At 46.6% G+C, this 122,475-nt stretch overlaps 4 protein-coding genes across 6 annotated transcripts; 1 reads left to right on the forward strand and 3 right to left on the reverse strand.

Moving 5' to 3' along the window:
* Positions 1-7,462: 7,462 nt before the first annotated feature.
* On the reverse strand, positions 7,463-13,446 carry LOC123771765 (alpha-(1,3)-fucosyltransferase C-like). The gene is made up of 5 exons (XM_069313601.1): positions 13,335-13,446; positions 12,986-13,171; positions 10,265-10,423; positions 8,632-8,771; positions 7,463-7,614 (listed from the first exon to the last, which is right to left on the reverse strand). The coding sequence occupies exons 1-5, from the start codon at positions 13,382-13,384 to the stop codon at positions 7,463-7,465; spliced, it is 687 nt and encodes a 228-aa protein (XP_069169702.1). The 5' UTR covers positions 13,385-13,446.
* An 807-nt stretch (positions 13,447-14,253) lies between these two features.
* LOC138357058 (uncharacterized) lies at positions 14,254-33,593 on the reverse strand. The gene is made up of 5 exons (XM_069313602.1): positions 33,555-33,593; positions 31,564-31,778; positions 26,946-27,195; positions 23,876-24,048; positions 14,254-14,386 (listed from the first exon to the last, which is right to left on the reverse strand). Exons 1-5 carry the CDS (start codon positions 33,591-33,593, stop codon positions 14,254-14,256), a joined length of 810 nt encoding a protein of 269 aa, XP_069169703.1.
* Positions 33,594-47,066: 13,473 nt separating this feature from the next.
* Positions 47,067-74,993, reverse strand: LOC123771627 (E3 ubiquitin-protein ligase rnf168). Of its 2 annotated transcripts, XM_045764230.2 has the most exons (11): positions 74,721-74,993; positions 71,615-71,748; positions 66,409-66,554; positions 65,325-65,411; positions 65,128-65,214; positions 61,754-61,865; positions 60,450-60,533; positions 58,158-58,355; positions 53,893-54,392; positions 51,404-51,523; positions 47,067-47,773 (listed from the first exon to the last, which is right to left on the reverse strand). In XM_045764230.2, the coding sequence occupies exons 1-11, from the start codon at positions 74,984-74,986 to the stop codon at positions 47,615-47,617; spliced, it is 1,893 nt and encodes a 630-aa protein (XP_045620186.2). In that variant the 5' UTR covers positions 74,987-74,993; the 3' UTR covers positions 47,067-47,614. The 2 variants fall into 2 exon arrangements, with proteins under 2 accessions (XP_045620186.2, XP_045620187.2); XM_045764231.2 differs by lacking the exon at positions 65,128-65,214.
* Positions 74,994-83,032: 8,039 nt separating this feature from the next.
* On the forward strand, positions 83,033-118,766 carry LOC123771628 (dynein regulatory complex subunit 2). Of its 2 annotated transcripts, none has more exons than XM_069313413.1 (12): positions 83,033-83,194; positions 87,349-87,462; positions 89,140-89,278; positions 92,332-92,555; positions 96,651-96,848; positions 97,925-98,104; positions 99,333-99,539; positions 106,282-106,374; positions 107,842-108,025; positions 110,088-110,239; positions 112,493-112,737; positions 117,320-118,766. In XM_069313413.1, the coding sequence occupies exons 1-12, from the start codon at positions 83,048-83,050 to the stop codon at positions 117,507-117,509; spliced, it is 2,073 nt and encodes a 690-aa protein (XP_069169514.1). In that variant the 5' UTR covers positions 83,033-83,047; the 3' UTR covers positions 117,510-118,766. The 2 variants fall into 2 exon arrangements, with proteins under 2 accessions (XP_069169514.1, XP_069169515.1); XM_069313414.1 differs by having other exon boundaries at positions 106,285-106,374.
* Positions 118,767-122,475: the final 3,709 nt, after the last annotated feature.

The raw sequence follows: 122,475 nt of genomic DNA on the forward strand, positions 1-122,475 counted from the left end.
GATAAAATACCATGCCCAAGATTACCAACAGAGTGCAGGCGGGAGGATGGGAAATTTGCCTCGGCTACCATCCTCTTTTGTCCGGTCGTGTTGGTCGAGTAGTTAAGGGATCCTGTACATCAGTTGCATTGCTTCTGGCAGCATGGGTTCGAGTCACTCCTGGGGTGTGAGTTTTCAGTTATATATATATATATATATATATATATATATATATATATATATATATATATATATATATATATATATATATACATATATATACATGTATATATATATATATATACATATATATATATATATATATATATATATATATATATATATATATACATATATATACATGTATATATATATATATATACATATATATATATATATATATATATATATATATATATATATATATATACATATATATATATATATATACATACACATATATATATATATATATATATATATATATATATATATATATATACATATATATATATAAATATATATATATATATATATATATATATATATATATACATATATATATATATATACATACATATATATATATATATATATATATATATACATATATATATATATATATATATATACATATATATATATATATATATATATATATATATATATATATATATATGTATATATATATATATATATATATATATATGTATGTATATATATATATGTATATATATATATATATATATATATATATATATATATATATATATATATATATGTATATATATATGTATATATGTATATATATATGTATATATATATATATATATATATATATATATATATATATATATATATATATATATATATACATATATATATATATATATATATATATATGTATATATATATATATATATATATATATATATATATATATATATATATATATATATATATATATATGTATGTATATATATATATATATGTATATATATATATATATATATATATATATATATATATATATATATATATATATATATATATGTATATATATATGTATATATGTATATATATGTATATATATATATATATATATATATATATATATATATATATATATATATACATGTATATATATGTATATATATATATATATATATATATATATATATATATATATATATGTATATATATATGTATATATGTATATATATATGTATATATATATATATATATATATATATGTATATATATATATATATATATATATATAACTGAAAACTCACACCCCAGAAGTGACTCGAACCCATACTCCCACAACTGGTATGTACAGGGACGCCTTAATCCGCTTGACCATCACGACCGGACATAAGGAAGTGATAGCCGAGGCTATATGAACCACTTCCCCTGTAGTTCCCCTGTCCCTGTACATACCAGTTGTGGGAGTATGGGTTCGAGTCACTTCTGGGGTGTGAGTTTTCAGTTGTATATAGTCCTGGGGACCATTCAGGCTTGTTTGCATATATATATATATATATATATATATATATATATATATATATATATATATATATATATATATATATATATATATATGGCTTATAGCATGGACACGAGTTCTCTCACATTAACAGTGGCTTGATGAAAAACGTATAGTAACCTCTCACTTGTCTAGTGCCCTCGGGAAGTGGAGATATTTGAGGTGTATATATATCTCGAAGTCTCTACTTCTTTTGTAGGGTCTGATGGTGTAGTGGGTTAAGGCGTACTAGTTATGGCACGTCCGCTCCGTCGGACGTGCACCCCCTCGTTGGCTTCCCGCCAGTGCCGCCTCAACATTAATTCGCTCCCGGGCCTGAAGATATGTAACTACTGCCTCCGCTGCTTGAGCTGACGTTAAGCATGTACAGTACCGTTGTTTACTCATCTTACTCAGTGGTTACTCACTGATTGGCCGATAAGTAATTATCAAAAGAGGCACCATGCTGGGAAGGCTATGTAGCACCATCAACTGTGTGGGGTAATCAGAGTGCGCTAAATATCACCAAGGATGCTAATACGCGAACAAAAAAGCATAAGGGGAACGATATCAAGGGTATCCGATTTACCAATAATTCTATCGAGGGACAAGTGACAGCGAGGGACGGGCGGGACATTCAACAAGGATATGCACAACTGTAAGAGGGACGATGCAGCTAGGACAATAAGGAGCAGGGTGGCGCTCCAGGAGTTAAGCGTGTATGACCAATATGCAACCTTGCCAGAGCCGTTTCCCACCGCCGGTTACGGTGGTAGAAGGAAGGCCACAGGGACACACTTATCTTAAGAGTACGCATCTTGTTACCAGTAACAGAAGACCAACAACCCTGCTAACGGGCAAGGATGGAGGAATGAATATCTGGGTAAAAGTCGGAATAAGGAATACCTTTACAGGAGATGGGACAAGAGCAGATAGCTTCCTTAGCGGCAGCGTCCGCACGCTCATTTAAAGACACAGAGGTGGCAGTAAACCAGGTGGTCTTGGAAGGGTTCGAAATTTCCAGAGATGAGGTCAAGAGGCACCTGCTGGATCTGGATGTGAGAAAAGCTGTTGCTCCGGACGGAATCTCACCATGGGTATTGAAAGAGTGTGCAGGAGCACTTTGCTTACCACTCTCCATAGTGTATAGTAGGTCACTGGCGACGGGAGGCTTACTAGAAATATGGAATTCTAATTTCTTCTTTATTATGCACCCCATACCCATCCCGTGGGCGGTGGTGTAAAGGATTACAAAGGCACATAATCGGTTCAGGAACTGAACCCTCTAGTTCATTTAGCTAAGCAAATAACAATCTTTTGATGCTAGTTACAAAATTATTAATGCTATATATATATGTATACATACTCATACATACATTTACATATATTTACCTATACATATATACATACACATACATATTTAATCACCCACATAAATACACACATCAATAATCTTTTGTGTCACAAGTGATTCAACAAGAGGCTCACAACAGTCACTATACAAGGCACTTTACATCTATGGTGAGTCACACAGTTACTAGTCTTGCTCCACACCCACCCAACTGGGCGGCAGCTTTACAGTCTTGTGCTCCACACCCACCCAACTGGGCGGCAGCTTTACAGTCATGTGCTCCACATCTACCCAACTGGGCGGCAGCTTTACAGTCATGTGCTCCACATCTACCCAACTGGGCGGCAGCTTTACAGTCATGTGCTCCACACCCACCCAACTGGGCGGCAGCTTTACAGTCATGTGCTCCACACCCACCCAACTGGGCGGCAGCTTTACAGTCATGTGCTCCACACCCACCCAACTGGGCGGCAGCTTTACAGTCATGTGCTCCACACCCACCCAACTGGACGGCAGCTTTACAGTCATGTGCTCCACACCCACCCAACTTGGCGGCAGCTTTACAGTCATGTGCTCCACACCCACCCAACTGGGCGGCAGCTTTACAGTCTTGTGCTCCACACCCACCCAACTGGGCGGCAGCTTTACAGTCATGTGCTCCACACCCACCCAACTGGGCGGCAGCTTTACAGTCATGTGCTCCACACCCACCCAACTGGGCGGCAGCTTTACAGTCATGTGCTCCACACCCACCCAACTGGTCGGCAGCTTTACAGTCATGTGCTCCACACCCACCCAACTGGTCGGCAGCTTTACAGTCATGTGCTACACACCCACCCAACTGGGCGGCAGCTTTACAGTCATGTGCTCCACACCCACCCAACTGGGCGGCAGCTTTACAGTCATGTGCTCCACACCCACCCAACTGGACGGCAGCTTTACAGTCATGTGCTCCACACCCACCCAACTGGGCGGCAGCTTTACAGTCATGTGCTCCACACCCACCCAACTGGGCGGCAGCTTTACAGTCTTGTGCTCCACACCCACCCAACTGGGCGGCAGCTTTACAATCATGTGCTCCACACCCACCCAACTGGGCGGCAGCTTTACAGTCATGTGCTCCACACCCACCCAACTGGTCGGCAGCTTTACAGTCATGTGCTCCACACCCACCCAACTGGGCGGCAGCTTTACAGTCATGTGCTCCACACCCACCCAACTGGGCGGCAGCTTTACAGTCATGTGCTCCACACCCACCCAACTGGGCGGCAGCTTTACAGTCATGTGCTCCACACCCACCCAACTGGGCGGCAGCTTTACAGTCATGTGCTCCACACCCACCCAACTGGGCGGCAGCTTCACAGTCATGTGCATGCATTACCTACAGTATGCAAATTTTGGATACTTCGCTAAGATTTCGGGCAGCACATCATTATGAATGAAGTACTTATACATTTCTTGGACACTATTGATGGTGTTATCTCTAAATTCCGCGATTTTTTCACATTCCATTATATGATGACGCAAAGTATGCGAATAGTTCTGCTGACAGAGTTTACATTTAGTCAAATCTACATCAGCAGATGTTGCAAATTTCCAGAGGTACTTGTAGCCGAGCCTAAGCCTAGCAGTGGTAACATCTAGAAGTCTGCTAACGTTATTGGATGACCCATAAACGTGCGGTGCTTCCTGCATAATAGAATGATGATAGATGGAGCAACTGGTGTGAATTTCACTTTGCCTCAAGTTTCCGAAATTTAGTTGATGTTCCCGGAATATTACTGCCCTCAGGCTGCTCAAAGGCAGTCCAAGTTGGTAATCAATTTCCTCTTTATGAGCATGGAAGACGGCGAATGTGGTCCCAATATACAAAAAGGGTGACAGACAAGAGGCACTGAACTACAGGCCAGTGTCCTTAACTTGTACACCATGCAAGGTGATGGAGAAGATCGTGAGAAAAAACCTGGTAACACATCTGGAGAGAAGGGACTTCGTGACAACCCATCAACATGGGTTCAGGGAGGGTAAATCTTGCATCACTGGCTTAATAGAATTCTACGATCAGGTGACAAAGATTAAGCAAGAAAGAAGGATGGGCGGATCGCATTTTCTTGGACTGTCGGAAAGCCTTTGACACAGTACCCCATAAAAGGCCGATGCATAAGCTGGAGAAACAGGCAGGAGTAACTGGTAGGGCGCTCCAGTGGATAAGGGAGTACCTAAACAATAGGAAGCAGAGAGTTACAGTGAGGGGTGAGACCTCGGAATGGCGTGAAGTCACCAGTGGAGTCCCACAGGGCTCTGTACTCGGACCTATCTTGTTTCTGATATACGTAAATGATCTCCCAGAGCGTATAGACTCATTCCTCTCAATGTTTGCTGACGATGCTAAAATTATGAGAAGGATTAAGACAGAGGAGGACTGCTTGAGGCTTCAAGAAGACCTGGACAAGCTGCAGGAATGGTCGAACAAATAGTTGTTAGAGTTTAACCCAAGTAACTGTAATGTAATGAAGATAGGGGTAGGAACCAGGAGACCAGATACAAGGTATCATTTGGAAGATGAAATACTTAAAGAGTCAGAGAGAGAGAGAGAAAGACCTGGGGGTTGATATCACGCCAGATCTGTCCCCTGAAGCTCATATCAAGAGGATAGCATTAGCAGCATATGCCAGGTTGGCCAACATAAGAATGGCCTTTAGAAACTTGTGTAAGGAATCATTCAGAACTATGTATACCACCTATATCAGACCAATCCTGGAGTATGCAGCTCCAGCATGGAGTTCATATCTAGTCACGCATAAGACTAAACTGGAAAAGGTTCAAAGGTTTGTCACCAGACTAGTACTTGAACTGAGGGGTATGAGTACGAGGAGAGACTACGGGAATTAAACCTCATGTCGATGGAAGACAAAAGAGTTAGGGGGGGGAGACATGATCACCACATACAAGATTCTCAAAGGAATTGATAGGGTAGATAAAGACAGACTATTTAACTCAAGGAACACACGCACTAGGAGACAGGTGGAAATTGAGTGCCCAAATGAGTCATAGAGACATTAGATTTTTTTTTTTAGTGTCAGAGTGGTTGACAAATGGAATGCATTAGGCAGTGATGTGGTGGAGGCTGACTCTATACACAGTTTTAAGTGTAGATATGATAGAGCCCAATAGGCTCAGGAATCTGTACACCTGTTGATTGACAGTTGAGAGGCGGGACCAAAGAGGCAGAGCTCAACCCCCGCAAGTACAACTAGGCGAGTACACACACCAACATGGCTGGGAACCCAGCAAAACTTAACTGTCTTAAATTTACTGGAGATAAGAAACAGTCAATGTTGACTCTCGACGACCACTGGATGGACTGGATTAAAGGACTCCAGAGCCATGAGGGCACTACGAGTCAACGACAACCACAAAGGAGGATTGACAGCAAGAAAGTAGGAGACGAAGAGCATAGAGAAGAGCATAAAGTTCAGCCGTGAAGATGCTAGTCTCTGGAGGCAGGTGACACACAGGTGTGTCAGGAAACACAACAGAGTAGCCAACACCGTCAGCAGACTTAGACCCATCGGTGACGACGGAGATGGAGCGGGAGTGTGAAGAAAAGTGAGCAAGGAAAAGAGATTGGCCGATAAATAACCATAGTTTACTCACGTTAGTCACTGATTGGCTAATAAGTAACCACAACTGTGCCTGACCTCCCTCACAGGCGAGAAGTTAATAAGTCACTATTACCCGGCGTCCTGTTGAAGGCTTCGCGCCTCTTCACCGCGGCCTCCTGCTGTAGAGCAACTTGTAGGTGTCCGACCTCACCGACTCCGAGCAGGTCGGGACGCTTCCGGAACTCAGCGGTTATTCTCACTAGCGCTGATCCGTGGGTGTCTCAGTTAACCAAAGATGGTTCTCTTGTAGTTCAGTATTCACTGTGTCATTCAGAACAAGAGGGCGAGGAATGGAGAAAATGAAGGTTGTGTCATTAACAAATAGCTTGAGATGGTCGCGAGTCTTGATATGTTGAGAGGCATTTGTTAGGTCATTAATGTAGATGAGAAAGAGGAGAGGGCCAAGTATGCTGCCCTGAGGAACACCAATGTTGATGGGTAGGGTGGGAGAAATGGAATTATTCACAGAAACATACTGGAGTCTGTCAGTAAGGTAAGATTTGAGGTATTGCAGGGAGTGTCCTCTGACTGCACAGTGTTGCAGTTTAAGCAGGCTATTGTGGCTAACAGTGTCAAAAATCGTACGAAGGTCAACAAATACACCCACAAGGTACTCATATTTGCCAAGAATGTATAACAGTGTATACACGCAGGTGTATAACTTTATACACCTGCGTGTATAAAGTTAATCATACTAATTGCATCATTGGTGCTTTTATGGGGTCTGAAGCCATAGTGGCAAAAGCTAAGTATATTGTACTTTGCAAGTAGAGCTGTTTGTAGTGTAACTTTTGTAAATATTTTAGACACGGTCGGCAAGAATGATATTGGTCTGAAATTGTTGACTTCAGTGAGACCACCACTTTCATGGACTGAGTTTACTCTGGCTTTTGTAATATATCAGGCAAGGTAAATAAATGTAAACAAAGCCCCCTATGATTAAGGAAAGATGTACAGGTTTCGTAAGGGGTTGTGTACAGGCTTGACGAGTACTGGTTGTTCATGGGGCGAGCTGTTGTCCTTGTGTCTCCGGCTGCTGGAGTGTGCCTCACCGACACCACCTCGCGCGCTGGAGGTCACGCGGCTACTGCCTGAAAAACAACAAGAAATTGACTGATGTTAAAAGCGAGCAAATGCTAAATAACAATCTAAATAACAATCAATCAATTTACAGTCTCCGTGGTGTAGTGGTAAGACACTCGCCTGGCGTTCCGCGAGCGTTATGTCTTGGGTTCGTATCCTGGCCGGGAAGGATTTACTGGGCGCAATTCCTTAACTGTAGCCTCTGTTTAACGCAACAGTAAAATGTGTACTTGGATGAAAAAACGATTCTTCGCGGCAGGGGATCGTATTCCAGGGACCATAGGATTAAGGACTTGCCCGAAACGCTACGCGTACTAGTGGCTGTACAAGAATGTAACAACTCTTGTATATATCTCTCCTACTGTCTCCTATAACTGTTGTTATGTTCTTATGTTGTTACGTTAGCTCGTTTTCTATGTTTCCCTCACCTCACACCTCACACCTCACCACCTCATAGTATAGAGAACCACACTGAGGGAAAAACATGGAGAGCTAAACTATTAGACGCGGCAACAAGAAAATTCTCTGCCAACATGTCAAGGGGCCCCACAAGTTGAGAGGAAATGATGAACCAGCCAGACTTGATCAGGTATTATCCCTGAACGAGTCAGACATAAGTGAAGTCAAAGCAGAACTCCCCCCCCCCCCTTCGCTCCAGATGTTCCACTAGCTTTCTTCGCACAAACTTCTCCCTCAGCTTGCATGGTATGCAGGTTAGGGACACTGGCCTGTAGTTCAGTGCCTCCTGTATAGTTGAAACAACGTGTGTGTATGCGTGTGTGAAAAAAATAGTAGTTAGTAACAGTTAATTGATTGATAGTTGAGAGGCGGACCGAAAGAGCAGAGCTCAACCCCGCAAGCACAACTAGGTGAATACACACACACACACATGCACGCATACACACGCCCGCGCGTGCCCATCACGTGAGAAGGTTGCGTGCAATTGCAACATAATATGGATGCAATGGAAGAGATGTCGTACCCATTGATAAAGGCTGCTATGTGGTGGTTGAACCGGGTCCGACAGCTAGAGCCCTCCACGAACCACTGGTGTATGTCATGGTAGACCTTGACGGTGTGGTCGGCGTGCAGCCGCTCACACAGTTCACAGTAGGGCTTGGACCAGTTCTCCCAGCTGTTGGGGACACGGTGATATCTCTTCCACCTGCGAACACACACTTCTATTACACGTAGGTAGGAACATCACCTCCTAGTCACCCCCAGAGAACACTGTCAACATCAGGGGTCTCTGGTTATACAGTAGTCACCCCCCAGAGAACACTGTCAACATCAGGGGTCCCTGGTTATACAGTAGTCACCCCCAGAGAACACTGTCAACATCAGGGGTCCCTGGTTATACAATAGTCACCCCCAGAGAACACTGTCAACATCAGGGGTCCCTAGTTATACAATAGTCACCCCCCAGAGAACACTGTCAACATCAGGGGTCCCTGGTTATACAGTAGTCACCCCCAGAGAACACTGTCAACATCAGGGGTCCCTGGTTATACAATAGTCACCCCCAGAGAACACTGTCAACATCAGGGGTCCCTAGTTATACAATAGTCACCCCCCAGAGAACACTGTCAACATCAGGGGTCCCTGGTTATACAATAGTCACCCCCAGAGAACACTGTCAACATCAGGGGTCCCTGGTTATACAATAGTCACCCCCAGGGAACACTGTCAACATCAGGGGTCCCTGGTTATACAATAGTCACCCCCAGAGAACACTGTCAACATCAGGGGTCCCTGGTTATACAATAGTCACCCCCAGAGAACACTGTCAACATCAGGGGTCCCTGGTTATACAATAGTCACCCCCAGAGAACACTGTCAACATCAGGGGTCCCTGGTTATATAATAGTCACCCCCCAGAGAACACTGTCAACATCAGGGGTCCCTGGTTATACAATAGTCACCCCCAGGGAACACTGTCAACATCAGGGGTCCCTGGTTATACAATAGTCACCCCCAGAGAACACTGTCAACATCAGGGGTCCCTGGTTATACAATAGTCACCCCCAGAGAACACTGTCAACATCAGGGGTCCCTGGTTATACAATAGTCACCCCCAGAGAACACTGTCAACATCAGGGGTCCCTGGTTATACAATAGTCACCCCCAGAGAACACTGTCAACATCAGGGGTCCCTGGTTATACAATAGTCACCCCCAGAGAACACTGTCAACATCAGGGGTCCCTGGTTATATAATAGTCACCCCCCAGAGAACACTGTCAACATCAGGGGTCCCTGGTTATACAATAGTCACCCCCAGGGAACACTGTCAACATCAGGGGTCCCTTGATTTACAATAATAATGGGAGCTTCCAAGCTCGAAATCTCTTAGTAAATGTAAAGTTGCCGAGAGTGAGGAAAGATGAATATGTTTCGCCAGTGTTTAAGGCTTGTAGACTACTGTCCGCTTACACCAGAGACGGCGTGAGGACTCACCTGAAGTGCAGACGAGGAGTCACAATAACGTGGCTGAAATATCTTAACCAAACCACACACTAGAACGTGAAGGGACGACGACGTTTCGGTCCGTCCTGGACCATTCTCAAGTCGATTGTGACTGTGACCTGAGAATGGTCCAGGACGGACCGGAACGTCGTCGTCGTCCCTTCACCTTCTAGTGTGTGGTCTGGTCGGCTCACCTGAAGTACTCGTTGTAAGCAGTGTCGTTCTTATCGAGGTAGATGAGGTGGTCGGCCAGCGCCTTCACCGAGGGGAAGGTCAGGGCGTCTATGTAGGCGTGTGGTGGCGCGTGTAGGCCGTAGTTGGCCTGCCCGAACACTACTGGAACGATGTCCAGCCTGTAGGACCACCTGGCCTGTAGTTACTGGACTACCTTGTCCCCCTCCCCCAGCCTGCACCACCACCTGGCCTGTAGTTACTGGACTACCTTGTCCCCCTCCCCCAGCCTGCACCACCACCTGGCCTGTAGTTACTGGACTACCTCCTCCCCCCCAGCCTGCACCACCACCTGGCCTGTAGTTACTGGACTACCTCGCCCCCCAGCCTGTAGGACCACCTGGCCTGTAGGACCACCTGACCTGTAGGACCACCTGGCCTGTAGGACCACCTGGCCTGTAGTTACTGGACTACCTCGCCCCCCCAGCCTGCACCACCACCTGGCCTGTAGTTACTGGACTACCTCCCCTCCCCCAGCCTGCACCACCACCTGGCCTGTAGTTACTGGACTACCTCCCCCCCCCAGCCTGCACCACCACCTGGCCTGTAGTTACTGGACTACCTCCCCTCCCCCAGCCTGCACCACCACCTGGCCTGTAGTTACTGGACTACCTCCCCCCCCCCAGCCTGCACCACCACCTGGCCTGTAGTTACTGGACTACCTCCCCTCCCCCAGCCTGCACCACCACCTGGCCTGTAGTTACTGGACTACCTCCCCCCCCCAGCCTGCACCACCACCTGGCCTGTAGTTACTGGACTACCTCCCCTCCCCCAGCCTGCACCACCACCTGGCCTGTAGTTACTGGACTACCTCCCCCCCCCAGCCTGCACCACCACCTGGCCTGTAGTTACTGGACTACCTCCCCTCCCCCAGCCTGCACCACCACCTGGCCTGTAGTTACTGGACTACCTCCCCCCCCCAGCCTGCACCACCACCTGGCCTGTAGTTACTGGACTACCTCCCCTCCCCCAGCCTGCACCACCACCTGGCCTGTAGTTACTGGACTACCTCCCCCCCAGCCTGCACCACCACCTGGCCTGTAGTTACTGGACTACCTCCCCTCCCCCAGCCTGCACCACCACCTGGCCTGTAGTTACTGGACTACCTCGCCCCCCCCCAGTCTGCACCACCACCTGGCCTGTAGTTACTGGACTACCTCGCCCCCCCCAGCCTGCACCACCACCTGGCCTGTAGTTACTGGACTACCTCGCCCCCCCCAGCCTGCACCACCACCTGGCCTGTAGTTACTGGACTACCTCGCCCCCCCCCAGCCTGCACCACCACCTGGCCTGTAGTTACTGGACTACCTCCCCTCCCCCAGCCTGCACCACCACCTGGCCTGTAGTTACTGGACTACCTCCCCTCCCCCAGCCTGCACCACCACCTGGCCTGTAGTTACTGGACTACCTCGCCCCCCCCAGCCTGCACCACCACCTGGCCTGTAGTTACTGGACTACCTCGCCCCCCCCAGCCTGCACCACCACCTGGCCTGTAGTTACTGGACTACCTCCCCCCCCCAGCCTGCACCACCACCTGGCCTGTAGTTACTGGACTACCTCGCCCCCCCCCCCAGCCTGCACCACCACCTGGCCTGTAGTTACTGGACTACCTCGCCCCCCCCAGCCTGCACCACCACCTGGCCTGTAGTTACTGGACTACCTCGCCCCCCCCCAGCCTGCACCACCACCTGGCCTGTAGTTACTGGACTACCTCCCCTCCCCCAGCCTGCACCACCACCTGGCCTGTAGTTACTGGACTACCTCCCCTCCCCCAGCCTGCACCACCACCTGGCCTGTAGTTACTGGACTACCTCGCCCCCCCCAGCCTGCACCACCACCTGGCCTGTAGTTACTGGACTACCTCGACCCCCCCCAGCCTGCACCACCACCTGGCCTGTAGTTACTGGACTACCTCCCTCCCCCCCCCAGCCTGCACCACCACCTGGCCTGTAGTTACTGGACTACCTCCCCCCCCCCAGCCTGCACCACCACCTGGCCTGTAGTTACTGGACTACCTCCCCCCCCCAGCCTGCACCACCACCTGGCCTGTAGTTACTGGACTACCTCGCCCCTCCCCCCAGCCTGCACCACCACCTGGCCTGTAGTTACTGGACTACCTCCCCCCCAGCCTGCACCACCACCTGGCCTGTAGTTACTGGACTACCTCCCCCCCCCAGCCTGCACCACCACCCTTACACTAGCTATACACAGTTAACTATCAACACTCCCTCATTGGCCGAGGAAAATATATAATATCTCCCGTTTTCTCTAATAAATCCATCTGAAATTCTTATTACAATCGAAATAAATAAATTGCCAAATAGTATGAAAAGTAATTATAGGATCACTTTGATACTTATGGGTAAACCATTCCAATGAAGTGCTTTGTGAAGTTTGTAAACGATACAGTTGGGCCAGATTCACGAAAGCACTTACGCAAGCACTTACGAACGTGTACATCTTTCCTCAATCTCTGACGGCTTTGGTTACATTTATTAAACAGTTTACAAGCATGAAAACTTCCCAATCAACTGTTGTTATTGTTATAAACAGCCTCCTGGTGCTTCGGAGCTCATTAACTGTTTAATAATTGTAAACAAAGCCGCTAAAGATTGACAAAAGATGTACAGGTTCGTAAGTGCTTTCGTGAATCTGGCCCCATAATTTAGGATGCTTCAACGTACCTTAAAATCCGGAAGAACTTTTCCGTGACGTAGTCCCGACAGAGAGAGTTCTCAAAGGAGAGGTAGAACTTGTAGTGTGTATTGAGGAGGAGGTCACACTTGTCTGACTGGTGGAGGCTACAGGAGAGGCCGCCACACCTGCCATATTGGTCCACCTCCACCCAGCGCCTCAGCGTCGCCACCAGCCTAGCACACACACGCACCAAACATTGTTATTGTCACAGTTTATAACACACATGTGTCATTCCATGAATATGTTTAATTACAAGTATGTATTCTCATGTATATATATCATGTGTATGGTGAAGGAGGAGGTGTGTGTGTGTGTGTATGAGAGAAGGGCTCGTACTGCTCCCTGCCGCTGATGGCGTCACAGTGGGACACGAACCACGCCGCCATCTTGGTCTTCCCGGCCGCGTAGTTCCTGCTGGTCTCCTTCAGCGGTACACGCCGACGGTACACCCTCCCGTACCTGCTGGCGGTACACTTACACTTACACAGGTACACCAGCTGTGGCTCCCAGGGTACACAGGTACACCAGCTTCAAGGGTACACAGGAGCACCAGCTGTAGCTCCCAGGGTACACAGGTACACCAGCTGTGGCTCCCAGGGTACACAGGTACACCAGCTGTGGCTCCCAGGCTACACAGGAGCACCAGCTGTGGCTCCCAGGGTACACAGGTACACCAGCTGTGGCTCCCAGGGTACACAGGTACACCAGCTGTGGCTCCCAGGCTACACAGGAGCACCAGCTGTGGCTCCCAGGCTACACAGGAGCACCAGCTGTGGCTCCCAGGGTACACAGGTACACCAGCTGTGGCTCCCAGGCTACACAGGAGCACCAGCTGTGGCTCCCAGGGTACACAGGTACACCAGCTGTGGCTCCCAGGCTACACAGGAGCACCAGCTGTGGCTCCCAGGGTACACAGGTACACCAGCTGTGGCTCCCAGGCTACACAGGAGCACCAGCTGTGGCTCCCAGGGTACACAGGTACACCAGCTGTGGCTCCCAGGGTACACAGGTACACCAGCTGTGGCTCCCAGGCTACACAGGAGCACCAGCTGTGGCTCCCAGGGTACACAGGTACACCAGCTGTGGCTCCCAGGGTACACAGGTACACCAGCTGTGGCTCCCAGGCTACACAGGAGCACCAGGTGTATCCTCCAGGGTACACAAGAATTAGCACCATATAAAGTCACATGTGTACAAGATATAAGTCAGTGTTACATGTGTTACTGTGCCCGGACCTCAGGACTGAGGGAGGGACTTACGGCATGGGGAAGTCTGAGTCCAGCCTGTAGGTGAAGGTCCAGTTGAAGACCCCGGCGAAGGTCTTGATGGTCCTGTGCATGTTGGCCGGCGACTCTAGCATCCAGAACACGTAGCGGGTGTGGCGCCACCTGTCGCACACACACGCGTGTCACACTAACCTGTCGCACACACACACACGTGTCACACTAACCTGTCGCACACACGCGTGTCACACTAACCTGTCGCACACACACGCGTGTCACACTAACCTGTCGCACACACACGCGTGTCACACTAACCTGTCCACACACACACGTGTCACACTAACCTGTCCACACACACACACACGTGTCACACTAACCTGTCGCACACACACACACACACGTGTCACACTAACCTGTCGCACACACACGCGTGTCACACTAACCTGTCGCACACACACGCGTGTCACACTAACCTGTCCACACACACACGTGTGTCACACTAACCTGTCGCACACACACGCGTTTCACACTAACCTGTCGCACACACACACGTGTCACACTAACCTGTCCACACACACGCGTGTCACACTAACCTGTCGCACACACACACACGTGTCACACTAACCTGTCGCACACACACACACGTGTCACACTAACCTGTCCACACACACACACACACACACACACACACACACACACACACACACACACACACACACGTCACACTAACATTTGGGACAAAATCAATTTTCGAAAAATGTAACATTTCGGGGAAACAAATAAATTAAAAACATCAATAATGTAAGAAAATTAGGATTGAAAACAATTGAAATATGGGACCAAACACCCTCATACACAGTGGACCAAACACTCTCATACACAGTGGACCAAACACTCTCATACACAGTGGACCAAACACTCTCATACACAGTGGACCAAACACTCTCATACACAGTGGACCAAACAGCCTCATACACAGTGACCAAACACCCTCATACACAGTGGACCAAACAGCCTCACACACAGTGACCAAACACCCTCATACACAGTGGACCAAACACCCTCATACACAGTGACCAAACACCCTCATACACAGTGGACCAAACACTCTCATACACAGTGGACCAAACACTCTCATACACAGTGGACCAAACAGCCTCATACACAGTGACCAAACACTCTCATACACAGTGGACCAAACACTCTCATACACAGTGACCAAACAGCCTCATACACAGTGACCAAACACCCTCATACACAGTGGACCAAACACTCTCATACACAGTGGACCAAACACTCTCATACACAGTGGACCAAACAGCCTCATACACAGTGGACCAAACACTCTCATACACAGTGGACCAAACACCCTCATACACAGTGACCAAACACTCTCATACACAGTGGACCAAACACCCTCATACACAGTGACCAAACACTCTCATACACAGTGGACCAAACACCCTCATACACAGTGGACCAAACACTCTCATACACAGTGGACCAAACACTCTCATACACAGTGGACCAAACACCCTCATACACAGTGACCAAACACCCTCATACACAGTGACCAAACAGCCTCATACACAGTGGACCAAACACTCTCATACACAGTGGACCAAACACCCTCATACACAGTGGACCAAACACCCTCATACACAGTGGACCAAACAGCCTCATACACAGTGACCAAACACCCTCATACACAGTGGACCAAACACTCTCATACACAGTGACCAAACAGCCTCATACACAGTGACCAAACACTCTCATACACAGTGGACCAAACAGCCTCATACACAGTGGACCAAACACCCTCATACACAGTGACCAAACAGCCTCATACACAGTGAACCAAACACCCTCATACACAGTGACCAAACACCCTCATACACAGTGACCAAACAGCCTCATACACAGTGGACCAAACACTCTCATACACAGTGACCAAACAGCCTCATACACAGTGACCAAACACTCTCATACACAGTGGACCAAACACCCTCATACACAGTGACCAAACACTCTCATACACAGTGGACCAACACTCTCATACACAGTGACCAAACACCCTCATACACAGTGACCAAACAGCCTCATACACAGTGACCAAACACCCTCATACACAGTGACCAAACACCCTCATACACAGTGACCAAACACCCTCATACACAGTGACCAAACACTCTCATACACAGTGACCAAACACTCTCATACACAGTGACCAAACACCCTCATACACAGTGGACCAAACACTCTCATACACAGTGACCAAACACCCTCATACACAGTGACCAAACACCTTCATACACAGTGACCAAACAGCCTCATACACAGTGGACCAAACACCCTCATACACAGTGGACCAAACACCCTCATACACAGTGACCAAACACTCTCATACACAGTGGACCAAACACTCATACACAGTGGACCAAACACTCTCATACACAGTGGACCAAACACTCTCATACACAGTGACCAAACACCCTCATACACAGTGGACCAAACACTCTCATACACAGTGGACCAAACACTCTCATACACAGTGGACCAAACACTCTCATACACAGTGGACCAAACACTCTCATACACAGTGACCAAACACTCTCATACACAGTGGACCAAACACTCTCATACACAGTGACCAAACACTCTCATACACAGTGACCAAACACCCTCATACACAGTGGACCAAACACTCTCATACACAGTGACCAAACACCCTCATACACAGTGGACCAAACACTCTCATACACAGTGACCAAACACCCTTATACACAGTGACCAAACATCCTCATACACAGTGGACCAAACACCCTCATACACAGTGGCCAAACACCCTTATACACAGTGACCAAACAGCCTCATACACAGTGGACCAAACTCTCTCATACACAGTGACCAAACAGCCTCATACACAGTGGACCAAACACCCTCATACACAGTGACCAAACAGCCTCATACACAGTGACCAAACACCCTCATACACAGTGGACCAAACACCCTCATACACAGTGGACCAAACACTCTCATACACAGTGACCAAACACTCTCATACACAGTGACCAAACACTCTCATACACAGTGACCAAACACCCTCATACACAGTGGTCCAAACACTCTCATACACAGTGACCAAACACTCTCATACACAGTGACCAAACACTCTCATACACAGTGACCAAACACTCTCATACACAGTGACCAAACACCCTCATACACAGTGGCCAAACAGCCTCATACACAGTGGACCAAACACTCTCATACACAGTGGACCAAACACCCTCATACACAGTGACCAAACACTCTCATACACAGTGACCAAACACCCTCATACACAGTGGACCAAACACTCTCATACACAGTGGACCAAACACCCTCATACACAGTGGACCAAACACTCTCATACACAGTGGACCAAACAGCCTCATACACAGTGACCAAACACCCTCATACACAGTGACCAAACACCCTCATACACAGTGGTCCAAACACTCTCATACACAGTGACCAAACACCCTCATACACAGTGGACCAAACACTCTCATACACAGTGGACCAAACACTCTCATACACAGTGACCAAACAGCCTCATACACAGTGACCAAACACCCTCATACACAGTGGACCAAACAGCCTCATACACAGTGACCAAACAGCCTCATACACAGTGGACCAAACAGCCTCATACACAGTGGACCAAACAGCCTCATACACAGTGGACCAAACAGCCTCATACACAGTGGACCAAACAGCCTCATACACAGTGGACCAAACAGCCTCATACACAGTGGACCAAACAGCCTCATACACAGTGGACCAAACAGCCTCATACACAGTGGACCAAACAAGGCAACTCATACACAGTGACCAAACAGCTCTCATACACAGTGACCAAACAGCCTCATACACAGTGACCAAACACCCTCATACACAGTGGACCAAACAGCCTCATACACAGTGACCAAACAGCCTCATACACAGTGGACCAAACAGCCTCATACACAGTGGACCAAACAGCCTCATACACAGTGGACCAAACAGCCTCATACACAGTGACCAAACACCCTCATACACAGTGGACCAAACAGCCTCATACACAGTGGACCAAACAGCCTCATACACAGTGGACCAAACAGCCTCATACACAGTGGACCAAACAGCCTCATACACAGTGGACCAAACACTCTCATACACAGTGACCAAACAGCCTCATACACAGTGACCAAACACCCTCATACACAGTGGTACCAAACACTCTCATACACAGTGACCAAACACCCTCATACACAGTGGACCAAACACTCTCATACACAGTGGACCAAACACTCTCATACACAGTGACCAAAACAGCCTCATACACAGTGACCAAACACCCTCATACACAGTGGACCAAACACCCTCATACACAGTGCCAACCCAAACAGTGACCAACATCCTCATACACAGTGGACCAAACAGCCTCATACACAGTGGACCAAACAGCCTCATACACAGTGGACCAAACAGCCTCATACACAGTGACCAAACACCCTCATACACAGTGGACCAAACAGCCTCATACACAGTGACCAAACAGCCTCATACACAGTGACCAAACACTCTCATACACAGTGACCAAACAGCCTCATACACAGTGACCAAACACTCTCATACACAGTGGACCAAACACTCTCATACACAGTGGACCAAACACCCTCATACACAGTGACCAAACACCCTCATACACAGTGACCAAACACCCTCATACACAGTGACCAAACACCCTCATACACAGTGACCAAACACCCTCATACACAGTGACCAAACACCCTCATACACAGTGACCAAACAGCCTCATACACAGTGACCAAACACCCTCATACACAGTGACCAAACACCCTCATACACAGTGACCAAACACCTCATACACAGTGGACCAAACACTCTCATACACAGTGACCAAACACCCTCATACACAGTGGACCAAACAGCCTCATACACAGTGGACCAAACACTCTCATACACAGTGGACCAAACAGCCTCATACACAGTGGACCAAACACTCTCATACACAGTGGACCAAACAGCCTCATACACAGTGACCAAACACTCTCATACACAAGTGACCAAACACTCTCATACACAGTGACCAAACACCCTCATACACAGTGGACCAAACAGCCCTCATACACAGTGACCAAACACCCTCATACACAGTGACCAAACACCCTCATACACAGTGACCAAACACCCTCATACACAGTGACCAAACAGCCTCATACACAGTGGACCAAAACACCCTCATACACAGTGGACCAAACAGCCTCATACACAGTGACCAAACACCCTCATACACAGTGACCAAACACTCTCATACACAGTGACCAAACACCCTCATACACAGTGACCAAACACTCTCATACACAGTGACCAAACACCCTCATACACAGTGACCAAACAGCCTCATACACAGTGACCAAACACCCTCATACTCAGTGACCAAACACTCTCATACACAGTGGACCAAACACTCTCATACACAGTGACCAAACAGCCTCATACACAGTGACCAAACACTCTCATACACAGTGACCAAACAGCCTCATACACAGTGACCAAACAGCCTCATACACAGTGACCAAACAGCCTCATACACAGTGACCAAACAGCCTCATACACAGTGACCAAACACTCTCATACACAGTGACCAAACACCCTCATACACAGTGACCAAACACCCTCATACACAGTGACCAAACACCCTCATACAGAGTGACCAAACACTCTCATACACAGTGACCAAACACCCTCATACACAGTGACCAAACACCCTCATACACAGTGACCAAACACCCTCATACACAGTGGACCAAACACTCTCATACACAGTGGACCAAACAGCCTCATACACAGTGGACCAAACACCCTCATACACAGTGGACCAAACACCCTCATACACAGTGACCAAACACCCTCATACACAGTGACCAAACACCCTCATACACAGTGACCAAACACCCTCATACACAGTGACCAAACACCCTCATACACAGTGGACCAAACACTCTCATACACAGTGGACCAAACACTCTCATACACAGTGGACCAAACAGCCTCATACACAGTGGACCAAACACCCTCATACACAGTGGACCAAACACCCTCATACACAGTGACCAAACACCCTCATACACAGTGACCAAACACCCTCATACACAGTGACCAAACACCCTCATACACAGTGGACCAAACAGCCTCATACACAGTGACCAAACACCCTCATACACAGTGGACCAAACACCCTCATACACAGTGACCAAACACCCTCATACACAGTGGACCAAACACTCTCATACACAGTGACCAAACACCCTCACACACAGTAGACCAAACAGCCTCATACACAGTGGACCAAACACTCTCATACACAGTGGACCAAACAGCCTCATACACAGTGACCAAACACCCTCATACACAGTGGACCAAACAGCCACATACACAGTGACCAAACACCCTCATACACAGTGACCAAACACTCTCATACACAGTGACCAAACACCCTCATACACAGTGGACCAAACAGCCACATACACAGTGACCAAACACCCTCATACACAGTGACCAAACAGCCTCATACACAGTGACCAAACACTCTCATACACAGTGGACCAAACAGCCTCATACACAGTGGACCAAACACTCTCATACACAGTGGACCAAACACCCTCATACACAGTGGACCAAACACTCTCATACACAGTGGACCAAACAGCCTCATACACAGTGGACCAAACACTCTCATACACAGTGGACCAAACAGCCTCATACACAGTGACCAAACACCCTCATACACAGTGGACCAAACACCCTCATACACAGTGACCAAACACCCTCATACACAGTGGACCAAACAGCCTCATACACAGTGACCAAACACCCTCATACACAGTGGACCAAACACCCTCATACACAGTGACCAAACACTCTCATACACAGTGACCAAACACCCTCATACATAGTGGACCAAACACCCTCATACACAGTGACCAAACACCCTCATACACAGTGACCAAACAGCCTCATACACAGTGACCAAACACCCTCATACACAGTGACCAAACACCCTCATACACAGTGACCAAACACTCTCATACACAGTGGACCAAACACTCTCATATACAGTGGACCAAACACCCTCATACACAGTGACCAAACACCCTCATACACAGTGACCAAACACCCTCATACACAGTGGACCAAACACTCTCATACACAGTGACCAAACACTCTCATACAGTGGCCAAACAGCCTCATACACAGTGACCAAACAGCCTCATACACAGTGACCAAACACCCTCATACACAGTGACCAAACACCCTCATACACAGTGACCAAACACCCTCATACACAGTGGACCAAACACTCTCATACACAGTGACCAAACACCCTCATACACAGTGGACCAAACACTCTCATACACAGTGACCAAACACTCTCATACACAGTGACCAAACACTCTCATACAGTGGCCAAACAGCCTCATACACAGTGACCAAACAGCCTCATACACAGTGACCAAACACCCTCATACACAGTGACCAAACACCCTCATACACAGTGGACCAAACACTCTCATACACAGTGGACCAAACACTCTCATACACAGTGGACCAAACAGCCTCATACACAGTGGACCAAACACCCTCATACACAGTGGACCAAACACCCTCATACACAGTGACCAAACACCCTCATACACAGTGACCAAACACCCTCACACACAGTAGACCAAACAGCCTCATACACAGTGGACCAAACACTCTCATACACAGTGGACCAAACAGCCTCATACACAGTGACCAAACACCCTCATACACAGTGGACCAAACAGCCTCATACACAGTGACCAAACACCCTCATACACAGTGACCAAACACTCTCATACACAGTGACCAAACACCCTCATACACAGTAGACCAAACAGCCTCATACACAGTGGACCAAACACTCTCATACACAGTGGACCAAACAGCCTCATACACAGTGGACCAAACACTCTCATACACAGTGGACCAAACAGCCTCATACACAGTGGACCAAACACTCTCATACACAATGACCAAACACTCTCATACACAGTAGACCAAACAGCCTCATACACAGTGGACCAAACACTCTCATACACAGTGGACCAAACAGCCTCATACACAGTGACCAAACACCCTCATACACAGTGGACCAAACACCCTCATACACAGTGACCAAACACCCTCATACACAGTGGACCAAACAGCCTCATACACAGTGACCAAACACCCTCATACACAGTGGACCAAACACCCTCATACACAGTGACCAAACACTCTCATACACAGTGACCAAACACCCTCATACATAGTGGACCAAACACCCTCATACACAGTGACCAAACACCCTCATACACAGTGACCAAACAGCCTCATACACAGTGACCAAACACCCTCATACACAGTGACCAAACACCCTCATACACAGTGACCAAACACTCTCATACACAGTGGACCAAACACTCTCATATACAGTGGACCAAACACCCTCATACACAGTGACCAAACACCCTCATACACAGTGACCAAACACCCTCATACACAGTGGACCAAACACTCTCATACACAGTGGCCAAACACTCTCATACAGTGGCCAAACAGCCTCATACACAGTGACCAAACAGCCTCATACACAGTGACCAAACACCCTCATACACAGTGACCAAACACCCTCATACACAGTGACCAAACACCCTCATACACAGTGGACCAAACACTCTCATACACAGTGACCAAACACCCTCATACACAGTGGACCAAACACTCTCATACACAGTGACCAAACACTCTCATACACAGTGACCAAACACTCTCATACAGTGGCCAAACAGCCTCATACACAGTGACCAAACAGCCTCATACACAGTGACCAAACACCCTCATACACAGTGACCAAACACCCTCATACACAGTGACCAAACACCCTCATACACAGTGGACCAAACACTCTCATACACAGTGACCAAACACCCTCATACACAGTGGACCAAACACTCTCATACACAGTGACCAAACACCCTCATACACAGTGGACCAAACACTCTCATACACAGTGACCAAACACCCTCATACACAGTGACCAAACACTCTCATACAGTGGCCAAACAGCCTCATACACAGTGACCAAACAGCCTCATACACAGTGACCAAACACCCTCATACACAGTGACCAAACACCCTCATACACAGTGACCAAACACCCTCATACACAGTGGACCAAACACTCTCATACACAGTGACCAAACACCCTCATACACAGTGGACCAAACACTCTCATACACAGTGACCAAACACTCTCATACACAGTGACCAAACACCCTCATACACAGTGGACCAAACACTCTCATACACAGTGACCAAACACTCTCATACACAGTGGACCAAACACTCTCATACACAGTGACCAAACACTCTCATACACAGTGACCAAACACCCTCATACAGTGGCCAAACAGCCTCATACATAGTGGACCAAACACCCTCATACACAGTGGCCAAACAGCCTCATACATAGTGGACCAAACACCCTCATACACAGTGGACCAAACACTCTCATACACAGTGACCAAACAGCATCACCTCTCCCCAGGGAAGGTCATGTCCCTGGAGGGAATGTGCCAGAGTATGGCGTCTACATCACGGAGAGGGAAGGCGGTCCGGTCGGCCGTGGTGGTGCAGGTCGACACCCGACACCCGGCTCTCACGAACGGCTCCCGGCCAAACCCGAAGTAAAAGTTCCTCTTCCCCCACACCTGTAGGACAGGAACACGTGTCTACAACAACCTGTTTCTCTATTATAATAACTATTAACATTATTAATTGAGTTTGCCTCTACAACCTGCGCCTTTAGTTTATTCCGTTTTCTCTCGCCTCTCCCGCTAAAAGAAAACTTTGTAACGTGTGGGTGACTCGTCTGAGTCTCCAGCGTCCACCCGTGTTCTCTTGTTCTCTTGGTGTTCAGTGTGAACATTTCCAGTGTGTCTACTGATGTGCCCCAGTGTGTGTACAGAATATTATTGATGCACACTGTGTCTCAACTTTGTAAATTAAGTCTATAATTACTGTCATTGAGCTGTTTAACTCAGTAGCAAACCGCTTAAGGGAGAAGTGCCAGTGTTATTAACGTTAATGTAACTGTTAATATATATATATATATATATATATATATATATATATATATATATATATATATATATATATATATATATATATATATATATATGTGTGTATACTTATATGTTGAGACTGTCACCATGTAAACTGGGGGATCTTTTACCTTAGACTTTATATATCTCTAGGCCATCTGTTTCCACCAGCGCCGGTATCGAACCCGGACCCTGGGATTACGAGTCCTAAGTGCTGTCCACTCAGCCACAGGCTCACCCCACCACAGACAGGTTGTGTGTGTGTGTGTGTGTGTGTGTGTGTGTGTGTGTGTGTGTGTGTGTGTGTGTGTGTGTGTGTGTGTGTGTGTGTGTGTGTGTGTGTGTGTGTGTGTGTGTGTGTGTGTGTGTGTACTCACCTAGTTGTACTCACCTAGTTGTGTTTGCGGGGGTTGAGCTCTGGCTCTTTGGTCCCGCCTCTCAACCGTCAATCAACAGGTGTACAGATTCCTGAGCCTATCGGGCTCTGTCATATCTACACTTGAAACTGTGTATGGAGTCAGCCTCCACCACATCACCCCCTAATGCATTCCATTTGTCAACCACTCTGACACTAAAAAAGTTCTTTCTAATATCTCTGTGGCTCATTTGGGCACTCAGTTTCCACCTGTGTCCCCTTGTGCGTGTTCCCCTTGTGTTAAATAGACTGTCTTTATCTACCCTATCAATCCCCTTCAGAATCTTGAATGTGGTGATCATGTCCCCCCTAACTCTTCTGTCTTCCAGCGAAGTGAGGTTTAATTCCCGTAGTCTCTCCTCGTAGCTCATACCTCTCAGCTCGGGTACTAGTCTGGTGGCAAACCTTTGAACCTTTTCCAGTTTAGTCTTATCCTTGACTAGATATGGACTCCATGCTGGGGCTGCATACTCCAGGATTGGCCTGACATATGTGGTATACAAAGTTCTGAATGATTCTTTACACAAGTTTCTGAATGCCGTTCGTATGTTGGCCAGCCTGGCATATGCCGCTGATGTTATCCGCTTGATATGTGCTGCAGGAGACAGGTCTGGCGTGATATCAACCCCCAAGTCTTTTTCCTTCTCTGACTCCTGAAGAATTTCCTCTCCCAGATGATACCTTGTATCTGGCCTCCTGCTCCCTACACCTATCTTCATTACATTACATTTGGTTGGGTTAAACTCTAACAACCATTTGTTCGACCATTCCTTCAGCTTGTCTAGGTCTTCTTGAAGCCTCAAACAGTCCTCTTCTGTTTTAATCCTTCTCATAATTTTAGCATCGTCCGCAAACATTGAGAGAAATGAATCGATACCCTCCGGGAGATCATTTACATATATCAGAAACAAGATAGGACCGAGTACAGAGCCCTGTGGGACTCCACTGGTGACTTCACGCCAATCGGAGGTCTCACCCCTCACCGTAACTCTCTGCTTCCTATTGCTTAGATACTCCCTTATCCACTGGAGCACCTTACCAGCTACACCTGCCTGTCTCTCCAGCTTATGTACCAGCCTCTTATGCGGTACTGTGTCAAAGGCTTTCCGACAATCCAAGAAAATGCAGTCCGCCCAGCCCTCTCTTTCTTGCTTAATCTGTGTCACCTGATCGTAGAATTCTATCAAGCCTGTAAGGCAAGATTTACCCTCCCTGAATCCATGTTGGCGATTTGTCACGAAGTCCCTTCTCTCCAGATGTGTTACCAGGTTTTTTCTCACGATCTTCTCCATCACCTTGCATGGTATACAAGTCAAGGACACTGGCCTGTAGTTCAGTGCCTCTTGTCTGTCGCCCTTTTTGTATATTGGGACCACATTCGCCGTCTTCCATATTTCTGGTAGGTCTCCCGTCTCTAGTGATTTACTATACACTATGGAGAGTGGCAAGCAAAGTGCCTCTGCACACTCTTTCAGTACCCATGGTGAGATCCCATCTGGACCAACCGCCTTTCTAACATCCAGATCCAGCAGGTGTCTCTTGACCTCCTCTCTCGTAATTTCGAACTCCTCCAAGGCCGCCTGGTTTACCTCCCTTTCTCCTAGCACAGTGACCTCACCCTGTTCTATTGTGAAGACCTCCTGGAACCTCTTGTTGAGTTCCTCACACACCTCTCTGTCATTCTCTGTATACCTGTCCTCGCCTGTTCTAAGTTTCAATACCTGTTCTTTCACTGTTGTTTTCCTTCTGATGTGACTGTGGAGTAGCTTTGGTTCGGTCTTGGCTTTGTTTGCTATATCATTTTCAACAATTTTCTCTGCTTCTCTTCTCACCCTGACGTACTCATTCCTGGTTCTCTGGTATCTCTCCCTGCGTGTGTGTGTGTGTGTGTGTGTATGTGTCTGTGTGTGTGTGTGTGTGTGTGTGTGTGTGTGCGTGTGTGTGTGTGTGTGTAGGTGTGTGTGTGTGTGTGTGTGTGTGTGTGTGTGTGTGCGTGTGCGTGTGTAGGTGTAACAGGAGGAGGTGATAATAACAAATATCTACACTTATAATACTCAGAAATATCACGACAAAATATTAATATTCTTACTTCGTTCCAGAACAAAATTTTCTTCAATGGAGGATTGTCGGTATTTCCCAGCTTTGGTGTGGCGGGGTGCCCAGGTGGTGAGGGCTGGGGCCGGGAGCTGGAGTCCTCGTAGGGGAGGCTGGAGTCCCCGGGGCGCAGACGGAGGGTGGTGTTGTCTGCTGGGGGCGCCGTCTGCCTGACCTGGCTGACCTCTGTAGTGACCTTCCACCCTCTATTAGAGGGTGGAAGGTTAGAGGGGCTGGTCCCAAACCTGCACACAGAAATAACATCACATGAGACCAGAAGACATGGCAGGATGTGCAGAATACCCCCGTTGAAAAGCGGAGGTGCAACAGGTACTCTGAGAGAGAACTCTATCAACATCAGAGGCCCGAGACTGTTCAACACGCTTCCACTACACATAAGGGGCATAACTGGCCGACCCCTCACAGTGTTCAAGAGAGAACTGGATAAGCACCTCCAAATGATACCTGATCAATCAGGCTGTGACTCATACGTCAGGCTGCGAGCAGCCGCGTCCAACAACCTGGTTGATCAGTCCGGCAACCAGGAGGCCTGGTTGACGACCGGGCCGCGGGGACGCTAAGCCCCGGAAGCACCTCAAGGTAACCTCTGTTGAACACAATGTTATTGAATTACCTGTATTTACCTGAGGGCCACCATCTCGCATGTACGGGGAGAGTAAGCCAGCGGCTTGTCAGAGGTCCCAGCCCTTGTTTTGATGAAGGTGTGAGACCTGGACATATTGGACATGGACCTGCATATTGGAAGACGTCTTAACAAAAAATATTTAACTTCATTGTGTCATGACCCCATGTAGCCTGGGGGGGGGGAACGAGTCTACTCCAGTCAGAGTTGTTCTGTCTTCAGGACCTGATTGAGAGGTCAGAGGAAAGATGTATATAGTAAATAATTGAGTAAACGTCAGTGAGTGATCTCAGGACACTGGCAGAGGATGAGTGTTGGTAATAAGTGAGATGAAATGAGATGTCGATACTTTGGCGGCATGAAATGATGGTAGGAGGAGGTCATGACCTCACTTGAGGTACAGCAGTCGTCAGAGGTGGTTGTACTGTGTTGATCGCCTGGAAGGAGGAAGAATATAGTTCCCTGTGTTAGTGCTGGAGTGAAGGCTGCTTGTCTGCAAGTGTGAGGAAGCTGTTGGGGACATAGTACACCAATTTTTTTGTGATTTGGATAAATTAGAGGCGACGTGAGAGTGTTTGTTCACGCCTTTGCGGAGCTCTAATTGTGTTGCTTCTTCAAGAAGAAGGAAGCAAGCAGGTGCTTTTGTTGTGGAGCTGCTGGGCGACTCTGTGTACTCAAGTCAGGACTAGAAGAAGCCTTGTGAAGCAGTCCTATAGTGATTTTGTAAGCTGTCTGAGCGCCAGGGCCTGAGCGCCCCTACGCCATAGATCCCTGTGGTAAGCCTGTTTAATAGTTTGTTAGACTAGCTACCAGTGTTTGCTCGTGTGTTCAGTGATCATAGTGAACATATGTATATATAAGGTAGAGATTTTATTGAGCCATTGTGCTGAAATAGGATATTTAAGTTGAGTGGACATACTGGAGGCGATAGTGGCGCACCCTCACTGCCCAGTGTCTGGTGAGCAACTGAGGGGCGGCGACAACTGAGGGAGGCCCCAGGTGGACCCGTCCAGGGTGGGGGAGGCCCCAGGTGGACCCGTCCAGGGTTGGGGAGGCCCCAGGTGGACCCGTCCAGGGTGGGGGAGGACCCACCTCGCAGCGACGCCGTAGTGTTTGAAAGGATGTCGGGTGGAGGAGTTTATTTGCTGTAAATACATTTATTTATGATTGTTCAGGACAACACTTTATATTGGCATGGTTTGTGGGAGAAGTTAGTGAAGGGACGTCGTACCAGAGGAGGAGTGTATACTGAACGCCAAGTGTGAGCTGAAACTCATCGTGGGAGCTAAACTGCAAGGTGGAATAGCACTTCCAGTTCCGCTCCAGTGAGGAGCGGAACTCCATAGACAGTGAATCTTCAAGTAGTGTAGAGAGCTACACGTCCTTTGTGTGAAGCCGTGTGAGAGAGCGTCACTGACATTCGAGGAGGACTTCGGATGCAGCAGACCGGAGGAACTGCCTGGAGTACCTAACCTGATTTTGAGGACCCAGACAGATGTATTTGATAGTGGACCTCGAGGAATACAACAGAGGACCGTTCGGACACATTGAGGGTTAAGGGAGCGCTTGATTGTGTTTTTTGGCGTGAAAGGCGCAGTGCAAGGTGAGAGGTCGAGGTCTGTTTACAGTACGAGGTATAGGAATATTTTTGTACCCTGTATTTCAGCCCACAACAGTGAAGGGAGCGGTAGGTTGTGAGCCGAGGAGTGAGCAACAACTCAGTACGGTTATAGGATGAAGACTTAAGGGAATATTGGAGTATTATCAGTTGGTAGCAGCCTAAGGACTTGTATAGTAATATCACTATTCTTGTATATATATATTTTGTATGTGTTTATGTATTAAATGTCTCGTATGATGGATGGTTTTTGCTCTAGTCCTGGTGAGGCTCCCTGGCTAGTAAGAGAGACACAAGGCAATAACTCGGGTGATAGTTGACTATAACTAAGGGAGACTGAGAGATCATCCCACAGTAAGGAGAGTGCGGGGAGTCACGGCGGCTCAAGAGGGGCTGTGTACACGTGACAACTAGGCAGTGTGAGCCGCACCCCTGAACACAGGTGAAGCTGAACCTCTCTAACCTAACCAGATGCTAACTTAATAACCTCTGGAGGGTTATTAAGACCTATCAACCTCTGGAGGGTTATTATGACCTATCAACCTTTGGAGGGTTATTATGACCTATCAACCTCTGGAGGGTTATTAAGGCCTATCAACCTCTGGAGGGTTATTAAGACCTATCAACCTCTGGAGGGTTATTAAGACCTATCAACCTCTGGAGGGTTATTAAGACCTATCAACCTCTGGAGGGTTATTAAGACCTATCAACCTCTGGAGGGTTATTAAGGCCTATCAACCTCTGGAGGGTTATTAAGGCCTATCAACCTCTGGAGGGTTATTAAGACCTATCAACCTCTGGAGGGTTATTAAGACCTATCAACCTCTGGAGGGTTATTAAGGCCTATCAACCTCTGGAGGGTTATTAAGGCCTATCAACCTCTGGAGGGTTATTAAGGCCTATCAACCTCTGGAGGTTATTAAGGCCTATCAACCTCTGGAGGGTTATTAATAAACACTTTCCTGCCCCTTACACTTGGATGTACGGGCGGTTTATTTAAGCGCTTGTGGGGTCGCGTCGTACATTTACGGTCCGTGTTATAGTGGGTATATACTACTCGATCGACTTGGGGTTTGTATGAATATGTTTGCCATTAAATTTCGTTTTTTGTAATAGGCACGGTGCCTATTTGAGAAAACGGCATTGTATTGTAACTTAAAGGAGAGACTATTGAGTTGGTGACACAACGAGGGTAATCGCCCACTTCACACACTCTTGTGTTGGCCGCAATCATGATTCTACATTTATATGCATATGTCTGTGTAGATAATTTTATTGCGAGTTCAGTGATATAAAATTTAACGCTGTAGGACTAATGTGGAGCTGACAACAAACAAAAGAGTATGAACATTTTGTAGCTGTTTGGGCGTACGGCGAGACAGCCAGTGATCTACGTTTTTATTTATTTCGTGGTGGAATAGCTAATGCTTTGGTTACATTTTATACATATGATCTTGTAGAGAATTTTATTGCCAACACATTGATACCAAAAGGAAATACGTAGCTCGAGAATTAGTGTCAGTAGAGTGAAAAGATTACACACTGTTTGGTGTTTACGCTCATGAGAAAAAAACGCCGCGCGCACAATGCACAGAGTTTTTTCGCGGGTACCGGGTGCATCAAAGTGTTTTTAAGGCCTATCAATCTCTGGAGGGTTATTAAGGCCTATCAACCTCTGGAGGGTTATTAAGACCTATCAACCTCTGGAGGGTTATTAAGACCTATCAACCTCTGGAGGGTTATTAAGACCTATCAACCTCTGGAGGGTTATTAAGGCCTATCAACCTCTGGAGGGTTATTAAGACCTATGAACCTCTGGAGGGTTATTAAGGCCTATCAACCTCTGGAGGGTTATTAAGGCCTATCAACCTCTGGAGGGTTATTAAGACCTATTAACCTCTGGAGGGTTATTAAGGCCTATCAACCTCTGGAGGGTTATTAAGACCTATCAACCTCTGGAGGGTTATTAAGGCCTATCAACCTCTGGAGGGTTATTAAGACCTATCAACCTCTGGAGGGTTATTAAGACCTATCAACCTCTGGAGGGTTATTAAGGCCTATCAACCTCTGGAGGGTTATTAAGGCCTATCAACCTCTGGAGGGTTATTAAGGCCTATCAACCTCTGGAGGGTTATTAAGACCTATCAACCTCTGGAGGGTTATTAAGACCTATTAACCTCTGGAGGGTTATTAAGACCTATCAACCTCTGGAGGGTTATTAAGGCCTATCAACCTCTGGAGGGTTATTAAGACCTATTAACCTCTGAAGGGTTATTAAGACCAACAAGTAGCTTACTGAACAGCCAGAAACACATATTATAGTCATATTCAGACAAAGAAAGTGTTACTTACGGAGAATTTGTGACAGTGTTCCGTAGAGTGGTGTTACTTGAAGGGTCCTCGTTCACTCGTGTCCACAAGTGATCGACTCTAGGCAGGGAATCATCGTAGTTCAGATATAATACTCCAGTAACAGCCAGGAGTAAGGCCAGTCTGCTGTAACATGTAACACCAGATGTAACACTCCAGTAACAGTCGCTGTGACATGTAACAATAAGAAAGCAACACTAGATGGAGTTGTACTGTAACGAGTGAGAATACAGGTCCGGGTCACTGTAACCACTCCACCAAACAGCCTGGAAAAGATCAGGAAACCTGAGACGATGTTTGTGACACACACAGACGTTTGTGTCACTGAAGGAGACGTCAGTATACGTCTTGGTAAATTATATATATTTCATAAATGAGATATTGATATAGATATACACATTATATATATATATAAGCCATAAGTGACATAAGTCCCAAGCCATAAGTGACTAAGAATTCTATGACCCAGCCAGGATTCGAACCCACAGAGCCGGGGGTGACCGCCAGGTGCCCACAGACCTCACAGATATATATACTAACACACAGCTTTAAATACTTCCTTACAATGTACCTGTAAACATTTCTGTAATTTTGCAACAAATTACCTTCTTAAAATTATATGTTAGCTTAAGGAGCTGCCGGAAACGCTGCGCGTGTTAATAACTTTACGAAAATGTTAAACTTGAAGTCTCTGTACCCTCATGAATCCAATATATCTTCTTGTGTGTAAATAATAACATAAATAAATAAATAAAAACATGGCCGCAGCAGGAGAGGGGAAGAAGTAGCCTAAGCTACTCTGTCTGTCATTCTGATAGTTTCGATTTCGAAAGAAATTCGACGACTCTTTCTTGTCTCAATAAACTTGAACTTGAATGGCCGGAGCAGAGGCCTGACTCAGGGAACACAGCGCTCCTTGACCGCTGTGTTCCAGCACGACACAACTGTGGCAGGTTACTTGTCACCTCGCTGCTCCTGGCCCTCCAGTGTTACTTACTAGTTGACCAGACCACACACACTAGAAGGTGAAGGGACGACGACGTTCCGGTCCGTCCTGGACCATTCTCAAGTCGATTGTCGATGAACCGTCGTCGTCCCTTCACCTTCTAGTGTGTGGTCTGGTCAACATACTTCAGCCACGTTATTGTGACTCCTCGCTTACTTACTTACTATTTAAAGCACTGTTTCATCTTCTCGCCTCCGCCGGAACAAGGAACACTTGGTTGTAACTTGTTACGGAGCACTTCGCACTGACCCTCACGGAACTCTGAGGAGTACAGACATTAATATTTTGGTTAAGGAACGTATTTAAAACTGTTAAGGAACTTCAAGCAGCGACACGTTGTTAAGGAGCGTAACAGTCCCTAGGAGAGAGTCACAGTCTGGGAGCGCCAGTAACACGTGACTGGGACAGGTGACGGAGGAGCCAAGACCGTCGTCATGCCGCCTGGTCCTCAACACGGCCGGGGAGTTGATCAATTCTCAGCGGGGGTCGTGCTCCACCCCCCCTTCCCCTGACTCCCCCATGGCTCCCCCCATGGCTCCCCCCCTGGCTCCCCCATGGCTCCCCCCCTGGCTCCCCCTCTGGCTCCCCCCGATACTCTCTTCCCCAAATGGTGTGATAGTGAGAGGCAGAGCCTCGCTTGACCCATGTGGTGTGTGTGTGTGTGTGTGTGTATTCACCTAGTTGTTCACCTCTGCTCTTTCGGCCCGCCTCTCAACTGTCAATCAACTGTATACTAACTATTTTTCCCTCCACACCACACACATACCAGGAAGCAGCCCGTGACAGCTGACTAACTCCCAGGTACCTATTTACTTCTAGGTAACAGGATGAAATAAATTCTGCCCATGTGTCTCTGTCTGGTCCGGGAATCGAACCTCAGCCACAGAATTATGAGTCCTGCGCGCTGTCCGCTCAGCTACAAGACCCCTATTGTGTATGTGTGAGCGTATTCACTATTTGTACTTACTATTCTGCCTAGAGGATCGTGGCGGTAGTGTAACACCATAACGGTGTTTTGTATATAATAAATAAAAATAAATAAAATAAAATAAAATAAAATGTTTATTTAGGTAAGGTACATACATACAAGAAATTTTTACAAGGATTGGTTGACTTATAGGTAGAGCTAGTACATACAATGCCTAAAGCCACTATTACGCAAAGCGTTTTGGGCATGATAAACTTAAATGACTAAAGCTTAATACTAATTGAGCAAAAGAGTAGAATGAAAACAAGAAATGAAAACATAGCTGAAAAAGCAGCACAAATACAATTCTGTCGACAAACAGCGGTCTTTAAAAAAAACAGACATTGGTTGACAATAGAGGGGTAAGGTAGGTTACAGGGAATTTATTAGGTATAGCTTCGTTTTTATCTTAAACTGGTTGAGAGAGGTACAGTCTTTAACATGGTTGGGAAGGTCATTCCACATTCTGGGCCCCTTGATTTGTAGAGCATTTCTAGTTTGATTAAGTCGTACTCTAGGAATATCAAAACTGTATTTATTTCTGGTGTGGTGCTCATGGGTTCTGTTACAACCTTCAGTGAAGCTTTTGAGATCAGGATTGGCATTATAGTTTAGCGTTTTATATATGTATAATACACATGAGAGAATGTGCAGTGACTTAATGTCTAACATATTCAGAGATTTGAGTAGGGATACCGAGTGATGTCTGGGGCCAGAGTTGGATATTGTCCTAATAGCAGCCTTGTGTTGAGTAATTAGAGGACGTAAATGATTTTGGGTAGTAGAGCCCCAAGCACAAATACCATAGTTGAGATATGGATAGATAAGGGAGTAATAGAGAGTCACCAGGGCAGGGCGTGGTACATAATATCTGATCTTAGAAAGAATGCCCACAGTTTTTGAAACTTTTTTTGATATATTTAGAATGTGTCCCTGGAAATTCAGCTTGTGGTCAATGAGAATGCCAAGGAATTTGCCATCTAATTTGTTACAAATTTGGGTATTGTTTATTTTGAGATTTATTTGATTAGAGGATTTATTGCCAAACAGAATATAGAAAGTTTTGTCAGTGTTAAGGGTGAGTTTGTTGGCAGTTAGCCACAGATGGACTTTATTTAGCTCAGTATTTACTGTGGCATTTAGAGCAAGGGGGTCAGGACTGGAGTAAATGAAGGTTGTGTCGTCAGCAAATAGAATTGGTTTGAGGTGTTGGGAGGCATTTGGAAGGTCATTAATGTAGATGAGAAAGAGAAGAGGGCCAAGTATGCTGCCCTGAGGAACACCAATGTTGATGGGTAGGGTGGGAGAAATTGCATTTTTCACAGAAACATATTGGAGCCTGTCAGTAAGGTAGGATTTGAGGTATTGCAGGGAGTGTCCTCTGACTCCATAATGATGTAATTTAAGAAGAAGGTTTTGGTGGTTGACAGTGTCAAAAGCTTTACGCAGGTCCACAAATATCCCAACAGGGAACTCATTTTTATCAAGAGCTGTATGAATCGAGTTAAGCATACTAATAAGTGCATCGTTAGTGCTTTTTTTGGGTCTGAAGCCATATTGGCAAGGGCTAAGTATATTGTGTTTGGCTAGATATGAGTAAAGCTGCTTATAGATTAGTTTTTCAAAATTTTTTGACAAGTTTGGCAGGATTGATATAGGTCTGTAGTTGTTAACATCTGTGAGGTCACCACATTTGTGGACAGGGGTTACTCTCGCTTTTTTTAGAATATCTGGAAAGGTTTGGAGTTCAAGTGACTTGTTGAAGAGCAATGCAATAGCAGGGGCTAAAGATCTGGAGGCTTTTTTGTAAATTAAAGTTGGTATCTCCTCAAGGGCACTAGACTTGGTTTTAAGGGAAAGGATTATCTCATTGACGTCAGTGGAATTAATAGGCTTTAGGTACAGAGACTGTGGATAATATGTACATACAACATGTATTAGCCGGACAGAATTATGAGAGGTGCCAGGGGAATTAAGTCACACCTAGAGGAGCTAATGATCACAAGTTGACCTGTGGTCAGGTCGTGTGATTTGACCTGGCATCTGCTTAGCTGATAATTGTAGCCTGGTAGCGGCGTGTCCTTCAAACAAGCCGCTGGTTAAGGCGTGGCCCGGTAGATGGCCCGGTAGATGGCCCGGGGCTATCTACTTGTGGGCGGAGTTTAGCTCCCACATTCACAATAAATACCCAGGGAACTGTACATTCGAGCAGAGGAGAGGACAGCAGAGCAGAACATCAGCAGACAGCAGCTGAGACAGGCTGTCGGCCGGACGAGGGGACTGCCTGTCAACTCTAGACCCCTCTCCCTCCCCCCCTCTCTGTTCAACTTAAGCAGACACTTGGTGAGCAGACACTTAAGGTGACACTTAAGGTGACTTATTTCATGTTTCCCAAACTAAAAATGTTGTGTGATTATCAGGGGCAGACAACTGTAGTGTCCTCAATGTCTTGTGTGGCGACTCATCGTGTTTATTAGGCTGGACAGAGTGAACCTTTAGCTCGATATCTTCAATTATAATACTTATCATGTTAAATATAATTGATGAATTTATTGTTTAAATTGTCTTTAATTTTATTTCCTAGAGCTTTGTGAGTTGAGGCGAAAGAGCGTCTGAGTTTACTGGGTTTAAGATTATACTATAACAGTTGATACATGCTAAAGTGACTTTTGATAACAGCTTAAAGTACAGACAAGTTCCATTCCTTGTCTTGTATGTACTGACTAAGGATGGATGGAGGCAGCACGTCTCTTTCTACTCTTCTACTTTCTACTCATCTACCTTTTATACTTTTACTTTCCTACTCCCTCCGCCTCTATTTAAACTTTCCTTTTCGCCTGACCATTCCTCGCTATTCCCAGACTCTATTCCTTACTCCTCCCACCTCTCTACCTCCCTCACCCATTACTTCATTCACCCGTGTTACACCAGGACCCGCCTGGTGGGGTCCAGGACTCGCCTGGTGGGGTCCAGGACCCGCCTGGTGGGGTCCAGGACCCGCCTGGTGTGGTCCAGGACCCGCCTGGTGGGGTCCAGGGCCCGCCTGGTGGGGTCCAGGACCCGCCTGGTGTGGTCCAGGACCCGCCTGGTGGGGTCCAGGGCCCGCCTGGTGGGGTCCAGGGCCCGCCTGGTGTGGTCCAGGACCCGCCTGGTGGGGTCCAGGACCCGCCTGGTGGGGTCCAGGGCCCGCCTGGTATCGACAAGCACCACAGCGCCACAGTTCACCGTCACACGGCTCAATAACCATAGTTTGTTTGGTAAATAATTGAACGTTTTGTGCGCTTGTGTGTACTCACCTAGTTGTGCTCCTGAGGTGTGAGCTGCGGCTCTTGGGTCTCGCCTCTCAACCATTACTCGAGCGGTGTATGGCTCCTGAACCTGTTGGGCTCTGTCATATCTATATTTAGACGTGTAGATATTTACATTTCTGCCCCTCATAATGCTCTATCCCTCTCTCATCTATCCATATCTCAACTATGGTATCTGTGCTTGGGGTTCTACTACCCAAAATCATTTACGTCTTCTAATTACTCAACACACAGCTGCTATTAGTACAATGTTAAACTCTGGCCCCAGACATCACTCGGTACATTAACTTAAATCTTTGCCTGCTTATTCATGTTCCATCCATGTACATCTTCCTTATCTGTTCTATTTATTTACCTGAGTATTTTGTATGTTACCTTACCTTACCTTGAGGTTACCTTGAGGTGCTTCCGGGGCTTAGCGTCCCCGCGGCCCGGTCGTCGACCAGGCCTCCTGGTTGCCGGACTGATCAACCAGGCTGTTGGACGCGGCTGCTCGCAGCCTGACGTATGAGTCACAGCCTGGTTGATTAGGTATCCTTTGGAGGCGCTTATCCAGTTCTCTCTTGAACACTGTGAGGGGTCGGCCAGTTATGCCCCTTATGTGTATGTGGTCATCACTTCTCCCCCTTTTCTTCCCTGTTCCACTGTTGTGATCTTTAATTGTTTTAGTGTTTCCTCGTAGCTTGTATCTCTCAGCTCCGGGACTAGTCTGGTGGAACACATCTGAACTTGTTCTAGCCTCGGTGTAATCACCTAAGTGTAGTTACAGGATGAGAGCTACGCTCGTGGTGTCCCGTCTTCCCAGCACTCTTTGTCATATAACGCTTTGAACCTACTGACGGTCTTGGCCTCCACCACCTCGCTAAGGTCGGTCCAGCCGTCTACCACTCTATTTGCGAAATAAAACTTTCTAATATTTTTTCGGCACCTTTGTTTCCTGAGCTTGAATCTGTGTCCTCTTGTTCGTGAAGTTGATGGACGGCCGCTGCTTTAACCAGCCTAGTGTGAGGACGGCCGCTGCTTTAACCAGCCTAGTGTGAGGACGGCCGCTGCTTTAACCAGCCTAGTGTGAGGACGGATTGGGGTACTCCCAAGCACACGTCTTAGACCACTACACCAGGACATGGGCAAAAGAATTGCAACCTGGGAATCAACTGAATTACACTGTGTAGGATGTTGGGTAAACTTGGACGGTGATGTGAGGTAAACTGTCCAGGACGGTGATGTGAGGTAAACTCACCAGTGTTCAGGACGGTGGTGTGAGGTAAACTGTCCAGGACGGTGGTGTGAGGTAAACTGTCCAGGACGGTGGTGTGAGGTAAACTGTCCAGGACGGTGGTGTGAGGTAAACTGTCCAGTGTCCAGGACGGTGGTGTGAGGTAAACTGTCCAGTGTCCAGGACGGTGGTGTGAGGTAAACTGTCCAGTGTCCAGGACGGTGGAGTGAGGTAAACTCACCCGTAAGGAGCGGCTGTGTGTACCAATCAGTTGACGGCTGTATACTGGGTAACGATTGTATTTTGTTCAGAGGGTGAGTATATTGGGCAGCGCCACTCATCCTGTGAGTGGACACACCACCATAGTGACAGTATTGGGCAGCGTCACTCATCCTGTGAGTGGACACACCGCCATAGTGACAGTATTGGGCAGCGTCACTCATCCTGTGAGTGGACACACCACCATAGTGACAGTATTGGGCAGCGTCACTCATCCTGTGAGTGGACACACCGTCATAGTGACAGTATTGGGCAGCGCCACTCATCCTGTGAGTGGACACACCACCATAGTGACAGTATTGGGCAGCGCCACTCATCCTGTGAGTGGACACACCACCATAGTGACAGTATTGGGCAGCGTCACTCATCCTGTGCGTGGACACACCGCCATAGTGACAGTATTGGGCAGCGTCACTCATCCTGTGAGTGGACACACCGCCACAGTGACAGTATTGGGCAGTGTCACTCATCCTGTGAGTGGACACACCGCCATAGTGACAGTATTGGGCTGCGCCACTCATCCTGTGAGTGGACACACCGCCATAGTGATAGTATTGGGCAGCGTCACTCATCCTGTGAGTGGACACACCACCATAGTGACAGTATTGGGCAGCGTCACTCATCCTGTGAGTGGACACACCGCCATAGTGACAGTATTGGGCAGCGTCACTCATCCTGTGAGTGGACACACCGCCATAGTGACAGTATTGGGCAGCGCCACTCATCCTGTGAGTGGACACACCGCCATAGTGACAGTATTGGGCAGCGTCACTCATCCTGTGAGTGGACACACCGCCATAGTGACAGTATTGGGCAGCGTCACTCATCCTGTGAGTGGACACACCACCATAGTGACAGTATTGGGCAGCGTCACTCATCCTGTGAGTGGACACACCGCCATAGTGACAGTATTGGGCACTGTCACTCATCTTGTGAGTGGACACACCGCCATCTTATCTTGAGGTTATCTTGAGATGATTTCGGGGCTTTAGTGTCCCCGCGGCCCGGTCCTCGACCAGGCCTCCACACCCAGGAACCAGCCCATGACAGCTGACTAACACCCAGGTACCTATTTTACTGCTAGGTAACAGGGGCATAGGGTAAAAGAAACTCTGCTCATTGTTTCTCCCCGGCGCCTGGGATCGAACCCGGGACCACAGGATCACAAGTCCAGCGTGCTCTCCGCTCGGCTCCCTTGCCGATCCCTCCCTCGGCCGATCGCCATAGCAGCATGTGCTGCTATGGCGATTCATGGGACCTATCCACAACGTTGTATCAACACTACATTTATATACTGTACTGGTACAGTACTATATATACACTAGAGATCTTATTCATCATCTTTAATTAGCAGTCTCCTTTTCCATATGAAATTAAGAGGACTGAACAGAACACTTCCTTAATTGCAACTGTAACTTGCGACGAGTAGGAGTGTGCATTGTCCGAGTACTTTATTTACTGTCTTTGCCGTGTTGATTCATCAATAAAGGTGTACATCCTGTTTCCCTTGTACAAGTGTTGATTCATCAATAAAGGTGTACATCCTGTTTCCCTTGTACAAGTGTTGATTCATCAATAAAGGTGTACATCCTGTTTCCCTTGTACAATGTTTCCACCGCACATGGAAGTCTGTTGGTTATATCTGCTGCAACATCCACAACACCTTCCTTTTTGCTCCAACATTTAAAATGTTGTCTTACAGCTTAGTCAACACTTTCTCATCCAACATTTAGTGTTTATTTCTCATCCAACATTTAGTGTTTATTTCTCATCCAACATTTAGTGTTTATTTCTCATCCAACATTTAGTGTTTATTTCTCATCCAACATTTAGTGTTTATTTTATTACAGTAATTTCCTTCACCCTTCACTTTTTTCCAGTAATTTGTATTTTATTTATATACTGTACAAGAGTTGTTACGTTCTCATAAAGCCACTAACATTCGTAGTGTTTCGGGCAGGTCTTTAAGCTTAATTTTCCCCGGATTATGACCCGCTAAATCGTTTAACAACCAGGTGCCCGTGCAATGCTGGGGGAACAGAGGCATAGTTAAGGATTGGCGCCTAGTCAATCCTCCCCGGCCATGATACAAACCCTGGTCAAATGACAAATTGTATTTTTAAATCATGAAGTAAGTAATTATCAAAATAGGCACTAAGCCGGGAAGGTTATGTAGCACCAATTTATATCGCGAAAATTCTCTTTCATGAACAATCCTTTACTGGGCAATTCGGTGTCCATCCTCTGAGAAAAGTCTAATATGAAGTACAGTAACACGTTTCCCTGTCCTAATATTGTGGATAACAATCGTAGTAACAAATGGGTTTAAAATGGTACAGGCAATTTCTGGAGACCCATCCTTCAAATGTGATGCCCAGTAAGTATTTATGTAAGAGAACTAATTTTATGTGAAAAGTTTGTTTTCTTCATTTAGAAAATTGAGCTTAAGCAGATCCATTTGGTCGGGAGTGATCTTGATTGATCTCTAGTACAGTAGTTATATTTTTTGGTGCTGTTTTACACTAGTCATAAACACCCTTCACTTTTTTTTCCAGGATGAACTACCTTTAACACCTAAAACATGATAGAGAATACAGTAATGGTGCAGACAGTGCGGTGTTTTGGGTCAGTAATGACAAGATGTTCTGAGAAGCAATGGTGTGACGGCAGGGACGGTTGTTTCTCTGTATGTTCACTTATGAAATGAAACACATTCTTTCATTACAGTATTTCATAGCTAGTCATTAAGAGAAGAAGATTCCCTAAGTTACGCAACTGAATACGAAGGTTGTCTCAAATGGTTGTGACAATAAAACTATATCCCTGTACGATGCACTTTTACAATCTTAAGCTGAACAGGAATACAAATCTAAACATTGATTATGAAGAGGGTGTCATTGTTGGTAATCCACAATGAAATATTACTGACCATGAAAGGTGACACAAATCAAAGATATCAGCACTCTAAAAATGCTATGTGATAATTTATGCAATATTTCCTATTACAGTATCACAAAACATTTGCTTTCAAGAGTGTACAACAGTTATTCAGTGTTCTTCACTGGTAATTGTTGTTAAGCGCACTCTCTCTTAGCTGTATTGTAGCAGTTCCACATTCAGACAATAAAGCAAGATGATCACTTAGTGTGTAATAGAGTTTTGTGCATGCACAAACTCTACTACACACGTGAAGATATTCAAAGGAATGAGTAACACTATTTTTACACAATTAAAAATGATATCCATTTATTACCAGTTCACTTTATAAATAATTTAGAATGATATTCAATACTGTACAGTTAGCATACAATGATTGTACTATAATGCAAAAAATAAAGAATTAACAAGTATCATATATTTATACAAATGTTTCTTAGGAAAGTCCATCTCCCACATTAAGATGCAATTCCAGTATTCCGAGGGAACACAACCTGAATAATGATCCACACAAAATTCAGTTTTCATTTTCATATGAAATAAAAAAAACTGCTCTAGGAGCAAATACTGTATATTAAAATACAGTTCAGTTAGATTTACTTAACAGCGAATTTCCTATACAGTATGTGCAATTAAATAATTTACATAAAAACATCCATATTTTAAGTTATATAGGTACAGTATTCAATATTTACATTATAAGCACTTAAGGGGCCATGAGTTAGTTTCTTAAACTTTGTTCAATGTCAACAAATCTTTTTTGACTAGTTGTATAAGAAAAGGGCTGCAATTGTTCCAAGTTTCAGTACTGCAGCCTAAATAGAACAGGAGATTTAATTTTTTTTTTTTTCAACGAATATTACACATTTTCAGTAAGTTCCTACAACCACAAGTTTCAAATATAATCATTCTATGACACTTTTCTGACACATTACTATATAATAAAGGATCTTATACTATGGATTTTCCAAAATATGTTTAGTTTTACTAATACAAATAGTGAAAGTTCCCCCCAAAAATTATGCGAATATATCATATTTATTGCTATTATAAAATCAATAAATGAACTTAAGAAAAAAACACTGGCATGAGAGTTTAGAGACAAACTTTACATATAAGGTGTAAGCTTCATGTAAATTTAATAAAAATGAAAGAGTAGGGACTACGTTTATGCTACTTGAAACACAAATCATTAAAAATTAAAGTCTAAGGTGCTGCCATCTGTGGCTGAGGTTGACATCAACCAATTTCCTCCAAAATTGGCACCCTTACAGATAGGCTTATGTGCCGTCAGGTGTACAGGTTTCATGCAAATTGTCTGATAAACAAACAAAATTTAAAAAAAAAAAAATTTTTTTAACTTAATTTGTTTTTGAAAAAACTATTACAATTTTTTTTTAATATATGCTATTGTGATAGCCGAGTCATAAACATGATTTCAGTTGACACTTGTGTTTGATGTTAATTTTTGACCATTTTGGAAAATTTTTGACAATTCAATATTTTTTTCTCCCTTCTTATTTATGCTACGATGCCGAGACTTGGACCAGATGGAAACCCTTTTCATATACAACTCGTCAAAAAAGTTTGATTGAAATCGAACTAGTTTTCATTTATTGCATATTTTTGGCATACAGTATTTGGAACTCATGACCCCCTTAAAGACTGAAGTCAAAATTAACATTACACACTATAAATATTGTACACAAATGTGAATGTGTAGGACAGTTACGGCTATTTTTATTAAGTAATTGTGCTACTGTCTGTGATATAGTTGTACAGTGTAAATAGTGTGAATAATTGTTTGGAGTCTTGTGCTCGAGTGTCTATCAGTGCTATGCCAGTTTACGTCAAGCTGTTGGCAAGATTCTTACATCTAGCATCATTCATTGTATTTGTATTTCACCTCATTGTCACCTGAAGTAAAGTGTCATTATAGCTCGAGAATCTTTGTGTTGGTGACAAGTGTTACGTGCATATATGATGTAACTTTAAATTATCATAGCTTCTAATGCTTTAAAGTTTCTAGAATTATTCACATCAAAATATATTTTGCATAGGACATGCATGATAAATTTACACATACTTCTTAATAAAATACAAATCCATTCAATATTTTAATATTTAGGTACATTTGCTTCAAAGCTTTATCTTGTCAGTATACAATAGTGTTTCATTTCAGCCAACTATTCCAGATCCATTTTATACTAATAGTAAAACACACCTTTTCTTGCAGATGACGTCACAATAACGTGACTGAAAAAGATGACCAGACCACACACTAGAAAATGAAGAGACAACAACATTTCAGTCCGTCCTCGACCATTATCAAGTTGATTGTGATAATCGACTAGAGACAGTCGACTTGTTAGTGGTCCAGGATGGACCATAATCTCTTCATTTTCTAGTGTGTGTGGCTGGTCAACACCTTTTCTTCACTTATGTAAAATTACTTTAAAGATAAATCCTTTTTAGTACAGGTTAAATGCACAGGGTTGTTGCATGTTTTCTACTGTCGGAATTTTTTGTATTTATTTAAATGTTATATTTTTATATTGGTGCGTGTATGTGAGTATCGTGAATAAGAGTTCAAGCTGTCCCTGAAAGCTGGAGCTGGTTAAATAGTATTCCTGAGCATTGGTGTATAATGCTCATGAATTGTTCGGGATTATTTTGAAGCATTCAGGTTGATAGAGAAGATCGGATATATACCCCTGGAAGGGTATATAAATACCCCTATATTTATATATGTATATATATTATATATAAATATTGTATATTTCACATTTCATTGTTTCAATGGCAAAACACTTCATTCTTTACTTATGTAGTAAAAAACACACATGTCAGTAAATACAGGAGGCTTTAATTCACCTTTTAATGCTTTATACTGCATTTAATCTTAAATTTAATATCTTTCATAAAGCAATGTGAAGGAAGGAAGGAAGGAAGGAAGGAAGGAAGGAAGGAAGGAAGGAAGGAAGGAAGGAAGGAAGGAAGGAAGGAAGGAAGGAAGGAAGGAAGGAAGGAAGGAAGGAAGGAAGGAAGGAAGGAAGGAAGGAAGGAAGGAAGGAAGGAAGGAAGGAAGGAAGGAAGGAAGGAAGGAAGGAAGGAAGGAAGGAAGGAAGGAAGGAAGGAAGGAAGGAAGGAAGGAAGGAAGGAAGGAAGGAAGGAAGGAAGGAAGGAAGGAAGGAAGGAAGGAAGGAAGGAAGGAAGGAAGGAAGGAAGGAAGGAAGGAAGGAAGGAAGGAAGGAAGGAAGGAAGGAAGGAAGGAAGGAAGGAAGGAAGGAAGGGAAGGAAGGAAGGAAGGAAGGAAGGAAGGAAAGGAAGGAAGGAAGGAAGGAAGGAAGGAAGGAAGGAAGGAAGGAAGGAAGGAATGGCCCTTTGATAACACAACAGCAGCCAAGTATGAGCGGATGCCAGCTCACAAAGTGTTGCTTCATCACAAATGCAGAAGGCAGATCAAAGGCCAAGTCATCAGACCTTCACCATTAAAACAACTGTGGACATGTTTCAAAATGTCTTAAATAGTGCCAAAGGGTCAAGTATATGAAGTGGATGTGGTGCAGAAGTAGTTGCTCTGGTCAAGCTCTCAAGTGGCGCAGATGCCGTCCAAGAAATTGTTTTGTCACTCGTAAAAGAAAATGCAAATTTATCTAAACAGCACAACTGGAGCATACCTGTAGAGGGTGCCAAGAGTTCTACTCCCTGAGCGCAGCCTGAGGCCAGGCTCCACTTGTGATAACTTAGTCCAACAATCTTTTGCTTGGAGCAGCCCGAAGGCCCACATATCCACTACAGCCCGGTTGGTCTGGCACTTCTTGCAAGAACTTACCCAAGTGCCTCTTGAATACATCCCCCTTTGTTCCAGCCATATTTCTAATGGTTGCTGGGAGGGTGTTGAACAACTGTGGACCTCTGATGTTCAGACAGTGCTCTCTGATTGTGCTTATGACACCTTTACTCTTCACTGGTTCTATTCTGCATTTCCTTCTGTATTTCAACAACACACTTTTGAAAAAGCAAGTGGCACAAAGATGACTGGCTAAGTACAATTATGACCACCACCACCCCTAAAAATAAGTATAGTATTGTGATAGTAAAAACTTGATGACATAAACATTTATCTGTCACATAATTCCCCTGCATAGCAGAGGAAACTGCCTCTTCCTGCTTACTCCACTCTCTGCCTACCGTGTATTACGACTGGTATGGAGTTCAACCCAGACATGTTTGGAAACCCAACCTTTCCTCTTAAAATTATGTCGCTTTTTGCTCATATGAGTGCTAAGGCCAAAAATGGACATAACTTTAAATGAAATTGCCTCACGAAAGGGATGTACAGTACTGTCCTGTTTTCAGTTTTGAGTCCTCCGGCTTACTCGGTTAGGTTAGAAGAGGAAACTTTCAATTAACGGTTTACATGACACATTGAAACCTTAGGAGAACTTTTGCCCTCCTAACCTATCAAAGGACCCTTAACTTGCTGTTTTGAAAAAAAAAAAAATCCAAAATTTATTTTAAATTATTTTTCAATTTCAAATTACGTTTATTTTCGGCCATACGGGCAAACGGCCAAATTCAGACGTAATTTGTAAGAAGACGAGTTGGGAAACCACCACCAGTCACCCTCCACCCAGCCCCAGGCAGGTGCAAGAATTGCCAACGCTTGTTACCAGTAGGTAACCACCAATTACGCTGTCGGTTTGCAGTTCCAAGCCTCGGTGACAAAATATATGACGTCGCCATCACGGGTAAATATACCCTCGACCTCACTCACCACAGTAGTCTCTTCCGATGCTCAGGGGAACATTAGGGCTTCCACACAATGCTTGCTCCATCAGCGTCCTTGTGTGCAGGTTGTAATGTTTGTGTAAATATTATTTCAGTATGACCTTTATTTCTTGTGTTAAAGTAAGTTTATTCATGTGTTGTTATTATTATTCTTTTGTGTGCTTGCCAAAAGTGTTCTATCAGGGCTTTTGGGTATTTTTCATGTTAATTGTTCATTCTGATATTAAGAGTAAATTGTCTTAATTTTTTGTCTGAGTATTCCTTTACTCCTGTGCAATTTTCACACTGCAAAGGCCAATGCGACTTTTTGTTGTTGTTGTTAATGCGAAGTGTGTGCCACAGTACATCGGCCCAGTATGGCCGTACTACTGCGTCACGTCACACCTGCTCAATCTTAAAAATTTAAATATTAACCAATATGATACACACACAAGTTTTCTATTATGGCTTCTCATTATTAACATACTGTACTGTATATACGAGTTCAATTGTAGTTAATAAATTAAATTGTAGCAACCACAAAAGCCTTGAGGCATAGATCATCAAAAAGCAACCTTTGACTGACATGGCCATGAATGATTTGTCAGGCAGTAAAATTTTCTTTTGTCTATGTGTTAAGAAAACAAAATGACTAAAAAAACAGCTCAACATACGATCGTTCAGTTTTTGCGTTTGGCAAATGTAAGAAATTCCTTCCGAAATGGGAATAAAATCCAGTACATCACACAATACTATTTCTATTAGATCCTATGTAGTGTCTGCGTACAGCCCTTGTATTAATGAAATTCCTTGGAAAAAACTCATGGGTTTGTTCTAATGCTGAAATTTGTCATTGGAAAAAAGAATTGGAAGATATGACTACAAAGTACAAGAGTCTCAGTCAGTGCATTGATACAAGGTGCAAGTGGGGCCAAAATGATGGCATGTACATGCATGTTAGATAACAAAGAAAGGTATGATACAACCAAAACATTTACAGAACAACAACAATAGTTTTATTTTATTTTATGAGGTGGGATTGAACCCAAAACGTAAAACCTTGCAAATACAGTATGAGGAAAATACTTAAATGAAAATAATAATTGCACAATATATGGAAACACGTTCCATAATGATCAAATGAGGGTTCCTGAAAGTTTAAATCAAGGTTAAGAGGGAAATGTAAATACTCTACGACAAATCACAATAAGAGGCTGCAGGTGTGAGAGTTCTTCGAAGATATGCCTTGCGTTACAAGATGGTACTAGGGGGAACCAGGCATACAGCATACAACCACCATTGTCTGTGCTAAGCTAGCAGCATGACTTGCTTCATGCAGAATATCTAAAGTCGTCCTCCATACTCAAGATGAAATTTTCGAAATCTATTTCTCAAAATAAATGGTCTACTGCCTATTTAAATAATTTAACACTTATAATTATTTATAATATAGAATATATATACAGAAGTTTTAAATACATATATTTGTAATTTGTTTCTTAACTTTAACATCTTTAAAGCATATTTTCATATCCCTACAAAGCAAATCATACAGTTCGGTGACGCTTGGCTATACTTTCCATAAGTGTAGGTTGTCGTCCTTTCACTTGCGATGAATTTCCAGCCGAAATGGACGGTACTTTGTGGGAAGAATTTTTACGTCGTCTCAATTTGTATTCGTCTTCAGAACCTCTGCTTCTGTTCACCTGTAAAATGTCAAAACCATCAACAACCTTACAAAATTTTCAGCAGGATGAATTCTGGTTAAATAGAAGATATGACGAGGCTGATGTTAAAAGGACACATTGTGACAACTGCACCTCTTGAAAGCTAAGAACCCGGGATCCTGTGAGAAAAAATTACTGGTTAAAAAAAACAAAAAAAAAACAGGAAAACGAAGGATACAAGTACAAACAGGTAGGAGCAACTACACTGACATATGTATAAAGACGGGTGTGTGTGTGTGTGTGTGCATGTGCAGATACCTGTGTACACGTCTATTGTGCTTGCAGGAGGGGGGGGAGGGGGGTGAGCTTCAGCTCTTTAACACTTTCGCGCTTTAGAGATAACTCGTCGCCGTTTTCTCTTACGATTCCACATAACAGCCGAGTTTTCTCGTCCATCGAAAAAATATTTCTATAAATTCCATTTTTTAACCGAAATGGATGGGGATACTTTTGTAGGGAATTTATTTGCGAATGTTTTGGTACCAGAATGAATATTATATCACATAAACTTCTATGAGTAAAAAAAAATACACAAAGTATGTTTGGGGGTGTGGCGAGCGTGTGGCAGTGGGTTCCCTTTAGCCGTTGATATATCCAACACGTAGGGAAATATTTGTATGTGTTATGTATATGTCTGTGTAGGGAATTTTACTGCGATCACTGTCATACAAATTATAAAATGTTTCAACAAGTATAAACATGACAAACATCAAACGAACGAAAACAATGCGTTCGTTTCTGCCGCGAAGGCATACTGAGCAACGTGGTTCTATATTTGGCGCTTCTCTTACACATGCTTTGTACAAATGTTATACAGTTCATCTTATAGAAAATTTTATTGCGAACACATTGGTATAAAAAAGAAATACGTACATAGAAAAGTAGGGTCAGGAAACGTATAAACTTTCCAAGCATGATTTCCCCCGTGTTTTCGCCAGTGCGCTCGCGGCTAACTACTCTCCACTTCACACAGTCTTGCGGGTGGGCAATTACCTATATTAAACATTCATATGCATATGTCCGTGTAGAGAATTTTATTGCGATTCCAATGATACCAAAATTAGCGATGTAGGACAACTGTAGGCTTCGCAACCATTAAGAGAGTGGAAACATTTTGTTGCTGTTTGGCGCTCTCGGCGAGTGATCTGCATAGTTTTTTATTTGGTGTTGATACTCCTTATGCTTGGGCGGCATTTTATAGGTATGCTCTTATAGACAATTTCATTGCGAACACAGTGATACCAAATTTAAATACGTGCGCCTTCAATTATTGTCAGGACAGTCAAAAGAGTGTACACTTTTCGGTCTTACCGCGTAGGCGCGCGAAGTGCCGAAAGCATCTGGGGTATTGTTTTTTTTTGAGCGCCGAGAGCGCGAAAGTGTTAATACCGCTTCTCAACTGTCAATCAACTGGCATACATGTTCCCAAGCTAATTGGTTCTCTTAATATCTACTGAAACTGTATATGGAATCTCCCTCCCCACATCACTTCCAAGTGCATTCATTTGTTAACTTCTAATTTAAAACGGTTTCTAATGTGTTTAGCTCATTTGAGTACCTAGTTTCTACCTGTGCCCCCCTTGTACAAGTACCATCCATGTTAAATAGTCTGCAATTACACAAATGTAATTACGGGAAGAGCGCTATGCTCTCGTAGCTCTCTCATGTGGGAGGGTGGTGTCTCATCTTTCCAGCACTTGATCATATGATGCTTTGAAACTACACTATTTTTGGCTTCCACCACCTCTCTCAACTTGCTCCAACTGTCTACCACTCTCTTTGTAAAACAAGAACCTTTCTAATATTATTTTAGCACCCTTGTCTCTTTAGCTTGAATTTGTGACTTTTTGCTAAGAGACATACAATACATACATACATTATATATATATATATATATATATATATATATATATATATATATATATATATATATATATATATATATATATATATATATATATATATATATATATATAACTGAAAACTCACACCCCAGAAGTGACTCGAACCCATACTCCCAGAAGCAACGCAACTGGTATGTACAAGACGCCTTAATCCACTTGACCATCACGACCGGACATAATGAGGTGATAGCCGAGGCTATTTGAACCACCCCACCGCCGGCACTCGGATAGTAATCTTGGGCATAGCATTTTACCAAATCACCTCATTCTTTGGGGCACACGTGAGGAACACAAATGCGAACAAGCCTGAATGGTCCCCAGGACAATATGCAACTGAAAACTCACACCCCAGAAGTGACTCGAACCCATACTCCCAGAAGCAACGCAACTGGTATGTACAAGACGCCTTAATCCACTTGACCATCACGACCGGACATAATGAGTTGCATATTGTCCTGGGGACCATTCAGGCTTGTTCGCATTTGTGTTCCTCACGTGTGCCCCAAAGAATGAGGTGATTTGGTAAAATGCTATGCCCAAGATTACTATCCGAGTGCCGGCGGTGGGGTGGTTCAAATAGCCTCGGCTATCACCTCATTATGTCCGGTCGTGATGGTCAAGTGGATTAAGGCGTCTTGTACATACCAGTTGCGTTGCTTCTGGGAGTATGGGTTCGAGTCACTTCTGGGGTGTGAGTTTTCAGTTGCATATTGTCCTGGGGACCATTCAGGCTTGTTCGCATTTGTGTTCCTCACGTGTGCCCCAAAGAATGAGGTGATTTGGTAAAATGCTATGCCCAAGATTACTATCCGAGTGCCGGCGGTGGGGTGGTTCAAATAGCCTCGGCTATCACCTCATTATGTCCGGTCGTGATGGTCAAGTGGATTAAGGCGTCTTGTACATACCAGTTGCGTTGCTTCTGGGAGTATGGGTTCGAGTCACTTCTGGGGTGTGAGTTTTCAGTTGCATATTGTCCTGGGGACCATTCAGGCTTGTTCGCATTTGTGTTCCTCACGTGTGCCCCAAAGAATGAGATGATTTGGTAAAATGCTATGCCCAAGATTACTATCCGAGTGCCGGCGGTGGGGTGGTTCAAATAGCCTCGGCTATCACCTCATTATGTCCGGTCGTGATGGTCAAGTGGATTAAGGCGTCTTGTACATACCAGTTGCGTTGCTTCTGGGAGTATGGGTTCGAGTCACTTCTGGGGTGTGAGTTTTCAGTTGCATATTGTCCTGGGGACCATTCAGGCTTGTTTGCATTTGTGTTCCTCACGTGTGCCCCAAAGAATGAGGTGATTTGGTAAAATGCTATGCCCAAGATTACTATCCGAGTGCCGGCGGTGGGGTGGTTCAAATAGCCTCGGCTATCACCTCATTATGTCCGGTCGTGATGGTCAAGTGGATTAAGGCGTCTTGTACATACCAGTTGCGTTGCTTCTGGGAGTATGGGTTCGAGTCACTTCTGGGGTGCGAGTTTTCAGTTGCATATTGTCCTGGGGACCATTCAGGCTTGTTCGCATATATATATATATATATATATATATATATATATATATATATATATATATATATATATATATATATATATTTTTTTTTATATTAAAACTCCAACATGCAGCTAGACTACTTATTAAAAACTTTATGAAACTGATCACAATAAAGATATAAAAAAGTATAATTATAAGATAAACTGGAAAACTAACCACTCGTCGTTGCTGGTCAAACTCTCTTTGCAAGGATTCTGCCAACAGATGATCCTTCACTTCCTGTTCCAGTCTGGCTTCCAACTGACGTTGCTCGGCAATCAATGATTCCAGCGATTCCTATACAAAGAGCTAATTTGAGAATCTTACATGTGTACAGTATACAAATTATGAAAGTACTCAAACTGTATGACGGTTGGGTTATAGCCAATCACAGGCGAGTAGGCCTCATATTCCACAGATCCGGCACTGGCCGCTCTTGAGGCAGGCCTCATTATCTCACAGGACCAGGGTTAGGTAGGACCTCGGCAGGCTGCATCTATACCTCGTTGCCTTTACCCAATAAACTACTGAAGTGAACTACTGTGTATTCTCTACAACCAAACAAGCACCGTACGTCTAAGACGACGAATACATAAAACCATTTTTAATTCATACATCAATAAAAAACAATTGCATTACATATTTCATAAGCTATATTTCAAAACATCTTAGCTGAAAAATTAATAAACAGGATTACTGAAACAAATCTATAGTTTGCATCTTTTAAAGTATTTCCATGTTCCTGCTAGCATCTCCTTCCTTGAGGATTGACACACACACACACACAGTATTTCCAAGACATTTCAACATGGGTAAAATATTATTGGCCATTTATAGAAAACTAAAGTAGTCACTTGAATAATTACTACCAGCATACACTTACACATTAACATATTATTCAATGAATAAATATTTACATACTGTAATAGGGAATGAATAATTAATCTTGAATGAACTATAAATGTGCACAGCCTTCCGGAAGACATCACTAAGACACGAGAGTGGAATACCAAACACAGACGAAGCAAGAGGGTTGGTAATGGCTGACCAACACCTTAATGGGAGGCTCACAGAACAATAAGATAAGAAGTATGGACTGTACAACTCATCTCACTCTGGAGGTATTCATACATCAGCAGGTTAAATAAACCACAAAAGTACACGCCAGGGATGTTCCGACATAGACGGATTTCATATTCACCAGTCAAGAGAGAGACAGCTTTAACTTAGTTACCAACTCCCATTAGGAAAGAGCACTCATGGCTTACTGGAAATGAAATATACCATTCAATATGACAAGGATTGCAAAATAGGAGATATAAGAAACACTACTTTAAAAAGTGCACATTAAGGAAAATTAAGTATGTTCTTTAAAGTATTTGATGGGAAGCTTCGTAACTAGGTGATGTAAATTAAATGTATGCAAAATTCTGCAATTAGAACAATGGTACTTAAAATATTTATAAGCACAGATGTAGAACTGGAAAACATGACTGGTTCAGCAGAAATTGCAAGAAGGCCAGAGATCTATAAAGAAAAACATGAAACTAATAGAGGAACCTATCCCACTCCATATTACTAGTCCTTGTCAAAAAGGCAGAGGGGCAACAGCCATTGCCAGAAAGATAACAATGGCACAGCCTGATAAGGATACAGCATACCAGTGCCCTAGAGCAGCACCAGGAGCAACCCAAATAATCACCATGCATGGTATTTGGGACTGAAATGCTGGAACAAAACCAACTATTACATCTGAAGTGCTGCTCAAATCCAGAAAGATATAATCAGGAATTTGAAGGTGCATAGGGAACGTGTGGAGAATGTCCGAGGCACCGGTGCCACAGGGTAGGAGAGCAAGGAGGAACACGATCTCCAAGGTCAGTTACAAGAGGTCACCGTGGAGTGACCTTTACCTCCGCCATGTGCGAGGTAAACCCACAAGTCTACACCGGCCAGGCTTTTACTCTACATTAACACAGCTTATGTTAATTGTATTTTACCCTTCTTTATAAACTATGAAATTTAGAAATGTAGCCTCAGAGTTGAGGGCACGGTCATATTGAGTTTAATATTGTACCTAACATTGTTGAATTAATAATTAACATACTGTATTAATAATTTACTTTAAAATATACCAAGTTAATTTAACATTTATGAGCGATACCAAGCTATCGCGAAAAATAGAAGACCAAAGCAACCATCATACTCAAAATAAGTGGAGGGAGAACTACAGAGCAGATGCACTTTAGTGACAAGTGCCATGTATGAGTGCCAACCCCACAATATTCAACCTACAAACTGTTTGAAAAGATCCATCTATACCTAGATCAGGTGAAGGTACTTTGGTGCTGGATCCTGGATGGAAAAATAATTAGAAACAAAATCATGATATATACAAGGTTTAATTAGAACATGCAACAGTTTTATGGTGTCCCTATGGATACAAAAATTTACCAAAAAAGAAATGTCTCAACATGTGATGTCAAGAAAGCACACACTGTATGATCTTTCCCAAAAATTAAGATTTTGCACATCAATGCACAATTTCAGCAGTACTCTACTGTCCCACAATTAATTCTACCATTCCAATTCCACTTTTGACAATTTAAAATACAACATAACTTGCATTAATGACTACAACTAGGTACAGTTGTGTCACCACTTACCGATGTGCCTTCCCGGTCACTAAATATCGACGTCAGATCAGTTTGCGGGTCCAACTCGGAACTCTGATTACACTGTGGAATGTCGTGCGCTTCACTTGCCGTCACAATCTGTTCGTCATCACTACCACCAGTTTCAGAAGCACAGCTCTTTGAGTTGTGGTCCCCTTTCACCAGGCCTTTACATACTTTTACATTATTTCTCTCCTTTGTTTTGGTTGGAGTCTGTGCACAAATAAATTCTTCAATATCAACGTCTTCACCATTTTCAACTTTTCTGGAAATATGAATACCATTGTCTGTAACTCCAATGACTCCACTATAACTATCAATGTCTGGGCTGTACTGATCATTTTGGTTTCTTCTGTTAGCACTGAATGTCCCCTTTCCTTTTCCTAATTTACAAGGACTATTCTTTCTTCTTTCTTGCATATTTTCCTTGCCCGACGTGACTGGCCGACGCAGAATGTTCGTCTGTGAAGGCGAGACTAAATCTTCCGGTTCTGGAAAAGAATGCAAATAAGCAAAATCATTAAAATAATTAAAGTAATTTAGTGTTGCGTTATGCAGATATGCAGCAAGAAATAATATAGGTCACTTTGACTTGGAACACTCCACTGTCTGCTCAAGGTTTCTGTGCCTCTTCAACATTCAGAGAACATATTTAACATGCAAAGATAAATTAGGTTGCAGACCTCAGAATTTTTGTATTTCTTCTACTTTTCTTTCAATAAAATACCTATCACAATGAATTCCAAAGATCACTCAGGATTTGTCATGCGTCACGGTGGAAAAAACATATTGTCTGCTGTACACAACAGAACGGTGAAGGATTTGGGGCAGGGGCTGGAGGGGGGAGAGGGAAGGGGGAGGGGACTGGAGAGGGGGGGAGGGGGCTGGAGAGGGGGGGACAGGGCTGGAGGGGGGCTGGAGGGGGGCTGGTGGGGGGCTGGAGGGGGGAGGGGGAAGGGGGGGCTGGAGAGGGGGGAGGGGGCTGGATAGGGGGGAGGGGGCTGGATAGGGGGGAGGGGGCTGGATAGGGGGGGGAGGGGGCTGGATAGGGGGGAGGGGGCTGGATAGGGGGGGGAGGGTGCTGGATAGGGGGGAGGGGGCTGGATAGGGGGGGGGAGAGGGGCTGGATGGCAGAGGCGGTCTATAGAATTACCCAAATTTACCCAAATCCTGCTAGTATTATGTAAGTAATGAAGAAATATGGAATATTTACTCACTATAATGTTGGCGCTGAATGCAGAAAATGATCAAACCTATTTTTACTCTGAAATAATCTAATTTCATAACAAAATTATAAGTAAATACGTAGCAGGTGACGCCATAGGAAGTCGACGGTCCAAGCGACAATGTTGTGGAGCGACTTATCCAGATATATGGTCGCCTGGAGAGTATTTGCTGGCTTATCAGCCTTATCTTGAGGTTATCTCGAGATGATTTCGGGCTTAGCGTCCCCGCAGCCCAGTCCTCGACCAGGCCTTTTTTTTTTTTTTCCATCACTGTATACAGCCTCCTGTATACAGTGATCCAGTCGTCACACTTCTTGGCTCAAACTGTCGCAAATTTAGGTAAGGTTAGTTTGGCCTAGGCAAGGTTAGTTTGAGTTAGGTAAGGTTAGTTTGGGTTAGGTAATTTTAGAGGCAACTTTCAAATCCATTAACCCATATATATATAACCCATATATCTTGGATAAGTCGCTCCACAACATTGTCGCTTGGACCGTCAACTTCCTATGGCCTCACCTGCTACGTATTTACTGCTAATTTCGTCGTGAAATTAGATTATTTCAGAGTAAAAATAGGTTTGATCATGTTCTACATTTGGCACCAACATTATAGTGAGTAAATATACCATATTTCTTCATTACTTATGTAATGCCAGCAGGATTTGGGTAATTTTGGGTAGATTTCGGTAATTCTACAGACCCGGGGGAGGCGGCTGAAGGGGACTGTTGGGGAGGGAGAGGGGGCTGGAGTGGGGGGAGGGGGGGGGCTGAGAAGGGGGGGAAGGGGGGGGGCTGAGAAGGGGGGGAAGGGGCTGGAAGGAAGGAGGTAAAGGGCTGAAGGGGGGAGGGGCAGGAGAGGGCTGGTGGGAAGGGGGGTGGAGGGGAGTGGAGAAGGGAGGGGGGCTGAAGGGGGGGTAGGGGTGGAAGGGAGTGGAGAAGGGAGGGGGGCTGAAGGGGGGGTAGGGGTGGAAGGGGGGGTTAGGGGTGGAAGGGGGGGGTTAGGGGTGGAAAGGGGGGGTTAGGGGTGGAAGGGGGGGTTAGGGGTGGAAGGGGGGGTTAGGGGTGGAAGGGGGGGGTTAGGGGTGGAAGGGGGGGTTAGGGGTGGAAGGGGGGGTTAGGGGTGGAAGGGGGGGGTTAGGGGTGGAAGGGGGGGTTAGGGGGTGGAAGGGGGGTTAGGGGGTGGAAAGGGGGGTAGGGGTGGAAGGGGGGGTAGGGGGGGGGGGTAGGAAGTGGAAAGGGGGATAAAGGTGGAGGAGAGGGGGCTGGAGGGAAGGGGAGGGAAGGGGCTGGAGGGGGGGGCTGGATGGAAGGGGAGAGGGCTGAAAGGGGGGTGTAGGGGCTGGAGGGGGGCTGAGGTAAACATGAGAGCAACAAGATGCGTTGTGCATCAAAACAGCCCGGCGGGTACCACATCAACGTTTGTCTGGCTCAATTTGACTTCCACACGGCCTGACACAATGCTGCACTCTCAGGTGTTGCAGTAGGTATTAAAACAACTTTGGGTAGCTTCAAATTCAATCTCCAAATCTACAAAGAGAGAGGATCAACAGAGTTCAGGAAAGAATGAATGTTGTAATGATGGCTGGATGAGACCGTAGCATCTGTACCGCACTCACTTTTTGGAATGTCCATTAGGGGGGGAGGGGGATTGGGTGGCCACAGCCATTTCTCCAGGTGGCGATCACCTCTAAATCCTTCACTCTTCCAAACTCTGGCACCTCCCATTTCTTTCCTATCTTTTCATATCTCCAGTCTTCAATTCCAAGATAATCATTCTCTACCTCTACTACGTTTCCCTAATTTCACCCATCATGTCAAACAATTTAACTTACTAACATCTACATACTACTACAGTAAATTGCACTTGATTCACTACACATTTTAATCCCCCCCCCCCCCCCAACCCCTTTCCTTCACATACTTTTTTTTTTTTTTTTTTTTTTTTTTTTTTTGAGATATATACAAGAGTTGTTACATTCTTGTACAGCCACTAGTACGCGTAGCGTTTCGGGCAGGTCCCTGGAATACGATCCCCTGCCGCGAAGAATCGTTTTTTCATCCAAGTACACATTTTACTGTTGCGTTAAACAGAGGCTACAGTTAAGGAATTGTGCCCAGTAAATCCTCCCCGGCCAGGATACTGAACCCATGACATAGCGCTCGCGGAACGCCAGGCGAGTGTCTTACCACTACACCACGGAGACTGCAAAGACTTCCTCAAACTCATTTCCACTGCTTGTCATCTTGAGAACTATATCCTTTAAATCTAAACTTTCTCTCCTGTATGTCGAGTGATTTCTTTTTAAACTCTCAAACTAACCTTACTTCCTTCCATTGTACTATTCACCTCCCCCTACCTCTTTCTCCCAATCCTGTGATCAGACCCAACGTGTTACCTCGTGAGAGTTGTCAGACTCGTTGGACACGGAACCAAATCACAGATAAATACTGTAAATTAGCGGCTGCCAACCTTTCAGAGCTCACGGATTACCAAAGTCATAATTTTAAATCCCGTGGACCACTAATGTGAATGCCGCAGTCCACCAAACAAGAAATGATAGTTATTAAAGTCAAACTATTTGTTACCATTAAATATAACGGTTAAAGAAAATACACAGTTACATTCAATACACAAAATAAAACTGTCTCACGGACCACCGGTTGGCGACTGCTGTCGCAGATCATTATCCATCTGGACACCTAATGCTTAAATAAGTTGGATTTACATCAGTGAGCTCAACCTGGTCAACTAGAAGGTCAGCCTAACTAGACAGAACAAAATGTTGAAGTAGTACTGGTCCAGGAGACATAAGCCACGATGGTAAAACTTCCAGAAATTGAGCGTCACTGAAATATATACAGTACAGGGACAGCATAAAGAAAATTTTTTTGCGTGGCGTTGTATTAGTTGAAGTAAATAAAAGATGTAATGGAGCGTAGTGCATCTGGAATACACAATATTACCTAGTGCATAAATATTCATCTAAGGAGTATGATTTCACATACAAAAACCACATGAACATCTTAGACTTACCAGACTCTGAGCTCTGAGAAGAAGTTATTTCCCGCAACTCTCTTCCCATTCTGCAGTCCAAACTATCTGATGCACTATTTGGAACTATGCACATGGTGTCTGACTTAGATGAACTAGTGGAGGAATTCCCAGGCCTTGACATGGATGTGGAAGGAGTATTGAAATCTTGGCTTATCTTCACACTAGTTTTAATTTTGTCTGAAAGATTTAAAATGAGGATACAGTAGATGTCTAGGTATAGTCATGTGGTATATACAGGTATAGTCCAGGTATAGTCACATGGTATACACAGGTATAGTCACATGGTATACACAGGTATAGTCACATGGTATACATAGGTATAGTCACATGGTATACACAGGTATAGTCACATGGTATACACAGGTATAGTCACATGGTATACACAGGTATAGTCACATGGTATACACAGGTATAGTCACATGGTATACACAGGTATAGTCACATGGTATACACAGGTATAGTCACATGGTATACACAGGTATAGTCACATGGTATACACAGGTATAGTCACATGGTATACACAGGTCAATAAGAATCTAAAGTATGTATCACACATTAATACAACTTATCTACCATACTTTAGCATCACTCAACATGCCTTACAAGAAAGAGTCATCCTTATTGATATATGAATAATGATCTTCAGGGTAATGAGGTTATCACCTATGTGGATTTTATGCCCAGTTTTTATACAAATGTAATTATGGTTATTAATAATTATATGACCTGGCCCTCTCCTCCCCCCCAAACAAGGGATAGGGTGGGGCAAATGAGCAAGCACTAGCTTGTAACATTTTTTATCCTTTGTTTACACAGTTTGGGGACATTTTCCACGGCCATTTTCCAATGGCCTCCAAATGGTTTGGAGGCCATTTTCAAGCCTCCAGGTCTCGGAGGCAGCAGGCTGTGGTTTGTTTTGGCTCACTGACTGTCTGGGTGCCTTTCTTTTTTTTCTTTTTTTTTGAGATATATACAAGAGTTGTTACATTCTTGTACAGCCACTAGTACGCGTAGCGTTTCGGGCAAGTCCTTAATCCTATGGTCCCTGGAATACGATCCCCTGCCGCGAAGAATCGTTTTTTCATCCAAGTACACATTTTACTGTTGCGTTAAACAGAGGCTACAGTTAAGGAATTGCGCCCAGTAAATCCTCCCCGGCCAGGATACGAACCCATGACATAGCGCTCGCGGAACGCCAGGCGAGTGTCTTACCACTACACCACGGAGACTGCTAAAGTACCACCACTTTCTCGGTGGTGGTACTGTATAAATGAATAACTTAATATATCAATGCCACTTGTCCCTGCACCTCTGTGAGGGCACCAGGTTCTGGCTCTGGGTCTCCGATAGGCCAGAAAACTCTGCGACTGATGGCACCTACATCGGTGATGGTAGCTTCAGCTTCAAGGAGCCACAAGGGGCTCCCAGGAAAAGTTCTCTAATGCCAGGAGCAATAAATAGCAACAAATTTGTATCATACATAATAAGCGAGCAACTGTGTTGGTTGACACTTGCAAAATGCTACCTACTTGATAAAGTTTTCAACAATATTCTGGGATAAATAAGATCATCCATGCTCTCATCTTGAAGTGAAAGATTTGATAAACTGATGCTAATTAACATGAGAATATATATTTGAGACCTGGGAAAAATTACAAGTTAAGCAGTGTTAATGCACAGAGATGCCTCAAGCCCCCTCACAGCAGCCAAACCTAAGTCAAATTATATCAATTTTTTTTTAACAATCTGGATTTTCAGTTTCTAGACACCAAAGGCCAGATAACAGAGGTTGCACTGTATGGCATCTATTCATTTTGCCAGGCTTAATGCAAAATCAAGACCATGCAGTGTTCACAACAACAAAAGTGCATCAATTTGTTAACGTAGCATAAGGTCTAATTTGGGAGGATGCTAATCAGCCTTCTAGAGGAATAATTTTAAGTATCCCAACCACACTAAACAGGTGGACCGATGCTGTAATGATTATCATCACCCAATTTTATGATCATAATGTGCTGGTAAAAAACTTGCAGTGCTCACTTCAGTACTCACCTAGTTGTACTTGCGGGGGGTTGAGCTTTGGCTCTTTGGTCTCGCCTCTCAACCGTCAATCAACTGGTGTACAGATTCCCGAGGCTATTGGGCTCTATCATATCTACATTTGAAGCTGTATGTATAGTCAGCCTCAACCACATCACTGCCTAATGCATTCCATTTGAGATTTTACAAATAAGGCGTCAACACCAAAATGTTTTCAACATTAAAACATACCAGATGTGGTTAAACTGCCATCAGGTGTTGAGCAGGGCACTTCGGGAACAATTAATTTGCCATAGAATCGAGGCGTCTTCTGACCTGTAGAGTTTTCTACATGTTAATGCTCAATACACAAAATCTAATACTAAAAGTAAAAATGGCAAAAACCCCACAAACATTGTACTCCCAAACAATTTATATTGTTAAAGATTCTTTCACACGGCAATAGTACAACCTCTAAAATCCAAACCTCCAAATAGCAATCAAATTTTGCCAATAGCTCAGGTCTCCACAATCAAAACTGGACCTGGATTCACAGAGACAATTGCCAATAATCATGATTACTCTGTACAGTGCAATACAAGAATTTATAAATGATCAAAGTACAGCATTTCACTATTTTTATTAGAGTATTCTTTTAAATTTAGCCTGAAATGCTTAATTTGTTAATGTTTAACCGTGCTCGTGCTGTGCTTCGAATTGTATAGCCCAGCTTATACAGCAACCTTTCTTTTGGTGTACGGACACGTCTCTCCACCAGTGAAGGCATCACGACCAGGTGAGCTTCCCTTATCTGTTCACTTGTTCACAATTTTTTTTATACAGTATTTCAATATTTCAAAGTAGAAAAGATGTCTGCCAGTAGGAGATGTCCAGCTAAATGTGTCTTCTTGTCACTGGTTTCATGTGATGGTTGCGTTCTTTATTTTCAGTCACGTTATTATGACATTGTCTGCAAGAGGCATTTTAACGTGAACAGTACCACTATACTGATATAAATGATCATGGCTGGCAACCAAGAACGCTTGCACACAAGCACGTTGTTGGCACCTGGACTGTTTCTCTTTATGAAAAGAGCAAGAGGAGGAAGTTTTTTGGAGGTAAAGAATGAAATAATTTTGAGGCTCAAACTTCAAAATGTTGAAGTACTGCACAAAACTATACTGTATGTCATTAGTGGCTTTATAAACAAAAACACAAGTACTGTACCTGCCATGAAATTATTGCCTGCCCGAAACGCTGTGCGTACTAGTGGCTTTACAAGAGGGGTTGGGGGTATGAGGGGTTTCGAACGAGCAGCATAGTTATAACACAATTGCGACTAAGTATCAGTATCTGACAATGTATTTTTATAATCCCCCAAAATTGGCAATTATTAGCTTTAATAATCTACTTTGGCTATTATTAGCTTAAAATGTCCAATTATAATCCTTGAAATTTAGATTCCTATCTAATTCAGACCAGTTTTGGATTAATATAGCCCAGCTTTATTAGGTATCGCCATACATTTCAAATTTAAATAAAATAAAAATACTTGCCAATGTAAACATCCATAGGACCGCGAGGGGGTGTAGCAGGCTTCTTGGGATTAGTGGCCAGGCCTTTTCCAACTGGCTTTAATCGTCTCTGCCGCTCCTTTTGTTCCGCTTCCTGCCAATAAATGAATTATGTTTGTGATACGGTTACAGTATCTAAAAGGAAACACTATATATAATTTAGAAATGTACACTACAACCAAGTACTGTATGATTCAATCACATGAGAGCAAGAGTTGTAGTGTATAAGTGGCAGCATATCTCAAGACACAGAGTGGTTAAATGAGTGCTTAACTTGTTGTGGGAACACAAACATCAGACTCAAAAGTCTCGCCTCGGCCAATGTTTCAAGCGCATTTATGCCTTGGGGGAGCCGGTCGGCCGAGCGGACAGCACGCTGGACTTGTGATCCTGTGATCCTGGGTTAGATCCCAGGCACCGGCGAGAAACATTGGGCAGAGTTTCTTTCACCCTATGCCCCTGTTACCTAGCAGTAAAATAGGTACCTGGGTGTTAGTCAGCTGTCACGGGCTGCTTCCTGGGGGTGGAGGCCTGGTCGAGGACCGGGCCGCGGGGACACTAAAAAAATCCCCGAAATCATCTCAAGATAACTCAAGAAGCCTCCTAACATTCCACTACACTTTCATCATTTTTAGGTATTTATTTTTAATAGAGGTAATTTCCAACAATTCTGGGTGAAGTGCAGTCAACTTTTTTTTTACCACTATTATTGTACTGCATTTTCTTACATTTCCTCTTTCTCATATGATCTCTAACTTTCACTGTGCCCTCACCTGGAGAAAACTTTCATAGCTAATGGGTTAAGAATAAAAGCAAATACATAGATAGAGATTTGCACTGGACAAAAAGACACCAACTCCAACTCTCCTCACCTCCACCAGGTGACAGGTCAAGTCACCTCAGGACCCCAGCCAGCCATGCTCTTCACTAACAAACTGGCCGATCACCCACAAACCAACCCCTTCTCGCAAATTCGTAAAGTCAATATTGACTTATTAACTACGTGCATAGGTGATATACTAAACATAATAGATGCCCTTAAAAAGATTCATAGAAAACACCGACCTTACCTAACCTTGTTAGTATCTTAACCCTTAAACTGCGCATGGCGTATATATACGCCCTGAGTAACATGTCCCATGGTGCGCATGGCGTATATATACGCCATAGGGTGCCAGGCCTGATTCAAATGGCCCGCGGCTACACGGGGTTCACAGTAGCTTCCTCAGGGCTCTTGTAAACAGATGCCATTTTAAAAAAAAATCGTGGGCAATATTCTCAGGTGTGAGAGGCACAGTACTGTTGGAGCAACCAAGGCCGGCGCACGCAGCATGAGCGAACAGCATTGATGTTCAGCTTGTGCCCACAGCATCGCCGAAAAATGTCAAAATAAATATATAATTGTTATTATTTAGCGATGACAATATTACAGATGACCAATGACTGTGATATAAATAACCAGGGTTGTGATAATAGCAGGATTGTTGTAATAATTAGCGCTGTGTGAGGAGTGATGCTGAGAGACGGAGGGAGACAGCATCGTTTACTGACTGTGTGGCCACCTGTTATTGTTTGCGTTCACCATACTAGGTCAGTGGTTCTCTATGGTGAACACAAATGTAGATACTTATATATAATGTGTGTATTAGTGTAATAACAGCAAAAGGATTATGCTGGGAGGAGCCATATGGGTGACGGAGGTGACGTCGTCTGCACGATTTCTCTAGCTGTTTAGAGGGTGGCCACTATGCTCTTTGGGCGCTCTACAAGCTTAGGTGTACAGTTACGGTGCATAAAACATGTAGATATTTATATATAACGTCTGTATATAGTGTAATAACACCACAACTGGTATTGTTGGGGGAGAAAGTTCAGTGCGTGTGACCTTGAAAGAGTGAGGGAGCCGCCAGCCGCCATCTGTGTATAGCGACGACTCTTAGTGCCTGAACTAACTATATCAGCTTAGCTGTACAGTTGTGGTGAACAAAATATACTCATACTTATATATAACGTCTGTATATAGTGTAATAACACCACAACTGGTATTGTTGGGGGAGAAAGTTTAGTGCGTGTGTTGAGGGAGTGGCAGTGAGTGGCTGGCTGGTGTGTGGCGGTAACTCCTCGTTGCTTTTCGACTCTCAATACCAACTTAGTGGTTCGTTATGGTGACCAAAACATGCCAATACTTATATATAACCTGTGTATAGAGTGTAATAGCAGCAAAACTATTTGTTTATTGTTTTATAAACATAATAATTGAATCACTAATACGCACATCATACTTTTGAGTATAGCGATTATTAACCACTTTTATTATATAAATATATTACAATACACACTATTGAATAATATTACTGCAAAAAAACTAAGAAAAAATCAATCGGAGACATTGAAACAATTAGGTAATAATATCTTTGTGGCAACTCCCATCTGTCAACGCGGGTGACGCTGACCGGGTCTGACGACCGCTCTGTCAACGCCCACTTTTTGCCAGACTTCCTCGGTCAATTGCGCCCAAAATATGTCACCTACGATTTTTTTTTTATTTTTTCCGTGCTCAGGGGACACAAATTAACATGTTTAGAAGACGAAAAAAATTTTTTGAATTTTTTTTTTTCTTGCGCACAGGGGTGTAAATGTCCATATGACCCCTGAGCAGTGTAAGGGTTAAGATAAGCATCTTATTGCTTCGTAATTACAATTATTACTTAACCTATACCTATTATAGGTTAGGTAATAATTGTAATTACGAAGCAATAAGATGCTTATCTTAAGATACTAACAAGGTTAGGTAAGGTCGGTGTTTTCTATGAATCTTTTTAAGGGTATCTATTATGTTTAGTATGTCACCTATGCACATATTTAATAAGTCAATATCGACTTATTAAATTTGCGAGAACGGGTTGCACAAACACCACAGGGAAGATGGGAACAATGGGGCAGAAACGAAGAGCTACTTTGGGGGGGGGGGGGCCACAAGATATGTAGACCACCACATATGTAGAACTATTTTTGTACACTACATGGATCCTGCATGTCTGTCTACACTACAGGAAAAAAAAAAAAATTCCCCCTATGAGCACAAAGTCTGAACAAAATTAACATGAAGTTCGAGGATTATCATGCAATCGTCTAAGGAATCATACACGTCATTTTCAACTTAAAATTTCTTGCTGACCACTTCCTAACTGTACCCTCCCTCCCCAATTTCTCTTTCATTACCTTATAGACTATTTTAGTGAAATCATTATCAAACAAAACATCATTTCGTTCAAAAATATTTACTATACATAAATGGTGAAGCAATTTACTCCATATTAACTGGTCACCTCTCTCCTAACTCAACACTATTATACCTCAATGTGGCGAGCAAGCGCTTCATCATTGGCACACAATTGTTGGAACTGCTTCAGCCGTTCTTCTAAAAGCATCATTTCTGTTTCCTGATAAATAAAAAGCGCACATTATAGAATTTTTCAACAAAATCAATAGGAAGAAAATAACCACTACTATTCTCTCTGTACTGATTGTAAACATTATAATTGAGTGTTACCTTGATGTGCTGAGCCACAGCAATGTCGTTCTCTGCCAACAGTTCCTGCTCTTTCCGTCTTTCCCGAAGACGCATTTTTTCACTATTCTGTCAATGACGCACAAATTGTCACACACAACCTTGCACAAATGTTAACTTAATTACCAGGCTAATGTTACAACTATTAAAACTTTATTCCTAGTATAAGTATACTGAGCTGCCATAGAGAAGCAACACTTACATTGGTGAGAGATTAATGGCAATAACAGACTAACTGGGCAACAAGAATAAAACTGCTAAATTACCTTTGCAGAATGTATAAAGTACTTTAAGAAACTAGTTTAGTAGGAAGAAATTATGGCAACTGGGCACAAAGCCAAGCTCTAGAATTATGAATCAATCATTCCATACTTTCATACCCACACACATTCCATACCCACGGGACCAAAGAGACAAAGCTCGAGCCCCGCAAGCACAACTAGGTGAGTACTTAAACAGATCTAAATTTACAACTGGTTTAATACCTGGTTTAATATTTAATAATGAAAAAATTTCATATTTCAAATCTTATGACGATGACAAAATAACCTACTGTATAGGCAATTTATCTAATATTTACTAATTATAGCACAGTATTATACAATTTAAAAGCAAAAATATATATACACCAAACTAAGTGTTTCCAGAAGAAAACAACAGATTAAAGCATGTCTAGCATACAGAGCCCCAGTGTCTTGAACAAATCCACAAGGGCAATGATGAGGGTTCAAACTTGCACACGGGATGTTCCCAGACCCGCCTTAGTCAACTCTCAACTTAAGTCAATTTAGTCAACTTGTGGATTTGTTCATTCGATATATCATGCTATTTGTGATTTGTGTGTGTGTACCCAGTTTCTTCTTAATTCATTTGTCATATAGAAACATGCCACAGTTTTAAACACAGACCAGTTCATAGAGAATATAAATACAATACAGTAACCCAATTACCACACAACGAATTTACACTGTACGAGGACAAGTATCAAAAGTACACACAACAAACCATTAAACAATTGGGAATGAGAGTAGGCAATTATTTATGCAAATATAAAATGGCTTCCTACCTGCAGTTCTTGAATGAGTTTATTTGAAGCCCATTCTTCCTCGGTTCTTCTTTCAATTTCATCGCGATGTTCTTGAGCCAACAGGGTTTCATATTCTTGACGAATCTCCCCTGGAGCACTCAAATGATGCACCGGAACATTTATTTCTGGAAGAAAAAATTACTAAACTGAAAAACCTGGATAAAAGGCAGAATTACTGTATTGTATATTTATAATTTGACTCTTATAAATAATGTTAATTATTATATTAATATCACAGCATACATTTTCAACAAGTAGTCATACATTCTATTAAAGTACTGTACTGTAGTTTAAGCTCTTAATTGCCAATGTAATGCAAAATACCACTTATTTAATTAGAAAAAAAATCCTGTATCTATTATCACAGTCATGCTTGTAATTACCTAAGTGTAGTTAAGGATGAGACCTACACTCATGGTGTCCCGTCTTCCCAGTACTCTTTGTCGTATAACGCTTTGAAACTACTGACGGTTTTGGCCTCCACCACCTTCTCGCCTAACTTGTTCCAACCGTTTACCACTGTGTTTGCGAAAGTGAATTTTCTTATATTTCTTCAGCAGCTTTCTTTAGTTAGTTCAAATCTATGACCTCTTGTTCTTGATGTTCCAGGTCTCAAGAAGTCTTCCCTATCAATTTTAGCGATTCCTGTTACTATTTTGTATGTAGTGATCATATCACCTCTTTTTCTTCTATCTTCTAGTTATGGCATATTTAATGCCTCTAACCTCTCATCATAGCTCTTGTCTTACAACTACAGGAGCCATTTAGTTGCATGTCTGCACCTTTTCTAGTTTGTTGATGTGCTCCTTAAGATATGGGCACCATACAACCGCTGCATATTCCAGCTTTGGTCTAACAAAAGATGTGAACAATTTCTTTAGTATGTATTTACACCATCCATGTATTTAAAAAGCAAATTTGTTAGAAAATGTAACATTGGCTCATCGCACGATGTTCTTTATGCGGTCCTCGGGTGACAGTTTTCTATCTAGAACTTACTTTATTTCCTAGATTTATTTCCAGGCAAGTGTGGATAACACTATAGATGACGAGGGTGTGGATCACTAACTCCTCTAAGCTTCAGTAGTAGTCAGGGCAAAGTTGAAAACTCCAGTTTGGCAGCAGGATGTTGCTTCTGGTAACTTCCTTATTAAGATTACTCTCGGCTGAGTGGATGGTGTTTCTGCCTCACAGGCGTGGCGTCTGTGGTTCGAGTCTTCTACAGCCCATGTGAATGGAACTCTCTAGATCTCTTTCTTTATCAGAATTCTTTAAAGATTCCTCACATAATTTATAGGTTGTGTGGGGTCTATGTTCTATTCTACATTCCATAACATGGCATTTATTCACATTAAATTCCATTTGCCAAGTGGTACTCCATGCACTTATTGTGTCCAGGTCTTCTTGAAGGGCATGACAATCGTACGAGTTTCTTATCTTCCCTATTATCTTAGGATCATCAGCAAACATGTTCATATAATTCTGTATTCCATCTGGTAGATTGTTTTAGACAATGAACATTACCGGTGCAAGAACTGAACCCTGTGGTACTCCACTTGTGACATTTCTCCAGTCCGATACATTGCCTCTGATTACTGCCCTCATTTTTCTGTCGGAAAATTTTTCATCCTTGTTAGAAGCTTACCTGTCACTCTTCCAATATGTTCCAGTTTCCAGAACAACCTCTTATGTGGAACTCTGTCAAAAGCCTTTTAATTTGTTTTTGTATTTGTTATTAATTAATTCTTTGTAATTTGTTAGCTGTATTTTATGAAGGACTTGGACCCCCCTCACTTTAATGTTTTCCATGCTAACATGTTCAGCTCACTTCTCTTCCTAAAAACTTTTGTTAATGGGGCTTTATTGTGCAGTCTGAAGTTAATCTTCATAGTTACTAATAGTGGTTTGATAATGTTGGTTGGAGGAATGTAGAGTAGAAGTCTCAGTTATGTGGAGAGGATATATTTGTCCACATGTGTTCAAGGGTAGAGGTACACATTCAAGTAATTCTGGTAGCCTTTTGATAATGGGTATTATGGCATGCAAGATTTCATACACTTATGGAAGTTAGAAACTTGTCAGCCATCTAACTGGCACAAGTTAATATAGTACTGTATTTAAATGTCCTCCTATTATTGAGTGATTTGTTTCAAATGTGTTGCAAATTACAGTGACACCTCGGTTTACGAATGCCCCTCTTCACAAACTTTTCGGGTTACGAGCCCAATGTCTTCGTAAAATCCGAATCGGGTTACAAACTTTGTCTCGGGAAACGAAGATTGTTGATACGCGTATGGCTGACCTAGCTCGTGGTGGTATGGAGACCGCACCTCAGTTTACCAGTGCCTTCCACCTACCGACAATCATGCCCGAATTCTTTGTAAAGAATTTCAGTGTTTTTCTGATTTTGGGGTAATTGAACATAAAAGTTATTATTATATATCTCGCCATGGGTCCCAAGAAAGCCAGTGGTAAGGTTCAAACCAAGGAAACACATGTGAGAATGACCATAGAGGAAAAACAAGAGATCATTCGTAAACATGAAAATGGTACACGGGTTGTTGACAAGAGGTACCCGAGGAAATTTTTTCAGGAGAGGAGTCAGTACAGAATGTCCCTTCCTCAACAATTAGGAAGTGGTGTAAACTGCAGGAAGAAATGCAAACTTTTGTTGAAACGACTTGCTCAGAGCAAGCTGTAGCAGGCTGTTGCCTAAACTTTTTTAATGACAATGTGATGCCTCACTACAGACAAGTGTTACAACGTAGGGAAAACAATCCTCTATGGATAGATTTTTAATGACAAAATCAAGGAGTGAGCCACAAGCAGGTCCTAGTGGTATGCAGGCAAAACGTGCCAGAGTACCCCAGAGAAGCTTTCACCTAGTATTTACCTAGTTGTGCTTGCGGGGGTTGAGTTCTGCTGTTTCAGCCTGCCTCTCAACTGTCAATCAACTGTTACCAACTACTAATTTTTTTTTTTTTTTACACACACACACACACACACACATGCCCCCAGGAAGCAGCCTGTAGCAGCTGTCTTACTCCCAGGTACCTATTTACTGCTAAGTAACAGGGGCATCAGAGTGAAAGAAACTCTGCCCATTTGTTTCTCGCCGTCTGCCGGGATTAAACCCCGTTCCCTAGGTCCACGAGTATAGAGTGCTGTCCACTAAGCCAGCTAGCCCTTCATGTCATGCCAGAAGTCCTCACTGCCTGATGTTATAATGGAAGGGGACTCCCCTTCCAAACACTAACACCTCTCCTTTCCCCTCCTCCTCACTGTCCTCCATACACCAACAAGAGTCATCAATAAAGGTAAGCAATAACTTGTACATATTTTAGTACTAAAGATTTGGGTGAATTAGACAAAAAAATTATTTGAAGTTAATTTTTGGGGAGTGTGGAACAGATCAATTCAATTTACATTATTTCTTATGGGAAAATTCGCTTCAGTTTACGAATTTTTGGCTTACGCACTGTCTCTGGGAATGGATTAAATTTGCAAGCTGAGGTACCACTGTATTAAATTTCTGAGGATAAACAATTACAGTACATTTATGTTAGGGCTTCTGTATATGGCTCCAACTGTTGTGTGTCAAGCCTTTATTATAAACTTGAACAATATATATTCTCTACAGGTATGTCTAGTTGTGATACCTGATGGTCATAGGCTGCAGTACCGCCACCTCTGGCTTGGTCTACACTTAACGATTTGCTCCGTCATCGGGTATGTTTAACAGTTGGGACGATTCATCTTTAAGCAATGTTGCTAAAATTCCAAGAGAATTTTTGGTTGTGCTAGCAGTAAGGCACTAATGCCATTATAATGTTTATTTAGAGATCTTATATATAAGTAAATTATTTATACATTATGGTGATTAACTAATACATTGTTAGCAGTGTTTGCTATATATTATTTGCATTATTCATTATCAAGATGACTGTCAAATACTAAATTATAAGGTTTAATTCAGTCTGCTTAATTTCCTTCACTTTATGGTACTCATGTGATAGTGAACTTACTACTGATAATGTACAAGTGCTACCTTGGTACTAATACAGTACTGGAATTTAATAAGTTCCAGAAAGATGTTCGAGTGACAATCTGCTAGAGCACCCAATAGTTTTTCCTATAAGGAACACTGTAAAGTAGATTAATGTTGAATGAAAAAATAACTCGGAATATTTTTTTTTGTGCAGTGCAGGAATTTTAATGACAATAGGTTTAAGAAAACTAAGAAGGAAACAAAAGTGGTTTGCTAATGACCTACCTGGCCCGCCCAGGACAACGCGCTGCCTGGCCCGCCCAGGACAACGCGCTGCCTGGCCCGCCCAGGACAACGCGCTGCCTGGCCCGCCCAGGACAACGCGCTGCCTGGCCCGCCCAGGACAACGCGCTGCCTGGCCCGCCCAGGACAACGCGCTGCCTGGCCCGCCCAGGACAACGCGCTGCCTGGCCCGCCCAGGACAACGCGCTGCCTGGCCCGCCCAAGACAATGCGCTGCCTGGCACGCCCAGGACAACGCGCTGCCTGGCCCGCCCAGGACAACATGTGTGCATCGTGTGTCTGGCAAAACACACACAAGATATTATGAACTCCGTGGTTGGCGACGGTAGTGTATCAAAAGTGAAAATCAAATCAAGGCAGCACAACACTTCATAAATTTAAAAAATACAGTACAGTTAATATGAAAAATTATCAACACCTTCCAAATTTTATACAAAACGATCTATTGTATGAAAATTAAATTAATAGCATATTTATTTGTATCTCCAAATCCAATATAAAAATAAAATGTACTAATAAGAAACAAGTATTTAAGCAAATCTAACCAAATACAAGTTTCTCCATGTACACATGCACAGCTTTTGTAAGAATTTGACGCACTGTTTTGTTTGTGATTAGTAATATATTTGTTCTAACCTTTGGGTGCGTTTAATCTTTCAAGACAAGTCTAACACCCATTTCTTTAAGTGTAGCAGAGTTATACAATCTTAATATTTTCTTACAGCAAGAGGGAGAGAATAGGTTGTTCCTGAAAAAGCACGGTAATTATAATATTTCAAACTACAGTATCTATAAACTACAAACTATCATTCAAAGTACCCACTTCGTTCACTTTAAGACAACATTTAACAATATGGGCAGCCAGTAACTGAACAATATCCTCAAACATGTGTACCTTCAGTATCTGAATCTTCTAATCCATGAAGACGAGCTTCCACCTTGGCAGCAAAACTGTTTTGAATATTCTGCCACAGTCTTGTGTTGATTAATTTCTTAGCTTTAGCAGCACGACGCACCCACACACTGATTCTGAAAAATTGAGACAACTGGTTACAAATTCTGACAGTACAGACTTCTCATTTTCAATTACTGTACATTAAAATCTGGAGCATTATCCGTTTAATTATATTATCTAACAAAATGAAAATTATTGATTTCAGACATATTTCTTGAGGTTATCTTGAGATGATTTCGGGGCTTTAATGTCCCCACGGCCCGGTCCTCGACCAGGCCTCCACCCCCAGGAAGCAGCCCGTGACAGCTGACTAACACCCAGGTACCTAGTTTACTGCTAGGTAACAGGGGCATAGGGTGAAAGAAACTCTGTCCATTGTTTCTCGCCGGCGCCTGGGATCGAACCCGGGACCACAGGATCACAAGTCCAGCGTGCTGTCCGCTCGGCCGACCGGCTCCGGCTAGTCTGTAATTTTTTGCATACTGAGTAAGCAAAAGCAAGGATAAAAAATATCTATCTGTCTACAATAGCAAACATGGGAGTTAAAACAAGCCTTGTTTTTTCTATAAGGAAAGTGTCAGGTCTACCAGGTACATGTATTACAAATTGTCTGCAAATATACCATATGTCCATTATAATGCCTATCTGTGCATCAAGGTATGAACTTTCTGCACAGTGCCGTTCTCAACTGACCACTCGGCTGCACTATCTGGTTATCTATCTAACCAGATAGTGGTCTGGTCAACACATCTATCTGGTAACCGCTCCATCAGGTAATGCCTGGTTCTCGCCAGAACCAAACAATAACCAGGTAACGTTAACAATCACTTGTGACGTAGCAGAGATTCCCTCAAACATCACCATCAGCTCATTAATGGGAAAGGGACTTAGCTACAGGATCTCACTTTTCCAGCTGGGTTAATGATACCCAACAGTGTCAGTCCAAGCTGTCACACGACTCAAGATAGAGAGGAAGGCAGCCAAACAGCACTAGAGCTTTAAGCTTATCTATACATTTACAATTTCCCATTCTTAGGGAGTGGAAGCCTGCTAGACTTACTTTAGATTCCTCAAGGCTAACACCTAACCTTTCCCTGGCTGCTGCCAACTGTCAGGTACCAGCTGCTACCTGGCTGCTGCCAACTGTCAGGTACCAACTGCTACCTGGCTGCTGCCAACTCTCAGGTACCAACTGCTACCTGGCTGCTGCCAACTGCTACCTCGCTGCTGCCAACTCTCAGGTACCCACTGCTACCTGGCTGCTGCCAACTGCTACCTGGCTGCTGCCAACTCCCAGGTACCAGCTGCTAGAGAAAAGCATGCCCAAATGTCTATCCTGCTTGGAAACTGAACCATGGGTACCTTGAACAATTCAATTATGAGCTAACTAGCCAAACCACTACATTTAAGGTCGCCACAAATATAAAAAAGCATATATTATATTTTGACTGAAGTAAAAATAACAACACTAAACCGAGAACACAGGAAACCAATACCGTACAACCAATCCACATCAGTATAACATGCATGTTCCAGAAGAGTAAAAGGAGGGAGGGAGCAAATTATCAAGGAAAAGCACCAAGCCATTACAACTATACAGCACTTGGAAGGGGTTAGGATAGGGATTTGGGACGGGACGGGGGTAAAGGAATGGTGCCCAACCATTTGGACAGTCGGGGATTGAATGCCGACCTGCATGAAGCGAGACCGTCGCTCTACCGTCCAGTCACAAGGAATGATGTGGAAAATGCTCTATGTTCAATATGCAGAACAGACATATCCAGAGTAACACATAGGAGCAAGCTCTGCCAGAAATGTTTGATATGCGATGGTGTTATACCTGAGCTGCTGCTCAGAACAACCTGTTCAAGAACATCTGGAGAGGAACAAAAATAAATACTGGAGCGTCAAAAATAATTTGAAGCACCCATTAAGTCGTATGTAAATGATTTGCTATACTAAGCGATCCGTATCCATTAAACTTTCATGGAAAACTCTGTCCATTACCTGATCAGTATGTTCAATCCTAGTGAATACAGCATTACTGCATTTTGTATTATCAGAATGCATGAAAAAGGATCTTTGAGTCGTTTAAAACCTGAGGAAAGTTTGGCCAGTGCACATTATCACTACTCTAATTAAACAAAACCAACCCAACTGAACAAAAATGAGGGAAAATTTAGTTTTATATAAGGTGTTCAAGAGTGTGACGTGACTGATATAATTTTAACGCTAGCACAGGTTTTGAATCCAACTTTTTTATCAGCAAGTGAAATAAATATATCTGGGTCTATAACACACTTAATATAAATAATCCAAGGACTTTAAATGCAGCAGATATAGGTCATTAAACTTGACATAGCAGATAAAACTTAAAATATTAAACCGTTTTAAAATGATGGAGAGTCGGGCCTTCCCAATTATACGTAGCATAGCATTCATTACTGCAATCGCCACAAACTACCTCCGTAGTAAGTAATTATCAAAAGGGGGCCACGCAGGCTAGACTTGTCAGTATTTAATCCTGGGCAAAGCAAATGACAAAGCAAAGTGACACTGGGGAGCAACACCAAAAATTTGGCCCCCCAAGTAAAACGTAAAAAAAAGTCCTCCAGTGCCCCCTGGCAGAGTAGAAACCACCGCCCACCACGGCTGAGGGCCCACCTGGGTCCCACCAACTCCCGGCAAGCCAAGCTGGTGCTTGACACCATCACCCCGCCAGGAGAACCAGCCAGAAAACTTTCTGAATCTATCAACTATCCTGTGACCCAAGGCAATGTGCACGCCAGGCGTCATAACACTCCGGACCCTTCATGAGGGACGCCAAACATCAGTATCATAATCCAATATCACCAAACAGGAGGGGATCCAGCGGCTCCCAGGTGGAGGAGGCGGCGTCCAGACGTCCGCTCGTCATCAAGGGTGAACCAGGACGACGAGAGGGTTGCGTGGGTGTGGAGGCTGATTGATTGATTGATTGATGAAGATTGAGCCACCCAAGAGGTGGCACGGGCATGAATAGCCCCTAAGGTGTGAGAGTCCTTACCGTCTGCGACATATAGGGCAGGCGAGGGCGGAGTGGGCGACGTGCTGGTTGAAGCACGGCATACACACAGAGTGTCGACACGGCATCGTCACCGGCTCCATCAGGATGTCTAGACATATGGGACACCTGACATCTTCCAAGGAGAGCTTCCCCGGGGTGGAGGGCTTAGCATCAGCCTCAGCGGCGTGTGACGCCATGACAGCAGATACGGCGCGCCAAAACAGGAGCAGCTGAGCCACTTTGTTGTGACTGGCGACCCACACCATTCACTCCCCACTAAACCATCAATATTTAACAACTTTTTGTTAGAAAATAATAATTTTATGCCATATTATAAAATATCTGAGAATTTCAAGACTTGATCGATAATATGATTCAAAATAATTGATGTACTTTTTGTATATGTAATATTTGATGCTTCTTCGAATGTCTTTCTAAGTGATGCCAGTACGAGAGTTTCGGTTGCAACGCCGCTGCCAACGTATGATTAATTCTATAATAATAATATTAATTTTTATTAAAAAAATATACAGAAGAATATGATACAGTGGTTTAATAAGGGTTACAGAATATGTTATTTAATAAGGCCACTAATACGCAAAGTGTTTCGGGTATACCTATAAAATAACTAACTTGATTAACTAATATGATTAACTTGATTCACGCAGCTCTTGATAAAAAGGAGTTCCCTGTTGGGTTATTTATAGACCTGCGTAAGGCTTTTGACACTGTCAACCACCAAAACCTTCTTCTTAAACTACATCATTATGGAGTCAGAGGACACTCCCTGCAATACCTCAAATCCTACCTTACTGACAGGCTCCAGTATGTTTCTGTGAATAATTCAATTTCTCCCACCCTACCCATCAACATTGGTGTTCCTCAGGGCAGCATACTTGGCCCTCTCCTCTTTCTCATCTACATTAATGACCTTCCAAATGCCTCCCAACACCTCAAACCAATTCTATTTGCTGACGACACAACCTTCATTTATTCCAGTCCTGACCCCCTTGCTCTAAATGTCACAGTGAATACTGAGCTAAATAAAGCCCATCTTTGGCTAACTGCCAACAAACTCACTCTTAACATTGACAAAACTTTCTATATTCTGTTTGGCAATAAATCCTCTAATCAAATAAATCTCAAAATAAACAATACCCAAATTTGTAACAAATTAGATGGCAAATTCCTTGGCGTTCTCATCGACCACAAGCTGAATTTCCAGGGACACATTCTAAATATATCAAAAAAAGTTTCAAAAACTGTGGGCATTCTTTCTAAGATCAGATATTATGTACCCCGCCCTGCCCTGGTGACTCTCTATTACTCCCTCATCTATCCATATCTCAACTATGGTATTAGTGCTTGGGGTTCTACTACCCAAAATCATTTACGTCCTCTAATTACTCAACACAAAGCTGCTATTAGGACAATATCCAACTCTGGCCCCAGACATCACTCGGTACCCCTACTCAAATCTCTGAATATGTTAGATATTAAGTCACTGCACATTCTCTCATGTGTATTATACATATATAAAACGCTGAACTGTAATGCCAATCCTGACCTCAAAAGCTTCATAGAAGGTTGTAACAGAACCCATGAGCACCACACCAGAAATAAATACAGTTTTGATATTCCTAGAGTACGACTTAATCAAACCAGAAATGCTCTACAAATCAAGGGACCCAGAATGTGGAATGACCTTCCCAACCATGTTAAAGACTGTACCTCTCTCAACCAGTTTAAGATAAAAACGAAGCTATACCTAATAAATTCCCTGTAACCTACCTTACCCCTCTGTTGTCAACCAATGTCTGTTTTTTGTTTTCAAAACACCGCTGTTTGTATGTAATTGTCTGTAATAATTTGTAATTGTATTTGTGCTGCTTTTTCAGCCATGTTCCCCCCTCTTTTACTTCTATTTTTATTTGTTCTCAACACATTTTATTCTTTATACCCATTAGTATTAAGCTTTAGTCATTAATGTTTTTCCTGCCCGAAACGCTCTGCGTAATAGTGGCTTTACGCATTGTATGTACTAGCTCTATCTATTAATCCAACAAACTTTGTAAAATCTCTTGTATGTATGTACCTTACCTAAATAAACATTTATTATTATTATTTATTTTATAACTGAGTATGAGTTTTGGTTAGTTCATTTATTATGCACCCCATACCCATCTTGTGGGCGGTAGTGGAAAGGGTTACAGAGGCACATAATGGGCTCAGGGACTGAACCCCACTATTCATTTAGCTAAGCAAGTTACAATCTTGATGAGCTAGTTACAAAATTCAGTATAAGTCGTCACATCAACAATGGGTTCGAGATCGACCTCAAGTACAGGTTCTAAATTAAGCAACTGACATATGTGGAGAGCTAGTGTCACAATTGATATGTTTGTCCTGCACACCGCCCCCCATCCAGTGGGCAGCGGTGGATAGGTTACAGTCACTTAGTTACTACCTACAGTTAGCAAACTGGGGATATTTGGCTAAAATTTCTGGTAGCAGATCATTTTGAATGAAATATTGACACATCGCTGGAACATTGGTTATAGAATTGTCTCTAAATTCACGTATCTTTTCGCACACCATCACATAGGGATCAGTCCTTGGACCAGTACCCAAATGAGCCACAGAGACATTAGAAAGAACTTTTTCAGTGTCAGAGTAGTTAGTAAATGGAATGCATTAGGAAGTGATGTGGTGGAGGCTGACTCCATACACAGTCTCAAATGTAGATATGATAGAGCCCAATAGGCTCAGGAACCTGTACACCTGTTGACTGACAGTTGAGAGGCGGGACCAAAGAGCCAGAGCTCAACCCCCGCAAACACAACTAGGTGAGTACAACTAGGTGAGTACATAGTGACGGAGGGTGTGCGAATAATTTTGTTGACACAGTTTACATTTGGTCAGGTCTACATCAGCAGATAATGAGAATTCCCAGAGATACTTGTAACCGAGTCTAAGCCGAGCAGTAGTAACATCTAGAAGTCTGCTGATTTTATTGGATGATCCATAGATGTGTGGCTCCTCTTGCATGATAGTATGATGATAGATGGAATTACTGGTGTCAATTTCACTTTGCCTCAGATCTACAAGATCTTGTTGAAGTTCTCAGTGTACTGCTGCTCTCAGATTGCTCATTGACACTCCAAGGTTACACTCAACGGCTCCGTGTGAGGGCATATATAAAGGTGTGGGTGAGACAGACAATATTTACTACTGAACAAGATGGCAGCAAGTATATTATCCAAGAAATATAGCAAATAATATCCAGCTTTTAAGGAGCACGTAACATAAAGATTAAGATTATAGTCTCCGTGGTGTAGTGGTAAGACACTCGCCTGGCGTTCCGCGAGCGCTATGTCATGGGTTCGTATCCTGGCCGGGGAGGATTTACTGGGCGCAATTCCTTAACTGTAGCCTCTGTTTAACGCAACAGTAAAATGTGTACTTGGATGAAAAAACGATTCTTCGCGGCAGGGGATCGTATTCCAGGGACCATAGGATTAAGGACTTGCCCGAAACGCTACACGTACTAGTGGCTGTACAAGAATGTAACAACTCTTGTATATATCTCAAAAAAAAAAAAAAAAAAAAAAAAAAGAGAAAATTAATATGTGTAATTGGATAATAATGAAAATTGAATTTGAATTGTGGGAAAATTTTGAAAATAATAATAATTATATTTTTTTACATATATACAAGAATTTTTACATTGTTATAAAGCGACTATAGCATGCATGGCGTTTCGGGCAGGTCGTATAATCTCAAGCTTCCCTGGAACACGACCTGCCAAATCGTTTAACAACCAGGTTCCCCTTTCCCTACTGGGTGAACAGAGGCATACAGTTAAGGATTGGTGCCTAGTCAATCCTCCCCGGCCAGGATTCGAACCCTGGCCAAATCGCTTGGGAAGCGCCGGGCTTCGCAAGCCCTTCGTGAAGTATAATTGACAATTATACAAGATATATATAAACAGCCGTTGTTTTATCAGTACATAGTTACTAATATTAACATTGTAAATGAGAGTTAGAAAAATGACATAGATTTTTTATGATAGAAACAGCAGCAAAACAGCTTTGTTAACATGTAGGATGGTATAAGGTGAGGAAAATTGGTTCCTTAATGTTAATACAGTAAATAAATAAATAAATAAATAAATGTTTATTCAGGTAAGGTATATACATACAAGAGGTTTTACAAAAATTGATAAATGTATAGATAGAGCTAGTACATACAACAGTAGTAGTTCAGAACAACAACAACATACAACAGAACAGTAGTTGTTAGTTTCTCTTGCGAGGTGCCTATAGTATCTCATCGTTCTAGGAGAGATCTACTTTAGAAACTGTGTTGTTATGTTTTGTATATGACAATGGAAGTTCAGCTTGTCAATATGAACACAGAGGAAATGTGCCCAACCGTTTCTGTATGCCCACGTATTGAAGCCGGCTCTCTCTATTGCGAGCTGAGGACGTAGACTACTGTGCTAAAGGGCTCTAGCCAAGTGTGGTCAGTAAGCCTCAAATAATGACATACACCATAAAGGCTGTAAGGAAGCAGAATAGCAACCAAATTTCCCGCCAAATGGATCAGCTGACATTTGTTGTGTTCCCGTGACATCAGCCCTAGCAACGAGGCGGTTACTAGGGACGCCGAGGGGCTGACACAGTGGCCCCTGGTCTATGGACCGAGTGCTATAACCAGCGTTACTGGGCACTAGTGAGTAGCCAAGACTAATGAAAATGCAATTTAACAATGTGTTCGCCTATCTCTGTAGACACTGAACTATGTCATCAAAGATTACTAGGAAAAGCGAGCAATCATTATGTGAGGAGCGGGAGAAGTGTAAAGTTTAGTGTCACAGCCGTCACAGTCTTTTACCTGAATTTACCTGAGGGCCAGTAACGCTCTAGTGGCCTCGATGAGGACAGGAAGCCGCCGGCCTGTCAAAGGTCCCCTCGATTTGTCCTGAATATTTTTTTCAAGCTGGATTTTAAAGTTGAGCAGAGTTATGGGCAGTAGGGCTTGGGCGGGTAGGCGGTTCCACGGGTTAATAACCCAGAGGGTGAAGACACATCTGTCAGGCCAACATTGTGGCTTGTTAAGGTCGACACTGTTGTTGCTCCTTGTTGTGTTACAGCTGACCGTCTGAACACGTTGTCCCCATCAACACCCTCCAAATTGTTCAGTATTTGGAACATTTCGGTGAGATCGGCGCTGTCATGTCTGGTGCTGTTCCACAGTTGGTGGGGGGCTGGTCACTGCCAGAGTGCTGCTCCACAGTTGGTGGTGGGGGGCTGGTCACTGCCAGAGTGCTGCTCCACAGTTGGTGGGGGGCTGGTCACTGCCAGAGTGCTGCTCCACAGTTGGTGGGGGGCTGGTCACTGCCAGAGTGCTGCTCCACAGTTGGTGGGGGGCTGGTCACTGCCAGAGTGCTGCTCCACAGTTGGTGGGGGGCTGGTCACTGCCAGAGTGCTGCTCCACAGTTGGTGGGGGCTGGTCACTGCCAGAGTGCTGCTCCACAGTTGGTGGGGGCTGGTCACTGCCAGAGTGCTGCTCCACAGTTGGTGGGGGGGCTGGTCACTGCCAGAGTGCTGCTCCACAGTTGGTGGGGGGGCTGGTCACTGCCAGAGTGCTGCTCCACAGTTGGTGGGGGTGGGGGGGGGCTGGTCACTGCCAGAATGCTGCTCCACAGTTGGTGGGGGGCTGGTCACTGCCAGAGTGCTGCTCCACAGTTGGTGGGGGGCTGGTCACTGCCAGAGTGCTGCTCCACAGTTGGTGGGGGCTGGTCACTGCCAGAGTGCTGCTCCACAGTTGGTGGGGGGCTGGTCACTGCCAGAGTGCTGCTCCACAGTTGGTGGGGGGCTGGTCACTGCCAGAGTGCTGCTCCACAGTTGGTGGGGGGCTGGTCACTGCCAGAGTGCTGCTCCACAGTTGATGGGGGTGGGGGGGGGCTGGTCACTGCCAGAGTGCTGCTCCACAGTTGGTGGGGGTGGGGGGGGGGCTGGTCACTGCCAGAGTGCTGCTCCACAGTTGGTGGGGGGCTGGTCACTGCCAGAGTGCTGCTCCACAGTTGGTGGGGGGCTGGTCACTGCCAGAATGCTGCTCCACAGTTGGTGGGGGGCTGGTCACTGCCAGAGTGCTGCACCACAGTTGGTGGGGGTGGGGGGGCTGGTCACTGCCAGAGTGCTGCTCCACAGTTGGTGGGGGGGGGGCTGGTCACTGCCAGAGTGCTGCTCCACAGTTGGTGGGGGGCTGGTCACTGCCAGAGTGCTGCTCCACAGTTGGTGGGGGGCTGGTCACTGCCAGAGTGCTGCTCCACAGTTGGTGGGGGGCTGGTCACTGCCAGAGTGCTGCTCCACAGTTGGTGGGGGGCTGGTCACTGCCAGAGTGCTGCTCCACAGTTGATGGGGGGCTGGTCACTGCCAGAGTGCTGCTCCACAGTTGGTGGGGGGCTGGTCACTGCCAGAGTGCTGCTCCACAGTTGGTGGGGGGGCTGGTCACTGCCAGAGTGCTGCTCCACAGTTGGTGGGGGGCTGGTCACTGCCAGAGTGCTGCTCCACAGTTGGTGGGGGGCTGGTCACTGCCAGAGTGCTGCTCCACAGTTGGTGGGGGCTGGTCACTGTCAGAGTGCTGCTCCACAGTTGGTGGGGGGCTGGTCACTGCCAGAGTGCTGCTCCACAGTTGGTGGGGGGCTGGTCACTGCCAGAGTGCTGCTCCACAGTTGGTGGGGGGCTGGTCACTGCCAGAGTGCTGCACCACAGTTGGTGGGGGGCTGGTCACTGCCAGAGTGCTGCTCCACAGTTGGTGGGGGGCTGGTCACTGCCAGGGTGCTGCTCCACAGTTGGTGGGGGGCTGGTCACTGCCAGAGTGCTGCTCCACAGTTGGTGGGGGGCTGGTCACTGCCAGAGTGCTGCACCACAGTTGGTGGGGGGCTGGTCACTGCCAGAGTGCTGCTCCACAGTTGGTGGGGGGCTGGTCACTGCCAGAGTGCTGCTCCACAGTTGGTGGGGGGCTGGTCACTGCCAGAGTGCTGCTCCACAGTTGGTGGGGGGCTGGTCACTGCCAGAGTGCTGCTCCACAGTTGGTGGGGGGCTGGTCACTGCCAGAGTGCTGCTCCACAGTTGGTGGGGGGCTGGTCACTGCCAGAGTGCTGCTTCACAGTTGGTGGGGGGCTGGTCACTGCCAGAGTGCTGCTCCACAGTTGGTGGGGGGCTGGTCACTGCCAGAGTGCTGCACCACAGTTGGTGGGGGCTGGTCACTGCCAGAGTGCTGCACCACAGTTGGTGGGGGGCCTGGTCACTGCCAGAGTGCTGCACCACAGTTGGTGGGGGGCTGGTCACTGCCAGAGTGCTGCACCACAGTTGGTGGGGGGCTGGTCACTGCCAGAGTGCTGCTCCACAGTTGGTGGGGGGCTGGTCACTGCCAGAGTGCTGCTCCACAGTTGGTGGGGGGCTGGTCACTGCCAGAGTGCTGCTCCACAGTTGGTGGGGGGCTGGTCACTGCCAGAGTGCTGCACCACAGTTGGTGGGGGGCTGGTCACTGCCAGAGTGCTGCTCCACAGTTGGTGGGGGGCTGGTCACTGCCAGAGTGCTGCTCCACAGTTGGTGGGGGGCTGGTCACTGCCAGAGTGCTGCACCACAGTTGGTGGGGGGCTGGTCACTGCCAGAGTGCTGCTCCACAGTTGGTGGGGGGCTGGTCACTGCCAGAGTGCTGCTCCACAGTTGGTGGGGGGCTGGTCACTGCCAGAGTGCTGCTCCACAGTTGGTGGGGGGCTGGTCACTGCCAGAGTGCTGCTCCACAGTTGGTGGGGGCTGGTCACTGCCAGAGTGCTGCTCCACAGTTGGTGGGGGGCTGGTCACTGCCAGAGTGCTGCTCCACAGTTGGTGGGGGGCTGGTCACTGCCAGAGTGCTGCTCCACAGTTGGTGGGGGCTGGTCACTCTTATAATCCTTCCCATGATGTTATCTGACCACTGTTGATGCATGTATTAATCATACACTGTATACTGTGTATGGGACCATCTCTCACAGTTATGGTCACCGTAGGCTTCCGGTACTGTGTATACACTGTTACTGCCACCACAGTCTGTCTGTCCTCTCCTCCTCTTATCATCATAGTCACAAGAAACACTCTCTTATCCTCTCTTGTATCAATCCTTCCTTCCCTGTGACAACATTCTCCCAAGGAGGAGACTACAGGTGAGGCAGACATGACTGTAGCGAGCGGGAGAGAGCAGACGTGTGTCTGCCAGGCCCTTCACCTCTGCTTCGTCCCCGGCAGACAGGGCAGGTGTGAGAGGAGGCGGGGAAGATGGCGCCGAAGAAGAAGGGTAAGGGTAAGGGGGACAAGCTGGCCAGGATGACGGTGGAGCAGCGTCAGCAGTACCTGGACCGTCGGGCCGCCCAGGAGGCAGAGAACAACAGACGCAAGCAGGAGCTGATCGCTGGCTTCCTCAAGGTGGGTTACTGGGTCCTCTTGTTGGTGGTGGTGTGTGTGGGGTGGGTGTGTATTGTTGTGTGTGTGTGTGTGTGTGTGTGTGTGTGTGTGTGTGTGTGTGTGTGTGTGTGTGTGTGTGTGTGTGTGTGTGTGTGTGTGTGTGTGTGTGTGTGTGTGTGTACTCACCTAGTTGTACTCACCTAGTTGTGTTTGCGGGGGTTGAGCTCTGGCTCTTTGGTCCCGCCTCTCAACCGTCAATCAACAGGTGTACAGATTCCTGAGCCTATCGGGCTCTGTCATATCTACACTTGAAACTGTGTATGGAGTGAGCCTCCACCACATCACCCCCTAATGCATTCCATTTGTCAACCACTCTGACACTAAAAAAGTTCTTTCTAATATCTCTGTGGCTCATTTGGGCACTCAGTTTCCACCTGTGTCCCCTTGTGCGTGTTCCCCTTGTGTTAAATAGACTGTCTTTATCTACCCTATCAATCCCCTTCAGAATCTTGAATGTGGTGATCATGTCCCCCCTAACTCTTCTGTCTTCCAGCGAAGTGAGGTTTAATTCCCGTAGTCTCTCCTCGTAGCTCATACCTCTCAGCTCGGGTACTAGTCTGGTGGCAAACCTTTGAACCTTTTCCAGTTTAGTCTTATCCTTGACTAGATATGGACTCCATGCTGGGGCTGCATACTCCAGGATTGGCCTGACATATGTGGTATACAAAGTTCTGAATGATTCTTTACACAAGTTTCTGAATGCCGTTCGTATGTTGGCCAGCCTGGCATATGCCGCTGATGTTATCCGCTTGATATGTGCTGCAGGAGACAGGTCTGGCGTGATATCAACCCCCAAGTCTTTTTCCTTCTCTGACTCCTGAAGAATTTCCTCTCCCAGATGATACCTTGTATCTGGCCTCCTGCTCCTTACACCTATCTTCATTACATTACATTTGGTTGGGTTAAACTCTAACAACCATTTGTTCGACCATTCCTTCAGCTTGTCTAGGTCTTCTTGAAGCCTCAAACAGTCCTCTTCTGTTTTAATCCTTCTCATAATTTTAGCATCGTCCGCAAACATTGAGAGAAATGAATCGATACCCTCCGGGAGATCATGTACATATATCAGAAACAAGATAGGACCGAGTACAGAGCCCTGTGGGACTCCACTGGTGACTTCACGCCAATCGGAGGTCTCACCCCTCACCGTAACTCTCTGCTTCCTATTGCTTAGATACTCCCTTATCCACTGGAGCACCTTACCAGCTACACCTGCCTGTCTCTCCAGCTTATGTACCAGCCTCTTATGCGGTACTGTGTCAAAGGCTTTCCGACAATCCAAGAAAATGCAGTCCGCCCAGCCCTCTCTTTCTTGCTTAATCTGTGTCACCTGATCGTAGAATTCTATCAAGCCTGTAAGGCAAGATTTACCCTCCCTGAATCCATGTTGGCGATTTGTCACGAAGTCCCTTCTCTCCAGATGTGTTACCAGGTTTTTTCTCACGATCTTCTCCATCACCTTGCATGGTATACAAGTCAAGGACACTGGCCTGTAGTTCAGTGCCTCTTGTCTGTCGCCCTTTTTGTATATTGGGACCACATTCGCCGTCTTCCATATTTCTGGTAGGTCTCCCGTCTCTAGTGATTTACTATACACTATGGAGAGTGGCAAGCAAAGTGCCTCTGCACACTCTTTCAGTACCCATGGTGAGATCCCATCTGGACCAACCGCCTTTCTAACATCCAGATCCAGCAGGTGTCTCTTGACCTCCTCTCTCGTAATTTCGAACTCCTCCAAGGCCGCCTGGTTTACCTCCCTTTCTCCTAGCACAGTGACCTCACCCTGTTCTATTGTGAAGACCTCCTGGAACCTCTTGTTGAGTTCCTCACACACCTCTCTGTCATTCTCTGTATACCTGTCCTCGCCTGTTCTAAGTTTCAATACCTGTTCTTTCACTGTTGTTTTCCTTCTGATGTGACTGTGGAGTAGCTTTGGTTCGGTCTTGGCTTTGTTTGCTATATCATTTTCAAAATTTTTCTCTGCTTCTCTTCTCACCCTGACGTACTCATTCCTGGTTCTCTGGTATCTCTCCCTGCTTTCTGGTGTTCTGTTATTCCGGAAGTTCCTCCACGCCTTTTTGTTCAGTTTCTTCGCTTCCATACATGCCCTATTATACCATGGATTCTTCTGTTGCTTCTCGGATTTTTCCCTTTGGGCCGGGATGAACCTGTTTACTGCCTCCTGTGTGTGTGTGTGTGTGTGTGTGTGTGTGTGTGTGTGTGGGTGTGTGTGTGTGTGTGTGTGTGTGTGTGTATTGTTGTTGTGTGTGTGTGTGTACTCACCTAGTTGTGTTTGCGGGGGTTGAGCTTTGGCTCTTTGGTCCCGCCTCTCAACCGTCAATCAACAGGTGTACAGGTTCCTGAGCCTACTGGGCTCTATCATATCTACACTTGAAACTGTGTGTGGAGTCAGCCTCCACCACATCACTGCCTAATGCATTCCACCTGTTAACTACTCCGACACTGAAAAAGTTCTTTCTAATATCTCTGTGGCTCATTTGAGCACTCAGTTTCCACCTGTGTCCCCTTGTGCGTGTGCCCCTTGTGTAAAATAGCCTGTCTTTATCTACCCTATCAATTTCTTTGAGAATCTTGAATGTGGTGATCATGTCCCCCCTAACTCTTCTGTCTTCCAGCGATTTGAAGTTTAATTCCCGTAGTCTCTTCTCGTAGTTTGTACCCCTCAGTTAGGGTACTAGTCTGATAAAAAAAAACTTTGAACTTTTTCCAGTTTAATCTTATGAGTGACTAGATATGGACTCCATGCTGGAGCTGCATACTCCAGGATTGGTCTGACATAGGTGGTATAACAAAGTTCTGAATGATTCCTTACATGGGGTGAAGGGGGAGGAAGGGTTGAATGAGCATTTGAATGGGTACAGGACGTGTTCAGGGTAAGGAGGGGTTTCTATGGGGAGGAAGGTGAGGGTGTTATCTTATAGGGTTACTGGGGTGCTGGTTGGGAGTTCCCCACTCCCCTCCGGAACTGTTGTGTTGTGGGATGTGGTTCCCTGGGTCTCTCCTCTCCCCTGCGCTTCCTCCTTGCTTATGCTGCCATTACTCTCTTCCCTCGCCATGTCCCTCTCTGTGCTTGTGTAAGTGAGTGAGTGAGTGAGTGAGTGAGTGAGTGAGTGAGTGAGTGAGTGAGTGAGTGAGTGAGTGAGTGAGTGAGTGAGGGCGTTACCCTAACTTTGCATGCTAAGGTTCAGCTTCCGTTCAAACTTCAGTTGACTGGTGGACATTGGTAAAGCAAAATACATTTTAGCAAAACCATTAATACGAACTGAATTATTTTTTGTTCAAATATACTTAACTGTGACTCATTTAGTACTCAGTTCCCACCATTGCGCCTTTGTTTATGTAGGTCAGATACATAGTCAAATAGTCTGTCCCTGTCATTCCTGTCCACTCCCTTAATTATTTTGTATGTGGTGATCATATCCTGATTCCTATCTCACACTAACGTACATAAGATTTTCAATCTTTAGTCTTCCCTGGAGCTCATACCTCTCAGCTCCGAGACCAGAGTATTAGTATGCCTCTCGCCTCAGGCAAGTGTGCTGTGTGTTTAGTGAGATGGTTGTTAAGGAGAGGTTGGTGGGCAGCACAATAGGCTCCGTCAGTGGTGGGAGATATGTGAAGTATTTCTGAGGGGCCTCACCGCTTCTTACTGTGGTGTCTGATGTGTGTTTGTTGGTCAGTCAATCTTTGACATGTTGTTGATAATGTCTGTCTGTCTGTCTGTCTGTCTGTCTGTCTGTCTGTCTGTCTGTCTGTCTGTCTGTCTGTCTGTCTGTCTGTCTGTCTGTCTGTCTGTCTGTCTGTCCGTCCGTCCGTCCGTCCGTCCGTCCGTCCGTCCGTCCGTCCGTCCGTCCGTCCGTCCGTCCGTCCGTCCGTCCGTCCGTCCGTCCGTCCGTCTCTCTCTCTCTCTCTCTCTCTCTCTCTCTCTCTCTCTCTCTCTCTCTCTCTCTCTCTCTCTCTCTCTCTCTCTCTCTCTCTCTCTCTCTCTCTCTCTCTCTCTCTCTCTTTTATGTAGTGGTTACTGTAGAGGTGACTGTAGAGGTGACTGTAGAGGGTTACTATAGAGGTGACTGAGGCTCTGCACGTGTCCACAGCTCAAGTTGGCCGATGAGCAGGACAAGGGCGCCGTCAACGAGGCCAAGTTGACCACCAAGTGGAGGGAGGTCCTCCGCCAGGCCTCCACCTCCACCCTCTCCACCCAGTTCCAGGTACGCCTCCACCCTCTCCACCCAGTTCCAGGTACGCCAGGTGGTTCCAAGTACCACTTGGAACCACTAAGGGTTCCACCACCTTGGTAGGGGTAGGGGGACATGAAGGAGGTTAAGGGGAGAGGGGAAGGGAGGGGAGCGGGCGGCAGCTTGGACTGTTGTGGGGGGGGGGGGGGGGAGGGGGTCTCCAAGAAGTATCTTCATGTCGGAGTGGAGAGGTGTACACAGCTGGAGGTCACAGCCACAACTGTGGGTGGGAATGACCCGTAAACAGTGGGGTGGGGGCACTACCCTCCCTTACCTTGCTTCCAGAGTGGTAAGGAGCGGGGGCTCCTTACCACACTGGAGGTAAGGTAAGGGAGGGGGGGGGGGTGCCACCACCCCACTGTTTACGGGTCATTCCCACCCACATTTGTCACTGTGACCTCCAGCTGCCGTGTTCACCTCTCCACTCCGACATGAAGATATTGGAGACCCCCCCCCTCCCCCACCACAGGCAAAGAAGTGGTAAAGATATTTACACTTCACAAGATAAAACAGAGACCCGGGCTACCAGTCAAAACTCCCCTCTCTTCCCCTCTCCCCTTAACCTCCTTCATGTGCCCTACCCCTAACCTCCCATCTTTAAAGGCCCCCCCTACCCAGTCAGGGGTAGGGGGCCCCCCTCTAGACCTCCTCAACATATCCTACATATACTGTTATTTAACTATATATCTACACACACACGATTAATTCTATGTCACATACTCATACATATTCATCTACTACTATTGACCACTTGTTCAGTTCACTACTCCCGCTTTTACTACCCCCCCCCCCCCCCCCCCCCGGCAACCCTCAACGTCCCGGAAGACGTAGCCCGTCCCGGGGGACGTAGCCCGTCCTGGGGGACGTAGCCCGTCCCGGGGGACGTAGCCCGTCCCGGGGGACGTAGCCCGTCCCGGGGTACGTAGCCCGTCCCGGGGGACGTAGCCCGTCCCGGGGGACGTAGCCCGTCCCGGGGGACGTAGCCCGTCCCGGGGGACGTAGCCCGTCCCGGGGGACGTAGCCCGTCCCGGGGGACGTAGCCCGTCCCGGGGGACGTAGCCCGTCCCGGGGGACGTAGCCCGTCCCGGGGGACGTAGCCCGTCCCGGGGGACGTAGCCCGTCCCGGGGGACGTAGCCCGTCCTGGGGGACGTAGCCCGTCCCGGGGGACGTAGCCCGTCCCGGGGGACGTAGCCCGTCCCGGGGTACGTAGCCCGTCCCGGGGGACGTACGTAGCCCGTCCCGGGGGACGTAGCCCGTCCCGGGGGACGTAGCCCGTCCCGGGGGACGTAGCCCGTCCCGGGGGACGTAGCCCATCCCGCCTCATGTGCGAGCATCCCGTCCGCCCCCCCCTTTCTACCTTTGTGATGTACACCTGTCCCATACTTATCCCCCCTCACCCTCTTACCCATACACCCTCTTTTTACCCCCCGCGACCCACAACGTCCCCGCGACAGGACCCGCCCCACTCTACGGACTCCCCCACCCACTTTTGGCGTAAACCGAGCACTAGGGATTGGGACGGTCTATGTCTCAATTTATGCTACTACTCCAGTACACCACCACCACCCAATACACCACCACCCAGTACACCACCACCCAATACACCACCACCCAGTACACCACCACCACCCAGTACGTGTCTGCTGCAGGAGTTGAGGACGCGGGTGACGGACGCCACGACGCAGCAGGAACGTCTGATCCGTCTGCTGAGGTCCCAGGTGGAGCAGGCCCAGCTGCAGCGGACCCAAGCTGCCCACAACCACCTGTCTGCCGTCCACAGACTCACAGGTCAGTCACCCTCTGTCTGCCGTCCACAGACTCACAGGTCAGTCACCACCTGTCTGCCGTCCACAGACTCACAGGTCAGTCACCACCTGTCTGCCGTCCACAGACTCACAGGTCAGTCACCACCTGTCTGCCGTCCACAGACTTACAGGTCAGTCACCACCTGTCTGCCGTCCACAGACTCACAGGTCAGTCACCACCTGTCTGCCGTCCACAGACTCACAGGTCAGTCACCACCTGTCTGCCGTCTACAGACTCACAGGTCAGTCACCACCTGTCTGCCGTCCACAGTACCTGTTGCTGCTACGGTGACTGGGAGAAGAATGGCTCCCAGGGTAATGCCCCGCTATGGACGTTCCCAACAATGCCACCATCTTTGTGTACTGGTGTAAGACCACAGCAGCAGTGACACACTAGGGGCAGCCAGGTATAGCACCAGTGACACACTAGGGGCAGTCAGGTATAGCACCAGTGACACACTAGGGGGCAGCCAGGTATAGCACCAGTGACACACTAGGGGCAGCCAGGTATAGCAACAGTGACACACTAGGGGCAGCCAGGTATAGCACCAGTGACACACTAGGGGCAGCCAGGTATAGCACCAGTGACACACTAGGGGCAGCCAGGTATAGCAACAGTGACACACTAGGGGCAGCCAGGTATAGCAACAGGGACACACTAGGGGCAGCCAGGTATAGCAACAGTGACACACTAGGGGCAGCCAGGTATAGCACCAGTGACACACTAGGGGCAGCCAGGTATAGCACCAGTGACACACTAGGGGGCAGCCAGGTATAGCACCAGTGACACACTACGGGCAGCCAGGTATAGCACCAGTGACACACTAGGGGGCAGCCAGGTATAGCACCAGTGACACACTAGGGGCAGCCAGGTATAGCACCAGTGACACACTAGGGGGCAGCCAGGTATAGCACCATTGACACACTAGGGGCAGCCAGGTATAGCACCAGTGACACACTAGGGGCAGCCAGGTATAGCACCAGTGACACACTAGGGGCAGCCAGGTATAGCACCAGTGACACACTAGGGGCAGTCAGGTATAGCACCAGTGACACACTAGGGGCAGCCAGGTATAGCACCAGTGACACACTAGGGGCAGCCAGGTATAGCACCAGTGACACACTAGGGGGCAGCCAGGTATAGCACCAGTGACACACTAGGGGGCAGCCAGGTATAGCACCAGTGACACACTAGGGGCAGCCAGGTATAGCACCAGTGACACTCTAGGGGGCAGCCAGGTATAGCACCAGTGACACACTAGGGGCAGCCAGGTATAGCACCAGTGACACACTAGGGGCAGCCAGGTATAGCACCAGTGACACACTAGGGGCAGCCAGGTATAGCACCAGTGACACACTAGGGGCAGTCAGGTATAGCACCAGTGACACACTAGGGGCAGCCAGGTATAGCACCAGTGACACACTAGGGGCAGCCAGGTATAGCACCAGTGACACACTAGGGGGCAGCCAGGTATAGCACCAGTGACACACTAGGGGCAGCCAGGTATAGCACCAGTGACACACTAGGGGCAGTCAGGTATAGCACCAGTGACACACTAGGGGCAGCCAGGTATAGCACCAGTGACACACTAGGGGCAGCCAGGTATAGCACCAGTGACACACTAGGGGCAGTCAGGTATAGCACCAGTGACACACTAGGGGCAGCCAGGTATAGCACCAGTAACACACTAGGGGCAGTCAGGTATAGCAGCAGGGACACACTAGGGGCAGCCAGGTATAGCAGCAGTGACACACTAGGGGGCAGCCAGGTATAGCACCAGTGACACACTAGGGGCAGCCAGGTATAGCACCAGTGACACACTAGGGGGCAGCCAGGTATAGCACCAGTGACACACTAGGGGGCAGCCAGGTATAGCACCAGTGACACACTAGGGGCAGCCAGGTATAGCACCAGTGACACACTAGGGGGCAGCCAGGTATAGCACCAGTGACACACTAGGGGCAGCCAGGTATAGCACCAGTGACACACTAGGGGGCAGCCAGGTATTGCACCAGTGACACACTAGGGGCAGCCAGGTATAGCACCAGTGACACACTAGGGGCAGCCAGGTATAGCACCAGTAACACACTAGGGGCAGCCAGGTATAGCAGCAGTGACACACTAGGGGCAGCCAGGTATAGCAGCAGTGACACACTAGAGGGCAGCCAGGTATAGCACCAGTAACACACTAGGGGCAGTCAGGTATAGCACCAGTAACACACTAGGGGCAGTCAGGTATAGCAGCAGTGACACACTAGGGGCAGCCAGGTATAGCACCAGTGACACACTAGGGGGCAGCCAGGTATAGCACCAGTAACACACTAGGGGCAGTCAGGTATAGCAGCAGGGACACACTAGGGGCAGCCAGGTATAGCAGCAGTGACACACTAGGGGGCAGCCAGGTATAGCACCAGTGACACACTAGGGGCAGCCAGGTATAGCACCAGTGACACACTAGGGGCAGCCAGGTATAGCAGCAGTGACACACTAGGGGGCAGCCAGGTATAGCAGCAGTGACACACTAGGGGCAGCCAGGTATAGCAGCAGTGACACACTAGGGGGCAGCCAGGTATAGCAGCAGTGACACACTAGGGGGCAGTCAGGTATAGCACCAGTGACACACTAGGGGCAGCCAGGTATAGCAGCAGTGACACACTAGGGGCAGCCAGGTATAGCAACACCAGTGACACACTAGGGGGCAGCCAGGTATAGCACCAGTGACACACTAGGGGCAGTCAGGTATAGCAACAGGGACACACTAGGGGCAGTCAGGTATAGCAACAGTGACACACTAGGGGCAGCCAGGTATTGCACCAGTGACACACTAGGGGGCAGCCAGGTATAGCACCAGTGACACACTAGGGGCAGCCAGGTATAGCAACAGTGACACACTAGGGGGCAGCCAGGTATAAATAATGATAAACTTGTGTTACAGATCATATAAGACTCGCCCGGGACGCTGGGTGCTGGTGTAGAGTTGCTGTCTGTGTGCGTGACGGGCTGTGTCTGACGTGTGCGTGTGTACGTGTTGACAGAACTGCACGAGCAGCACGTGGGCGTGTTGAGCTGGCACGTGCGGGAGCGGGAGGTGGACGTAACACGTGCCCAGGCCACGGGCACGGAGGAGCTGGCGGCCAGGCACCTGCACCACCTGCGCCGCCTCTCTCTGGTGAGCCAGGCCGCCCTCAGGCACCACGCCCTCACCCAGAAGGAGGAGCTGGCCGCCTTCCACACCTCCATCACACACCTCACCACTCAGGTCAGTTGTCGCCTCACCACTCAGGTCAGTTGTCGCCTCACCACTCAGGTCAGTTGTCGCCTCACCACTCAGGTCAGTTGTCGCCTCACCACTCAGGTGAGATAGGGGGAACAGGTTAAGGGTTTGCTGTCCGGGAGCAAGAATAAGGGATATTGCTAACAACATGAATGATATTATGGCTGGAAATGGTGATTGATTGATTGATGAAGATTAAGCCACCCAAGAGGTGGCACGGGCATGAATAGCCCGTAAGTGGTGGCCCTTTTGAGCCATTACCAGTATCAAAAGATGATACTGGAGATCTGTGGAGGCGCAACTGCACCCTGCGTGACGGGAGATGTCTCCTGGACCAAATGGTGACCAAACGGGTGCTGGAAATGGGAACAAACCCATTATTTGTATCAGTGCTGGTGGAACTGGTGCTGGACGAGGTAGGAGTGAGGCGCTGATACAGAGGTTTAAGGCAGCCATAGACTTAGGAAGAAGAAAGGCAACCCGACCGTATGTGACAGTTTTCTAAGAAAGGCAGTTGGAAATGACTGGTTGTCGAGGCCACTTGGTGTGGGGAAAAATTGAAATGTAGTCTCAGAGACGGAATCAAAACTGAGCCACACACAGAAACTATTTGGCTAGAATTAAACGAAAAAAGTTAAAAATCTAATAATAGGAGTTATATACAGGCACCAAACTTAGAATGGAAGCAAAGCATCTATGGGATGAAATATCTAGAGCATCTAGGTCTAGCAGTATTTGTGTTATGGGTGACTTTAATTTTAGTGGGATAAACTGGTATAACAAAACAGGGAATAGTGAAGCAGAAGATTTTCTAGAATTAATTGACGATTGCTTTCTTACGCAACACATTAAGGAACCATCGCGGGAAAATAATATTTTAGATTTAGTGTTAACTAACAGGGAAACACAAATTAATGACATGGAAATAGGGAGTGAGCTAGGGAACAGTGATCACAAAGAAATCAGATTTAGCATAGAATGGAAGAGATTTGTAGGAGAAAATTCTGTTAAAGTGCCAGATTTTCGAAAAGCTGATTTTAATATCCTAAGAAATTATTTGGGTCAAATAGATTGGAAAGTCTTGGGCATGGGGTGTGGGCCGGTCTTGGAGCTAGACGTGAACCCAACGATAGGTGACGTAAAGGGGAATTCGATGTGGATTCAAAATATAACTTATTTAAAAATATTCTAAGCAAAGAACACAGTATACCATACAAATTGAATACATCGAATACTAATGATCCAAAATGGATAACAAAGGATCTGATGAAACTTATAGGTAGAAAGAGAGCGTGGTACAAAAGGATTAAGAATGGGGAAGGCAGTTTAGAACAAGAATTCGCACAACTGGTTAGAAATGCTTAAAAAAAGAGATAAGGAGAGCAAAAAGAAACTATGAAGTTCATATAGCAGGCCAAGCAAAGACAAAATCCTGAAGTTTTTTCAGTTATATCGAACGAAGATTAGGGAAAGGATATGGGCACTGCTTTCCCCGGAAAGCGGTGGAATTTCTGGTGGCGAGAAAGACATTTGCACAGCGCTTTCCGCGGGCGCTGCGCATGCAGTGTGGATGGCTTATTTAAGGGAATGGGGGGGTGTGGGAGGGTCTGGCCCTCACTTACTCTGCTGCCACCGCCTGCTTGACAACGAAACGCCCGTCCTCCTCCCTTTCCTGGCCCCAGTCCACTTACTCTGTATTACGCCTTCGTACTCGTTACTCTCTCATTGCTCCCCTAGTTGTGGGGTGCATCGCCGGATCCCCAAGTGTTCACTGTTCGTAGCTAGTTCACTTTGTCAACAACACCCTTGTAGTAATTCAAGTTAGTTTTTTCCACAGACTGTACCTGCAATCTAGGTACTTATAAGCTCCACCATTAAACCGGGAAATGTTATATATCTTTTCTCCTTGGCGGCTAGGCCTAATGGTCTGTGTTAATTTTCCTCCTATTATTTATCGGGCATTTCCCAGTCTCTATGTACCTTTCGCCCGTACTTGTTATTTACTGTATTAACTCATCTAGGTTATAGCACTATGTCTTATCTTGTTACTCACACTCTTTATTTACTGTATTAACTCATCTAGGTTATAGCACTATGTCTTATCTTGTTACTCACACTCTTTATTTACTGTATTAACTCACCTAGGTTATAACACTATGTCTTATCTTGTTACTCACACTCTTTATTTACTGTATTAACTCCCCTAGGTTATAGCACTATGTCTTATCTTGTTACTTGACTCTAAGCATACTTTTAGCGGTGCGCTGACCGAACTAGGTGTGGGTGTTGCAGTGGCCTCCAAGACACTAAGCTATGTCTGCAGAAGATTAGGGATAAGAATGTCTGGTGCTCAAGTTTCTGGAGTGAGGTTAAGTCAGGTCCCATGAGCTGCACGTTGTCCTACAGCACCAAGATAGGTGAAGGAAGTATAGGGGGGGGGGAGGTAAAGAGCGACTACAGTACGTTGGCGGGAACTACTGTGATCAAGTCGTTAATATTGTATGTGTACTACACCAGGGAACACCAGTATCGTCACAGGTACTATTGTCTAAAAGAACACTGCTTTTTCTCCCCTAAAAAAGTGGTGGATTTTCTGAGGGGAAGGAAAACGTCTGTCTGGGAGCCGAGTCTAACCGCCCAAGCTGCGCGCGCAACGAGCCGAGGTTATATAAGCTCTGCCCGCAGACTGGGGAGCCAGTGTTCTCGACAAGCAAGCAGCTGCTCACTTACAAAATTGTTGTTGTTGTTGTTATAGATTCAGCTACTCGAAACAAGTTAAAAGTAGCACGGGCTATGGTGAGCCCGTAGTGGACTTACCTGGCACTGGAGCGGGGCAAGTAGCACAGGCTATGGTGAACCCGTAGTTGACTTACCTGGCACAGGAGCGGGGCAAGTAGCACAGGCTATGGTGAACCCGTAGTTGACTTACCTGGCACAGGAGCGGGGCAAGTAGCACGGGCTATGGTGAGCCCGTAGTTTACCTGGCACAGGAGCGGGGCAAGTAGCACGGGCTATGGTGAGCCCGTAGTGGACTTACCTGGCACAGGAGCGGGGCAAGTAGCACAGGCTATGGTGAGCCCGTAGCTTACCTGGCACAGGAGCGGGGCAAGTAGCACGGGCTATGGTGAACCCGTAGTGGACTTACCTGGCACAGGAGCGGGGCAAGTAGCACGGGCTATGGTGAGCCCGTAGTGAACTTACCTGGCACAGGAGCGGGACAAGTAGCACGGGATATGGTGAGCCCGTAGTGGACTTACCTGGCACAGGAGCGGTGCTGTGTGTCTAAATTGTTTGTTGGTTCAATATTATACGGTTCTATGTCAAGACTTTCCATGTGTGTGTTGTCTCATTTCAGGAGCATACAGTGACGCCAGAGAGGTCGGAGGTGGTCGCTTGTGATATCCTGTATTAATTAATTATTGTAGTGATATCCTGTATTAATTAATCCTGTATTAAGTTAATTACTCTGTTTATTGATTAATTGTCCGTGTGATTGTTAATTACAAATGTGTTGTGATTTTTGGCCAGTGTTATAGAGTAGCATTGTTACACTGTGTTCTGCTTGTCTGCGCCACAAGGACTTGATGATATGAACTTTAATTGGTAATTAAGGATTCAGTGAGAAGTTACTTATGGGTAATTAACATCAACAAGTGAAGGGACATAGTTATGTTTGGCAAGTGAGTTACAGCGAGGATGTGTTAACGTAATTACTTATACATTAATTATCTGTTTGTTTTACAGTAATTAATGCAGTTACTCAGTGTTTAATTGACCAACCACTTGGGCTGGACGGTAGAGCGACGGTCTCGCTTCCTGCAGGGCTGCGTTCAATCCCCGACCGTCCAAGTGGTTGGGGCACCATTCCTTCCCCCCGTCCCATCCCCAATCCTTATCCTGACCCCTTCCCAGTGCTATATAGTTGTAATAGCTTGGCGCTTTCCCCTGATAATTTCCTCCCTCTGGCCACCTGCCATTGGCTACTTCCCTCTTCATCTTCGTCCCTTGGTAATGTTTGTTCTCACAGCTGAGACACAGTTCTCCCGCCTGTGTTGAGTAGCGGTGTTCTCCGTGTTCCAGTTGGAGGAGGAGGTGGCGGGGGCGCTGGTGGAGCGGGAGGCCACCCTGGAGGAGGCCTGGGCCAGGCTGGCCGTGTCCGTGAGGGACCACCGTCACCACACGGCCTCCCTCAGGGCCACCTGTCACCACCTCCAGCAGCGGGTCTCCACCAACCACGCCAACCTCACCCTCATCAACCACGCTATTAAAGACATCCAGGTGAGGCTCCGTGGTGCTGTCAGACCACACAGGTGAGGCTCCGTGGTGCTGTCAGACCACACAGGTGAGGCTCCGTGCTGCTGTCAGACCACACAGGTGAGGCTCCGTGGTGCTGTCAGACCACACAGGTGAGGCTCCGTGACGCTGCTAGACCACACAGGTGAGGCTCCGTGGTGCTGTCAGACCACACAGGTGAGGCTCCGTGGTGCTGTCAGACCACACAGGTGAGGCTCCGTGGTGCTGTCAGACCACACAGGTGAGGCTCTGTGGTGCTGTCAGACCACACAGGTGAGGCTCCGTGGTGCTGTCAGACCACACAGGTGAGGCTCCGTGGTGCTGCTAGACCACACAGGTGAGGCTCTGTGGTGCTGTCAGACCACACAGGTGAGGCTCCGTGACGCTGCTAGACCACACAGGTGAGGCTCTGTGGTGCTGTCAGACCACACAGGTGAGGCTCCGTGACGCTGCTAGACCACACAGGTGAGGCTCCGTGACGCTGCTAGACCACACAGGTGAGGCTCCGTGGTGCTGCTAGACCACACAGGTGAGGCTCCACAACACCAGTATTAGCGGCCTCTCAGATAAAGTCAGGTCTTGGATTCCAGCCAAACTCAACTTGTGTGCGACTAACACACTAACATACACCAGTGGGGGATTAATGGACTATTTCAAGGGTTTTAGGTTTTGAAATCTGTTTGATAGGGGCCTCGTAGCCTGGTGGATAGCGCGCAGGACTCGTAATTCTGTGGCGCGGGTTCGATTCCCGCACGAGGCAGAAACAAATGGGCAAAGTTTCTTTCACCCTGAATGCCCCTGTTACCTAGCAGTAAATAGGTACCTGGGTGTTAGTCAGCTGTCACGGGCTGCTTCCTGGGGGGTGGAGGCCTGGTCGAGGACCGGGCCGCGGGGACACTAAAGCCCCGAAATCATCTCAAGATAACCTCAAGAAGATATTAAACTTCATGAATATGTCTGTCTGTATTTAATCAACCGCTCTACATACATCTGTCTATATCTTAACATTCCTCTGATATTCTCTATATATTCACTGTACCTGTGTGTGCGTGGCTGAGCAGAGCGAAGTGGAGGAGGTGCGGAGGAGACTCCGGCAGGTGGAGAGGCCGTCAGACGCGGCACAAGAACTCAGGCAGCTGAAGAAGACGGTGATGGTGCTGCGAGCCACCCTCGCCTCCCACCGTGTCGCTCAACGGTCGCTCATCAAGGCCATCAACAGGAGGGGCTACGAGGCCAAGAAGGTAGGACACCCTCAGTCATCAACAGGAGGGGCTACGAGGCCAAGAAGGTAGGACACCCTCAGTCATCAACAGGAGGGGCTACGAGGCCAAGAAGGTAGGACACCCTCAGTCATCAACAGGAGGGGCTACGAGGCCAAGAAGGTAGGACACCCTCAGCCATCAACAGGAGGGGCTACGAGGCCAAGAAGGTAGGACACCCTCAATCATCAACAGGAGGGGCTACGAGGCCAAGAAGGTAGGACACCCTCAGCCATCAACAGGAGGGCTACGAGGCCAAGAAGGTAGGACACCCTCAGTCATCAACAGGAGGGCTACGAGGCCAAGAAGGTAGGACACCCTCAGTCATCAACAGGAGGGCTACGAGGCCAAGAAGGTAGGACACCCTCAGCCATCAACAGGAGGGCTACGAGGCCAAGAAGGTAGGACACCCTCAGTCATCAACAGGAGGGGCTACGAGGCCAAGAAGGTAGGACACCCTCAGCCATCAACAGGAGGGCTACGAGGCCAAGAATGTAGGACACCCTCAGTCATCAACAGGAGGGCTACGAGGCCAAGAAGGTAGGACACCCTCAGTCATCAACAGGAGGGGCTACGAGGCCAAGAAGGTAGGACACCCTCAGCCATCAACAGGAGGGCTACGAGGCCAAGAAGGTAGGACACCCTCAGCCATCAACAGGAGGGGCTACGAGGCCAAGAAGGTAGGACACCCTCAGTCATCAACAGGAGGGCTACGAGGCCAAGAAGGTAGGACACCCTCAGTCATCAACAGGAGGGCTACGAGGCCAAGAAGGTAGGACACCCTCAGCCATCAACAGGAGGGCTACGAGGCCAAGAAGGTAGGACACCCTCAGTCATCAACAGGAGGGCTACGAGGCCAAGAAGGTAGGACACCCTCAGCCATCAACAGGAGGGCTACGAGGCCAAGAAGGTAGGACACCCTCAGTCATCAACAGGAGGGCTACGAGGCTAAGAACTCGAGAATTCAAAGACTCAGGCAGAGTGTGAAAAGAGACAAAAAAAGTAGTTTTTGTATTTGTGTGTGTTTTGTTATTCTACATTTTCCTTAATATTCAAAATAACTTCATCATTATAATAATGTATGAAATGTAAAATGACAGTGTAGCACTGTCTTAAATCCCTCCACCAAGAGCGACCATCCCTCCACCAAGAGCGTCGTCGACCACCATTACTGGTGGTGGACGACGCTGACACTGACCTCTCGTGGCAGGAGCTGGAGCAGGTGGTGAAGGAGGGGCGGGCGGTCCTGGAGCTGGCCGCCACCTGCGGCCGCCTGGAGACCGCTAGGGACCGCAACCTTCCCTTCTTACCGCCACCGCCTGCCCCCTCTCTCGCCGCAGACGGCCGCCTGCGGACCCGCCTCACTCTTCCCGCCCAGCCGCTCCACCACACCCATCTCGGCCGCACCCTTCCGCAGGTAGGCTGCGGCCCACATTCACTTAAGTTCTAGATATTAATGTTTTTCTTGCCCGAAACGCATTGCGTAATAGTGGCTTTAGGCATTGTATGTACTAGCTCTATCTATATATCAATCCATTAATGTAACATCACTTGTATGTATATACCTTACCTGAATAAACATCTGAATCTGAATCTGACTTGCCATTGTGATCACGTTCAGGTCGCCCTATTCTCATCTTGGCTGTGAGAATAGGGCCACTTGTAAACTAACAAAGGTTAACTTAGCCAAACCTAATCTAACATTATCTAGAGTTCTAGATTACCGTAACAGTTAACTTGTCCAGATAATCGTGGTTAAATTTCAGGTGTAAGTCCTTTATAGATTAGCTGTATTGCAAATAATTTGTGCTGTACCTATTACAGAGGTTATCAAGCATATTGACGTGTCTCCATCTTGTGTGTGGAGCATATACTAAGATAAGATAAGATATGTGTTCAGGTAAAGGTACATACATTCAAAATGAGTCACATTGTGTGGGATTAATAGATAGAGCTGGTACAGTGCAGTACAGTACAGTGCAGTACAGTGCAGTACAGTACAGTACAGTACAGTACAGTACAGTACAGTACAGTGCAGTACTGTACAGTGCAGTACAGTACAGTGCAGTACAGTACAGTGCAGTACAGTACAGTGCAGTACAGTACAGTACAGTACAGTGCAGTACAGTACAGTACAGTGCAGTACAGTACAGTACAGTACAGTACAGTACAGTGCAGTACAGTACAGTACAGTGCAGTACAGTGCAGTACAGTACAGTACAGTACAGTACAGTACAGTGCAGTACAGTACAGTACAGTACAGTACAGTACAGTGCAGTACAGTACAGTACAGTACAGTGCAGTACTGTACAGTACAGTACAGTGCAGTACAGTACAGTACAGTACAGTGCAGTACAGTACAGTACAGTACAGTACAGTGCAGTGCAGTGCAGTGCAGTACAGTACAGTACAGTACAGTACAGTGCAGTGCAGTACAGTACAGTACAGTGCAGTACAGTACAGTACAGTACAGTACAGTACAGTACAGTACAGTGCAGTGCAGTACAGTGCAGTGCAGTACAGTACAGTACAGTACAGTACAGTGCAGTACAGTACAGTACAGTACAGTACAGTACAGTACAGTACAGTACAGTGCAGTACAGTACAGTACAGTACAGTGCAGTACAGTACAGTACAGTACAGTACAGTACAGTGCAGTACAGTACAGTGCAGTACAGTGCAGTACAGTACAGTGCAGTACAGTGCAGTGCAGTACAGTACAGTACAGTACAGTACAGTGCAGTACAGTACAGTACAGTGCAGTACAGTACAGTACAGTGCAGTGCAGTACAGTGCAGTGCAGTACAGTACAGTACAGTGCAGTACAGTACAGTGCAGTACAGTACAGTACAGTGCAGTACAGTGCAGTACAGTACAGTGCAGTACAGTGCAGTACAGTACAGTACAGTACAGTACAGTACAGTGCAGAACAGTACAGTACATTACAGTACAGTACATTACATTACAGTACAGTACAGTACAGTACAGTGCAGTGCAGTACAGTACAGTACAGTGCAGTGCAGTACAGTACAGTACATTACAGTGCAGTGCAGTACAGTACAGTACAGTACAGTACAGTACAGTGCAGTACAGTACAGTACAGTGCAGTGCAGTACAGTACAGTACAGTACAGTACAGTACAGTACAGTACAGTACAGTGCAGTACAGTACAGTGCAGTACAGTACAGTACAGTACAGTGCAGTACAGTACAGTGCAGTACAGTACAGTGCAGTACAGTACAGTACAGTGCAGTACAGTACAGTACAGTGCAGTACAGTACAGTTCATACAGTGCCTGAAGCCACTAATACACACAGAGTTTCGGGCAAGTTGTGGGAAGAAAAGCTTAGACTAAAACTTAATACTAATTGAGATCGAAAGTATAAATTGAAATTAAAAAAGGAAAACAGGAAAAAGAGATTAATAATAATTACATGATGGATAGAACAACAGAAAATGCAACAGAACAGCAGAAGGAATTTTAACTAAATAAATAGAAGATTAAAGGGAGGCCGGTCGGCCGAGCGGACAGCACGCGGGGCTTGTGATCCTGTGGTCCCGGGTTCAATCCCAGGTCCCGGCGAGAAACAATGGGCAGAGTTTCTTTCACCCTACGCCCCTGTTACCTAGCAGTAAAATAGGTACCTGGGTGTTAGTACACCCAGTCAGCTGTTAGTCAGCTGTCATGGGCTGCTTCCTAGGGGTGGAGGCCTGGTCGAGGACCGGGCCGCGGGGACACTAAAGCCCCGAAATCATCTCAAGATAACCGCAAGATTACAATTTTCTTTAAGTTTATCCATGGCGGGAATCAGCAGTTATACAAGTTGGTCAACACATTGTATGTTTGAGAACAGCAAGACATGGGTTGACATTTAGGGGGTAAGGTAGGTTACACGGAGTTAATTAGGTAGTGCTTAGTTCTACTCTTAAACTGGTTGAGAGAGGTACAGCCTTTGACATGACTGGGGAGGTCATTCCACATTCTGGGTCCCTTGATTTGTAGAGCATTTCTAGTTTGGTTAAGTCACTACTCTAGGAATATCAAATAGGTATGTGTTTCTGGTGTGGTGCTCATGGGTTCTGTTACAACCTTCTAGGAAGCTTTTAAGGTCATGATTGACATTACAATTCAGAGTTTTAAATATATAGAGTACACAAGAGAGGATGTGCAGTGACTTAATGTCTAACATATTCAGAGATTTCAGTAGGGGTACCGAGTGATGTCTGGAGCCAGAGTTGGATATTGTTCTAATAGCAGCTTTGTGTTGAGTAATTAGAGGACGTAAATGATTTTAGGTAGTAGAACCCCAAGCACAAATACCATAATTGAGATAAGGATCTTCAGGTTATCTTGAGATGATTTCGGGGCTAAGCGTCCCCGCGGCCCGGTCCTCGACCAGGCCTCCTTTTTGTTACACACCCCCAGGAAGCAGCCCGTAGCAGCTGTCTAACTCCCAAATACCTATTTACTGCTAGGTGAACAAGCGCATCAGAGTGAAAGAAACTCTGCCCCATTTGTGTCCACCTCAAGATCAAAAACCACATCTAGTATCGGGCCCCTGCGAAAGGGAGATGGAACTTTCACCGATGACAACAAAGAAATGAGCGAGCTACTGAGGAAGCAGTACGACTCTGTTTTCAGTGAGCCATTAAACACACTAAAGATTGATAACCCAAATTAATTTTTCATGGATATGATACCAACATCAAATCATATATCAGACGTCACCCTATCCCCACTGGATTTTGAAGAAGCCATAAACAGTATGCCTATGCACTCTGCACCAGGCCCGGATTCTTGGAACTCCATATTCATCAAGAACTGTAAAAAAACACTATCGCAGGCCCTCCACATTCTGTGGAGACAAAGCCTAGATACTGGCGTTATTCCTGATATACTAAAAACAGCAGAGATAGCACCACTTCATAAAGGAGGAAATAAGGCAGAGGCAAAAAATTACAGACCGATAGCACTAACATCGCACATTATAAAAAATTTTGAGAGTGCTAAGAAGTAAGATCACAAAATACATGGAATCACAGCATCTCCATAACCCCGGACAACATGGTTTCAGAACAGGGCGCTCTTGCCTGTCGCAGTTGCTGGACCACTATGATATGGCATTAGATGCTATGGAAGACAAACAAAACGCTGATGTAATTTACACAGATTTCGCAAAAGCTTTTGATAAATGTGACCATGGCGTTATTGCACATAAAATGCGTTCAAAAGGAATTACCGGAAAAATAGGCAGATGGATCTACAATTTCCTGACCAACAGAACCCAATGTGTAATAGTCAACAAAATAAAATCCAGCCCATCAACCGTGAAGAGCTCAGTTCCCCAGGGTACTGTGCTTGCTCCAGTACTTTTTCTCATCCTCATATCGGACATAGGCAAGAACACAACCTATAGCACTGTATCATCCTTTGCAGATGACACTAGGATCTTCATGAGAGTAGGCAACATATAGGACACGGCGAACCTCCAGTCAGATGTAGATCAGGTCTTTCTATGGGCTACAGAAAATAATATGGAGTTTAACGAAGATAAGTTCCAGCTCATGCGCTATGGAAAAAATGAAAATATAAAAACGGAAACCACGTACAAAACTCAGGCAAATCATAACATAGAACGAAAAGGCAATGTAAAGGATCTGGGTGTACTCATGTCGGAAGACCTTACCTTTAAAGAACACAATAAAGTAGCCGTCACAACTGCAAGAAAAATGACAGGTTGGATAACAAGAACTTTTCACACTAGAGATGCTATACCGATGATGACACTTTTCAAAACGCTTGTGCTCTCTAGAGTGGAGTACTGCAGCACAATGACAGCCCCTTTCAAAGCTGGAGAAATTGCTGACCTGGAGAGCGTGTAGAGATCCTTTACTGCTAGAATCCACTCAGTAAAACACCTAAACTATTGGGACCGACTAAAGAGCCTAAATCTGTACTCCCTTGAGCGCAGGCGGGAGAGATACATAATAATTTACACGTGGAAAATGTTAGAGGGGCTGGTCCCAAACCTGCACACAGAAATAACATCACATGAGACCAGAAGACATAGCAGGATGTGCAGAATACCCCCGTTGAAAAGCGAAGGTGCAACAGGTACTCTGAGAGAGAACTCTATCAACATCAGAGGCCCGAGACTGTTCAACACGCTTCCACTACACATAAGGGGCATAACTGGCAATCCCCTCACAGTGTTCAAGAGAGAACTGGATAAGCACCTCCAAAGGATACCTGATCAATCAGGCTGTGACTCATACGTCAGGCTGCGAGCAGCCGCGTCCAACAGCCTGGTTGATCAGTCCGGCAACCAGGAGGCCTGGTCGACGACCGGGCCGCGGGGACGCTAAGCCCCGGAAGCACCTCAAGGTAACCTCAAGGTAACCTCCACTAGGGATCGAACCCAGAACCTTAGGAACCAAATCCCGAGCGCTGTCCACTCAGCTGTCAGACCCCTACAGGTTAGGATAGATAAGAGAGTAATAGAGCATCACCAGGGCAGGGCGAGATACATAATATCTTATTTATTTATTTATTTATTTATTTATTTATTTATATACAAGAAGGTACATTGGGTTTGTGAGAATACATAGCACAGTATTAACACTCTTGTAAAGCCACTAGTACGCGCAGCGGTTCGGGCAGGTCCTTAATCTAACAGATAATTTTAAGTAGGTAAATTCTAGCAGAATTAATAACATGATAACAAATACATTGCAAGAAAAAAATGAGATGAGAGAGATTAGTAAGTATATTAAAGCACATTGGTATATTAAAGCTCTGATTGATTACATTGACAGCTTGATTGGTAATTTAAACAAGATTAATAGACACCATACAGCAGATTGACAGCACATATAAGAAGACAGCAATGATCACAAGGGTAAAGATGTTCAGATTGGGTACATAAAGATTGGGAGATTGGGTAGCAATAGATACAGTGCAGTAGATACATACAGTGATTGGGTAACAATAGATATCTGATCTTAGAAAGAATGCCAACAGTTTTAGAAACTGTTTTTCTATATTTAGAATGTGTCCCCTGAAATTCAGCTTGTGGTCGATGGGAACACCAAAGAATTTACCATTTACTTTGTTACTAATTTGGATATTATTTATTCTTAGATTAATTTAATCTGAGGATTTATTACCAAACAAAATATAGAAAGTTTTGTCAATGTTTAGGGCGAGTTTGTTGGCAGTTAGCCACAAATGGACTTTATTTTTTTCAGTATTCACTGTGACATTTAGAGCAAGGGGGTCAGGACTGGAGAAAATGAAGGATGTGTCCTCAGCAAATATGATTGGTTTGAGGTGTTTAGAGGCACGTGGAAGGTCATTAATGTAGATGAGAAAGAGGAGAGGGCCAAGTATGCTGCCCTGTGTTGATTAGTAGTGTAGGGGGAATTGGAATTATTCACAGAAACATACTGGAGCCTGTCAGTAAGGTAAGATTTGACGTATTGCAGGGAGTGTCCTCTGACTCCATAATGATGTCATTTAAGAAGGTTTTGGTGGTTGACAGTGTCAAAAGCCTTACGCAGGTCCACAAATAACCCAACAGGGAACTCATTTTTATCAAGAGCTGAATGTATCAAGTTAATCATACTAATAAGTGCATCGTTAGTGCTTTTTTTGGGTCTGAAGCCATATTGACAAGAGCTAAGTATATTGTGTTTGGCTAGAAAAGAGTAAAGCTGCCTGTAGATTAGTTTTTCAAATATTTTTGACAAGTTTGGCAGAAGTGATATAGGTCTGTAGTTGTTGACATCAGTGAGATCACCATATTTATGGACATTTATGCACCACTAGAATAGTTCGGTGAACTTGGTGACAAATGCTACATACACCAATTTTTTTTTCTGGTGAACTACGCTCACCATTACAGTAAATCTGGTCAGGTCATGTTAAATCGGTTTAGTTAGATCATCGTGATAATCACATCTTAAGTCGCGTCCATCCACTTAGACGGGTGGGAAGGCGACGGCTTTGCTTCTTACAGATCTGGCGTTCGATCCCCGATGGCCCACGTAGCTGGGCACTTTCCTTAACGTGTCTGCTATCCTTGCTTGTAATATGTCATAAAATACCTTCCAAATACTAGTCAAATTGTCTTAACGCTTTCTTCCAATATTTGCTTGAGGAGGTGGAGCCTGAGGCGGGGCTGTGGGAGGACGCCGAGGAGGGGCTCGGCACCTCCCTCCCATCAGCGAAGGAGCCTCCACTACTGGCCACGGTGAGTGTCTGAACGTTCCTGTGGGGCGGAGAGCAGGGTGGGTGCAGGTTCCTGTGGGGTGGAGAGCAGGGTGGGTGCAGGTTCCTGTGGGGGTGGAGAGCAGGGTGGGTGCAGGTTCCTGTGGGGGCGGAGAGCAGGGTGGGTGTTATAAGTGTTGTCTGCTATGGAGGATCTAGTATTATTATGGAGTAGGGTCAGCAGTTAGAATTAAGATGTATCACAAGTAATGGAGATCATATAGGCCCGGCCCCCAATAAAACTATAAAGCAGTAATATCTATAGTGACTTCCAGAAAAGGTCAGCCTAGAGGTAGATCATTGATCTCCTACACAGGAAGAATGGATACTCCTTTAAAACTAACTTATTTATTAAACCCCCTTAATAACCCCCAATGGCCTCGTAGCCTGGTGGATAGCGCGTAGGACTCGTAATTCTGTGGCGCGGGTTCGATTCCCGCACGAGGCAGAAACAATTGGGCAAAGTTTCTGTCACCCTGAATGCCCCTGTTACCTAGCAGTAAATAGGTACCTGGGAATTAGTCAGCTGTCACGGGCTGCTTCCTGGGGGTGGAGGCCTGGTCGAGGACCGGGCCGCGGGGACACTAAAGCCCCAAAATCATCTCAAGATAATCTCAAGATACATTCACTACAATAACAACAATTACTTTACCACACTATCTTACGTTAACTACCTTGGTCCACATAGACAGGATACAAGGTTTACACTTGGGACAAGCTAGGGTAAAGTCTACTAGGCAAGGGACACTAGCAAGGACTCTAGGTAGCTTACTGGTACCACTTCAGCCCACGTGGTCCCACTGGGACCCCTCAGAGTAACTTAGCAATATAAACACTAGTAATACCCTAACACATTTCTACACACTTATGCCAGAAAACGAGAATACAGCACGTTACTTAGCTTGGTAAACTAGACACAGGATAAGGTAAGGGAGAGAAGTAGGAGGAAGGGGAGAGGGATGCAGGGCAACACAGTAGAGATGTTGACACCACGACGCCTGCCAGAGAAGACCGCTTCAGCCTCCAGTCCCAGAGCTCCCGGGCTGACTCGCTGCCGGCCGACTACTCAGCTAATCGTACAGCAGCCCTATATCCAAGTTTACTCAGATCTACTTTACTCTGATCTACTACTTAGATCTACTTTAATACTTTCTAATCATTTGTAAACATAGTTGATGCCTATTTTATTAATTAATAATCAACCACAAGCTCAGTCTTTAAATGCTCTGTGAGAAACAAGATTCGTCTTACGTGTGGCAAGGCAGATACGAACAGAGACACGTCGACAAGCGCCTCAAATAATATAAAGTCATTTATTTTGCTCAATTTGACCTCTGGTTTCCACTGATAAACCCAGGGTCGTAACAGTGGGTGCAGCCATAACGTGTGGTAAATAATCCTCTTGTATTAAAGTTGCAAAAAGCAAGGATATATTATATTTCATCAACAGACAACTCCGAGGGGGTCTCGGAGCCTAGTGGAGACAGACGAGGGTGTAGGGTCTAGTGTGGGGCACTCCGCTGCCGCCTCCAGCACCATGGCCTCCGGAACCATGGCCATCAGCACCATGGCCCTCAGCACTATGGCCTCTGGCACAGTGCCACTGCCCAGCCTCCATACACCATACCCGAAAGGTGAGTGTTAGGATTAAGGTTCTTTTTGTTGTTTTAGATTTAGCTACTCAGAACGAAATGTCCATGTAGCACGGGCTATGGTGAGCCCGTAATTGAGTTCGGTTATTTGCGATAACCTTGTTACTCTGATATTTGGGTCAAAGGTTTAAATGGAGGTGGGGATTCCTCGTTTTTCCCTGTTTCTTTTTTCGCTTCTGTTTTAGTGCACTTGTTTTAGTCTTGTTTTAATGATATTATCTTTGTGGCGGATGTAGATGCAGAATGCTCACTAGTGAGTCCCATTCCTCAACGGCTTTTCTAATCATTGTAGTGGCCGTGGAATGTGCATGTAATGCAGCTGCTGTCGTTGGATTAATGTTGAGTTTGATGCACAGGGCTTCAGTAGCTTCACATTCCAGTAAGTAGTGCAATAGTGGCGCCTCTGCTTCTGTTCCACAGATATGACACTCTTTAACTATTGGGTTCATTACCTCCCAGCAGCACTTGTAACCAAGTCTGAGTCTGTGTATGGCTACTGCAATGTCTCTGGATATCTTTTTGTCAGGCATGAAAGAGTAGTACCCATTGGCTTGTTCGTACAATATCGCAGTGGATCTTCCTTCCGCTACTTTGGCTCTGTGGCGACTTTTGATAGTTGAGAATATTTTCTTCTTGATTTGCTCCTTAATCTGTGAAAAACTTGGAGGTATTTGAACCTGTACAACAGGTAGAGCAGTGGCAGTTTTTGCTAGTGAGTCTGCCTCTTCATTACCATCTATGCCAATGTGACTTGGTATCCAATTTAGGGTGATTGACAGCCCTAGATTATGGGCTACGATTAAGGTATTTTGTAGGATTAAGTACTACATAGGTTAGGTGTATCATGTTTTGAGGAGATGCTCTTTTGTTCATAAGCATTGTCAATAGTAAATCATGTAACATATACCGGTGACGTCATTGATTGTTGTTGTTGGACTCAAGCCATGTGGAGCAGACGTGGCGTTATCTTCCTGGCCAAACATTACAGTGGTGGCGCCATCTGCTGCATGCCACAGTAACAGAGACGTGCCCGGCATTGTCCCGCTGGCGGACACCACACACACACACACTACCTTCACCACTGTGGCCGTCTCTCCTCCACCACCTGCCCCACCACCTGGCCACTACTCCCTCCACCACCTGCCCCACCACTGTGGCCGTCTCTCCTCCACCACCTGCCCCACCACTGTGGCCGTCTCTCCTCCACCACCTGCCCCACCACTGTGGCCGTCTCTCCTCCACCACCTGCCCCACCACTGTGGCCATCTCTCCTCCACCACCTGCCCCACCACTGTGGCCGTCTCTCCTCCACCACCTGCCCCACCACTGTGGCCATCTCTCCTCCACCACCTGCCCCACCACTGTGGCCGTCTCTCCTCCACCACCTGCCCCACCACTGTGGCCGTCTCTCCTCCACCACCTGCCCCACCACTGTGGCCGTCTCTCCTCCACCACCTGCCCCACCACTGTGGCCGTCTCTCCTCCACCACCTGCCCCACCACTGTGGCCATCTCTCCTCCACCACCTGCCCCACCACTGTGGCCGTCTCTCCTCCACCACCTGCCCCACCATTGGCCGTCTCTCCTCCACCACCTGCCCCACCACTGTGGCCGTCTCTCCTCCACCACCTGCCCCACCACTGTGGCCGTCTCTCCTCCACCACCTGCCCCACCACTGTGGCCGTCTCTCCTCCACCACCTGCCCCACCACTGTGGCCGTCTCTCCTCCACCACCTGCCCCACCACTGTGGCCGTCTCTCCTCCACCACCTGCCCCACCACTGTGGCCGTCTCTCCTCCACCACCTGCCCCACCACTGTGGCCATCTCTCCTCCACCACCTGCCCCACCACTGTGGCCATCTCTCCTCCACCACCTGCCCCACCACTGTGGCCGTCTCTCCTCCACCACCTGCCCCACCACCTGGCCACTACTCCCTCCACCACCACCACTATGTGGCACTGTTCGTGTGCAACAGTCTACGTGTCGTAATAAATATAGGTGGCGATGACAAGGTTGTAATGCTTGTGTGTGTGTGTGTGTGCAGGTGTGGCCGGGGTGCGGGCCGGGGGGCGGGCCACCCTTGGCCAGGACAAGATGGCCAGGATCAGCGAGCTACTGTGCCACGAGGAGGCTGCCAGCGAGGCCGCCCACGCCCACCCAACCCTCCACCCTCTCCCGGACTTCGTTCTCCAAGAGGTAGGCGGCGCCGCTGGACCCCACACAACAACACACATGAACTAGTAAACAAACCCTCCACACTGCTATACTTAGCGCTCCTGCACTTATATATGGCAATATGTATCTCTATCTTCGAGGCAAATAGTGGAACATTGACAAGCCGCTAGCTTCCTGTCCAGGTCGAGGCCGCTAAAGTGGCCCTCGGGTAAATATGTATATCTGTGAGTACATACACACAGACAAGCTAATTCAGATCGTTATAACATATAATGCTGTGTTGACGGGGTCCTCCTTGCTCTGGACAGGAAGCTTGGCAGAATTGTCTCTCTACTACTAAGTGAACAGACGCATCAGGTGAAAGTAAAAGTGCCCAACCGTCTCTCCCGGCCGGGGATCGAACCCAGTCTCCAACCTGGGCACCGAGGTGGTGGGCCAGCCCCTGCTTCCTGGCTCTTGATGGTGGGTGCTGGTGGAGGCGCCGTAGTGTAGTGACCACCACACACTGAGGGTCAGTGTGTAGTGACCACCACACACTGAGGGTCAGTGTGTAGTGGTCACCACACACTGAGGGTCAGTGTGTAGTGACCACCACACACTGAGGGTCAGTGTGTAGTGACCACGACACACTGAGGGTCAGTGTGTAGTGACCACCACACACTGAGGGTCAGTGTGTAGTGGTCACCACACACTGAGGGTCAGTGTGTAGTGACCACCACACACTGAGGGTCAGTGTGTAGTGACCACCACACACTGAGGGTCAGTGTGTAGTGACCACCACACACTGAGGGTCAGTGTGTAGTGACCCTCAATTATCAGACGTAGTAGCCTCTCCTCGTCTACTGATGAAGGCGTCAGCGGCCGAACACGGTAGAGCTCCTGACCCACCTCACTGTGGTGTCCTGCACGTGTGTGAGCAGTCTTGTGTGATGGTCACCTATACATATGAGGCGGACGCCAGCGGGAGGCGTCAAGGGGTAGCGGGCAGCCCGCCTCGTGCCTAACCCGAGCCAAGCGCCCCCAACACCAACACGTCTGGGTCCAGTAGCACAGTGGTCTACGTCCTCGACACTCAAGCCAGGGGTTCCGGGTTCAATCCCCTGACAGGACAGAAACGTTTGGGTACGTTTCATTTAATCTGCCTCTGTTCACAATCAGTAAATAGGTACCGGGGAGCTAGGCAGCTATTGTGGGTGGCATCCCAGGACACATCAGTCACTAGATCTATGAATTCTCAGTAAATTTAAGTAAGGACTTGGTGTCCCCGCCCGCGGGAATGATGTGGGATGGCATGATGACAGGTGGAGTAGGTAGAGAAGCTCTCACTCTCTCACCTCTACTAAATAATCCGCACTACTGCTTCAGACAACTTGCTCGGGCTAGTTCAACAGTACCATCTACATACACACCAACCTCTCCTCCTGTTGTACCTAGTAGCCAGAACACACTAATCGGCCTACTATGCAACACACGATTTGCCTAATAAGCCAAGTTTTCTTAAATTAAACAAAATCATATTTTTTATGAGATGATAAATCTATCCATTTCATTGTTTGACTTAATTTTTTTTTAATTTGAGTTAAAAATTAAGGTAGATATATGACCGCACCTAATATGTACCGTAACCTAACCTATATTAACCTAACCTAACCTAAGCCTAAGGGAGTCGGTCGGCCGAGCGGACAGCACGCTGGACTTATGATCCTGTGGTCCTGGGTTCGATCCCAGGCGCCGGCGAGAAACAATGGGCAGAGTTTCTTTCACCCTATGCCCCTGTTACCTAGCAGTAAAATAGGTACCTGGGTGTTAGTCAGCTGTCACGGGCTGCTTCCTGGGGGTGGAGGCCTGGTCGAGGACCGGGCCGCGGGGACACCAAAGCCCCGAAATCATCTCAAGATAACCAAACCTAGACTGACACAATTAAGTCAACAATTTATGTTATAAATATAATAAAAAATATTTCAAATAAACCAATAGGAAACAATTTCTTTAAAATAACAAAAATCACTCGGCCTATTCGGCAAATCGGGCCTTGCATAGTAGGCCGAGAAGCACGATTCAATAGCCTCTGCCCCCGGACAAGTGCACAACACTCCACTACCACACTATACAAGACTATGTCAACACTATACAAGACTATGTCAACACTATACAAGACTATGTCAACACTATACAAGACTATGTCAACTCCCAGCGGCTCCCCTGCACCTGTATTAACACCTTTACAGTTGTCATACATATAACATGTTGGTTAATAACATTGTGTTGGATCAGGCCGACGAGGTGCTCAAGACCCAGGACGACCTGCGCAACTTCTGGCGCAAGTACCACCATGTGCAGCTGGAGCGCCTGGCCCTGCGCAGCGAGGCGCTCCTCCTGCAGGAGGAGGGAAGACACCTGCGGGCGCTCCTGCGTCAGTACTTTGTCTCCCTGGGAGTGACGGACGCTGCTCTCTCCCAGACCCCGGCCCCCGTCACTGTCTCACACCTCTGTCTCAGCCACCCCAACCGTCTCCCCAGGTCAGTAGTGCCAGCCCCAGGCACCCCCACCCTCCCCCAGGTCAGTAGTGCCAGCCCCAGGCACCCCCACCCTCCCCCAGGTCAGTAGTGCCAGCCCCAGGCACCCCCACCCTCCCCCAGGTCAGTAGTGCCAGCCACAGGCACCCCCACCCTCCCCCAGGTCAGTAGTGCCAGCCCCAGGCACCCCCACCCTCCCCCAGGTCAGTAGTGCCAGCCACAGGCACCCCCACCCTCCCCCAGGTCAGTAGTGCCAGCCCCAGGCACCCCCACCCTCCCCCAGGTCAGTAGTGCCAGCCCCAGGCACCCCCACCCTCCCCCAAGTCAGTAGTGCCAGCCCCAGGCACCCCCACCCTCCCCCAGGTCAGTAGTGCCAGCCCCAGGCACCCCCACCCTCCCCCAGGTCAGTAGTGCCAGCCCCAGGCACCCCCACCCTCCCCCAGGTCAGTAGTGCCAGCCCCAGACACCCTCCCCAGGTCAGTAGTGCCAGCCCCAGACACCCCTACCCTCCCCCAGGTCAGTAGTGCCAGCCCCAGACACCCTCCCCCTCCCCCAGGTCAGTAGTGCCAGCCCCAGGCACCCCCACCCTCCCCCAGGTCAGTAGTGCCAGCCCCAGGCACCCCCACCCTCCCCCAGGTCAGTAGTGCCAGCCCCAGGCACCCCCACCCTCCCCCAGGTCAGTAGCGCCAGCCCCAGACACCCTCCCCCTCCCCCAGGTCAGTAGTGCCAGCCCCAGACACCCTCCCCCTCCCCCAGGTCAGTAGTGCCAGCCCCAGACACCCCCACCCTCCTCCAGGTCAGTAGTGCCAGCCCCAGACACCCCCACCCTCCCCCAGGTCAGTAGTGCCAGCCCCAGACACCCCCACCCTCCCCCAGGTCAGTAGTGCCAGCCCAAGACACCCCCACCCTCCCCCAGGTCAGTAGTGCCAGCCCCAGACACCCCCACCCTCCCCCAGGTCAGTAGTGCCAGCCCAAGACACCCCCACCCTCCCCCAGGTCAGTAGTGCCAGCCCCAGACACCCCCACCCTCCCCCAGGTCAGTAGTGCCAGCCCCAGGCACCCTCCCCCAGGCCAGTAGTGCCAGCCCCAGACACCCCCACCCTCCCCCAGGTCAGTAGTGCCAGCCCCAGGCACCCTCCCCCAGGTCAGTAGTGCCAGCCCCAGACACCCCCACCCTTCCCCAGGTCAGTAGTGCCAGCCCCAGACACCCCCACCCTCCCCCAGGGTCAGTAGTGCCAGCCCCAGACACCCTCACCCTCCCCCAGGTCAGTAGTGCCAGCCCCAGGCACCCTCCCCCAGGCCAGTAGTGCCAGCCCCAGACACCCTCCTCCAGGTCAGTAGTGCCAGCCTCAGACACCCCCACCCTCCCCCAGGTCAGTATAGTGCCAGCCCCAGGCACCCCCCCCCTCCCCCAGGCCAGTAGTGCCAGCCCCAGACACCCCCACCCTCCCCCAGGTCAGTAGTGCCAGCCCCTGACACCCCCACGCTCCCCCAGGTCAGTAGTGCCAGCCCCAGGCACCCCCACCCTCCCCCAGGCCAGTAGTGCCAGCCCCAGACACCCCCACCCTCCCCCAGGCCAGTAGTGCCAGCCCCAGGCCAGTAGTGCCAGCCCCAGACACCCCCACCCTCCCCCAGGCCAGTAGTGCCAGCCCCAGGCCAGTTTTGCCAGCCCCAGACACCCTCACCCTCCCCCAGGCCAGTAGTGCCAGCCCCAGGCACCCTCCCCCAGGTCAGTAGTGCCAGCCCCAGACACCCTCCCCCAGGTCAGTAGTGCCAGCCCCAGACACCCTCCCCCAGGTCAGTAGTGCCAGCCCCAGACACCCTCCCCCAGGTCAGTAGTGCCAGCCCCAGACACCCTCCCCCAGGTCAGTTGTGCCAGCCCCAGACACCCTCCCCCAGGCCAGTAGTGCTAGCCCCAGACACCCCCACCCTCCCCCAGGCCAGTAGTGCCAGCCCCAGACACCCTCCCCCAGGCCAGTAGTGCCAGCCCCAGGCACCCTCCCCCAGGCCAGTAGTGCCATCCCCAGACACCCCCACCCTCCCCCAGGCCAGTAGTGCCAGCCCCAGACACCCTCCCCCAGGTCAGTAGTGCCAGCCCCAGGCACCCTCCCCCAGGTCAGTAGTGCCAGCCCCAGACACCCTCCCCCAGGTCAGTAGTGCCAGCCCCAGACACCCTCCCCCAGGTCAGTAGTGCCAGCCCCAGACACCCTCCCCAGGTCAGTAGTGCCAGCCCCAGACACCCTCCCCCAGGTCAGTTGTGCCAGCCCCAGACACCCTCCCCCAGGCCAGTAGTGCTAGCCCCAGACACCCCCACCCTCCCCCAGGCCAGTAGTGCCAGCCCCAGACACCCTCCCCCAGGTCAGTAGTGCCAGCCCCAGGCACCCTCCCCCAGGTCAGTAGTGCCAGCCCCAGACACCCTCCCCCAGGTCAGTAGTGCCAGCCCCAGAAACCCTCCCCCAGGTCAGTAGTGCCAGCCCCAGACACCCTCCCCCAAGTCAGTAGTGCCAGCCCCAGACACCCTCCCCCAGGTCAGTAGTGCCAGCCCCAGACACCCCCACCCTCCCCCAGGTCAGTAGTGCCAGCCCCAGACACCCCCACCCTCCCCCAGGCCAGTAGTGCCAGCCCCAGACACCCTCCCCCAGGTCAGTAGTGCCAGCCCCAGACACCCTCCCCCAGGCCAGTAGTGCCAGCCCCAGACACCCCCACCCTCCCCCAGGTCAGTAGTGCCAGCCCCAGGCACCCCCACCCTCCCCCAGGTCAGTAGTGCCAGCCCCAGACACCCACACCCTCCCCCAGGTCAGTAGTGCCAGCCCCAGGCACCCTCCCCCAGGCCAGTAGTGCCAGCCCCAGGCACCCCCACCCTCCCCCAGGTCAGTAGTGCCAGCCCCAGACACCCACACCCTCCCCCAGGTCAGTAGTGCCAGCCCCAGGCACCCCCACCGTCCCCCAGGTCAGTAGTGCCAGCCCCAGACACCCCCACCCTCCCCCAGGCCAGTAGTGCCAGCCCCAGACACCCCCACCCTCCCCCAGGCCAGTAGTGCCAGCCCCAGACACCCCCACCCTCCCCCAGGCCAGTAGTGCCAGCCCCAGACACCCCCACCCTCCCCCAGGTCAGTAGTGCCAGCCCCAGACACCCCCACCCTCCCCCAGGCCAGTAGTGCCAGCCCCAGACACCCCCACCCTCCCCCAGGCCAGTAGTGCCAGCCCCAGACACCCCCACCCTCCCCCAGGCCAGTAGTGCCAGCCCCAGACATCCCCACCCTCCCCCAGTCCAGTAGTGCCAGCCCCAGACACCCCCACCCTCCCCCAGACCAGTAGTGCCAGCCCCAGACACCCCCACCCTCCCCCAGGTCAGTAGTGCCAGCCCCAGACACCCCCACCCTCCCCCAGGTCAGTAGTGCCAGCCCCAGACACCCCCACCCTCCCCCAGGCCAGTAGTGCCAGCCCCAGACACCCCCACCCTCCCCCAGGCCAGTAGTGCCAGCCCCAGACACCCTCCCCCAGGCCAGTAGTGCCAGCCCCAGACACCCCCACCCTCCCCCAGGTCAGTAGTGCCAGCCCCAGACACCCCCACCCTCCCCCAGGCCAGTAGTGCCAGCCCCAGACACCCCCACCCTCCCCCAGGCCAGTAGTGCCAGCCCCAGACACCCCCACCCTCCCCCAGGCCAGTAGTGCCAGCCCCAGACACCCCCACCCTCCCCCAGTCCAGTAGTGCCAGCCCCAGACACCCCCACCCTCCCCCAGACCAGTAGTGCCAGCCCCAGACACCCCCACCCTCCCCCAGGTCAGTAGTGCCAGCCCCAGACACCCCCACCCTCCCCCAGGTCAGTAGTGCCAGCCCCAGACACCCCCACCCTCCCCCAGGCCAGTAGTGCCAGCCCCAGACACCCTCCCCCAGGCCAGTAGTGCCAGCCCCAGACACCCCCACCCTCCCCCAGGTCAGTAGTGCCAGCCCCAGACACCCCCACCCTCCCCCAGGCCAGTAGTGCCAGCCCCAGACACCCCCACCCTCCCCCAGGCCAGTAGTGCCAGCCCCAGACACCCCCACCCTCCCCCAGGCCAGTAGTGCCAGCCCCAGACACCCCCACCCTCCCCCAGTCCAGTAGTGCCAGCCCCAGACACCCCCACCCTCCCCCAGACCAGTAGTGCCAGCCCCAGACACCCCCACCCTCCCCCAGGTCAGTAGTGCCAGCCCCAGACACCCCCACCCTCCCCCAGGTCAGTAGTGCCAGCCCCAGACACCCCCACCCTCCCCCAGGCCAGTAGTGCCAGCCCCAGACACCCCCACCCTCCCCCAGGCCAGTAGTGCCAGCCCCAGACACCCTCCCCCAGGCCAGTAGTGCCAGCCCCAGACACCCCCACCCTCCCCCAGGTCAGTAGTGCCAGCCCCAGACACCCCCACCCTCCCCCAGGCCAGTAGTGCCAGCCCCAGACACCCCCACCCTCCCCCGTCTGTGTTTTCATCTCAGGTAAAAGCCAACATTAAAGACTGTAATATATTGGTAGTGGCATTAAGGTGTGTTACAGGTGAGAACATTGTACAAGTGGAGGTGCGGCGGTAACCCTGGTGCTGGTGGTGTTGCAGGAGACGGTCCCAGTCCGTGCCGGCGGGGGGCCATGGTCAGGGCCACGGCCAGGGCCACCTGCTGGCCTCGTGTGAGGACTGGAAGTGGCCCGGCAAGGCTACAGGGAATATGGGGCCACATGTGCAGGAGGCCCACCTGTTGCTGCGCTCCGCCGCCCTCCACTCCCTGCCCAGACTCCACACTGGCTGACCTGCTGTCCTCCTGGCCTGCTGTCCTCCTGGCCTGCTGTCCTCCTGGCCTGCTGTCCTCCTGGCCTGCTGTCCTCCTGGCCTGCTGCTCTCCTGGCCTGCTGCTCTCCACCTGCCCAGACTACGTTAACGTTAACAATATTAACATCAGATAGACAATGTTAGCATTAGCAATAACAATGTGGGAAAATTACTTGACCTATACTTAGACACGAGACTCAACTTCAATACCCACATGCAACACATAGCCAATATAGTCGCAAAAACGGTCGGTATGTTGACCAGACCACACGCTAGAAGGTGAAGGGGCGACGACGTTTCGGTCCGTCCTGGACCATTCTCAAGTCGATTGTCGACTTGAGAATGGTCCAGGACGTCCCTTCGCCTTCTAGTGTGTGGTCTGGTCAACATACTTTAGCCACGTTATTGTGACTCATCGCCTGCAGGAGGTCGGTATACTCTCTAAAATCAGATCTTATATTCCCCACTCTGCTCTCCTCTCACTATACTACACGCTAATCTATCCCTGTCTTACATATGGTATCTGTACATGGGGGTTCAATCACTTCAAACTACCTCAAGCCCATCATCACTCAGCATATCAGAACTATAACAAACTCTGTCTTCAGACAACACTCAGCCCCCTCTGTTTAAGTCCCTTAACGTGCTAAACATACACTCACTCCACACATTCTCTTGTGCTATCTACATGTACAAAACCTTGTTCCTAAATACTAATCTTGATCTGAAACTTTTCCTTGATAGATGTAATAGAACCCATGAGCACCACACCAGAAATAAATATATCCTTGATATTCCCAGAGTCAGGCTAAATCTGTGTAAACGCTTCATGCAAGTAAAAGTGCCCAGTCCATGGAACTCTCTCCCTGATGAATTAAAAAATAATCCAACCTATACCTTATTAAAATGTAAAACCAAAAAGTACCTAATTTCATCCACATAGTTTCCTATCTTGTGCTTCAAACTCACACCGTAACTTGTACTGCCCACTTCCACAATATTAGTACTTAAGACATATATCCTTATCTGTGTAATCACCACTGTCAACTTATGTTGTAGTTATTTATTGATATAAATCCTTGCTACAATGTACATTTTCATCTTACCTGATGTGTTAGGTTAAGGACCTGCCAGAAACGCTGTGTGTGTTAGTGGCTTGGCAAGAATGTAGAAATACCAGTCTTATGTAATCTCATCAACCCATTGTACCTTCTTCTGAATAAATTATTATTATTAAGACTTTGGATTGCATTCCATCCACACCCGGAGCTTCTGAGTCTTTTAGTTTGTCAAAATTATTTCTAATTATTTCGCATGTTATTGGTATATTCCTAAATTCATTCTCCTCCCTTCCTTCAGACATGTGTGTGGGTGAAGGGATGTCATCCCATCACCCGTGTTATAGCGGACTAGCAGACCATGAACTAACTTTGGCAGCTCCATCTTTTGCAGTGAGCTTTCTCGCACTCCGAGTGGTAGCGAAGCTTTCAAACATGTGAAGAACCTGTCACCTGCCTTATCATTGTAGGCATCCTGCAGTCTCCGGAGACTATGGAGTTACACTGGTTGTCGAGGCTGGAGTGGCCTCTCCAGGGCGCAAAGCCAGAGTAGGTCGATATGGAGGACAAGCTGTTACCCATGCAGCAGGTCCCCCCTCTCCACGATGCTGAAATTGTCCGCCTGGCGCTTGGTTCCAGCGCTGCCAGGACGAGGTTGAAACCAACAACGAACTGCCTTAGGGGTTCCAACTCCGGATTTTTCCTCGAGATTGACTCCTGAAGCCCGTCCCAAAACTGGGTATGGCCGCGAGGCAGCGGAAGTTTGAAGTCAGGCTTTTCCTTCCCCTAGATGAGCTGCCTTCCCAGGCTGTCGAGTCCCATCTACCCGGAGCAGGTGGTTGTAAGGCGCCAGAGGCACGAGCTCGCGCACGAGGACGAGGACCTGAAGGGCCGCCCCTGGTCCTACTCCTGCAGCAGGTTGGTAGCCTCGCTGAAGGCCCTACAGCACCTCACGGAGGAGGACTGGGAGGCCTCCGGGGACTACCACACACTACAATTAACGCACAACATTCTTCCTCAGCGAGGCTGCCAGCCTGCTGCAGGAGTAAGACCAGGGGCGGTCCTTCCGGTCCTCGTCCTGACCTGATCATCATGTTTATCATTATCACACCACATAAGGCACACATTTTCAGAACCCCCAGTAGTTCTGGCAGACCAGTTGAAGCTTGGTGAAATTAATAGCCAGTGTCATCAACTGGAGTTTAAGAACTTGAACTCTCATTCTCACTCATTCTTCCAAGCTCTCTCATTCTACTATCCACCGAAGCCGTAACTGCCAAAACTGTGTTGAGTTTTAAAATATACCTAGAAGAGATCATCAAGGTACATGGGGAGGGGACCTTGAACAAGCCGCCGTCTTCCTGTCCTTGTCGAGGCCACTAGGGTTAGTGGCCCTCAGGTAAAATTCTTCCTGTTTCTCCCATCATGGAGTACTGCGAGTCTGCTTAACTATTATATAAGAACATAAGAACAAAGGTAACTGCAGAAGGCCTATTGGCCCATATGAGGCAGCTCCTATCTATAACCACCCAATCCCACTCATATACTTGTCCAATATCAGCATTAATATTGTAATTGGTGATGACAATGGGAAATTATATTGATACTTTATTTCACTTTCGAATAAAATAGTGATTGATCCATTTTCACTTCATTAATATATTATATTTTCACCTTACATCAGTGGGAGGCATTTGGAAGGTCATTAATGTAGATGAGAAAGAGGCGAGGGCCAAGCATGCTGCCCTGTGTTGATGGGTAGGGTGGGAGGAATAGAATTATTCACAGAAACATACTGGAGTCTGTCAGTAAGGTAAGACTGAAGGTATTGCAGGGAGTGTCCTCTGACTCCATAATGATGTAATTTAAGAAGGTTTTGGTGGTTGACAGTGTCAAAAGCCTTACGCAGGTCCACAAATAACCCAACAGGGAACTCATTTTTATCAAGAGCTGAATGTATCAAGTTAAACATACTAATAAGTGCATCGTTAGTGCTTTTATTGAGTCTGAAACCATGTTTAAAAACCTTGTTTAAATCCCTAAACATGCTAAACATAAACTCCCTTCACTCATTCTTTTGTGTCAACTACACTTACAAAACCCTGTTCATAAATGCATATCCTGCTCTGAAACTCTCCCTGGACAGATAGGACAGATAGGACCCATTACTACCACACCAGAAATAAATATCTCTCTGATATCCCCAGAGTCAAACTTAATCTGTGTAAACACTATGCAAATAAAGGGACCCAGTCTATGGAACTCACTCCCTAATGAATTGAAAAGCTGTCCAACTTTTGCATCATTCAAAAACAAAACTAAAAAGTACCTAATTTCATCTTCTTAGTTTCCTATCTTGTTGCTTTAAAATTGCACTGTATCTAGTGCTACCCAATCTCCCAATCTTTATGTACCCAATCCAAACAACTTTACCATTGTGATCATTGCTGTCTTCTTATATGTGCTGTCAATCTGCTGTATGGTGCCTATTAATCTTGTTTAAATTACCAATCAAGCTGCCAATGTAATCAATCAGAGCTTTAATATACCAATGTGCTTTAATATACTTACTAATCTCTCTCATCTCATTTTTCTTTTTTCTTGCAATGTATTTGTTATCATGTTATTAATTCTGCTAGAATTTACCTACTTAAAGTTATCTGTTAGATAAAGGACCTGCCCGAAACGCTGCGCGTACTAGTGGCTTTACAAGATTGTAAATACTATGCTATGTATTCTCACAAACCCAATGTACCTTCTTGTATATAAATAAATAAATAAATAAATAAATAAATAAATAAATTGTTCATTACTTCCCACCTTTTGAACTGAGAGGATGAATTCATTAGCTCCCCCACCTCTCATTAATCTAGTGGCAGAGGCTACATTTATCTCTGAAATTCTATCCCCCAGTACTCTTCAGATTCAAGTCCATCCTCATTATCTCAATCATAGCATTTCTTGGGCATCCTAAGATAATTCTCATGGCTTCATTATACACCTTCTCCAACTTGCCCTTCCTACCTTTACCAAAACAAGAAATGACAGGTGCAGCATAATCAGTAAGAGATCTTACAGTACACAAGTATATCATTAGTAACACAGGGACTCCCACTCTCTTTCCACAGCATGTCAAGGCCTTCAGAGGTTGTATAATCTCTTCCCACATTGACGCCAACCACTTGGGCTGGACGGTAGAGCGACGGTCTCGCTTTATTTATTTATTTATTTATTTATATACAAGAAGGTACATTGGGATTGTGAGGATACATAGCATAGTAATTATATTCTTGTAAAGCCACTAATACGCGCAGCGTTTCGGGCAGAAATTTCATGCAGGTCGGCGTTCAATTCCCGACCGTCCAAGTGGTTGGGGCACCATTCCTCCCCCCCCCCCCCCGTCCCATCCTAAATCCTTATCCTTTCCCAGTGGTATATAGTCGCGATGGCTTGGCGCTTTACCCTGATAGTTCCCTGCCCACATTGACCCAACAGTCTGTTCATCTCAGCTTCCAAAGTCTCGTGGGTATATCCAACATATATGTCTAAATATTTATATATATTAACTCTCGACATTTTTACGATATAATTTTAATATAATGGGCCTTCGACTTCTACATTCAAACTTAGTTTTTGTCTTCATTTTGAATTATGTTTGTAACTCAACTTGATATGTACTTTCAGCTGAATAGACAAAAACGTCATTGCTATGTACTCTTATAAACCCAGTGTACCTTCTTGTATATATGTAAATAAATGAATAAATAAATAAATAAATAAATAAATAAATAAATAAATAAATAAATAAATAAATAAATAAATAAATAAATTTGATTTGAATTTATTTGAAACGCCTGAGGAAGCCTTCAACAAGTTCCAATATTGCCG

The sequence above is a fragment of the Procambarus clarkii genome, chromosome 75 (assembly GCF_040958095.1).
Source record: "Procambarus clarkii isolate CNS0578487 chromosome 75, FALCON_Pclarkii_2.0, whole genome shotgun sequence".
NCBI classification, from domain to species: Eukaryota; Metazoa; Arthropoda; class Malacostraca; order Decapoda; family Cambaridae; genus Procambarus; species Procambarus clarkii.

Excerpts from the sequence above, each read along its gene's own strand:
- LOC123771765 (XM_069313601.1), bottom strand. The coding sequence starts at position 13,384 with ATGGCGGCGTGGTTCGTGTCCCACTGTGACGCCATCAGCGGCAGGGAG. Across the intron at positions 13,172-13,334 it reads GCCATCAGCGGCAGGGAGCA|GCTGGTGGCGACGCTGAGGC; the intron begins GTACGAGCCCTT and ends TGTGTGTGCTAG. Across the intron at positions 10,424-12,985 it reads AAGTTCTTCCGGATTTTAAG|GCTGGACATCGTTCCAGTAG; the intron begins GTACGTTGAAGC and ends GTGGTCCTACAG.
- LOC138357058 (XM_069313602.1), bottom strand. The coding sequence starts at position 33,593 with ATGGTGTTACACTACCGCCACGATCCTCTAGGCAGAATA. Across the intron at positions 27,196-31,563 it reads AACACTGTCACAAATTCTCC|GTTTGGGACCAGCCCCTCTA; the intron begins GTAAGTAACACT and ends TTCTGTGTGCAG. Across the intron at positions 24,049-26,945 it reads AAATTTTGTTCTGGAACGAA|GTGTGGGGGAAGAGGAACTT; the intron begins GTAAGAATATTA and ends CCTGTCCTACAG.
- LOC123771627 (XM_045764230.2), bottom strand. The coding sequence starts at position 74,986 with ATGGTGTGGGTCGCCAGTCACAACAAAGTGGCTCAGCTGCTCCTGTTT. Across the intron at positions 51,524-53,892 it reads GTGACCGGGAAGGCACATCG|GAATCGCTGGAATCATTGAT; the intron begins GTAAGTGGTGAC and ends CTCTTTGTATAG. Across the intron at positions 47,774-51,403 it reads TTGACCAGCAACGACGAGTG|GTGAACAGAAGCAGAGGTTC; the intron begins GTTAGTTTTCCA and ends GACATTTTACAG.
- LOC123771628 (XM_069313413.1), top strand. The coding sequence starts at position 83,048 with ATGGCGCCGAAGAAGAAGGGTAAGGGTAAGGGGGACAAGCTGGCCAGG. Across the intron at positions 96,849-97,924 it reads ACGCTATTAAAGACATCCAG|AGCGAAGTGGAGGAGGTGCG; the intron begins GTGAGGCTCCGT and ends GTGGCTGAGCAG. Across the intron at positions 99,540-106,281 it reads TCGGCCGCACCCTTCCGCAG|GAGGTGGAGCCTGAGGCGGG; the intron begins GTAGGCTGCGGC and ends TATTTGCTTGAG.